Below are 144,179 nucleotides of genomic sequence, written 5' to 3'. Positions count from 1 at the left end.
TTGGCACTCCTGAAGGTTACATCGTAAAAACCTCCTCCGGGGAAATCCTGCAGGCAGTAAATGTCCGCAGCAGCAAACCCACAACAGTCCAACAGGACCCTCTTCACAAAGAAGGTGCGGTCCACAGGTGCACCTTCATCCACCTTCTTCACGGAAACGCGGATGGTGTTCTGGACCCCCTGACCCGGGCACGAGCACTTGCCGCAGCCATCGTTGCAGGTTGGCCGCTCCCCTGAACCAGTGTTAGGCCGAAGCCAGCGGTTGCAAGGGTGCACAGCCAACCCAACGTCTTCCTTCCAGCTCCAGCATAGTCGCGCTCTCCTCTTCTCCATCCACAAAAGAGTGGGTCTTTATTGCATTCCGGATGTAAACTGGTTCACTGAGTGGGAAGGTTCGTTCCCAGATGTTTCATCACCATTCTCGGTAACATCAACAGTGAGCTTCCGATGAAGCGCTGGTGTTATTTCCCGCTTTCTATTTATCTGTTTAGGTTTCCTTGGGTTGGTGATGTCATTTCCTGCATTGGTGATATCATTTCCTGTTCTATTTCTCAGGGGATGGTAGATTGGCTCCAAATCAATGTGTTTGTTGATGGAATTCCGGTTGGAATGCCATGCTTCTAGGAATTCTCGTGTGTCTCTCTGTTTGGCTTGTCCTAGGATGGATGTGTTGTCCCAATCAAAGTGGTGTCCTTCCTCATTTGTATGTAAGGATACGAGTGATAGTGGGTCATGTCGTTTTGTGGCTAGTTGATGTTCTTGTATCCTGGTGGCTAGCTTTCTGCCAGTTTGTCCAATGTAGTGTTTGTCACAGTTCTTGCAAGGTATTTTGTAGATGACGTTTGTTTTGCTTGTTGTCTGTATTAGGTCATTAGCTGACCCATAGTGTCGCTACCTACTGATTATCCAAGGAACTACACCAAAGACTAAAACATCTAGTAGAAGACTCCCGCCACTCCATTCGCTCCACCCAAGAATTCCTGAACACCAAAGACACCAAGAAAGAAGAGGATGAAATAATGGTCTCCTTTGACGTAACAGCCCTGTTCACATCCATCAACATCAACCTGGCCAAAGAAACACTGACTACACTATTAGAAGAACAGAAGACACATACACCAGACACCACCAATCTCATCAGCAAGGAGAACAGCATCAAGCTAGTGGACCTATGCCTCACCACCCACTTCACTTTCAATAACAGACAAACCAACGGTACACCCATGAGATCACAGTTAATGAACTTAAAAGACCCTATACAGACAACAAGCAAAACAAACGTCATCTACAAAATACCTTGCAAGAACTGTGACAAACACTACATTGGACAAACAGGCAGAAAGCTAGCCACCAGAATACATAAACATCAACTAGCCACAAAACGACATGACCCACTATCACTCGTTTCCTTACATACAGATGAGGAAGGACACCACTTTGATTGGGACAACACATCCATCCTAGGACAAGCCAAACAGAGACATGCACGATAATTCCTAGAAGTAAGGCATTCCAACTGGAACTCCATCAACAAACACATTGATTTGGAGCCAATCTAACATCCTCTGAGAAAAAGAACAGAAAATGATATCATCAACCCAAGGAAACCTAAACAGATAAATAGAAAGCAGGACATAACACCAGCGCTTCATTGGAGGCTCACTGATGGTGTTACCTAGAATTGTGACGAAACGTCTGAAAACTAACCTTCCAGCTCAGCGAGCAAGCTCACATCCTAAAATTTAATATTTTTCCCCTTGCAAAAGGTCATCTTCACAAATGCTGACTTATTGAGTACTTCCACTGTATTATGTTTTTATTTCAGATTTTCAGTATCTGAAACAGTTTGTGTTTGTAGAATTTATCATTCCTTCAAATGAAGGAAAAATACTGCAGTTACTGGAGGTTTGGAACAAGTTTAGAGAATGCAGAAGAAATTCAGCAGGTCTGGCAGCAGAAGAAATCATACCAGACTTGAAACATTAACTCTCCTTCTCTTTCCATAGAAGCTGCCAGACCTGTTCAGTTTCTCCAGCATTCTTTGCACTTGTTATTGCTCATTCAATAAATTAGGCTGCAGTCATAGTCTTCCTTTTAATTCAATAACTACTTACAACCATGTCCAATTTTACCATTCACATCTGTCTTTCACTGGCACAGAAATTCTTGCTCATGTCAACTTCCAGCCATTGTTGATTGTGCTGTTTTTAGAATGTGGGTGTTGTTGGCCATACCAGAATTTATTGCTCTAGAGATGGTAATGATAAACTGCCTTTTTGAAATTCTGCAGTGCTTGTGGTGTGGTCCAACCCATACTGCTTTTGTTAGTGTTTTGATCCAAATGTGTGACAGGAAGGCTTTGTGATTCACTGGTATGGTATTTGGGCTATTGTACTTTAGTAAAATGTTTGGAAATATTAAAATTGAGCTCCGTGTCCCGAGGTAAAGAAAATTAGTCTTCAGCGAGGTTTCCTACTTCTGGTCATTATCCAATATCCTTGCTGAAAGTAATTATTAGAAATACTAGTGAGGTTAGCATCAGGTTTGTCAATGTTCTTGCCACTCACTTTGTACATGCTCACACTCACTCTCTAAATTGATACATGAAGAGTGTGTCTCGGTGAACACAGTTGGCATTCATGGAATTGTATTCTGAAATAAATCAACAAGGTCAGAAACGGAACAAGGAGTGGGGGTGGGAAATTAGCACAATGTGCATCATTGTTAAAAGTATAAAGTCATTTTCACTCTTCACTGAGAACTGCAGAGTTTCAGTTCAACCCAGTAGCTCCACATGGTAGGTGCCAAATTGAAAACGTAGAAAGTATTAAGCACAAGAAGATTTTTATGGAATTTGCTTAGTTCACAGTTTCAACTGAAGTATGTGAAAAATATGATAGTTCCTCTTGCCACTGTAGCTGAAAAGGCTAATTCATGTATCAGCATTGTTAGAACCGACCCAGAAACACTGAAACAGAAGCAAGAAAGCATAGGGTCCAAACAACAGAGTGCCATGAACAAAGTCATTGATACGAGAGTGACTTTAAGGCAGTAGTACCAAAGTAAAATACTGCGCTAAAAACATCTCAGACTATCATATGAATTGTAAAGATATTCTGAACACAAAAGAAAAATCAAGATGCCACAAGTTTACATGCATATGCAAGCAATATTGCAATCATGCTGAAAATGGATTGTCAACATTCAATTTTCATCATTTGTCTTTAATCCCCAAAACTTTCATGAAAATGCCTTTAAATATGACAATGCTGATCTGAACTGGTTACTGTGACCACGGCAATTTACATGGGATATACAAAAGTCAGGAGACTCAGAATCACAAGTTTTTCTCAAGAGGCACTGAAACTTAGTGAGCCATTAAGGAACGTTTGCAACTGTTGCATTACTCATACTTGTCAGACTTGGAATATACAAGCAAACCATATTTTAATAGCTTTCTTTGAGCAAAAAAAAGCAAAGAGAGAAAGCAACATGGATGAATAACAGCAAGAATACAAAATGTTCTTTTTACTCCTCTCTCTTTCACAAACACTCTAAAGTTTAGAAAGTAACAAATGAATAACAGAAACAATTATTCACTGAAAACTCCAGGATATCTGCAGCTTCATTATTATGCAGGATGCAAGACATCAGCTAACCAGTTAGAATGCATGTTCCAATCTCACAACTCAATGACTCGAAAAAACTGTAAACTGTTTCTGCCTTTACCTCTCTGCCCGCGTTAGATTCCTTGGGGGTCAGTTAGCTCACTTGCTGAATAGCTGTTTGCAATGCAGAGTTATGCTAATCACATGGAGTTTAGTTCCTGTACTTACTGAGGTTACCATGAAAATCCCACTTTCTCTGTCTTGCCCCTTACCTGCGGAGTGGTGACCATCAGCTTAAACACATCACCCAATTATCTCCGTCGCTCTCTCTATTGAGAAAGTAGGTCTGTGGCAACGTTACCTTACTAGAAACCATGATAACCTCCCTTCTTAGGAGGCATTTACTTGTTTACTGTTGTGATTTGTTTTTGGGGGATTGGTAGTAACATTTCACTCTCTTTCATTTAAAAAAGTCTTGGAATTGGGTCTGCTTCATTTTTAATTTGGTTAACTATGTTCAACTGAAGTGTGATAGCCACATGTTAAAAAGAAAAATAAATAATATTTGCTGCATCTGACCCACACCTCTAACAAATGCAAAATATTGCAGATGCTGGGGATCTGAAACAAAAGCAGAAATTGCTGGAGAAGCTCAACAGGTCTGGCAGCACCAAGGCAAGTTCACATTTGAAGTCAATTAAATTAGAGTCATTGAACTTAAAACATTAACACTGTTTCTCTCGCTACAGCTGCTGCCAGGCCTGCTAAGATTCTGTTTTTATTTCATGGCCCCTTTCTACCTGCACATAACAACCAGGGTCGCAAGCACTTAGATTTAAAAACACTCACACAGTCTGAAATCAAGGGAGTTCTTTCTGTTCAATTTAGTTTTGCTGTGAAAGTCAGCATTCTTCTTTGTGTGGATGCCTGAGAACATTCACTCTGATAGATTTACACATTGACATTACCAATGCAATGTTCAACAGTTGGCTATAGGAAATGAACAGAGAGCAGCATGTAACTAGGAGGTTTTACCAGATTGCAATCACTTGAATGATGCCATGAATTGTTCACACAAAGCACAGATACACAAACAGCTACTGAGCAGTGCCCAGAAATCACTCCTGTGTCAGGATCACTGATTCCAATACATTGCTAACTGCTGTGAGATGGGTCATAAACAAAAAAAAGTCTTTCAATGTCACTGCTCATCTCTCATTCTGCAATTTGCTCTATTTACTTTTTTCTCCTGGTGCTAGAAGATCCATGTGGGCTGAATTTTGCGTAGGTGGTAGAGTACATTTTGTAGGCAGCAATCAGTCAAGTGGCTGCCAGTAATGTTGTGCCTTTTACCGAGGACGGTGGCTGTCTCCAAGAGATACGGTTTTGTCCTACTTTCTTGGTTGAGTTTTCACTCCCATACCTCCAACCTTCTCCCATCCACTGCCTTTCCAGGTGGAGTAAAATCCTGGCCAGGGAAAAAGTGGAAAGAGATACATACATGAGGGAAAGGAAAGGTGGATATGGACAGGTAGAAACAGGGGTCTTGCCAACCTTTCACCAAGCAGCTCAGAGCACCCCATAAAACCTCCAATTCTATTATCATCAATCACTATCTTCTTTGCCTGGGCCTACCTGACTGGCCCCGACAATCTAAGCTCATTTACTTCCATCCTGGGGCTGTTTCCATTCTGTTGGCCCTGCCTACTTGCAATCCCAGTTTTGGGCGCTGCTTTTGGTACTGCTATTGGCACTGAACAGTTGTCAACATCAGGATGCTAATTGGCCAATGCATGTAAAAGCGCACCAGGGCTCCTAGACTAGCCTGAGTTGGCTGCCCCAAGCTTTCCAGCTCAACAGCAGAAACATCTGCCCTATAAAATCCCAGCGTTTGTGTCTGTCACTCTTCATTTCCCACACACCATGTCTCCCCTTATCCCCTCACATATGTGTCTGACTCCCCTTCCATTTTTATATTGCTGTCTCCTCCTTCTTTCCTATTATCTCTCTCTTGCCCTTTTTCATTGCATCACACATCACAGCTTTGGTTGAACATAAAATTGAAGGGATAGCCTTCCATTATACACTTCTCTTGATTTTACTTTGCATTTGGCCCCACAAAATGGCCAGCATCTGTCCTCAAATGGAGGCCAGAGGTCCACATAATTTGACTTTTGAAATCTGTGTGGCTATCACAGATATTTTGGTATTCGAAACATCCAGTGTCTATTTCAGTTTAAAAATATGAGAAAGTGGTAAAGGCTTGGATTATGTTAAGAAACTTCCAGGGGTATTTCAGAAGAACTATGAATAAACCAGTTTGGGAGCTACACTTCAGACATTTATGCCTTGGAATCCCAAAAGCAGGATTGAAGTTTGGGAACCTTGGCCTGCTCCCAGCCTCAAAATTGAGATTGTCCTAAAGTGAAAAAAATCTGAGGCCTAGTTTCCAGTCACAATCCTGAGTGAAGGTAAGTGGTAGAGAGCCAGGGTTCGGGTCCTGTTTGAGCTGGTGTCATATGAAAGAGAGGAAATGTTTACAGCTGCAGCAGAAAATCTCAATGCACGACATGACTGTGAGGGAGAGATAACAAAGTGTGAAGCTGGATGAACACAGCAGGCCAAGCAGCATCTCAGGAGCATAAAAGCTGACGTTTCGAGCCTAGACCCTTCATCAGAGAGGTCTAGGCCCGAAATGTCAGCTTTTGTGCTCCTGAGATGTTGCTTGGCCTGCTGTGTTCATCCAGCTTCACACTTTGTTATCTTGGATTCTCCAACATCTGCAGTTCCCATTATCACTGTGAGGGGGAGATACATCAGCTGTCTTTTTTATTCATTCACAAGATGTGGGTGTCTCTGGCTGGGCCAGCATTCTTTGCCCAGAGAGCAATTAAGTGTTACCCACATTGCTGTGAGATAGAGTCATATGTAGGCCAGACCAGGTAAGGATGGCACTTTCCTTCCCTAAAGGACATTAGTGAACCAGATGGGGTTTTGCCAACAGTCAACAATGGTTTCATGGTCATTATTAGACTCCTAATACCAGATATTTATTGAAGTCAAATTCCACCATCTGCCCATGGCAGGATTTGAAGCCATGTCCCAGAAGTTTGCCAGGGTCTCTTGGCTAATAAATCTAGTGATAGCACCGTTAGGCCATCACCTCCCAATCTCGAAGAACGGAATATTACAGCCTTCTGCTAGTGGCTCTGCAGATTGAGGGAAGTCTGTAAAATTCCCCGGATGGCCTTCCTGCCTACGCTGACTTGTCCACAATTTTTCAGTATGATGCATGGGCCTAAAGGCTTATCTTTCCACTTAAGATTGTTAAATTGGAAATTAATGAAAATTTAACGGATGTTTCCTGCCGCCCCTCCTTTCCGCATCAGGCATCCCCCTCACAAGGTTTGTGTCCCTGCATGTGCTCCCTCATGACAAACCCCATCCTGTCACAGCCTCTCCATCAAAACACCCATCTCCCCAGGCCTCACCTCCAGTTGGTGCTGTGAGACTCCCTGTATCCTAAGCCTTGGGAACTTGAATCTTAGAACTGGTCATACCCACGACTGGTACTGCCACCACTATAGAGATTCTGGTTAATCCAATTAACCAGTATCTTTTAGAGGCAATATGTTTTCCTAAAGGAGGTGTGAAAATTCTATCTTCAACCCTGCTGAGAAATCGCTGTAGGACAAGTGATATCATGGGGTCATCATTTAATGGTGGGATGGTTAAACATTATCACTAGAAAATTCCCAGTAATGTTTTAGAGGAGAAGCTGGTCAAGTTCTGATTTTAACGTTCAAACAAGCAAACAAGCAAAACTGGGCAGAAAGCCTTACGATTTGGAAACTTAGAGTTGCCTGGTGCAGGTAATTCACAGCAGAAACAAATGCCAAGAATGCTGGAGAAACTCAGCCGGTCTGGCAGCATCTGTGGAGAGAGGAGCAAGTGTTCCCGTTTTGAGGTCAGCATGGCTCTTCTTCAGAACTAAAAAGTGTCAGAAAATCATTATTTTTTTTCAGTTTTGATGGGGGCAGGGGAGAACCAATGGAGCAGATGGTGGAGAGGCCCAGTGCACAGGGTAAAGGGATTGTGAACAGGAGGGGATAAAAGGGTTCAAATTAAGGTGGGAAAGGGAAAGAATTAGTCCTTTCTGCTCAGTGCAAACTCAACTAGACACAAACACAACAAGCTGTGAAGGAGTGGGATGGAGGTGGGCGAGAATGCGAGAAAAATGGAGAACAGCCATTATGCAGCCAGTTTCTGAAATGATCAAATTCAATATCAACACCTTGAGGCTATCACTGCAGAGGTCATCAGAGCCTGCTGCTTATCCAGCTTGGTTTAATTTTGAGAGGTGATCTTTGTAAGAGGTTCAGAGTATTCATTACATACAACCTAATAAACATTGTGAGGATACACCTGAGTTGTTGCTAAAAGGAAATTTCAGATAATCAACATTTTGTGGTCATATCTCTGTGCCTACCTTTCCAGTTAAAGTTAGTTCAACTGCCAAGCGTTTTCATCAATGACTCACCCACCTGCAGTACCTGTTCTAGGATAAAGCTGCGCTCAATAAGAATTAAAAACCAAAAGAACTGCGGGTGCTGTAAATCAGAAATAAAAACAGAAGTTGCTGGAAAAGCTCAGCAAGTCCGGCAGCATCTGTGAAGAGAAATCAGAGTTACCATTTTGATTCCAGTGACCCTTCCTCAGAACTTAATAGGAATTCTTGTGATAGTTATAGAAGATCAAGAACTCCTGTCCACAGCAGAGATCTTAATATCGGAGCGGCATTTGAAGCAAATTTGAAGTAGGAGAGCTTGGAGTTTCACAGCTTGCATGAAAGATATCATTATGAATAAAGAGAGGGATAAATAGAAAACAAAGCATTTACATTCTTCTTTATTGTAATGGTTTTTAGGGGGAGGATGAGACGGTGTAACAGATGAGCACAAAGGAGGCAGAGAGTGTGTCCATTGTGGGAGGAGGAGAAAATTGCCAATTTGATCCAAAAGATGTGGGAGGCGAAGGAGGGAATGCCAGTTTGAAGATGAAAAGGAGAGAGAGGAGTGTCAGTGTGAACTGCAGAGATGGAATGAGGGGGATCAAAACAGTTTTCAGTGCGTAATGCCGATCTAAAAAATAATTCAGTTCTGTAGAAACACTGTTAATGGATATAGGGAATACAAACACTGAGCTTGATGGTGACACAAGAAACAGAAGCTGAATCACCTGAACTGAGAACTTCAGACTTCTCCCTTTCTTGAAAGTGGCCGGCAGTGTTATGAGATAGCAGAAACTGCAGATGCTGGAGAATCTGAGATAACAAGGTGTAGAGCTGGATGAACACAGCAGGCCAAGCAGCATCAGAGGAACAGGAAGGCTGACATTTCTGGCCTAGACCCTTATTCTGAAGAAGGGTCTAGGCCTGAAACGTCAGCAGTATTTTTATGTTCCTTACTGAGTTTATGTTTGTTTTCCTCTGCAATGCGAGCCTCAGAAATGATTACAATGACTGCAACTTACTTCAGGCCGTAGAACGGTATGCCTGCAAGAAACAGCAACTTCAGGGGAAACAGAAAATTTGGGAAAAAAGGCACTGGGTTGAATTTTACCAAAAATTAGCTAACTGGCAATATCAGCAAGTTTCACAGAGGGTTTCTCTCTTAGAGCTCCAGCAGGCTTTCTCAAACAATTCTCTGCTACCATCAAAGATAATGGGAACTGCAGATGCTGGTGAATCCAAGATAACAAAGTGTGAAGCTGGACGAACACAGCAGGCCAAGCAGCATCTTAGGAGCACAAAAGCTGACATTTTGGGCCGAGACCCTTTATCAGAGAAGGGGATGGGGAGATGGTTCTGAAATAAATAGGGAGAGAGGGGGAGGCAGACCGAAGATGGATAGAGGAGAGATAATGGGAACTGCAGATGCTGGAGATTCCAAGATAATAAAATGTGAGGCTGGATGAACACAGCAGGCCAAGCAGCATCTCAGGAGCACAAAAGCTGACGTTTCGGGCCCAGACCCTTCATCAGAGAGCGAGGAGAGGATAGGTGGAGAGGAAAGTATAGGCGGCGGGGGGATACGTCAGTCCGGGGAGGACGGACAAGTCAAGGGAGGGAGAGATTTTGAAGCTTGTGAAGTCCACATTGATACCATTGGGCTGCAGGGTTCCCAAGCGGAATAGGAGTTGCTGTTCCTGCAACCTTCGGTGGCATCATTGTGGCACTGCAGGAGGCCCAGGATAGACATATGAAAATCTCCCCTCCCCTCCACTGCATCCCAAAACCAGCCCAGCTGGTCCCCGCCTCCCTAACCTGTTCTTCCTCTCACCCATCCCCTCCTCCCACCTCAAGCCGCACCTCCATTTCCTACCTACTAACCTCATCCCACCCCCTTGACCTGTCCATCCTCCCCGGACTGACCTATCCCCTCCCAACCTCACCACCTATATTCTCCTCTCCACTATCCTCTCATCTATCCATCTTCGGTCCGCCTCCCCCTCTCTCCCTATTTATTTCAGAACCCTCTCCCCATCCCCCTCTCTGATGAAGGGTCTACGCCCGAAACGTCAGCTTTTGTGCTCCGAAGATGCTGCTTGGCCTGCTGTGTTCATCCAGCTCCAACGCTTTGTTATCTCTGCTACCATCAATACGGCTACCCACTTATGTTATCGTGTGCATGCCAGCCTGGGAAGCACTCACCACTGCTGAGATGTTCCAGGACTCCCAACTCCTGCGCTATTTTTAAAACAGAGTTACTTCACAGTCCCTGTATGAGACAAACTGTCCCAGGTATGGCTGAGATACGGACATTGGCACCCATTCCCAGTCTTGCCACCTTTAAAGTGCACCAAAGGCAGGACCGTGCCAGGATGACATGATTCTCTACCAGCCATAAGATCATAATATATAGGAAGGGAATTAGGCCATTCAGCCCATCAAGTCTGATCCACCATTCTATTATGGCCACTATGCTTCTCAATCCTATTCTCCTGTCTTCTCCCCATGATCCTTGATCTCCTTAATAATCAGGAATCTATCTCTGTCTTAAGTGCACTTTGCCTCCTCAGCCTTCTGTGACCATAAGTTCCACAGATCCACCACTCTCTGGCTGAAGAAATTCCTCGTCATTTCAAGGATCATTCTACAGAGGTCCCAGCCTTTCCTCTTCCAGATTGTTAATGTATAGCATGAATCATTATGGTCTCAACACTGACCTATACAGAACTCCACTAGTTACCAGGTGCCATCCTGAAAAAGATCCCTTATCCCCACACTTTGCCTTCTGCTAGCCAGCCAATCCTCTATCCATGTCAGTACCTTACCCCTAACACCATATCTTATTTAGCAGCCTCCTGTGTGGCATCTTGTCAAAAGCCTTCTAGAAATCCAAATAGATCACGCACATTGGCTCTCCTTTGTCTAACTTCTTATTACTTCGGACAGATTCCTAACAAAATTCTAACAGATTTTTCTGGATGACCTCCCCTAGATGACCCACCACTTTTCTTTTTCACCACACACTTCCAAGTTCTCCACAATCTGATCCTTAATAATGAGCACAAAAATGTTACCAATGACCAAGGTCAGGTTAACATGCTTGTAATTTCCTGGCTTCTGCCTCATTCCCTTCTTAAACAGGGTGTTACGTTAGCCATTTTCCAGTCTTCTGGCACCCTCCCTGACTCCAGTGGTTCCTGAAAGATCACCATTAGAGCCTCTACAATCTCCTCAGCTACCTCCTTCAGAACCCTGGGGATGTAGTCCATATGGTCCAGATCATTTATGCATCTTCAGACTTTGCAGCATCCCCCACATCTTCTCCTCAGCGATGGCCACTACACTCACCTCTGTCCCCGAATCTTTTGAAGTTCTGGTATTTTGCTGGTGTCTTGCACTGTGAAAACTGATACAAAGTACCTATTCCATTCCTCCACCATTTCTTTGCCACCAGTTACAACTTCTCTAGCCTCATTTTCCAGTGGTCTAATGCCCACTCTTGTCTCTCTCTTACCTTTTAAATAACTAAGAAAACAACTCTTGCAATTGTCATTCATATTACTAGCTAGCTTACCCTCATATTTCATCTTGGCCCACCTTTTCATTTTTTTAGTTATCCTTTGGTGGTTTTAAAGGCTTCACAATCTTTTGGCTTCCTACTAATCTTCACCACATTGTATGCTTTTTCTTTCGTTATATGCCGTCCCTGACTTCCCTTGTCAACCATGTTTACCTCATCCTCTCCTTAGTATGCTTCTTCTTCACTGAAATCAATTTCCACTGTGCCTGCCAAATTACCCCCAGAAACTGCTGCCATTGGTGCTTCAGTGCCAGGATCCCCTACCAATCAACTCTGGTTAGCTCCTCCCTCACATCTTTGTAGTTATCTTCATTCAATTGTAATACACTGTTGTCCAAAATCAATACTTTAGCTGAATGATTTCCTTGCCTACCGAACTTAAACAGAAGAACAGATTGTTCTTTGACTTTTAGTTTTAATATATTATGTGTTTTCCATTTTACCAACCATCTACTTTTAAAAGTGTGCACTTGGTTCACCTGGAATAGCTGGCCAGATATTTCAAATGAGCTGATAAGACGGAGCGGTCTGTTCACTGCGTCTATTTTTCATGGATCTTTCTCCAGCTACTGTGCAAAATATCTCAATTTATGTTTGAAACATAAAGAACTGTCTCCTTATCTTGCCCCATGTTGCATCTGGAATGGTGCTTTTCCAGCTTTTCACCTTTAAACTTAACAAGAGAATTGTCAATGGCATCTTGTCATCTTTGGCCAATTAGATATTCATTACCTAAGCTCATCCCTATATGTTTGAGCTTATTTTCAGCTTGGAGGTGCTTGCTCGTTTCCTAACAGTTACACTTTTATCTCTTGTGTATCTCTTAAATGTGAATCAAATTTCTATCTGATTCCAGCAGGCTGTAAGATAGCAGGATTTCAAAGAATTTCCCGCTGTCAATTTAGTGCATGCTCCTAACTGAGGCAAGGTTTTAATGCACATGATGTACATCAAGGACATAAACCAAATCTTTGATGTAGGTTGGACGCTTGTCCTACTGCCTGTCTGATTTGCCTCTGCAGTGACCTCAATGGATTTGAGCCTTTGTAAATATGTGCACTATTTTATGACACAGTGCAGTGAAGAATTTTCTCTTAAACAATGCCCAATCCACCTCCCCTTCAGGTTTATTTACACATCTGGTCAATGTGAAATATGTCAGCTTCTGTTGTGTGCACACAAACTGACATTGCCCCTTACCTCAGATGAAAGATTTTCGCTTCAAAAGTGTTCATTTCTGTTATCGTGAAACACACAAGTACACAGTCGCAGGGGTCGCCTGATGGTGACATATTACAGATTTGATGGACTCTGAGGGGACCACATTTGAACCCAGATTTGCTACAATGGCTTCCTCTGGTACTGCATAATCTATCAACAAATAAATCTAAAATTTGGAAGTTAAATAAAATGAATATAATCTTAACTGAAACTGGGGTAAACATCACAGCTTTTGTATTTCTATAAATGAAGTTTCCAGTCATAACCTGGTTCTAAGTTTCAGGAGTTAGGTCATAACGACTGAGCACCCATGCCAGTGGGGAAAGCCCACCCAGTGGAGCAGGCAATAGAAAAACATCTACACTCCTGTAACCTCTAAAAGGAGTTTGCACCACCAGGCTTCCTCTATTAATGGCTTTATAATTGAAATCTGGGTTTTGCAATGGGGTAGTAGATGCATTTTTTTCTGGGATTCTGGTGTCACCTGCCAGGCCAGTATTTATGACCCAGAGGGCAAGTAAAAGTCAAGTTCGTTGCTGTGGACCTGGAGGCATAGGTAAGGATGGTAGATTTCTTCCCAAAAGGACAGACAGGTGAATTAGAAGTTTTACAACTTTTGACAGTGGTTCCAATAATTGTACGTAAATCGGGTTTTTATTGCCAGATTTTTAAAACCTGAATTCAAATTTCACCATCTGCCACAGAGAGATTCAAGTCTTTATCCCCAGAACATTAACCTGGAGTTCTGGATTACGAGCCCAGTGACATTAGCATTACACCATCATTGCATCACTAATGCTGGAGTCCTGCCCCAAATTCCAATCTCTCACACTTCTGATTTCCACCCAGGGAAGATCAGATAGTCCAGGCTCCAGCTTTTGCATAGGCAGGAAAAATATCTCTTTGGATAAAACATATTTGCATTTGGGGAGATGATTGGAGATGCATGCAATATTTTCCTACAAAATATGGAAAATCAATCAGTAGTGACACTCAATTTGAAAGATTTCTTCTTGACAGCATTTTCCTAATATGAAGCATTCACTCAGTATTCAAATCAAAATCATGAGGAAGGGTCACTGGATCCGAAATGTTAACTCTGATTTTTCTTCACAGATGCTGCCTGATCTGCTGAGCTTTTCCAGCAACTTCTGTTTTTGATTCAAATCAAAATCCTATTTTCAGCATCCTTCCATCTACCTATGATGAAGGATAAACAATTTTCTTTTAAATGTTAGAAGATCCAATATTAACCGGAGTCAAGAAACTCCAACAGTATCTTAAAAGAAAATATCAACATTTCAATCTTCAACACATTAAAACTTCTTCCCTGCCTTACATTTTCTCGCATGGTATTTAAAACTATGATCTGCCCCACCTCCTGTACCACCTCCTTATTTACCTTTCAACCTTCAATGATATTGTGCACCAAAGTTAACGTTGTCTTGGAAACAGAAACACAGATCTAGTCCTCAAAATAGAATTGATTACAATGCATACACATTTATTTGCCTCTACACAAATGTATTTATCTATCCTGAATTCTGGTATACAAAGAATGTCCATATGTTTCTGTCTTCCGCATTGCAGTGTTAGCTGCGACACCTCAAGAATCTGTTTAATGGCAGAAAAGGGTTCAGTACTTTCACCTGACCATGGCTACAGTTGTAACAGTATCAGATGCTAAGAGTAGTCTTATCAATGACTGTCAAAGTAGAGATATTATCAGTAAGAGGAGACTTAATCATCTCACACTCCTTGCCAGAAGGCACTTTTCATACTAGCAGTACCCAGGGTTGGGCTGTTCCAGCAATCTTCAACAATGACATCTACCAGCTAATGTGGAAAATTGTCCATATATGTAAGGGCACAAAAAGCAGAACAAAATCGATCTGGCTAACTACTTTGCCATCAGTCAATATACAGTCAGCAAACTGAGAGAAGGAGTCAACCAGAGTGACATCAAGTGGAACTTACAAAGGAATAACCTCCATTCTGATGTTCAGTTTGAGTGCTGCCAGGGTTACATGTGACCTTGGTCCAAATGTGGGCGAAAGAGCTGAACTCCAGAGGTGGGTTGGAAGTGACCACCCTCAGATCAAGGCAGCATTTAACTGAGTGTCACTTCAAGAAGACCTAGCAAAACTACAGTCAATGGGAATCAGGTGGAAAACTCTCCAGCTTCCTTACAAAGTGTGTCTGGGTCAACATCCTGGAACTCCCTTCTTAACAGTACTTTGAGACTCCCTACAACACAAGGACTACAGCAGTTCAAGAAGGCAGCTCACCACCACCTTGTCCACAGCAAGTAGGGATGAATAATAAATGCTGACCTAGCCAGTGATGCCCACATCCTATGAACAATTTTTTAAAAACTCTAGATGCTGTCTGAATTTTACATTTGTTTGTTTATATGAGTAAAGCTGCCACTTATTTCCAAAGCCGAAGGAATATAAACCTATTGAAACTTTAAAAATAAATAATTAGCAATTAATTATTTCAATTCAAGAGCTCCAGAAATAGAATAAAGATAGATGATTTTTACATTTCAAATGCAGGTTTTGCTGGAGATATTTTAGCTACTTCCAATCACCCTACTCAAATGAAATAAATTTCAGCAATACATGTGTAAATAAAACTACTTCCAATTAAGTATAGGTGAAAATGGTGTTTCTTTGGGTCAGTTTGCAGCACTGTCACCTCAATCAGACAGATACCAATATTGTTGGGATTAGAATAATTAGGTGGTTGTTTTAACTGGCAAGGATATGATGGGCCAAAGGGCATTTTTTCTATGCTGCAGTCAGTGCTGTTCTATATCTCTAAGTCTCACTGTGGAATCCAATTCACTTACTGTTCTGACTCCATGCAAAAAGATTGTCTTAGACTATTTGCAAAGGGGGCAATTAGATGTTATACGAGTGCAAGTCCTTGTTTCTTGATATCACTTCAACTTATAAATATTGAAAATGATACCATCATCCATAAGGATGATTTGTTAAATTCACCATTTTTAGTGGCATTCCAAAAATATGATGAAAGCTGAAATTGAACTACTTTACTTTATTAACACTTAGACTGGCATGTGGTTTATTTTTGTGAAGGTGATTAAATATAAATTAGGACAGTCTTCCCAAAAACATGATTTTAAACCAGTGCATTGTCAGACACTGTTGAGTCTTCTCAAGCATTAAGGGAAGTTAGATTATACTGTGGGGAAGTTATGGCGGTAGAGGGAAAACATTAAGCAATTGGCAATAGCAGAATCCAGGATGAGCAAGTGTTTTTCATCATTTAGTTCAGAACTTTTGGTTCAGTTCGAAGGAGACCTGACTGAGATCAGATGCAATTGTAGTATCTCTTTGAAAAGGAGATTGCCCAGAGCAATTAAATAACAAAGTTACCTCAGTGAAAGAGTAAAATGTTTGATAGGAAAGAAAAGCTATCTGGATTTTGATTAATTGTAAAGTGGTGATATTAGTGAGTAAACAGGATTTAGTTTGGTCTCGTGTGGATTTACTTTAACCATGTGTTTTGGAATATTTTAAAGTATGTTCTAGTTAGTTACCTTAGTTTATTTATTTTTCTTTGTTGCATTTTTTGTGTAATATGTTTGGATAATGATTAAAAAAAAACATCTTGTGTGCTTGTATTCCAATGAAAAACCATTGTGTTAAATTAAGAAAGAAAACAAAATATGATTCATCAAGCCAACTTTCATTTCTGGGATCTAACTATTAATAGCAATGTGAACGTAAAAACTAGGAACAGGAGTAGGAAATTCAGCGCATCAAGCCTGCTCCATTATTTCACAAGGTTACGGCTGATCACATTTCAGACCCAACTCTACTTTCCTGCCCACTCTCCATAACCTTCCTGCCATTCCTTCACTGCTGCTGGGTCAAAATTCTGGAACTGTCACTATTTGAAAGTTGTGTACACCCACTGCACACCCCATGCATTTTTTGTCCCCAAACAACTTGTTCAGAGGTGTTACGACACACCTGTAAAGCAGTGGGACTTGAACCCAGGTTGTTTGGGTCAGAGCGACGGTTGCTACCACTATAATCATAGATCAGGTCATTCTGTAACTGTCAACCTTTTGGTGCTGTGTGAATTTTTCATTGCTGCTTTTCAGAATTTACTAGTTTTCAAACAGTGAATGACCACCTAAGTACAATTGGAGGAAGCTAACTGGGATTTCCCCATCAGTGCCCAGTTTCCCACTGCTGGAGTGTCACTACCTGGAGGTTACCTCCCAGCAGCAAACAGGCTGGACATGGAAGAAAGTGTCTCGACAGGAAGAGGCCCTGACTGCCTGTGTTACAGCATCCACTGGCTAATCAGGCACAGTGTGCTTTCCTCACCCCACTCTGCAGTGGGAGTCTGCAGTCTGCATAAGCTTGTTTCTTTAAAAATTACCTTTATTGCAGAAATGCTTTACCTGCCATGGCAGTCTGTTGCTGCTGGAAATCCTCTGGTTGGCCCCCAGCTTCAAGAGGCCCATCCATTACCCTTAGTTGGGTGGTAAATCAACTTTATTGAATGTTAACTGATTGATAAGAATTACAATGAGTGATAGTAGCCTATTCAATGCAGATTTATTACACATATACGAAGGCTTCTGAAGGATACAGTGAAAATCCAGTCTTATAATGACTCCTGTGTGAAGTGGATGTGGAGGCAAATCGGATTAGGCTCAGCTATGACTTCACGGTCGTGGAATTAACCCCTGCTGCAGGTTTAGGGGCTGGTGGCCCATAAAAATTTGAGTGTGACCTGCAAACCACCTAACCACCTGCCCCAGCCTATCTCCCATTTTACAGGATGCACTGTAGCAACTCACCCAGGCTCCTTCGACAACTCTCCTTGGGACTTGTTCTTTCCAAGTCCATCCAAAGAAAACAGCAAAGTTCAGAAACAATCAACTGAGCAAACTTGCTGGATCTCCATAGCTTGGTACTGCCACCGTACTCTGAACATCAGCCGTTACTGTATTACTGTATCTCCAGCTGAGTACTGTACACCTGTCTGACACAGGTAATCACACAGGCATTTTGTTGACATGTAAATGAATGTGTATCACAATTGGAACTCTCACATTCCTCTCCTGGCTCCCTGTCCTCCATGAGGGTATTTCCCAAAAGGGGAAAAGGTTGTGAGCTCCATCACAGCAATGCCTGCTACAGAGCTGCTATTAGCAGGCATACAGGTCTGCTCTCCAATAATTTGAATTTCAATTGTTCTACTGACAGAGTGTCCTAAGCTGGCCTTTTTCACCGTCATGGAGAGTCACCCCCACAAATATCTGGTCTTGGCCTCCTTAAAATTTAGCAGGTGAGCTGATGGGCATCCAACATTTTCCCAATGTACTCCTGGTCTTATTAGCATCCACGCTAATAATTCACGACTTACCTCAGATTCCTGAAGCAGTCCATGTCCAAAAGCAACAAAACTTTGACAATATCTGGGCTTGGACTGAAAAGTGGTAAGAAGCATTTACGTCACATAAGTGCCGGACAATGATGATCTCCAACAAGAGAGAATCCAATCATCTTTGCTTGATATTCAATGGCATTATCATTGAATCTCACACTGACAACATTTTGGAGATTACCAATGACTAGAAGTTGAACTGGACCAGCTATATAAATGCTGTGCTACAAGAGCAGATTTGAAGCTGGGAATTCTGAGGCAAGTAACTCACCTCCTGACTTCTCAAAGGTTGTCGCCCACCTATAAGGCAGAAATTTGAATTGTGATGGATTACTCGCGTGGAGTGCAGTGCCAGCAACACTCAAGTTTGATACCATCCTAGACAAACCAGCTTGCTTGACTAGCAATCTAACATCAATGTTTACCAATGATGTACAGTAGCAGCAGCGCATACCATCTGTAGGATGCATCGCAACAGCTCACCAAAGTTCCAAAACAACATCTTCAAACTTAGGTCATTCTGGGAATGGAAAATTGCAAGATGGGCCTGGAATTGAATGTGTGGGATGCCACAGGGGTGGGACTGGTAATTAATGAGGCGACTATGGTAAGACACAACAAGAAATCCTAGCCCTTGTGCCAAAAAAACTCTCCAAAGAACTCAGCATAACTTGCATTTGGACAAAAAAATTGAAAGATTCAGCCCTGAGGTTTTTTTTTCAGTTTGAAGACTCAGTGAGGTAGGTCAACAGACTTGTGTGCCTGGGGAAGGCAGTGACAGAGAGAATCACATCTGGTGAGTGTGCAGAAAGCCTGAAAGAGAACATTTGCTAACTCATCAGTTGTGTAAGAAATTAGGGAGTAAAGATAGGAGTGAAACTTTACTGTGATGAAGAATCTGAAAATGATTTGTTGAATAAAGGATTGAATAGTGTTTTTTTGTTGCTAAGGTTAAGATTTTTCTAAATAGTCATAGATACACACATAGAGATTGATAGAAAGAGAGAGACAGACAGAGAGAGACAGACAGAGAGAGACAGACAGAGAGAGAGACAGACAGAGAGAGAGACAGACAGAGAGAGAGACAGACAGACAGAGAGAGACAGACAGACAGAGAGAGACAGACAGAGAGACAGACAGACAGAGAGAGAGACAGACAGAGAGAGAGAGAGACAGAGAGAGAGAGAGACAGACAGACAGAGAGAGAGACAGACAGAGAGAGAGACAGACAGAGAGAGAGACAGACAGAGAGAGAGACAGACAGAGAGAGAGACAGACAGAGAGAGAGACAGACAGAGAGAGAGAGACCTTTCTTTAGTGTAATAGGAGTATTTTGATCTTTTGTTAAAAGAACATTGGCAGCCTAATGTGAATATGTCCAGTGCCTGACCACCACAGTAACCAAACTAATAAAATTAAGCTCATGATCTGTAAGACAGGATTCAGTCTGGGATCTGAACTGTCTTGTATTACCATCATCTGGTGTCGTAGCATGTCCATTGACATAAACAGACACTGACAATTACAGTGATAATGGGAATTGCAGATGCTGGAGAATCCAAGATAATAAAATGTGAGGCTGGACGAACACAGCAGGTCCAAGATAATGAAATGTGAGGCTGGATGAACACAGCAGGGTCTAGGCCCGAAACGTCAGCTTTTGTGCTCCTGAGGTGCTGCTGGGCCTGCTGTGTTCATCCAGCCTCACATTTCATTATACTGACAATTACAAGTTGGTTGAATAATCAGCTTCCCTTGGGGTTGCCCGAGGTACCTTTTCCAATGGCAATTCTCTGCAGTCTCGAACTTGGCACGTATAACCTCGTATCTCCCATTTTTGCTACTCCGAAACTGTAACTTACTTTTACTCATCATCTAGAAAAGACCTATAATTTTGTAGGTGTGGCTTTTTTTTGGTGAAGGTTGAACACAGCTTCTGCTTTTGAGGTTTTTTTTGTTTCATAGCACTGACAATGGCTGTTAGTACTTGTTACGTTAACTATCCTTCAAGTTGGCTTGCTTATGGATGTCTTTAGGATTTTTTTTACCTTATAAAGTGGATACATTCTTTTGCTGTTCTTGCGGTAAGATTGTCCACCCCCTCTCAATCGGTGAATCCTCCCGATTCCTGATTTCTGCTTCCAGCACAATCTGAATAGATTTTTCTAAAGTCAAACACGTAAGTAGAACATCATTTCCGACAATGCTGTTTCTTACAAATTCAGATTTCAAAGCTCCATCATCAAATTTTTATTACTAATTTGTGGATATCATCAATAAAATGATCTACAGATTCTCCTAGATGTTGAACTGTACTGCATCTAGGGCCTGCTTGCTTAACCGAGGTAGAGGATTAACCTGTTGCACGTCTTAACGAGAAGAGGAAGGTTTCTTAACAGTAAGTAGTTTTTTGGATGATAGCAATCGATGTGAGTTACATAATCTTATTTGTTATATTTAAATAGCCTGTCAGGAGTCAGGGATGGCTCCAATGATGTCATGAGAATCTCCAATACAGTCTCCAACGGTAAACCCAACAACAATGCTGCAAGTTCGCATAAAGATCCAGTGCATCTGTCGAGCCCACCACACCAAGTGAAAGAAGATGTACCAATCATTTGTAAAGTGCAACTCCCAGGGAGGTTCAGGGCAGGGAAGCAGTCTACACTCCTGAAAACTTACAACAAATTCATTTTTTTGTGTGACTACAGGGCTTAACTACAAAAGGTGCAGATTGGAGTTGATGATATATTTAGATAGCTTCTGACATTTTCCATCGGCAACCCTCCCACCTCCAGATTAGGTGCTAGAAGCCGGATTTTTAATCGTTTAAAGCAGATAAACTGCTGAAAAGCACCAAGGCATAAGTGCTGAGATTATGGTTAAGTTTCCAGTGCTTCAGATTATCCTAAATGTTGTGGACATTGTTTAATATTTCCAATGTTTTCTTTATTATAAAAAAAGTTTGGAGATAAGGATGAAGGCTGTTGAACAATGAGAAATGCTTGGAGGTGGGAAATCATGTGACAGTACATTCCAGGAATATATCTAACCTGATTTAATGATCATAATCTGAATATGGAGTTTTGGTTTCCTTATGAATAACAAAAACAGATTTTCAGTGAAGTCTCACTGAAAGTACGAACCGATTCATACCTCGTTTTGTTGGTTTACACCTAGTGTTAGATCTCAATTAATTGGTCTTCCTGGCTAGCTGGGTAACAATGACCTGCAAACTCCTGGAGCAAGAATATATTCTTATAAATTCTTTACCTCCTGCTGGAAATGCTCCAGTAAAACAAGACATTGGTGACTGACTACTCTACTAATATGGAGGAATTTTAGAAGGCCTCAAAGGGATTCAGACTAAGCCTTCACAAGGAAGTAAAGAGATTTAAGACGATATATAAATGCACTTTTTTCTTCTTAGTAGCAATAAATCATTACTAATAATAAATTGTAAATTTCACTCTAGTAACTACAAATGGTTGAAAGTGTGCTCTCTTTATTAGGTCTAAAGATCCCACATGATAGAAAATCTGGAATGTAAAGCCAGTCTTAGTTATGGTGAATATGTCAACTATCATGATGTAAAAGTCCAACCATCAGTTTCAGCTAACGGATCAAGGATTCTGCTTCCCAAGTTATTACAAATTTGGACAAGCTCTAGCAACAACTTGTTATCAGTAATTTTCAAGCTGGTATTAGGAAATTCTTCTTCATGTAAAGTGATCGGTATTTGAAATGAAATTCCAGATATTGTTAGACAGACAAAAATCCCAGAATCATTTAAGAAATAGTTGGATGCAATACTGAGTGGACATTAAGATCTGTCTGGATGGATAGACAAAGAAAGGTCTTCCTCCTATATAATTTACTTGTTTTCCTGTTCCATACTACTCAGTTGAGGACATTCAATACATTTGTTAGGGAACCTTCCTGATTTTCCCCTAAAGTTGTGCCCAAATTTGCCCCACTGCATAATAAATCTTAATTAGTTTGCTATATATAGCACATGAGAGAATCAAGATTTATATTCCGAATTTCCAATGCATTTTCAAAGCAAGGGAAAAGATCTATCATCACAGTCCCTCCACCTCCTCCCCAGCACATGTACATAAACTCTATGTCCCTGTTCCCTTCGACAACATTATGCCAATTTTTGCATTTACATTGTAAGCTCAGAGTTTGCCATTGTGGCTTAATTAATGGTATGGTTTTGTGGTTGTTGTTGCTGCTGCTAATAAGTCAGATTGTTTTGGTATATTTTATATAGCCAGCATTCTTTACTTCAAGATTTTCCAGTTTCAGCTAACCGATTAAGGATTCTGTTTTCCAAGTTTGTACAAATCTCAGCAAGCTCTAGCAACAAATTGGAAACATGCTGTGCCATTGGCAACAGTTTCATTATAGTGGGGCTTATTTACTTTCACAAACCTACCACAAGTCAGTCACAGACAATGTCACATATATGGAGGAGTACAACAACATGCCAAAACACTAAACTCAAGCACGTTATTGCTTAGATCACAATTTAAGAGACCTGAGTCACTTTTTCCTCTACAGGGCATTTAATGTGTAGTTAACAAGCATTGCCTGACAAAACGAGGCGGCATAACATTTTCAAGGCCTAGTAGGATCTGACCTATGGGTTGGGAATACATTTGAGGAGGACAGGTGCACAAATTTAGGTATGGGGGATCTACTAGAATCCACCGTGCATTATAATCACTGAGTAAGTTTCACTTACTATTATTTCGTGACATTGTGCAACAAACTTGAGAGAAGGAAAAACTGCTGAGAATAAAAGCTCATCGGATTTCAATTTCGCTAATCTTGATCCTGAAGTTTAAAGTTCTTAACAGCACCCACAGAAAATCCTCAGACCCAAAACATGTTGCCCTCCGAGCTCAAGAAAGAAATGTGACATTTGAGGATATCAGTAAGAATCTGAAGTGTGAGCTACAACCGTCCTATACAGGATCAAATTTTAGATGTTGTTAAGAACACTTAAGATGTTCTGTACCTGTGCAGCTGTACATGTGAGCAATATATATATATATAATTGTAAACTTGCCATTATACTGTTACAGATACTGCCACTTTACCGGACACATCTGTTACTGATCACTTCCTGTAAATTGCTGCTCAATATAAATGCTTCAAACGGTGGGATTACCATTTCAAAATTTGTGGATGGTGTCAAATTGTAGGGAACAGTTGATGCAGTAAAGATGTTAATTATCATGCAGAACAGATATGTAATTGGAGCATGAATTTAATGAAATTGATAAGCACCAAGTCATACATTTTAGTAGGGAGAATGAAGATAGCTGGGAAAATACATTGTGAAGAGGATGTAAAAAAAATCAGCAAAGAATCTTACATAGGTTAAGTGAATGGGCAAAAGAATTGTTGAAAATGAGTACATGGAGAAAATGTGAATTTGACCACTTTTGCAGAAAGAATAGAAAAGTAGTACATTATTAAAATGGAGAGAAATTGCATAACTCCGGCAAAAACACATTTGGATGTCCCACTACATGACTCAAAGCTAGTTTGCAGGTACAGCAAGTGCTTAGGAGGTTTAGGAATGTTATTTATTGCAAGGGAAATGAAACATCAAAGCAGGAAAGTGTTGCTATAATTCTATACGGTGTTGGCAAGGCCACAGCTGGAGTCCTGTGCACTCTTTTGGTCTCCTGATTTAAGAAGAGCTGCAAGTGCAATACAGGCAGTTCAGGGAAGGTTTACTTAACTGATACTCGGAATAGACAGGTTACTTTGTGAGGAAAGATTATAGATGCCCCACACCCAGTGGTGTTCAGAAGAATGAGTTGATGGGCTTTACTTCCACTCCTATGTCTTATGGTCTTATATCTAGGACACATGAAGATGTTTGTGGTTTTCTTATTGAATTATTCACCCTATGGAATGCTGAAGGGACATCTAGGGTGATGCTGAAAGGATGTTTCCCTTTCTGGGAGAGATGAGAACTGGGACATACAGTTTAAAAATAAAGGGATTCCCATTTTTTAAAAAAATGCACCCATTCAGACCTGCAAGGCAGGAATTGCCACCTTCTAGCTTCTCTCTGCCATGCTTAAAGTGCTATTAAGCAACATTTGCTCAGCAATAACCTGCTCAGACAAACCTATTTTGGGTTCTACCAGGGCCAATGAACCCCTGGCCTCATTACAGCCTTGAGTCAAACATGGACAAAAGAGCTAAGTTGCAGAGGTATAGTGAAAGTGACTGTTCTTTCCATCAAGGCTACATTTGACTGAGTGTGGTGACAAGCAGCCCTAGCAAAGCTGGAGTCAATAGGAATCGGGGGGGAAACTCTCCATGGGTTGGATTTACGGAAATGAGATGACATTTCTTCAACCAGAGAGTGGTGGGCTTGTGGAATTCATTGCCACGGAGTGCAATGGAGGCCGGGATGTTAGATGCCTTCAAAGCAGAGATCAACAAATTCTTGATCTCACAAGGAATCAAGGGCTACGGGGAGAGTGCAGGGAAGTGGAGTTGAAATGCCCATCAGCCATGATTTAAATGGCAGAGTGGACTCGATGGGCCAAATGGCCTTACTTCCACTCCTATGTCTTGTGGTCTTATATCTGGGACACATGAAGATGTTTGTGGTTTTTGGTCATGAGTCATTTCAGCTCCAGGAAATCTCTGCAGGAGATCTACAGAATACTGTGCTAGGTGCAACCATTTTCAGCTGCATCAATGGGCTTTCCTCCATCATAAGGTCCAAAGTGATGATATTCAATGATGATTGCACAACACTCGGCATCATTCACGGCTCTTCAGATACTGAAGCAATACTTCATTAGTTTTAAAACCTTTTGAGAAATCTCAGTGTGTATTCTTTTTAAAGTTTCAATTTTCCAAATCTAATTCACATGGACTTACTTGTCTGGACAGAAGTGAAATACAGGTTAGCTGCGCAAGGGTGTAAAAGCTTGTCTGATTCAAACTACACCAACAGGAAGTGGGTGATATGTTTAACCATATGTATTTAACTCTGTCCTTATAAGTATTTATGTATCATTAAAGATTCTGGACCTTTTGATAGATGGAATATTAATTCATAATTAATGTCAAATTTCAGTGCAAAATAGATTACACGACTACAATTTCTGATAACTCTGGCAATTATATTGTCAGTTGTTAGTCTGTAACTCTTGGCTGTCAGCAAGAGAATGCATTTTTAATAGTATCTGACTAAGAATTGTAGTCAAATTTGTTTTGTTTTGTTTTCCTGTCTTTCATTTGATGTCCATAGTATTTTTAAACCAAAGTGCTAATGTTCCCTTTGAACAAATTACTCCCTGAAAAATCTTTAAAATTCCCTCTTAGCTGGGAAATCACAAGAACACAAGAAATACAAGTAGATCTAGACCACACAGCCGCCTTCTCCATTCAATGTGATCACAGTTGATCTTGGGCTTTAAGTCCAATTTTCCTTCCAACTCCTTATGTCCCTTGATTCCTGGACTGACTAGAAAATCTGTCTAATTAAACACATTCAAAGTAGAAATGTAGAAATTCCACAAAGCTCTGGTACAGAGATTTCCAAATATTCACAACCCTTTCAGTGATGTTGAGTGAGAAGAAATTGACCCCAAAATTTTCTCTAGGTACCACCACACTAGTTCCAAATTGCTAGAAGTAATCTATCAAATTTACTGGAAAATTCCCATCACTTCCAAGGTTTCCAAATTAGTCTCACAAAAGGATGGAACTCTACCCTTCATTACAATGTTAGTAATGTCACCAAGTGATTGCTGGAGATGGGGATCCTTATGTTGAGCAGTCTGATTGTGTGGAACAAGGCTAAGGGCTGACAGACAAATGAATCATGTCATCCAAGACTCCAGACAAGCACCAATAAACCAATTAAGAAGAGCAGTCTGAATACTCAAAGAAAAAGGTATAAAAATGGGTCATTTCTTTATATAGCAAGCTGCAGAGAATAGAACACACAGTCACAGGGAGATTTAGAAGGTGTCAGGCATCAGGCAGCCTAATGTAAGTTCATTTATTTCCCCCCAAAAGCCCTATACATTCTTTAGGGTCCCCACCAGAAGGCCAAGATTGGGTTGGATACCAGTGTAGTATCAACCATGACCATGGCAACGAACTGTTTCCATTGCCTGATTGAGATGTGGTATCCCAGTGAACCAGCAGCCCTCCAGCCTGTCCAAATGCTTTAATACAATCCTTGTTCTCAGTATGCTTAATAGGCACTATTTTCTTAAGCATAAGTATTGATACATACAGTTTGACGCTGCTCCAGTTTTTCTGGAGTGCCACTGCTCTACATTGTAAGCATCAGTCCTTGAGTAACACTTTCTTACTCCTTTCAATACTGTAGCAGTCTTTATTGACATTTCTTTCTGTACATGTTATTGAAGATAGTTTTCACGTGGCAGGTCTTATTTTTACTCTTTTCTCTCCTTCAGCTCTCAAATTGAACCCAGGTCCCTGGTGCTGTGAGGCAGTGGTGATAACCACTGAGCCACCGTGCTGATAAAGATCTCCTTTGCTCTTCTGATATCTGTATAATGTCATTCATTACATATTATCATCATTTACATACTTGCTCTACAAACTTTACCCTAATTCATCCCATTTTAGACCTAGACACCAAGGGGTGCATTTTTAAACCTCTATCAGAAAGGAAGAAGCGATGACAATAGGTTGTGAAATCAGTCATGGCACTCAAGTTTTCGTCAACACATAGTGAGAAGGCACTGCAGATAATTTCCTCATTAGTTTAGAGGCCTTGAGAATTAAATTGTTTGACAGCCTTACAGTTCCAATTAATTCATTTCTTTTTTTTTAAAACATAGTATCATGTTTTTAACTAAGTATACTTGACCTTTCCAAAAGGATATTTTCTGTCCAAAATAGTACACTTCCTCTCCAAGTAACTCCTGCAAAGTCTAAACCCTGTAAAGTCATGCTCTGGACAGCCACTAAAAAATAATTCTAGACGGCCATATTTTACCATGAGCAGATGTCTCTACAAATAATGGACATGCAATATACACCTGCAATACAATGTGGTGGTGGCTTTAGTGGTGGGATCTGCAGAAGCAGGACCCCAATATCCTTCTGATCAAGCCAGAGATTATTTCCAGTGTTATGGCAATTCAGAAAACTCAGTTCTGATGATCTGACCGCAAAAAAACCCCACATTCTTGAAGGAAATAATATGAAAGAGTTTTCATGTACAAAGTTAATCTGAACAGAATAGCTAGAAATGGCACAGAAGGGAAAAGCACAGCAAGGCAAAGAAATAATATTAATCAATAAATTCTAGGGATCATGGTGCATTAGTACATTAACATCCAAGAAAATGTCCAAAACCAGAGGAAAAATGTGAAAACGATGGGGAGTTTTTTAATAAACTTATTTAACTCTTACAATGCTAATCAAACTGTCACATAATGAGTGTTGTTGTAAAGAAAAAAAACAAAAATTCACAATGTTAAAAATACTTCTTTGATTCAGTGTCAAACTAACAATTTGCATACTCTCCCCCCACTTTGGTCACTGCAGAAAGATCCAAGTACATAACAGTATATGTTTAAACAAGACTTTGAAACGACTGCCAGTAAGTGGAAACTTTTGGACAGGCCCACAAACATTGAAAACAAGAGCTACTTTTGAATTTGCAGTACAGATAGCAAAGAGTTTTCATTTCAGAACAAACATGGTAATGTTAAAAGCAGAGTTCATGGCTGAGGTCCTAAGTTATGACTTGGAATCTGTTCTACCAAAGAAGATGCTGCCAAAGCCAGAGTGAAAGAGAAGGTAATTTATCTTCCAATTCTCTTTAAGTATAAGGGAGGTACCAAAGGACTAGGGAATTTTACACATTACAGATACAGTCAAGAAGAGGGGCTAAAGAAAATCCAGCAAGTAAAAGGTTTTAGCTTGATGCTGGGAGTGTCAGAAATTATAATCCAGAGCAAAATTAACATTCATTTGGACAAATTAGAATAAATTAAAGAAAGCCATACATAATTTTTCAATTACCAATTGTGTTGAACTAAATTGGTTTAATTTTTGAAGAGGTGAGAGAGAAGGAAGGTGAGGATAATGAGGATGCGATGTGATGTACATGGATTTTCAGGTCATGTTCCATAAAGACAAATATAATGTATTTGCCAGAAAAGTTGAAGCTAATGGTGGAAAAGTAATAGCAGAGATATGATGTTGGCTGAGTCAGTGGTGGAAGGTATACAATGATGTTTCCTGACAGCTGATGCTGGTCAGTCTTCTTGACATACATGAATTTCTTAGACCTGGATGTACAGGGCATAATCTGAACATTTACAGATGACATAAGACTTGAAAGCACTGTGAACTATCAGCAAGATATTAGAGATTTCACGATGACATAGGCAATTAAATACCAAGAAGCAAGAAGTGAAAACTTGTGGTAGGAAGAATAATTAAAGAATAATTTTATTTCGGGAATACAGTGAAACCAGGAGATGTGTGAAATTATTGAACATGGCAGGGCAGTTTGAGAAAATGGCACAGTGCAGTAATAAAATGGGCACTGTAGGATACAGATTCACAAAACAATTGTTCCTAGTTCCTGACAAATAATGTAACAATGTAGCACATGCATATTAATGTAATTAAACCTCTGGTAGCATTTTCCACCAGTAAGAATTTTAAGAGAAGCTCTGGACAATGTTTTCCCAAACTTTATACAATGTTCGATACTTCAAAACATCATTTAACTTTATACTCCATAACTTGCAGTGTCAAAATGTATTGAGACAATGAAATGTCTTGATTCAAAGTCTTTCAATGGGGTGTAATTCTTGCTGTAGTGTGGTAAGGTTAAAACAGTACAACACAAGGATATGTTACTGTTACTTCATTGGTCAGGCTCAACTGAATTATTGACAAACTCAATATTTGGAAAATATTAAATTAGAAAGTCACATTTTCAGAAGTAGGTAATGTGTGTTGCAACATTTGTACTTAGCATTGACCAGCCGGTTAATTTCTGTGGTAGGCAAAATCTCTTTTTGATATTCCATATAACGATAGCAAAAGCCAGAATTAGTTTCATGACTTTACCAAAAAATGAGTCATTCATACTTGCAAAGAATCCACAGTATTGACCAAGTCTGCCACACATTACTAAAAGGCCAATGGCTGTTTTCCTGTTTACACATATGATTGCAAGTACTTAAATTACACACCATTTATATTCATGAGGCACAACAAGCCTTTTTTGAAAATTCATTCACAGGATGTGGCCATAGCTGACTAAGCCAGCATTCATTGCTCATTTGCAATTGCTCTGGAGGGCAGTTAAGAGTTAATCATATTGCGGTCGATCTGGAGTCACATGTAGGCAAGACATGGCAAGCCTGGCAGATTTCCTTCTCTGAAGGAATAGTGCACCCCACTACCATTCACAATGACAGTAACATATATTATCTACAAGATGCACTATGACAATTCACCAAAGCTCCTGATCTAATTAGTTGTAGTACAGAACATGAGAAAATACAAATGTAATATTGCATTAGTCAATAATAATATTGGAACAGATATAGAACATTCAGTCTCTTCAGTCTGTTTTAGAAATTTAAATTTAAAGTCTATACTTTATCTCCGTTTATTTGCCATTGATCCCTTGATACACTTGCTTAATAAAAATAATGGCAGTTTTGGTCCTAAATATTTCAACTTATCCATCAACTACAGCCTTTTTTGGGAGAGAATTCCAGATTTCCACTCTTATTTGTGAAAAAGGGCTTCCTGAATTCTCTGATGAATGAGCCAAACAAAGTGGGATTTTTTTTTTTTACACGGAACTAGGAGAACGAATCCAACCCAAAAGTGCAAGGATTCCTGAAAACTACCCCATATTTTAAAGATGTTGGATAAAGTATCATCAGCCAATCACTGCTCACCTGATAGGATGTGATCAATAACCCAATACTACACTCAGTCTTCCAGGGTGGGACATTTGGGGACACAACCACACAACGAGAAAGCCATGAACTGTAAATTCATCAAGGCCACACATTTAAAAGGGACTCCAACAGGTTAAATGACCTTGATTAATTGAGTCAACCTGCCTAGTTTAAATTTTAAAATGAAAAAAAGATCATGGCAATCAATGGTTAGTTATCATCTAACTAGGGCATTATCCATGGCATCACTTCCAATAATCAAAGTCTACTTTCAAACCAATTAAATTATTAATGTTGTTTTCTCTTGACTTGGTAAATTGACCTGATGAGAGTGAGATAAAAAGTTTTGACAAAATGTTTTTTTCATCAATACTCAGAACTATTGATTTGAAGAGAATTTATTTTAAACAAAACTCAGCAGCTACCTTGGTAATAATTGTACCATGTCTCCCAAAGTTGTAACCCCATTATTTAAAAGTATAAGACCAGCTAGCTAATTTCCTTGCAATAGCACACAATCCTGACTCAAAATCAGACAGCAGTTCCTCCATGCTGTGGGGTCAAAATCCTGGAACTTCCTCTCTCATGTTGTGGGATTATGTTTACCATAGACTGCAGGTGTTCAAGAAAATAGAGCACTGCTACTTGAAGGATAATTAGGGGTAATCAATAAATGCTGGCCTTGACAGAAAGCCACTCCTCTTAAGTTAAAATGATCATAACTGCGCCTCTACTACAGTGAAATCTTCAGAGATACAACTGTAAAAAGTGACTACAAATGCATAAAATGAAGTAGAGAACTCCTCCAAAACTAATTCTTTAGATCGTGTATAAAAGGAAGCAAAGAAAGGAGTAGAAAATTGAAAGAGATAATACGAAACATGGAGTCCAAGGAGCTGAAGGTTCAACAATCATAAAAATATATACCAGGCAGTGACCTCGGGACTGGACATGACAACAGCAAACATGGTCCTGCCAACACTACAAAATCCTCCTAACTAATAGTCAGGGGCTAGTCACAAAACTGGGAGAGTTGTCTCACAAACTAGTCAAGTAGACTTAGACATCACTACAATCATAGAATCATGTTTTACAAACATCCCAGAAAACAGTATCACCATCCCTGGGTATGTCCAATCCCATGGACAGCAGAGGTGACGGCTCAGTAGTATTAACCAGGAGAGAGTTATAAAGACAAAGAGTTATAAAGCTATGCGGCATGGAAATAGATCCTTCAATATAACTCATCCACCCCAACCAGGCATCCCAATCTGACCCAATCCTATTTTCCAGTATTTGGTCCATACCCCTCTAAATCACTCCTAATCATATACAGATCCAAATGCCTTTTAAAATGTTGTAATTATACCCACCTCTACCACTTCTACTGGCAGCTTGCTCCATGCACACACTGCCCTCTGGTGAAAAAGTTACCCCTCAGGGTAACTAATCTTTCCCCTTTCATCTTAAGCTTCAGCCCTCTAGTTTTGGACTCACCCAATCCGTGGCCTTCATGATTTTATAAACTTCTATAAAATAACACTTCGGCCTCTAACACCTTAGGGATTAAAAACCACAGCCTATTCAGCCTCTCCCTATAGCTCAAACCCCCCCAGTCCCAGCAACATCCTTCTAAATCTTTTGTGCACCCTCTCAAGTTTAACAGCTTCTCTCCTATAAGGGCAACTAGAACTGTATGCAGTATTCTAAAAGCGGTCTCACCAAATGCCCTGTACAGCCACAGAACAACATCCCAATTACTCAAATATTCTGAACAATGAAAGCAAGCATGCCAAACACTTTCTTCACCAACCTGTCTACCTGTGACTGTCCTGAGATTCCTTGGTGTCAGGTCAAACATAGGCAAGGAAACTTCCTGCTGGTTATCTCATTGACACTCCTTGGTTGATGAACAAGTACTTTGTGTTGAACACCACTTGAAGGAGGTATTGAAGATGACAGGGGTGAAGAATGTACTCAGGTTAAGGAATTTCAATGTTCATCTCAAAAAGTGATACAGCAGCGCAGCACAAATGACTAAGCTGGGCAAGTTCAAAAGGGTCAACAGAAGATGGTGAAGAAAGTACCAAAGGAAAAAACACACCTACGGTCATCTTCACCAGATTGCCTGCCACTGATGCATCTGCTCATGTTAGTATCAGAAGGACAGACCACTGTATAGCCCTCACGCAGACATAACCTTGTTTTCACATTGAGGATAGCCTCCATCATGGGATACATTTCAAATAGATCTCGTCACTCAATGTTAGACATCAATGGAGGGAATGTGGGCCATCGGTAATGAAATTGTGCCCAACTAATCTGCAACCTCCTGGCCCAGCATATCCCCTACTCTACCATTACAATCAATTGGATCATCCATCTCAGCTATCCTCCAGGGCTCCCCAGCATCACAGGGGCCAATCTTCAGCCAATTCCATTCAGTCCACTTGCTAAGAAAAAAAACAACTGAAGGTGTTGGATACCACAAAGTCTACATTCCAGTAATTGCCCAAAAGACTTCAGCTCCAGAACCCATCATATCCCTAACCAAGCAATTTGAGTACAGCTACAACATTGACATGTATCTGTCAAGGTGGAAAATTACCTGGTATGTTCACAAAAAGCAAGACAAATCACCACAGACAATTTCCACCCATTCAGCCTACTCTTGTTTTCAGTAAAGCTATGAAAGGGTTGTCAACTTTGCTTTCAAGCGACACTTGTTTAGAAACATTCAAGTTACTGATGTTCAGCTTGTATTCTGCCAGGGCTCCTCAGCTTCTGACTTCAATACACCCTTAGTTCAAAAATGAATACAAGAGCAACATTCCAACAGGGAGATAAGAGTAACTGTTGCTGGCTTCAAGGTTATGTCCGGTCAAATCTAGCTTTAAGAAGCCTGAACAACATTTCCTTCCACCATAAGGTCAGGAGTGGGGGATGTTCACTTCTGATTATACAATGGTCAACACCACTCGCAACTCCTCAACCCCACTACTGAAGCATTTCATGTCTCAATGCAACAAAACCTGAAAAAGATTTAGGCTTTGACTGAAAAGTGGGAAATAACATTTGTAACACACGATAGCCAGGCAGTCACCATTTCCAACAGACAGAACTAACCAGTACCCCTTGATGTTCAATAGCATTACCTTTACTGACTCCCTCCTCATCAATATCCTGGGAATTACTATAGACCAAAACTTGACCTGGTATGGCATATAAATACTATGGCTACAAGTACAGGTCAGAGGCTAGGAATCCTGCAGCAAGTAACTCACCTCCCGACACCCCAAAGCCTGTCCACCATCTACAAGTTGGAAGTCAGGAACGCGCTGGATGACTCTGTACTTGCTTGAATGAGTGCAGCTGCAATAACACTCCCGACACTTGACATGGTCCCGGTAAAAGCAGCTTGATTGACACCACATCCACAGCATTCAGTCTGTCCACTACGAACATTCCACAGCAGCAGTACATACCAACCTCATAAGATGCACTGCAGAAATTCACTGAGGTTGTTTAGTAAGCATCTTCCAAACCCACTACCACGGCATCTAGAAAGACAAGGGGACACCACCATTTGCAAATTCCCCTCCAAGCCACTCACTACCCTGACTTGGGAATAAATTGCCAGTCTTTCAGTGTTATTGGGTCAAAATTTTGTAACCCAGGTGGCAGTTTGTCACTACCTTCAAGGGCGATGAGAAATTGGCAATAAATGTCGACCTAGTCAGTGAAAAACATATCCCCAAAAGGTTTTTGTTTTAAAATGCCGCAGATAGCAAGAAAGAATTCTAGAGGAATTGTAGTGGTCAAGGTTATAGAGAAGGGCAAGACCATGAAGGCATTTAAACAAAAGAAAGATCATTTTAAATTGGAATATTGTAGAGATTGGATGATATGACAGCAAGCATTAGTGTGGGATAGATAATAAGAAGAATAGATTTTCTTTTAAAATGAGTTAAAATTTATGGCAGTTGGAAGGTGGGAGTCTGGCCAAGAGAACAATAGAATATTTGAGGCTGCAATCAACAAAAACAGTTTTCTTTTAGTAAATATGCATGTAATATCTTAATGCAGATAAACAATACGCTGCGCTGCACTGGACTTGATGAAATGAGAGTTCATTTTTTCTAATAAAGTAATATCAGCAGAACAAAAGTTTTCCCCAAGCTGATTCCCAGCCATGATTTCTTTCAAACCCTTGTGAAAATTAAATTTTCCCAGTTATACTATTCCCCATCTAAAGAAGTACTAATGAAAGCAAGAGCACAAAATATATGTACACTGGAGAATTTCAATATTTATCAAATATAGTTTGGTGGCAGCCACCACTGATTGGGCTAGCCAAATCCCGAAACACATAACATAGGTCCAGTGTGGCAGTTAGGTAGGGTGAGAACTATTTAAGGAATTAAACTTCTTGCCCTCATTCCCATTTGTTGCATACATGGAGTGGAGATCATTGAAGCATTCACATGCCCAAAGAGAAGCCAGGACCTATGCCAAAATTCTTCATAATTTCCTTAAATCTGTAACTTGCACCTTGAAGTCTATACTGTAACCAGATTTTGCTACAAAACAATGGAAATGTTGGTAATTATAGATTGGATTGTCTAATTATAGTTGTAGCTGAGCTCTTAGATATTGCAAATTAAAAATAAAATTATGTGTATACAATGAAATACTTGGATTAATCAATAATGATCTATTTATTAAGTCCATAAAAAAGCTCAAAGAAGTGATTACTGAAATAGATTTTGCAATTGTAATAAATTCAGTTCATATGAATTCGCAAAATCATATAAAGGTGATCTATAAACGCTTGATTAACCTAATCATTTTCATCCAAGTGCTGCATAATATGTTATAGAATATGCAGTAATTACTACGATGCTGCAGCAAAATCAGAAAATATGCATAGCAGTCCATTTAGTATCTCTGGAGTTGTTCTGCTGCAAATTTAGATCTTTAGTGTTAACTTGGCTGGTCCCTTCACCAGACTGGCTTACTGTCCATTCCTAACCTATACTTATATTTCAGTTTTCAATTTCCAGTAGAATTTAAATATAACAATGGCACTGATTGTAACTGTTTCCTGTGCCTATCAAGTACTCCTTCACCTTGACTGCACCAAGTTTGATATTGGCTCTGATGATTGTACGTACGTTATTGGATCTACGCTCAGCAACTATCATGGAGATGTTATAACTTCAGAGAACATCCTTTGACATCCTGGAGGAAAATCCATACATTTCCTGAATAAAATAATGAAGGCACAGTTAATTGTCTTAAAATGTAAGCATTATATGTAAGTACTGCCTGGGAAGCATGGTTTAATTTCCATTTTCCTTTGCCAAAACTCACAAATATGCTGAATGCTATTGAATTAATAGGCCTTCAAATCCATTATTATTATTATTATTATTATTATTACCACCACCCAAGGGAGCAGGGATGAAATGATTGATTATTATTTGTGAACTCAAAACTTGCGAAAATAGAGTGCCCTTTATCATATAAGTAACAACACAGTGAAATCCTTGATGCAAGTATACAGTGCTGACAATCCTATGTTAATAACGTTCCCTGGGATGAGGCCAAAGCATAAAAGCGGAGGATTGTTGTGAGGTTTGATAGGGTCAGGTCTGGATAATTGTTACAGTTTAGCATTCAACAGTCTGCTTGTTTAATTAAAGTATACAGGAGGAAGTCCAGACACATTCAGATGGCAATGTCCTCTCAAATTTTAGGCTGTTCCAGCTTCACTTGTTTAGTATCTCACTGCTTTTGTAAATCACAATATGCATGGTCCATATGTAAATTACAACAGCTGAAAATTATACTATCAAGAATCATCTGTAAAGTGTGGAGGTTAAATAAACTTTAAACAAAAATTGCTTGCTCAAGAATCACTGTGATTGCAAGTTTGCATTTATAATCTAGGTTCCTGTACCCATTCTTTTACAACCCATAATGCTTTTTGTTATAACAAAGTGTGGAGCTGGATGAACACAGCAGGCCAAGCAGCATCTCAGGAGCACAAAAGCTGACGTTTCGGGCCCCGACCCTTCATCAGAAAAGGGGGATGGGGAGAGGATTCTGAAATAAATAGGGAGAGAGGGGGAGGCGGACCGAAGATGGGTAGAGGAGAAGATAGGTGCAAAGTATGGGTGGGGAGGTAGGGAGGGAATAGGTCAGTCCAGGGAGGACGGACAGGTCAAGGGTGTGGGATGAGATTAGTAGGTAGGAAATAGAGCTGCGACTTGAGGTGGGAGGAGGGGATAGGTGAGAGGTGAGAGGAAGAACAGGTTAGGGAGGCGGGACGAGCTGGGCTGGTTTTTGGATGCAGTGGGGGGAGGGGAGATTTTGAAGCTGATGAAATCCACATTGATACCATTGGGCTGCAGGGTTCCCAAGCACAATGAGTTGCTGTTCCTGCAACCTACGGGTGGCATCATTGTGGCACTGCAGGAGGCCCAGGATGGACATGTCGTTTAAGGAATGGGAGGGGGAGTTGAAATGGTTCTCGACGGGGAGGTGTAGTTGTTTATTGAGGACCGAGCATAGGTCTTCTGCAAAGCAGTCCCCAAGCCTCTGCTTGGTTTCCCCAATGTAGCAGAAACCACACTGGGTACAGTGGATGCAGTATACCAGATTGGCAGATGTGCAGGTGAACATCTGCTTGATGTGAAAAGCCATCTTGGGGCCTAGGATGGGGGTGAGGGAGGTGGTGTGGGGGCAAGTGTAACACTTCCTGCGATTGCAGGGGAAAGTGCTGGGTGTGGTGCGGACAAGGGAATCATGGAGAGTGGTCTCTCCAGAAGCTAGACGGGGGGGGGGGGGTGCGGGGGAGCGCGTTGGAAAAATGTTATTAGTGGTGGGGTCATTATGGATAGTTTGAGATCATTTCACATTTCAAATATGAATTACAGGATGTTGCATGTATATAAAAATTAAGCTAATCTGTATTTTCAGCAAAGGCTTCCTACCTTCTCCAGCTTTAATAAAATCCTTGATTCACTAACTGAGTGAAAGTACTGAATTACATTTTTCAGAAACACAACCAGAACTTCAAGAGAGTACTTACAAAATCTCCACCCAACCTTGTAACCTCTCTGCATGTTTCTATCCGTAATAGTAATGTGTGATGTTGGGAAACCAATTCAACAGTGATATATTGGAATCATCAGTCTCCAATGTATTCCTGAACTCAGGAAAAACTGAGGTGTGCAGCTTGACTTTGATCCAACTGTTGCATTTAGCAGTTTCTAGAACACTTCACCTAAGCAGGTATTATGAGGCTGTCAAACCATCAGAATGTTGGATTCCAGCTGAACAGACTGAGGAGAGGAAATATTGGATGGGTTCACCCAGCAGTTTGCTTTTATAATAACAACACACCTCAAGTTGTGCCAGTGTTATCCTGCTTTTATATTTGAGTTTACTGGGTTTGACACAGGATAAAGTATTTTAAAATAATCAAATGATGTAAAAACTGTAAACTTGTATTAACCATTGCACTCAAAAGCTTTATGTTATTTCTAATCAAAATTGACACTGGTCTGAGAAATGTTATTTTTTTTTCACATGAGGATTACGTCCGTTGTCAAGACAGTCCTTGGGTAGGTCTACTCTACTTCATTATTTTCTGCTTTCATTCCTCCATTTCACAATTGGAATAAGATTTAATAGCCCTCCTATCTTCTCTATCACTGCCCTAAATATTTCACCCAAGTATCTTCTGAAATTTCTGATTTTTCCAAGATTCCATAACCAATTACATCTTTCTTTCCTGTCTCTTATTTCACTCCAAGGCAGCTCAATTCCTTTTCCACTAATTTCAACTTCTAGCAGTCCTATTCCAGTGACTTCACATGAATCCAGAAGACACAACACCACTGCTCAGTGCCGCAACATTCCTTTCACAAGAGGCAAAATTGTATCTGTACTTGCTGCCTTGTATTCACTGTTCACGATGGTATCCTCTTCTTTAGGTGGTCCAAACTCATTCAGTGACAATTTTACTCAGCCGCTCTATTCATTCCTCAAGTGCAATGAGTTACACAGACTTGACAACAACCTTCCTTCTCATTTGAATTCGATTTCTTGTCAGGACCTCATAACCTGTTCCAACAAAGCTCAATAGAAACTTCATAAGTCTCCCACTTTAACCTAGACATCCCAAAACCTTTGTCTCAATACCAACTTCAGTGACTGGAGCTACAACTTCACTTTCAAATACATTTAAAATGGATCTCTGACTCAGATTTGACCTCTCCTTGCTTTTCCTTGGATATCTTATGCTCATAATAGTTGAAATACTAATCCAAGATGGAATATATATATCTTTAAAATAATATGTGTCTAAAGGGGCCACATTTGAATATTGATTGTCTTCACAGATTTTGATCAATGTTCTGCATTTCCAACCTTTCCAGTTGTTTGAGTTCCAAAATCAGCTTTCTAATAAACATAAGGAAAATCCACAACTTTCAGGGCAAGTTCTTCTGAGGAAGGATCACTGGCCCTGAAATGTTAAAGCTGACCTCTCCACAGATGCTGCCAGACCTGCTGAACTTTACCAACAATTCCTGCTCTTGGATTTGAGTCAATATTTATTGGTGATATCCACTAAACTTTATTTGAAAATGCTTTAAATTGAAAACCAAAATTTTCAAGTTGTTAAGACAAATGTTGCACTCTGATATTAAGAATACTCTCCATTATGCAATGTGGTGCTACCACTCTCCTAAGTGGGATAGATTTCAAGCAAATCTAGAAAACTGAAGTGGAAGCATCCATGAGGCACTATATGGCATTAGTGCAGACTTTTACTCAACCACAAAGTAACCTCACAGTCCTGCATTCCCCTGACCAGCAGGAGTATCAAGTTGGATTAACGCTGCATCTATGAAGAATGCTAACGAGATGCCAAGGGGAGTACCAAACCAAATGAGATGCCAATCTATTGAAGCTACAGCACAGGACATGCATGCTACAGACAGAGTTATGATCCATTACCAATAGATAAGATCTGGAGTCCAGCTGTATTCAACCATGAATTCTAATGGACAATTAAGCAATTAAATAGAGGAGGAGATTCCACAAATATCCTGTCCTCAATGATGTTGAGCACAGGACATCAGTGTAGAAGACAAGGTTGAAGGATTTTTAACCATTCAGCCAGAATTGCAATGCAAATTATTTATCCCAACCTCATCCTGATGTTCTTAGCATCACAGATGTCAATCTTCAGCCAATTCAATTCATTCCATGTGATAACAATAAACAGTTGAAGTGCATGGAAAACTGCGTGACTATGGGGCTTGACAACATTCCAGCAATAGGACTTTTGTGCTGGAACTAGCCACACTGATCACCAACCTGTTTCAGTATAGGTACAAACACTGGTATCTTCCAAAAAAAAGTGGAAAATTATCCTGTTACATCCTGTCCAGTCCACAGAAAGGCAGGTCAAAACGTGGCCAATTACTCCCCGATTAGTCTGGCCTCAATCGTTTGGAGTGTGATGTATGTTATTATTGACAGTGCAACCAAGCGGTACTTGCTCAGTAATAACCTGCTTATAGGCAGTCAGTTTAGGTTCCACTTAGCTCCTGACCCCATCATAACTATGGCCAAATATGGACAAAAAGAGAGCTGAAAAGGAAATCTGAAGAGGAAAGATGAGAATGACTACCCTTGACTTCAGGACTGCATTTGACCAAGCGGACAGCAAGTAATTTTTGACGTCCAAAGACATAACATGAGTCAGCCTCCCACACAAAGACCTTAAGATGATTGAAGGAGGAACAGGTAATTCTGCCTGTCAAGCATGCTCTGGCATTCCATTAGACCATGGCTGATCAACTACCATACTGTGATAGTCCTGGCCTCTTCCATATTCCTTGAAATCGTTAGTGTTCAAAAGTGTATCTATTTCTGCCTTGAAAATATTCAATGGTTGAACTTCCCCTGAACAGCCCTCTGACATAAAGAATTCCAAAAATTCACCATCATCAGAATCTAGAAATTCGTCCTCTTTTCAGGATTAAATGGGCTACACCTTATCCTGAGATTATATCCCATGGTTCTAAACTCTCAAGCCGAGGGAAACAATCCTAGTTGCATTTGCCCAGTCATGCCAGTAAGAGAGAGATGTTATTTCATCGAAACTCTAGAGAATAAGACCTAATAATGCAATCCCAGTGATTAATTTGATGAATCACTGTTACACCCCATCTCTAGAAGACGTATCCTTTCCTAGAAAAAAGGCCAAAAAAAAAAACTGTACTCAATACTAAATGAGTATTTTGCATCACTGTTTACTGTGAGAAGGATATGGAAGATATAGAACATAGGGAAATAAATAGCAACATCCTCAAAAACGTCCATGTTACAGGGGAGGTGGTGTTGGACAACTTAAAATGCATAAATATGGATAAATTGCTGGGGCCTGATCAGGTATACGCTCAAACTCTATGGGAAACTAAGGAAGTGATTGCTGGTCCCCTTGCTGAAACATTTGTATCATTGGAGGTTGGCTAATGTGGTGCCACTATTTAAGAAAGGTGCTAAGGGAAAGCCCAGGAATTATAGACCGGTAAGTCTGGCATCAGTGGTAGGCAAATTGTTGGAGGGAACGCTGAGGAACAGGAATTTTGGAAAGGCAAGGACTGATTACGCATCGTCAATGCGGCTTTGTGTGTGGGAAATCAATATCTCCAACTTGATTGAGTTTTTTGAAGTAGTTAAAAAGAGGATTGACGAGGGCAGAGTAGTGGACAAAATCTACATGAACTTCTAAAGACATTCGAAAACATTCCTCATGGTAAACTGATTAGCAAGGTTAGATCACATGGAATGCAGGGAGGACTAGCTTTTGGATACAGAACTGGCTCGAGGGTAGAAGACAGGGGGGTGGTGATGGAGGGTTGCTTTTCAGACTGGAGGCCTGTGACCAGTGGTGTGGCAGAAAGATCAGTGCTGGGCCCACTGCTTTTTGTCTTTTATATAAAATGATTTGGACGTGAACATTGGCGGTACGGTCAGAAAGTCTGCAGATGACTCTAAAATTGGAGGTGTAGTGGATGTCGAAGAAGGTTACCTCAGTACAACAGGACCTTGATCAGATGCTCCAATGGGTCAAGGAGTGATAGATGAGTTTAATTTAGATAAAGATGATGTGTTGAATTTGGTAAGGCAAATTAGGGCAGAACGTTATATATACTTAATGGCAGGGGCCTGCTACAATGCAATTCTACTGGTACAATTACAACATTTAAAAGGCATCTGGATGGGTATATATGTATAGGAAGGGTTTAGATGGATATAAGCCAAATGTTGGCAAATGGGACTAGATTAATTTAGGATATCTGGTCAGCATAGACAAGTTGTACCAATAGGTCTATTTCTGTGCTGTACATCTCTATGACCACGACTCCAGGTCTGGACTCACCAGCACTTTATGCAACAGTTGCAAGACATATTCAATCTTCAATCCTGTACTCAAATGCAATGAAAGCCAACACATGACTTGTTTTTCTAATTGCTTAATGCGCCTGTATGTTGACTTTTAGAGATTCAGAAACAATTGCACCCTGGTTGCTTTGGGAAACACTTCACAAAATCTCATCATTGAAGAAATACTCTGCCTTGTTTCCTACCAAAGTGAATTATTTCACATGTGTCCACATTATAGTCCATCTGTCAATTTCTTACCATTCACTTAGTCTGTTTAAGTTCCTCAAAGCTACCTTGCATCCTCCCACCAAGTTTCTGTCATTGACAAATTTGGTCTCAACATCCAAATCATAATTTTGCAGATTGTGAACATCTATCGAGAAAATTCGATGCCAAGACTGCATCAAACTTCCTTCCCACAGGCAATCTCCATTCATAGCCCATCACTTGATATTAAGACTGAAATAATATCAGTATTAGAACATTTCATCAAGATTACCATTTCAGCAGATCATGCCTGTTATAGTTGGCACTGTCCATATAAATTTTGGCAGAATATGCACAGTATGTGATGCCAATACAATTAAAGCAGACGTGGTTGTAAGTAAAACAGATGTCAATGGGAATCAGAAGGTAATTCCACACCGGTTAGAGTCATACACACCTAGCACACATGAAGGTGGTTGTGTTTGTTGCAGGTCAATCCTCAGTCCCATGGCATCACTTAGAAGTTCTTTAGAATTTAAAATAAACAACTCGTTCAGATATGTTACGAAGATGGGACTTGGAACCCAGCCTCCTGGCCAGAGGTAGGGACATTACAACTGCATTACCGGAGGGCAGTTCTTCAGGATAGTGTCTAAGGCCCAACTATATTCAGCTGTTTTGAAAGTGATCTTCCTTCCATGATAAGTTCAGAAGAGGGGAGATTCACTGATAATTGCACAATATTGAGGACGAATAATGTCTCTTCAGACATATAAGCAGTCCATGTTCAGCAAGTCATTGCAAAGATAGGCAAAAATCAATTATAACCACCTTTAGCCAGAAATGCAAAGTTGATCTGCAACTCAGAGATAGTAAGAACTGCTAATACTGGAGTCAGAGATAACAGTGTGGATCTGGAAGAAAACAGCAGGCCTGGCAGCATCAGAGGCGCAGGAAAGCTGATGTTACAGGGCGGGACCCTTCTTCAAAAGTAGGTGAGTACATTCAAAGATTTTGCACAAACATTCAGCACCATCCACAATTGCTCAATGTGGTCTCTGCTCACATGCAGCAAGCTGGAAAACAATCCAGGCTTAGGCTAAAAATTGGCAAACAACATACACACCACACAAGTACCAAAATATGGCCATCTTTTATGAGAAAATTCTAACCACCAAACAGCATTTCAAACAGCATTACCATCACTGAATTCTTCACTTTCAACCATTGGCCAAAATCTAACTGGATTCGCCTGATAAATACTGTGACTACAAGGGCAGGTCAGAGGCTGGGAATTCTGAAGTAATTCACTTCGTGATTTCTCATCTACAGGACAGGTGTAATAGAACACAAGATAGTAGCAACTGCCGATGCTGGAAAATTTGAGATAACACGGTGTGAAGCTGGATGAACACAGGCGGCCAAGCAGCATCAGATCAGCAGGAAAACTGACGTTTCAGGTCAAGACCCTTCTTCAGAAAAGGGGTTAGGGCAAGGGGATTCTGAAATAAATAGGGAGAGAGGGGGAGGTGGATAGAAGATAGGTAAGGGAGAAGATAGGTGGAGAGGAGACAGACAGGTCAAAGAGGTGGGGAAGGAGCCAGTGAAGGAGAATGTAGGTGGGGAGTTAGGGAAGGGATAGGTCGATCCAGGGAGGATGGACAGGTCAAGGAAGCGGGATGAGGTTAGTGGGTAACATTGATACCCTTGGGCTGCAGGGTTCCCAATTTCGCTTGCTGAGGGTGAGGACGAGATCGGATAAGTGGATGAGGGTGTCAGTGGAGGGGGTTACTGGTCAGGCCTGCGGGGCAGGAAGAAGAGGGGGGCCTTTAGGCCATCTGCATGGGGAATGACTTCACAAGCTTCAAAATCTCCTCTCCCCTGACCATATCCCAAAACCAGCCCAGCTAGTCCCCGCCTCCCTAACCATTCCTCCCATCCCCATCTCCTACCCACTAACCTTATCCTGCCTCCTTGACTTGTCCATCCTCCCTTTGGCTGACCTATCCCCTCCCTAACTCCCCACCTACCTTCTCCTTCACTGGCTCAAACCCTGCCTCTTTGACTGGTCTGTCTCCTCTCACTCTATCCATCTTCTATCCGCCTTCCCCCTTTCCCTCTTGATTTCAGAATCCCCTTGCCCTAACCCCTTTTCTGACGAAGGGTCTCGACCTGAAACATCAACCTTCCTACTCCTCTGATGCTGCTTGGCCTGCTGTGACATTCAGCTTCATACCATGTTATCCATGTTGGATGAGCATGGCTTTAAAAAAAAAAGAAAAATGGATTTCTAGAAGCTAAAGAGTCCAGGTGTATGAGAAAAGACTAAAAGTATGGTGTTTAAGAGGTTCAGACAATATCATGCTGAATGCTGTAGTAGGCTGGATGGGCCAAATGATCTACACCTGCTCCTACTTTCTACATTTTTAATATCTAGGAATCTTGATCCTATCCAAGACAAAGTAGCTAATTTATTGGTACACTGTCATCATCTTAAACATTCACTCACCCCACCAGCAGCACACGAGTTCAGAAACCTTCAAAATAAACTGCAGCTACTAGTCACACAGTTTCTTTGATAGCATCTTCCTACCCGGTCATCTAATCTATCTAGGTCAAAGGCAGCAGATGCATGGAAAACTAGTGCCTGCAAGGACCCTCCGAGTCACTTACTATTCTGACTTCTAATTATTCTCCCATTTTATCACCATAGCTCAGTCAAATTCCTCAAACTCTTACAGATATACCACACAGGCAGCAAATGACTTGAGAAAGCGGCTCATCCTCATATTTCAGGATAATTAGGAATGGATAGTAACTGCATACCTTGTGAAAGGCAGATTCAAAAAATATAAAATTATTCTGATCAGTGTAGTCAAAAAAGGGATAAACGAGTTAAACAACAGCAAGAGTGCTGCCTGCAGTTCTAATCATTACACTATAGGAAATATGCCATTGGAAAACAGAGTACAGAGTACAAAGTACAAAGCGGGTGACTGCCTGGACTGGAGAATGTTAGGTATGGCAAAGTACTGAATAACCTAGTATACAGCGGACTAACAGGGTGTATTTTTATATGCAGGTAAATTTGTAGGGTCTTAACACCCTAGATCAGAAGGGAGCAGGTGTGGGCTGTCCAACTCACATTCACCATTCAATATGATCATGGCTGATCATACGACTCAATACCCTGCTCCCGCCTTTACCCGATATACTTTGATCCCTTTAGCCCTAAAATCTACGTATAATTCCTTGTTTAAAACATTCAATATCTTGGTCTCAACTGCTTTCTGTGGCAGAGATTTCTACAGGCTTACAATTCTCTGAAGAAATTTCTTGTTGACTCAGTCTCAAAAGGAAATCTTAGGGAAAGAAAGGTTTAAGAGGGAATTCAACACATTGTGGGGTGCCTGAAAAGATGGCAGAGGCAGAAACCCTTAATACATTTTTGAAAGCTTGGAATTGCTCTTGAGTATGCTTGAAGGGTATGGACAATGATGAAAAGTTGATTAGTCTTTTATGCTTCCATGTTTAAGTTGGCTGACAAGTTGTGCTAAATAAAATGTAAATTTCTGATTCTATGTACTTAGACTTCCCCTGAATTGTACGTATTTTAAAATCCCCTGAATTGTAGGTATTTTAAAAATCAACGTCTAGGATACTGTGACATTCCTGTCAAGCAAGTAGAATTGGTCCTTCTGGTCCAGTGGTAGGGACTTACCATCTGTTCAGTAACACCCACTTTATGTTCCACCAGGGTCACCTGACTCCTGACCTCATTAAAGCCTTGGATCGAAATGGAGAAAAGAGCTGAATTCTAGATATGAGGGGAAGGTGACATCAAGGAGCCCTAACAAAACTGGAATCAATGGGTGTCTCTGCTGTTTGAAGTCATACCTGACACAAAAGATGATGCTCATGGTTGTTGGAGATCAGTCATCTGAACTCCAGGACACCTCTGCACGAGTTTCTCCGGTAGTGTCCTCGGCCTGACTGTCTTCAGCTGCTTCACCAATGACGTTCCCTCCATCATGAAGTTAGTATTGGGGATGCTTGCTGATGATCGCACAATGTTATCGCCATTCGTGACTCCTCAGTTACAGACGCAGTCCACGTTCAAATGCAACAAGATCTGGCCAATATCCAGGCTTGGGCTGACAAGCGGGAGGTATATTCATGCCACATAAATGCCAGGCTACGACCATTACCAATTACAGACAGACAATCTAATCACCACCCCTTAACACTCAATGGAGTTACCATCACTGACTTCTCCATCATCAATTTCCTGGGAGTTATCATTGACCGGACTCGCCACATAAACACAGGCTACAATAGCAACACAGAGGCTAAGAATACTGTGGGAGTAACATACCTCCTGATTCCCCAAAGCCTGTTCACCATCTACATGGCACAAGTCAGGAGTGTGATGGGATACTCCCCTGACTTGTCTGAATGAGTGCAGCACCAAGAACACTCATGAAGCTTGACACCATTTAGGGCAATGGAGCCCACTTGATTGGCACTGCATCCAAAAGCATCTGCTCCCTCCACCATTGACACTCAGCAGCAGCAGCAGCAGCAGCAATGTGTACAGTCTACAAGCTGCACTGCAGGAATTCACCGATAGCACCTTCCAAAACCACAATCACTTCCACCTAGAAAGAGAAGGGCGGCAGATATAATGGGAACATCACCACCATCAAGATCCGCCCCCCCTCCCCCCCAAGCTGGCACAGTGGCTCAGTGGTTAGCACTGCAGCCTCACAGATCCAGGAACCCGGGTTCGATTCCAGCCTCGGGCGACTGTCTGTGTGGAGTTTGCACGTTCTCCCTCTATCTGTGTGGGTTTCCTCCGGGTGCTCCGGTTTCCTCCTACAGTCCAAAGATGTGCAGGCTAGGTGTATTGGCCATGCTAAATTGCCTGTAGTGTTCAGGGGTGTGTTGATTATAGGTGAATGGGTCTGGGTGGGATGCTTCACGGGGCAGTGTGGACTTGTTGGGTCGAATGGCCTGTTTCCACACTGAAGGGAATCTAATCTAAAAGCCCCTCACCATGCTGACTTGAAAATATATTGGCATTCCTTCATTGTCACTGGGTCAAAATCCAGGAACTCCCTCCCTAATGGCATTGTTGATCAACCCACAGGTGGACCGCAGTGGTACAGGAAGACAGCTCACCACCATCTTCTCAAAAAGAACTGGGGACAGGCAATAAATACTGGCTAGCAGTGACATCCACATCTCACGTGAATTTTTTTTAAAATTAATAATTCATTTCTCTCACTAAGTACATTTGTTCAATAAAATGACTACATTAAATATCAACAGCTGAGTCAATTTCAAATCAATTTCTCCTCAAATACCTCAATCTACCATGATGTCAAACTAGTCAGATGAGGGTCCAAGTGAGAAAGCTCTCTGCTGGTAAGTTTTGTTTAAGGCAAAGTTGCATTATTAAAGTGATTTATGCTGTTTCAAAAAAAAAGTATAACGGTGACATGTCTAGCCCCTATATAAATGTTTCTATTACTTCATGTGTGTTTTTACATCGATTATGTGGACCTCCCAATTATCTGGAATATTTGATCAACCAGTGCACTCCTGATCCATTGGATACCACTTAATAAAAAGCTTGCAGTACAACTGCAAATAGTGCTAAGAAAGCATCTAGAATACTTTCAGCACAGTCTCATTATTTAGAGGGAAGGATAAACTTGCATTGGAAGCAGCTCAGAGAAGGTAGACTCCATTCATTCCTAGGATTAAAGGATACACCCCTAGGAAATAATTAGTAAGTTGGGGCCTATACTCGAGTTTAGCAAAATGAGATCTCGTTTTGATACACAGAGTTCAGGGAAAATTTGATAAGGAAGATTTTAGGAGATTTCCTCACATGGGAAAAATCTAGAACTAGGGGCCATTTCAAAAATAAGACGTCTTCTATTTAACACTGAGATGGCAGATGGCTTTTCTGAGTATCGTTAGTCTTTGTAAATCTCTTTGAACCTCAGTCACAGGGAGGTTATTAGAAAGAATTTTGAGCGACCATGTATCTACACTGGGACAGAGAAGGGTTACATCAGGGATAGTCAGTATGGATCAGTTAAACAATGGTCAGTGTTGAGGAAGTTGAACAAATTTTTGTTAAGTAGCCAGTGTTGAAGGTGTAGTATACATTTGATATAGTGTACATGAAGTTCAGCAAGGCCTTTGTACATGACTTGTCAAGAAAATAAGAGCAGATGAGATCCAAGCCAAAGTGGCATGTTAGACCCAGGATTGAGAGAGGCAGGAAGCAGAGCAATATGGTGGAGGGATGCTTCTGTAACTGGAAGTCTGTTTCTAGGAGGGTTTGTGGGATTTGGCACTGGATCTCTTGCTGCTTATGTACTTTTAAGGATTTGGACTCAAAACATAGAGGATATCTTTTAGAGGTTTGTAGATGACAAAAATTAGTACAGTAGTAAAAGGAGGGGATTATCATTGACTTCACAATGGCATCAAAACACACGTCAGATAGACACAGCCATGTTAAATGGATTAAAGCCTGAAAAAGGTACTTGGAGAGGACTATCAAGATAAGGGATACTATTATGAACAGTAGGACCCTACAAAGTACTGAATCAGAGACACCTCGGTGTGCCTATCCACAGATCCTGAAGATAGGAGGGCAAATAGTTAAGGTAGCACATTGAATTCTTCTTCTTAGTAGCCGAAAGGTAAAATTCAAGAGCTGAATAGAAAGATTATGCTGGAACTGTGTAAGATGCTAGTTAAGTCACAACTACAGTTCAGGTCACGTAGAAATTATGGCATTACATTAGACATTCGACATTCTCAGGTAAAATTGGATAGGCTGAACTATTTCCTTTGGAGCAACAATGGCAAACAGGGTGCCTGACAGAGGGTACCTGACTGAGAAACACAGGCATGGTGGATATAACGGCACACTTTCCATTAGTACAGGGTAAATAACTAAGGGGCACAGGTTTAAGCTAAGCGATAGAAGGCTAAAAGCAAAATAGTTTTTCCACAAAGGATGGTGGGAGTCTTGAACTCATTGTTGGAGTGGGTAGTTGAATAAAACGTTTGCAACCCTTAAGCTGTATTTAGATATTCACTTGTGTTGCCATAGCCTCAGGTCAAAAGCTGAAAATAGGATTAGTGTGATCAGGTCTTTGTTGATCAAAACGGACATAATGAGCCAACTGGTTCAGTAAGACTGGGTCGCTGAATATATTTAAAACTGACAAATGATTTTGTGATAACAAAGTGTGGAGCTGGATGAACACAGCAGGCCAAGCAGCATCTCAGGAGCACAAAAGCTGACATTTCGGGCCTAGACCCAATTATTTTGTGACAGGAGAATTAAGGGTTAAGGGAGGAAAGTCTAATTAAGACCACAACCAAACCAGCCATAATTTATCAAATGACAACTGATTGCAATTAACTGGCTCAATGTCAATCATTAGATAGGCCAAACTGGTTTATTACAGAATATTCAGTTTTATCAACAGATTCACTACAGGGCAATTCTATCCAATTACAGAATAGGCAACTGTTTGTTTCCCATCCATTCTCTCTCCACCTCCCAGTCATATTTTTAAATAATTGCAGGTATTGTGATTTACATAAAACAGACTGCTGGAGAAGTGGTACTGATATACCAGTTTGGCTGACACAAGTGTGGAAGTCATCCAGAACTACTCAGGGTATTCATGCTGTGAATCTTAATGTAGGTCGCCAACTGTTCAACTATTGTATTAAAATATATTAACTACTAGACAGCTATGAAATTAGAATGGTCCATTTCAATTTGATCTATTATAAACTCTGGGAGTGGATGATAAAAAAAGTGCACTTGTTTAGAGAGAAGGAAATTTATCACGATATCCTGGTCAGTGTTTATCATGCAAACAAAACAATTAAAAATATATCTACTTATTGTAACACAAGCGAGGATGGTGTTGGGGAGAGGTTTACTGGGATGGGAGTGGAGAAGAGGCATTTAGCTCTTCCATAAGATCAGGTCAATCCGATTGCAACCTCAAATCCACATGACAACTTAAAAGATAATCCTTCAACTCCCTGCCTAACAAGAATCTACCTCAAAAATATTTAACAAATCTGGTACAATCTTCCTGAAAAGTTGGTGGAAGCAAAGGCAACCATCAGGAAAAAAAAATTTCCATCTCAAATCAGCCTTAAATGTGTGACCCTAATTTTAAAACAATGATCCCTAGAGATACATTATTTCACATGAGGAAATACCCTCCCCACATCTACCTTGTCAAATCCATTCAGGAGCAAATTACTAAAGTCGCTGGAAATACTCAGCGAGTCTGGCAGTGTCCATGAAGGAAAAAACAGCTAACATTTCGGGTCTGATGGCCTTTCCTCAGAACAAGTTCCCTCAAGACCTTGGTTTCTCAATAGAAAAATCACCAGGTATTCATCTCGCAAATCTCCTTTGACTATCCCAAATGCATTAACATTTATCTGTGAATAGTGTAATTAATAATGGAGAGAGTTGCTGTACAAATTGGTTGCTGGTTTACCTAAAAAATGATAATAACAGGGAGACTCAAACAAAGTCACTGGTAGTAAAACGTATAGGAAAGCCCTGAAATTGTTAACGTTGCTCCATACATAAATTCTCTTAACTCAGTTCTCAATCATTCCAATTGGGACCGGAGAGGAACAGTACAATTCAATAAAAACTGCAGGTATGTAGGTGAATACCGTGTGACAAAGAATCATTGGTGGGGCTTTACTCCCAGAATATTTTGTTGGACTTTCAATTATGTACACTTCCTCAGTAAAAATCAGCAATTTTGGATCAGGGTCCAAAATAATTCATATCACTGAACAGCCTCCCTATTTATTGCCCACCACTGTGGTATGACACTTGGTTCAATGAGCAGCAGTCCCATATCTTGAGAAACCACTTAACATGGAGGTAAGATACTTATTGAACTTGATAGTGACCATGATAAGTAGTAATAAAGTAGGCACACCCAACCACAGCAGCTGGTGTGAAGCAATTCAAAAAAGCCGCATGTAAAAAGTGGTTTGAGATGCACACTTCTGCACACTCAAGCATTCTAATTCATCTGAAAAACAGTTTTGATAAGTCAGTTAAATTGCAGTAAAAACAGTAGAACTATTACAATAGTTTTCATCACAGCATCCCTTTACCACTTTCGCCTGATAAATTAAAACTGGTTCACAGGTCAGCAATAAGTTTTTATAAAAAAAAAAATCTGTGCCATACCTTAAGGCTCAAGAACCCCAAATGCCCTCACAGCCAGAGATTAGGGAAGTTCAAGTATGACATTTAACCAGCTCAAAAGCCTTTTTGGAAAAAAGTGCTTAATGCAAGAAAACTGTGGTGCAGAAATCAGATTTAGGAATGAAAAAGATCAATAATTTCACCACCAGCCAGAAAGAGAGCTTTACCTGCAAAAAAGAGAGACTTGGGTGACCAGTTTGTAAAGTAATATTAATTTAACATGTTACTACTATCAGAGAAACAGCTGAAAATTCTTCTAAAACAAATGGTGAAATCCAAACATGTTCTCATAAGGAAGCCAATGTTAAAATGTTCTAGATGCAAATTAAACAGTGCCTGCCTTATGGAATGGAAATATTTAATCAATGACTCAGTTGATTGGACAGCAATTTCATACCAGTGAATGCAAGTGCAGCTTTTTTTGTGCATTTTATTTCGAATGCTTCATTTAAGACATTACATGGCCAGTGTACCACAATAATTCTCATCTGTTTCAGTAAAGTGCAGAATTACAGTATTTGCCCGAAACCAACATAGCCCTCAAATGTCACATCCAGATTCAACAGCAATGTGGATATTGTTTCATGTATTACTTTGCTGTAATATCTGGTAGTTATCAATACCTTGTAGGCAGGTTGTTGTTCAAAGGAAACATCTGAGTTTGCTGTACAAAGCTATTAAAAAGATTTGAAATCAATTTAATGATGCATTAACTTGTATAGATCAAAAGTAGTTCAACTCTCTCCTCACTCCATTACACAGTAAAAAGGGAGTCAAAATGCAGCAACTTCAAGGATATAGCCCTATTTATATTCAAAAAAAGCTCTAGGTGCTTCCATCAATAAAGTGGTCAGAATACCAAACACAGTTTGAAAAACAAAGCTTTTTAAATAAATGAGCACTCCACAAAAAGCATGAGAAAGATGCCCAATGTTCTAATCAACTTCCAATATCTGCATAGTGATGTATTCAACATGAGCAGTATTTTCTCCAAGCCATTGCACTGGGAGACTTTAAAAGCACTTAAGGCATTGACATTAAAGCCAGCTTTGACAGTGTGCAGAATCAACAAAACAGAATGCCAGTTTTCTTTTTCAGTGGGAATATTGCATCTACACTAATCTGGACCACGAGAAACTTAGAAGAGTCACTTTGAACCTATCATTTCATTACTTGTAAATATTCAGAACATAAACCAAGTTTAGCAGAGGTGTTGCTAGAACTCCAAATTATAATAAACAATCAAGTTTAAACAAAAAGCAAAGCAGCGTACAGTAGACTTGCATTAAAATACAGATGAACAGATATAAGATACTATATACACACATGCATGCATTACCATTGTGCATGAATTGCAATGCAAGGTGACCTAGAGGGCAAAACAAAAACATGCAATCAAAATTCACTAACAGCTGCTGAATCCATTCAAGACCTCTTCGCGCACAGATGAAAACTAAAGCACGCAACAAAATTCTTCCCCTATTTACAGGCATTCTATAAACCAACCTAAAAAGCATTCATTTCATCTGTGGAGCAAGATGAAAGATTCCAGTTTTTCTGGAATCTGTCCTTTGTAAACTAATTGGTGTTTTACTATGGCACAGGCAGCAAGACACTGCAAACTTGTGTGGTTGATGGGCTGGATCAAGTTTTTTCCCATTTCCTTCTCATCCAGTAAATCGCAGGCAGTCTGTTTATGGGAGTTTGTGGTGTCGAAGTGTGCACCTGCCTTTATTAGAAGATTCATGATTTCAGGATGATTGTTGCGTGCTGCAATGTGCAGTGGGCTGTTGTCCTCAAAGTCTCTTGCATTGAAATCTGCACCACACTCTAGCAACATTGCAGTGACTTGAAAAGATGGAAATTTACAAACTGGATAGCGGCCCACAGAAGTAGTGTCTTTATCAACTGCAAGATGTAGTGGGGAAAACCCAGTTTTCCCTCTGGAGTTAAGTTTTAAAAATCTGTAAATGGTCTGGCGCTTGAGATGTTCTTGCTCGGAACTGCATTTCACTTTCTCCAACAAACAAATTAGGTGCAGAATTATTGAGAGAGCTTTGCTCAATTGTATTAAGTCAGGTGAAGTCTGTACCTGCTTCATGGCTCTGTCTATCTCAAAGACACTTTTGCTCAATATTCCAATCAAATCATTGAAGGACACACAAGTTCCCAAGACACCTTTTGTGCGATCTTGCAACATGAAAGAAAAAAGTTCAGCAAAAGACAGCAAGCTGCTTGCTGTCATTGGACTTAATGGATCCAAATTGTTCTGCTGCATGTCCAATGCATACTTCCATAAGTTGATACACCTTTCAAAATTACCAGAATCAGCATACACAGCACCTCTGTATCTAATATAGTAAGAGGTATCAGGGTGTGAAGGACCTAGTATTCTCTCTCTGATCAAAAGTGCTTGCATCCTCATCTCATCAGGATCAGCAATCAAGGCTTCCAGTTCCTCTGGAGAGGTTACTTCTTTGGCATAATCATAAGCCATTATTAACTCCTGAGGCTCTGGTTTAGTGAGAACATTAGTCTCATCACTGTATCGCATGTCCATAGCTTTCTTCCAGTATTTCATTGCTCCCAATAAGTCTCTCTTCTTGTCCACAAATGTGGCTCCAAGCAGCTCTAGGGCATCAATACGTTCAACTTTGCTTGTTTGAGGATGTTGAGTCAAGAAGTCCACAATATTGGTATGACCAGTCACACTGGCTGAAAGTAGTGGGGTCATCCCATAGCCATCTTTCTCCATTTTGGCCCCATACTTAAGCAACATCTTCATGATATCCAGGCTCCCAGACTCAGCACAGTCATGCAAGGCTGTATTTCCTTTAAAGAGAGAAAAATAAATGTTGGAAATATTTCATGTTTAAACCATGTTGGAGAATACTGAAAGCATAATCTGGTATAGCAATAAATCATTGATTACATTTGAAACAAGAAATAAAGGGAAACAGTTTTTAAAACTAATTTTAATCTCTGCAACAGAAAAGACCCTTAGGCAGAAAATCTGTTAGACACACAGCTTGGTCAATATTTTCTTTCCTAATGGAAAGTTAACCTTAAATACACTCACTCAATAAAAAGCCAGGATTCTATGCACACTGTACTCTAACCATCCAAGATAATAATGCATTATACCGAGAAAGATTCAGAGGGCCATAACATATAATCCATTCATGTAGTAAAATAAAGAATTAGAAAGCAAAATTTGAGTGTGTAGCATCATGACACATTTGGTCAGATGTCAAGAAAGCTTGTTTTAAAGAAATCCTGAGAAAGGAGGACAGTTTGATGCAAAGCCTTTAGAAAGGAAATCCAAACAGTTGAAAGTATGGATATGAACTATATGTCTACTTTATCAATCCCTTCAGCACTTTTTATACTTCAATTAGATCTTCTCTTACTTCTAAACCCAGAGGTTTTAGACTAAACTGCTCAATCTCTCATAAGAAAAACCCTTCATCTCTAGAAGGAACCTCGTGAACCTTCTCAGAACTGCCTCCAACAATTACATTTCTTAAGTAAGTGGACCAAAACTGTATACAACATTCCAGACACACAACACAGATGCTGTGCAGTGGTAGTGTGGAAGAACAAAAAACAGGACTTAGAATCTCAAAAAGAATAAATACATTACTCCAGGTGCAGTCTTACTAGTTCCTCATTTGGTTGTAGCTACAATTTTCCCTACTTTCTTACTATATTCCTTTCATAATAAATATAAAAATTGCATCTGCCTTCCATATTACCTCCATACTAGTTTTTCCAAGATTCATGCATGAGGATGCCCAGATGCCTGTAAAAGCAACCCTAGCACAGATAAAACTTGAACTACGGAAATGACGGAGTCAGGCAATGCTACGTAAGCAAGTGAGTGACCAGAAGCTCATGTTCTGTTATATAGGACATCAAGGTTTTGGGCTGTTCGATTCAACCTCAGGTAGTTGAGAAAGAATAAATGAGTTACTGGTGAGGATTAAAGCCAATGACTTTGATTTTCTCAAAACATAGCGGAAAAAGATTCTGCTCATCTAATACTAGAGAAACATGTTGATAACTTACCAGCGTGCACGCATGTGACATAGTGCTAGGTGTTAAAAGAGTGCAAGGAAACTAACATCGTTTCCAGACGTTGCTGCCAAATTATAGCATGAAAGAAAGAAGAAACGAGAAGTCCCCATGGATCAGGCTGTCAGAGTTACACAACAAGGCAACAGACCCTTTAATCCAGCTCATCCATCCCGACCAGGTATCCTAAATTAATCTAGTACCATGTGCCAACATTTGATCCATTACTATTCATCTACCCATCCAGATGCCCTTTAAATGTTGTAACTGTACCAGCCTCCACAACTTCCTCTGGCAGCCCATTCCACACATCCATCACCCTCTGCATGAAAAAGTTGCCCCTCAAGTCCCTTTTAAAATCTTTCCTCTCTCACTTTAAACTTATGTCTTCTATTTTTGGACTCCCCTATCCTGGGGAGATGATCTGAGCAATTCATCCCACCTATGGCCCTTCATGGAAGTTTATAAAATCATGAAGTTACCCTTCAGCCTCTGATCCTCCAGAGAAAATAGCACCAGCCTATTGAGCCTCTCCCCACAACTCAAACACTCCCAACGCCAGCAACATCCTTGTTATTAAACTTGAAAGGGTGCAGAAGGGATTTACATCTTTCATATAGCTGAGAAACCAGAATTGAACGCAGTATTCCCTAAGTGGCTGAACCAATGTACTGTACAGCTGCAACATGACATTCCAACTCCTATACTCCATGTACTGACCAATACAGGCAAGCATACCAAATACATTTTTTCACTACTTGTGATTCCACCTTCAAGGTGGTGTGAACCTGTATCCCGTATCCCAAGGTCTCTTTGTTCAGTAACTTGCCCCAGGACCTTACCAGTAAGTGTACAAGTCCTGCTCTGATTTACCTACCAAATTCAACGCCTCATATTTGTCAAAATTAAATTCCATCTGCCACTCCTTGGCCATTGGCCCATCTGATCAAAGTCCCGTTGTACTGAAGTAACCTTCTTTGCTGTGCACTACACCTCCAATTTTGGTATCACTTGCAAATTTACTAGTTATTCCTCCTATGCTGACTGCCAAATCATTCATGTAAATGACAAGCAGTGGACCCAGCACCAATCCTTGCAGCACACTGCTGGTCATAGGCCTCCAGTATGAAAAACCATCTTCTAAAATCATGCTCAGTCTCCTACCTTCAAGCCAATTTTGTATCGAAATGGCTAGCATTCCCTGGATTCAAAGTGATCCAACTTTGCTAACCAGTCTATGTGGAATCTTGCTGAACACCTTGAAGTTCAAACAGACAGACAATTTCCACTACACTGCCTTCAATCTTTTGTCACATCTTGAAAAAACTCAATTTTCTGAGATACCATTCTGCATACATAATGCTATGTTATCCATGCCTAAGCAGTCCTTGCCTTTGCAAATACATGTAAATCCTGTCCCTCAGAATCCCCTCCAATAACTTACCCACCACTGACATCAGACACACTGGTCTACACTTCCCTGGCTTTTCTATATCACCTTCCTTAAATAATGGCACCACATTAACCACCCTCTCCAACATCTCACCCACCCCTACGGACGATACAAAAGCTCAGCAAGGGGTCCAGCAATCACTTCCTTAGCTTCCCAAAGTTCGAGGATATACCTGATCAGGTCCCAGAAATTTATCGTTTTAAAATGCCCAGCACCCCCACCTCTGTAATACGAACACTTTAAGATATCGCTATTTATTTGTCCAAGTTCTCTACATATCACATCCTCCTCCTCAGTAAAAAGTGACAGAAAAATACTTGTTTAGTATCTCACCCATGTCCTACAGAAAGCCTTGTTCATCTTCAAAGGGCCCTATTCTCTCCCTAGTTACTCTTTTGCCTTGAAACGTATTTGATAAATTTCTCTGGACTCTCCTTAACCATATTTGCCAAAGCTACCTTGTGTCCCTTTTTGCCCTTTGATTTCCCTCGAGTATACTCAGAGGGATTCACTCAATCCCAGCTGTCTATATCATACACATGCTCTTTTCTTCTTGACCAGAGTGAAGGTCAAGTTTTGCTCCTTCTCTAGTAGGTACACCCACATACTGAATAAGAAAATGTTTTGTACACACTTGACAAATTCATCTCACTTAAAACAATAGCAGTCCCAGTCTATGTTTGGAAATTTAAAATCCCCTACGAGTACAACCCTTCAATTCTTAAAGATATGAGATCTCCTTACAAATTTGCATCTGAATTTCACACTGACTACTGGAAGGCCTTGAGCACAAACACAATAAAGGTTATCATTCCTTTCTTATTTCTCAGTTATACCTGCATCACTTCACTGAACGTAGTCCCTGGAATATCTTCAGAGTACAGCCATAATGTTATCACTCATCAAAAACCACTCTCATGCCTCTCTTGCCCCACCTTTCTATATAGCATCTATACCTCAAACATTAAGCTGCCAGAGCTATCCTTCCATGTGACATTTCTGTAATAGCTATGATATCCCAATCCCATGTTCCAACTAAGCTCCAAGTTCATCTGCCTTAAACATCAGGCCTCTTGCATTGACATAAATGCATCCTGACTTATCAGTCTTAACCTCATTCACTGCTTTGATTATTTGATATGGTCCTCTTAACTGTCCCAGCCTCAGCCTTCTCTTCTCTCACTCTCTTTGGGTCCCAACCCCCTTACAAGATTAAAGCCTCTAAACAGAATTAGCAAATCTCTCCACCAGGATATTGGTTTCCTTTCAATTCAGTTACAATCTGCCCTTCTTATACGGGTCAAATCTACCCCCGAAAATATTTCAATAATCACAAAAAAAAGTAAACCCTTGACTCCTATACCAGCTCCTCAACCATACTTGTGCTCCATCCTCCTCTACTTACTGTCACAGCATGTGGCACCAGGAGTAATCCAGATATGACTATTCTCAAAGACCTATTTTTCAAATCTTTTTACTTAAATTTCCTACATTCTCTGTTCAGAGCCTCATCTCTTTCTCTTTCTATGTCGGTGGCACCAAGACATGCCATGACTTCCTGCTGGTCACTCTCCCCTTTAACAACATTCTGCGCACTCTAAGATATCCTTGACCCTGGCAACGGGGAGGTCAGACTCCACTCTGGTTTCATGAGGTTGGCCGCAGAAAGGTCTGTGCCCATGATTAGAAAGTCCCCTATCACCATCGATCACTTGCAATCTGACATACCTCTCATTGCCTCTGCTGTAATCTCAGTACCAATAACCAGGCTGTCAGTGCTACATTCCCACTTGAATCTATCACTATGTACACTTTACAAAACAGCATACTTGCTTGAGATGGGGTTAGCCACAAGTAGCTCGTGCACTACGTACCTATCACCCCTACCTTTCATACAAGTAACCCATCTACTTGACTGTATCAATGGTTTTCTAACTTCCTGAATCTGCCTATCACACCCTCTGGTTCCTGCAAGCTCATTGCGTCCAAAGGAACATGAGATAAATGATGCAGAGGTGGGAAGAGGAGCCATGGCAGGATGGTTCTGTAGCTACCATTGGATAGTTAAGAATGGAACTAGAGGGCTCTTGTAGCACGGCAGCAGTACCTTTACTTATGGGCCAGTAGGCATGGTTTCAAGTCCCAATTGCTCCAAAGGGGTGAGATAGCATCACTGACCAGGCTGATTAGAAACTATTGAAAAAAAGCTAGATGAGAACAGTCACATCTAGCAGGACAAGAGGCCTCATGAATCTCTTCTCACTATTTCCTTTAACCATCCAAAACTTTTTCTATTGCTTTCTCCGATTCAAAAGATAATTTCACCTTAAAAAAAATGACAACTCTCTGAAGTGGTCCACATATTACCAAGTTCAACACCAAGTAAACAATAGTTCCATAATGAACAAGTCTTTCAGAAGACCTGCACATATGAAGGAAAATTGAGCAGTATACAATTAAACCATAAAGGAAGCATCAATACTTGAGAACAGAATCTTTTGCCAATCCAGGTGTCAGATGTAATCAGTTAGTTGTCTAATAAAAATTGGATCAAATGTCAGCAGATTGACTTCACATCAGCTCCTTACAAGCAGAACAGAATTCCAACTGATAAAACAGGGCTACATTTTCCAAACCCAAGTCCCAAAGGCGAAGAAACTAGTTCAGTGCCATGAATAACTAGTTATTTTCTTATAAAAAGAACTAAAAAGTCAAGAAAAAAATTCCAAAGGAACATAAAGATTCGAGCATTTTCACAATAGTAGAGGGTACCTTTTATCTGTGCTCTGGGACGACATACACTTCCCCTGTTTCACAGTATTATACAAATACAGATGGACACCACATAACAAACACACCATTGGCCAAAATGGCTTTGAATACAAGGAAACACATTTTAGACTAAAAAAGGATCAAAAAGGAACAGTGGACAGGTTAGACTCTCACAAAACAAGTCTACTCCCAACCAAATTAACAACCTTGCAATCTGGCAGTGCTACTCTCTTTGAAATTTGGTTTTCATGTCTTGCACTTCCTAGGGCAAAAAGGTTTTTTTTTTAAAAACAGCATTTTTCTTTACAGAAATACTCAAAACAACATTATTGTAAATAAATTCACATGAATAAGGAAATGAGCCCTTCCGAAGTATTTTTATCCACTTTCACTGCTAACTGAAGACAACTTAAGAGTTGGCACAATCATTTTCACAGAATCTTGTATCAAACAAGATAGCCCGAACAGTTGGTAGAGTGCACTGTAATAAACAACTTTTAAAAATGGGCTCTGCTTACCAACTCGAAGAGTTCTGTTCATCCTGTCATACATCAATGCTCACCTTTTAATTTAAACAAAATGTACTTTTTAAAATTAGAATAAAGTTCCTTTAAATTGCTCTTGAATAGTGTATCAATAATATTTGCTTTGCTGGAACCTCTAAATATCAGTTTATTGAATATGTATCTTTCCCAGAGAGTATAACTCCTGCTAAAATGTTTTAAAACCAGATTCTATTGATGCATTGTCTATACTTGATCAGTTCCTATAATCTACAGGTGATAGCACATACACATCCATCCAATAATCTGGCCCACTGCTCATACAATAGGTCACAATATACATCTTACTTTAAAAGAAATAGCTCAAAGTAATTGTGATGGCTTTGAGAGTTTACTTAATTGCCAAGTCATGCACTGCATTGTACCATATTACTTGGTGTCAACTGGAGTACTGTAGCCGAAGGCTGGTAGTTTGCTTTCGGATAAAAGAGTAATTAGGTAGGATTTCTGCACAACACTATCTGGAAGTGTGTACGTGCAGATTGTAAGTGAGAACAGGATCAAATAACATCACAGTTCATCGTTGGGTTGGATAGTGGTGAATTGATGCTTTTACATGTTACAGATAAGCTGCATGGATACATTATGTTCTAGATGAAAAGCAAAGATCCAAAGCAACTTCTTCTTTTCTACCCCAATCATTGCAAGAAGCTTGATCGTTACTTACAAACTGACATCAGGAATCGGGACAGACAGGCACAGAGAAAGAGACAGACACATACAGGCAGACACCGAGAGCGCAAGGCAGTCACGGACAGACGCAGAGATAGACCCTGAAAGACAGCTCGGTGGGACGGAGGTAGTTGCGAAGCGAAGGCCGCGGGGCTTCCCTTCAACCAATACCTTTCACACTTTTCCTGTTGACATCAGCTCCTTTCTGCAGAAGGTAATCGGCGATCTCCCGATGACCCTTGTAGCAGGAGATCATGAGGCAGGTATGGCCGTGCCTGTTGGCTACCTCCATGTCAGCGCGGTGCTCGATCAGGTACCTGACGATATCCAAGTGACCGTCGAAGCAAGCAGCCCGCAGCGGGGTCGAGTTGGTCAGAGTGGTGTTGTTGACCGAAGCTCCGTGTTCGAGCAGAGACCGCACCACGGTGAGGTGGCCGGCGGCCGAGGCAGCCCACAGAGGCGGCGCCCCCTCGATGGTTTCGCCGTCGAAACTGACCGAGCCGCCGAGCTCCACATCGGCGCCGCACTGCTCCAGCAGGTAAACCACCACGTCCAGGTGGCCGTAACGGGCCGCCATCAGCAGCGCCGTGGCGCCGTTGGTCTTCTCGGCCGCCAGCTGCGACACCTCGTCCGGGCTCTTGGCGGTCAGCAGCTTCTGCAGCAGCCGCAGTTTGCCGTCCCGGGCCGCGTTAAATACCGCCGTCTTGAAATCCATTGTGAATCGGGAGTGGGGAAGCTCGGGACCCGGTCCTGGCCTGGCCTCTGGCCCTCGTGCGCCTGCGCCCCCCTCCCCGGGGCTCGCGCTGCCCTCTCGCGCCGCCGCTCGAGCTCTAACCGCCGCCACTGCCGCCTCCTCCTCACTCCGGCCGGGGGCACTCACACCGACAGACCCCTTCCTCTCCTTTTCTTGTCAGGTCTCTCCAACTCTCTCTATTCCGTTCCTGGTCCCCGCTTTTTTAAAATATATTTAATCCACTCCACTCCCTTCCCCTTTTTCCTGCTTGGTTGTAGTTTATATATATTAAAAAATCACTCGTTTGCTGTCGGGTGGCTTTTCAACCAGTTTGCTAACTTTTGCAGGTTCCTTCGCTCACAGTCCACACCGACCAACTTTTTTTTTGTTTTAAATACCACTACCAGCCTAAAGGTAAATTCACACAGTAGAAGAGCCGACGAAAAGCACCGCCGGGCTAACTTTATTAGCGGAAGTTGAACTTTTTCTTCAATTGAAAAGCATCATGGCTGACGCGCCGAGGAGTCTGAGCTGGAAACCCACGGAGCACGACCCATTATGACGAGACTGGTTTCTATGGCGTCCACGAGCCAATGGCACGATAGGAGAGTTGTAGGGGCGGAGTCTCTGGTAGAGGTCAGCCGCAAAGACGTTCAAAACGCCAGGCGTTTCAAAATGTGCCTGCTGGGCGGGGTGAGTGTCGAAATTGAGCACCATCTAGTTTACGATCTCGAGAAAATTAATTCAATGTACTTGATTGAGTTTTACAAAAACTATTTTTTTAAAGAAATGATTTCCCATGGTTCAATTTTATTTTTTTTTCCGTAGCTTCATGTTCTGAAGTTGATGACTCATGCTGCTCTCATTTATTTATTTCACCCTTTTTTTTCTCATAGTAAGTTCAATACTGATTTGAAATATGACTTTTCTTGGTAAATTGGATTCATGATGAACGTAGAAAATCATCACATTCATCGACTAAGAAATCCACATAGCTATCTGAACTGCTCACCCAGTGTGAAATGTAAACTACCTTTGCCCATTCTCATTGGGGTAATGACGTGTACATCTCCATGGGGTGTAGATAACAAAATTAGATTATTCACTTAGTTCTGAGTTTTCATTGCATGGTATATTGCTTTGGAGCCAAGTTGCCCTCAATAAATCTGCTAATCTTGATTTCCCCCATTCCCAATCCTGACAGCCAAGAACATAGAACAATACAGCACAGAACAGGCGCTTTGGCCCTCGATGTTGTGCCAACCTGTGAACTAATCTTAGCCCCTCCCCCTACACTATCCCATCATTATCCATATGCTTAACCAGGGACTGTTTAAATGCCCCTAAAGATTGTCACCACCTGACTGTCAAACAACTGAAAAATATAGGCTTTGACAAAGTGAGCAGCAAGTAATAGATAACAAAGTGTGGCGCTGGATGAACACAGCAGGCTCAGGAGCACAAAAGCTGATGTTTCGGGCCTAGATCATCCTCCAGAGAGGGGGATGGGGAGAGGGTTCTGGAATAAATAGGGAGAGAGGGGGATGCGGACCGAAGATGGAGAGAAAAGAAGATAGGTGGAGAGGAGAGTATAGGTAGGGAGGGGATAGGTCCGTCCAGGGAAGACGGACAGGTCAAGGAGGTGGGATGACGTTAGTAGGTAGGAAAAGTAATAGACACTGTTCGTGAGTCACACAATGGAACACATCTAAAATGCACCACTTCTTATCAGAACAAAAGCAAATAGTAACCAGTTTCTGGATAGCTGAAATAAAAACAGGGAATAATGGAAATACTAAGCTCAAGAAACATCTCTGAAGAAAGAAATAGAATTAATACTTAAGGCCAAACGTCAAATTCTATTTAATGCTGATTTTCCTTCGGAGTGTAGAGCAGATAAACCAGCTGTGTTTTCCTAACAAATTTGGTCATTTGAATTTATAAGACACCTCCAAAATGTTGTAAAACTTTGAGAGAGTGCGACAAAATAATTTTTGACGCTAAGCCACAGAAGAAAATGTGATGAAAGTGATGAAAGACTTGGTCAACATTGGATTTTAAGGACTGCTAGAGGTAAAGAGGTTTCAGCGAGTAGAGTACATCAGATGACCACCGGTGAGGTGCCAGAAGACTGGAGGTTGGCTAACGTGGTTCCACTTTTGAAGAAAGTTGCTAGGGAAAAGCCAGGGAACTATAGACCAGTGAGCCTGACATCAGTGGTGGGCAAGTTGTTGGAGAGAATCCTAAAGGTCAGGATTTACATATATTTGGAAAGGCAAAGACTGATTAGGGATAGTCAAAGTGGCTACGTGTGTAAGAAGTTGTGTCTTACTAATTTGATTGAATTTTTGAAGAAGGAACAAAAAGTATTGAGGAGGGCAGTGCAATGGAGTTCAGTAAGGCGTTCAACAAGGTTCTGCATGTTAGATTGGTTAGTAAGGTTAGATCACATGGAATACAGGGAGAACTAGCCATTTAAGTACAGAATTGCCTCAAGGGTAGAAGACTGAGGGTGGTGGTGGAGAGTCACTTTTCAGACTGGAGGCCTGTGACCTGTAGTGTGTCACAAGAATCAGTGCTGGGTCCACTACTTTTCATCCCTGGACACCATAGGCAATTTAGCATTGCCAGTCCACCTAACATGCACATCTTTGGACTGTGGAAGGAAACCAGAGCATTCAGAGGGTACCCAAACAGAAATGGGGAGAATATGCAAACTCCACACAGGCAGTCACTCAAGGGTAGAATCAAACCCAGGTCTCTGGCAGTGTAAAGCAAAAGTGCTAACCACTGAGCCACTGTGCCACTTTTAGCCATGCTAAGTTGCCCACAGTGTCCAGGGATGTGTTGGTTAGGTGGATTAGCCATGGAGGTTGCAGGGATGGGGTGGGTCTGGTATGCTGTTTGGAGGGTTGGTATGGACTCATTGGGCTGAATAGCCTGTTTCCATACAGTAGAGATTCTATGAAGTGTAGGCTGTTATTTTATTAAGTAACCTAATCTGTGGTAAGTTATCAAACACCTTCTGAAAATCCAAATAGGTTACATCCATTGCTCCCCCTTTATCTACCTGATTTGTTATTTCCTCAAAAATGAGCATGATTGAGGAATGTGACTAATAAAAGAAAGTGAGTTGAGATAAGAGAGGTATGTTCACAGGTAAAAACTTGAAAATAGTGGATTTCCACAGGGATAAGTGCTGCATTTGTAAATAATCATAATTATTTACAATATATCTTAATGACTTGGATGAAGAAAGTGAATGTACTATAGCCAAATTTGTGGGTGACACAAAAATAAGTGGACAGACAAATTGTGAGATTACTCAAAGTATCTGCAGAGGGATGTAGCCTGGTTGAGTGAGTTTGCAAAAACTTGACAGGTGGAATATAATGTGTAAAAAATTGAGGTAAGCATTTTGGCATGAAGTATAGAGGAGGTGAATATTATTTAAATAGAGAATGATTGCAGAAAGCTGTAGAACAGAGATTTTTGTTTCATTCATGAAGCACAAAAATCTAGCTTCCAATTTCAGTGGATAAATAGGGAAAGCAACTGACATGTTGGCCTTTATTTCAAAGAAAATTGAGTATAAAAATAAGGAGGTTTTGTTAAAACTATGCAAAGCAATTAGCGATACCACGACTGGAATGCCATGAACAGTTTTGACTCCCTTTTCTAAGGCAGTTTATAGGGTACTGAAGGCAGTCCAAGGCTACTTTTGGGTGTGGAATGTCTGTTTTATGAGAAAAAGTTGAGTAGGTTGGGCCTTTCCTCATTGGAATTTAAGAATAAGAGGTGACATGATTGAAACACACCAAATTCTTAGAGGACCTGACAGGGAGATGTTGTGAGGTTGTTTCCCCTTGTGGGAGCCTGTGCGACCAAACTGAATGATCTCAGAATAAGGGGTCACATATTTCAGACAGAGATGAGGAGGAACTTCTTCCCTCAGATAGTGGAATTTTTTTTGCGACAAAGGGCTGTCAAGTCCGGGCTCATTAAGCATGTTTGAATTTAAGATAGATTTTTATTCAGTGAGAGAATCAAGAGTTATAGATTTGTTTATTTGCCACATGTACTAAGTATAGGAATACATAAGTACAGCGATAAGTACCATTCATTGCCGCTGACTTCATTACAAAAGCCAGAATTAGAAGATTTTAACAGAGACAAAAGGTAAGCAAGAAAAAAAGAAAAGCCTGGATCTCAGAGTCCCAAGTTCCACCTCCATAATGGTACAGGTGCTGCTCCAATCACTAGGACGCCCAGGAGGCTTCTACTGCCGCCATGCGGAAGGTCAGTTCTCACCGCTGACACCACTTTACCGGTCTGTTCTTGCTGCCAATTGCTACTGCCTAAAAGGCAGAAAGTGAAGTTGTGGATTATCAGCCATGATTTTATTAAATGGTGAAGAAAACTCAATAGGCTGAATGGCCTACTTATGCTCCTACATTTTCTGGGTCTTAACCATGCTGTGTGCATTTACATGCACACATTCCAAATGTATCTTACTGCCTCACATTTTCTCCATCTGATCTCTCATGTTTCTAAATTATTCTGTACTCTAGCAATATTTATCTCTACTAGTCTTCTATTCACCACATTTTTCTCTGTAATGTTTAATCCTGGTGCCCAACAGTGTCAATTTCATTCATGAGTGACACATCTACAATATACAGATTCCTCCATTCCCTGAACATGTCCCAAAGCCCAAAGAATCTGAAGTTCCTGAAAGGTTAACTGCAGGAATCACAACCCATTTCATTTTCATATTATCAGTTATCAAACGGATGAGGCTTCCTTCTTGAAGAACACAAGGATTAGGAGCAGCAGTTGAACATATAGCCTTTCAAGTCCACTCTGCCATTCAGGATGACCACTGCTGACTATGGCCTTCAACAGCACGTTCCCACTTGCTCTCCATGTCAGCTGATCCTCTCAGTAATCATAACATTATCTAACCCAGCCTTAAATATTTTCAATGATGGACTGTCTGCACCTTCTAGAGAAGAGAATTACAAACACTCAGAACTTTTGATTGAGTAATTTTTCCTCATTTTAGTCCTAAATGATTCCCCTCCTTATCATGCGACTGAACCCTAGTATTTTGGGCTCCTCAATCTACTTTGTCATCTCCTTCATAATTGTGTATTTTTCAATAATATCATCTGTCACATTTCCACACTCCAGAATGGATAAGCCCAATTAAGTAACTCAGCCTGTCATCACAGGACAACCTAACATCCTGTCGAACAGCAAATCTCCTGTCTCTGCTGCGTCTGTGCTACATGTGGTTCCAGACTCGACAACATGATTGACTCTTAACTACCCTTTAGAATGAGTGAGAAATTCATTCGGTTCAGGAGAAATTCAGGATGGACAACAAATGCAAGAATTTAAAACAAATTTGGTCCCAATTACTTTTGCTACACAGCCTCCAATGCAAAGAATCATAGCAAGAAGACGCCCTTCAGGCTGGTGAGTCTACACTGACAATAATACTACATTATACCTGCATTAGTTCCACATTCCATCACTTAACCCAGAGCCTTGAATATTATATTTCAAGTACTCACCTTTTTAAAGGTTGTGATGTTTCCCACCTCAACTATTTTTTCAGCAGTGCATTCCAGAATGCAAGTATATCTTAAATTTGATGGCCAAAACTACACAGTATTCTAAATGTGGTCCCATCAAAACCTTGTGCAATTGTAGGAAGAATTTTTCTTAAAAATTCCGTTACTCCAATCCTATTGCATCCCTTTGTAATGAAGGTCAAAATATTCTTTACCCTTTCAGTGATTTTCTTTAACTTAGTATCGGAGAGGCAATGCATCATGGTTCATGTACCTCTACTAGAGCTGGAGAAATTTTTCTACCCCATGACTGTTCAATCCACTAAAACCACAGCAATCTTATACTGAAATTTCAACATGGTGTGAGAATGTCAGATTACTGGAACATTCTTGAGAATGTCTACTCAATTTGCAAGGTGCATGATTTTTTTTAAAAAGCAAGGCTATTGTTTCTTTTCCATGTCAACTTTTTCCACATTATTTCCAATATACGGCTTTTTATTTTTGTATAGTATCATCAGATCCCTCAGAATTTTGTACTTATTGCAAATACTGACAGATTTTTGCAGGATTCAAAATTAGGTTTTAACAGAAGGTGTCAGAAATGGGAGAAAAGAGCATAAAGCTGCTTAAAATGCCCTAAACATCAAAGGAGTCTTTTACAACATGAGTTTTGTGGGACTTCCCCAACAGATGTAAAGACCATTTATTTTTCTTTTACTCTATTCTTGATTGTGGACTAAATTGGGAAGAGGACTGTTATACAACAAAGGACCAAGGAAAAGATTGCAGTACTCTTAAAAAGCAAGTTAGTGAAACACATTGTAAATCATGTTGACATTGTTGTTCTGCAAGCAGTTTGATAAGGAGTAAGAGGAGACAGCTCAACTGCAGTGTCTGTGTGCATGATCAGATTTGGCCAGCAACAGATTGCTGATTGGTGTGTGCACTTGTGGCCAGTTATGATTGCCAAAGGACAGTGGCCTGAAAAAAAAACTGATTGGTTCCTGTGTGCTGAACAGTTTGTGGGTGTGTACAATACTGGTAGAAGCCTTCAGGCTGCTGAAAGACCAGGTGGTGTGTCAGTTCCGTAAAATACCTAAAGCCTCAAGTAAACCAGAGATAACAAGGTGTAGAGCTGAATAAACACAGCAGACCAAGCAGCTTCAGAGAAGGAGGAACGCTGACGTTTTGGGCCTAGACCCTTTTTTCCGAAGAAGGGTTTAGGCCTGAAATGTCAGCTTTCCTGCTCTTCTGATGCTGCGTGGCCTGCTGTTGTCATCCAGCTCTACACCTTGTTATCTCAGATTCTCCAGCATCTGCAGTTCCTACTATCCCTCAAGTAAACCTGTTTATCTTTGCCAATCAGCTGTTGCTGCATTTAACCAATATGTCAGAGATTTTATAATTTGTGAATCAAAAACTCTGTGCCTTCTCTGGAAGTGAAAGAACCAAAGGTTTTAGGAAAGGAAAGGAACCCATCCCCAAATCTTGAGGACCAATGCTGTTGTTCCCTTTCCCCGGATTTCTTTTAGCTCCACTCATAAAATCATTTTTTTTGTCTGACTGTGTCTGTCTATTTGTGTGTGTAGTATTGTTTTAGAAGGGGGCTAGAATTTATTACAGTTATGTGTTGTCAGTTCACAATTGTTCACCTGTCATTAGAATCTATGTTTTTGTAATCAATAGTAATTCTTATTAAGTACAGAAACTACATCTATATATTCCTGTCAGTCAGACATGCAAATTGGGGATTTTGCATACTTTGATCAAATCTTTAACTTTTATGATAACTCTGAGAATAGAATGGCTTGATTTCCAGCAAGCTAGACAAGGGAGCTATGACACAGAGCTTACGATGTTTAACAATGATCGATTTCCTAGAAGGAAAAACATACTTGCCCAGTGAGAAAACAGCAAGCCTACTAGTATGAGATTTGTTGGCCACCATAGACTCTCTCCTGGTTCTGGGCAATAAGTTCTAGTAGCATCTGGTTCACTGCCTCCAGCTGGACATAGCTGACACTGTTAGCTGTGCAGTAAGCTGGCATTACTGGCTTATACTGTTAACTGGGGTACTAGATTTGGGCTCTCATTGAAGGTTGATTTTAATTTAGTTGTTTCCCCAATATGATTTTAAGTGTTATGTACGTTTTAACATTGATGTAGATTTTAAATGTTACTAGTCAGTCAAATTCAATTATAAAGAGTATCCTGGATACAAATTTGAGCAAGTCAGGAGGAAAGGTAATAAACGTGTAGCTTATTATAAAACTTTCATTGTAAAGAAACCCAAAAAAGAAAACAATAAAAATGTGAAATATCATTAAACTAGATTGGCAGAGTCTTGGGACTCTGACAAACAATTCAGTGGGGAGAAAAAAGCAGAGATAGAATAAGACATTCATAGAATCACTGCAGTATGGGAGCAGGCCATTTGGCCCAACCAGTCCACACTGACTCCCTGAAGAGCATCCCATCCAGACTCACGCTCCCATACCCTATATCCCTGCATTTTCCCTGGTCAACCCATCTAGCCTGCACGTCTTTGGACACTATGGGCAATTTAGCATGGCCAATCCACCTAGCTTGCACATCTTTGGACTGTAGGAGGAAACTCATGCAGACATGGGGACAATGTGCAAACTTCACCCAGACAGTTGCCCAAAGGTGGGATTGAGCCTGGGTCAGTAGCACTGTGAGGCAGCCGGGCTAACCACTGAGCCACCATACTGCCCCATGAATGTGTCTGGATTTAGCAAAGTTAAATGTGATATATTTCAATGCGAGGAGCCAGAGAAATAGATAAACAAGCGGAGGGCACAAATAGGCGTTTGGGATTATCGTAGTTATGACCCAGACTTGGCTAAAAGCCTGGTACAGTAGACAGTTCAATATTCCTGGTTCTAGTGTATTCAGAAGAGAAAGAGTGGAATAGAAGAGGATCAGGAGTTGCAGTATTGGTCTAGAAATCAATTATCGTAGAGGGGAACGGTGGTATCTTGGAAGAATCCTCAAATTAGACCATGTGAGTAGAAATAAAAAACACTAAAAGGGAAAACAAATTGCTGGGTACACACTGTAGGTGCCAAAACAATCAGGAAGAGACAGAGGATCAAATATTTTATCAACGCTGAAGAATAGGATATAAGCAAAACTGTATTAAATGCTATTTAGGCCACAACTGGAGTACTATGTACAGTTCTGGTCACCACATTATGGGAAGGATGTGATGGCACTAGAGAAGATGCAGAGGACATTTACCAGGAGGCTGTCTGGGCTGACAGGTCTGTCTTATGAGGAAAGATTGGATCATCTGGGGCTGCTTACCTTGGAGTAGTGAGAGGGAACCCAGTAGATGTGTATACGATTATGAGGGTCATAAATAGGATGGAAATTTTTCATTTGTAAATGGGTTAGTAACTAGATGATGTAGATTTAGGGTATGAGGTAGAAAGCTAAGAAGAGAGTTGCGGAGTAAATGTTTACTTAGAAGGTAGTGGGAGTCTGGAACTGACTGCCTAAAAGTGTAGTTGAGTCAAAATGCTCATAACGTTTAAGTAGTAGTTAGTTGTACACTTGTGTTGCTGTAGCTTCCAGGACTACGGGTCAAAAGTTGGAAAATGGGATTAGTGTAGTCAAGTATTTTTTGACCAGCATGGATACAATGTGCTGAATGTCCTCCTCTGCCGTAAATATCGATACAGCTATAATTGATGAATAATGCTTGTTGAATAGGCAAATTGTGCAGGTTTTATTTACAGTTTAGGTATTTATGTCACATACAGTTTTTTGCTTAAATTTTAGATATTTCAGGATATAGAGCTTTTCATTTTCTGGAACTCATTTGTGGCTTGTCCCCATTTAGCCCCTGAAATATAGAGGTGGCATATGAAGCAAACGCTGTGTTTATTATACAAAGTATTAACCACAAATGTGGTATGCCTACAGCTACATCACAAAATGGACACAGCATCGAAAGAAACAAAGTTGCCATTGGACAACAACATAGATATCAAAGTGGACTTTGCAGTGCCCAAAAACACTGAAGCTGATACAGAAAGATTTGCTTTAGGAATACTTCATGGGAAGATCATGAGTGATTCATTTGAAAAATCTCTTCGATTGACAGGCATGCCTCTTATTTTATGATTGTAATCAATGTAATCAATGAGGTGATTGAAAGAGGGAAAGATACAATCCTCAGAGATAGTAAGAACTGCCAATGCTGGAGTCTGAGATTACACGATGTGGAGCTGGAGGAACACAGCAGGCCAGGCAGCATCAGAGGAGCAGGAAAGCTGATGTTTCAGGTCAGGACCCTTCTTAATAAAAGATACAATTCTGTTGTCTGATCTATGGAAACATTCTCTTAGCAGCTCTGTAAATCCCACACATTGTGCATTATTGTTCTTTAAATATTTAATTCTGCAAATAGCTGTTTTGTCTTTCTAAAAATAGCAGTTTTGTTTCTCTTTATCCCACATTCGCACTGTCACAGATTGAATCAAGTATTATTTCACCATTGTTTGAAAATATGTTTAAATGTATATTGCACACAAAGATTTGGATTGTAGATACCAACTAAATTTAATTTAAAAGTTGTCAAACAGGTTGCAAACTCTGTTGTGTTACATTATAATAGGAGCTATTAAAATTTATTTCACAGAAGTCCATGACAAGCTTAAAGTATGTGAAATACCTTTCCTCAATTGTTCGACTGAGCGTTACTGCCCTCTTCTGGTTCTATTCTTAGCTATCCAGTCGTAGCTGGATGATTTTGTGCAAACCTTTTCCCCACATCCTAACCTTTATCTTTGAAGATCTCCAAAGATCTACTGACTGCCTTTTGTTTTACATCTACATGCTGGTCCTCATGACATCATCCGAATATATGACTTTCTATTTGTATGATAACACTCAGCTCTAATTCATCTTTGTCAACCGTCTAATGCTCTGTGTTGTCAGCCTAATTGTCCACAATCCAATCTAGCCCAAGTTAGTTTTATCAGATTAAACAGTGGGAAGATCCAATCAATTGGCTTTAAACCTCCAACTATTCCTTCAGCTCGATTAAATCCCCTCCCTGACCACTGCAGACCAAACAAAACAATTCAACATGCTGTTTGATCATACACTGAGCTCTTGCCTCTGTATCCTTTCTACCGAAAATGACCACCACCTTTTATTTCTAGAACATTGTTGTTCTCAACTAATCTGCTGTTAAAATTGTCATGATGTTTTGCCACTTCCAGACAAATGCTTTATTGGTCACACGTACTTTCCACATGCTGCAAAATTCAACTCACCTAAAACTGTGCTGCTCATATTCTAACCTGCAGCACCTTCCTCACCATTACACCTGTTTTCCATGATCTTCATTGGTTCCCAATCACCCAATGCCTCACATTTCAAATTCTAATGTGAAGCATTCACATTTTTCCTTTGGCCTTGTGCTTTCCAACTCTAATACGTTCAAGCTTGACAAACCTCTTGAGAACTCTGCAGTCCCCAACTACGGACTCTTCTTTGACCCCATTCAACTCAACATTGATGATCATGATTGAAGTCGTCTAGAAACTTAGATCTGAAATTTTCTTCCCAGATTCATCAACTCTCTCTCCTTTGACACTCTATTTCAAGCCAGTGTTTGACAAAGTTCTTAATAAGTCATTCCAATATCTCAGAAATAGTAGGAGCTGCCGATTAACTGCCAATTTAAACCAGAGGAGAATCTGAGGTAACAAGGTTTAGAGCTGGATGAACACCGCAATCCAAGCAGCATAAGAGGAGCAGGAAAACTGACGTTTCAGGTCTGGATCCAGACCCGCAATGTCAGCCTTCCTACTCCTCTGATGCTGCTTGGCCTGCTGTGTTCATCCAGCTCTACACCTTGTTACTCTGATATCTCCTCTGGTTTAAAATCAATCCTTGTCTGATTATACCTCTTGAAACAATTTATGACAATTTCCAACCTTAAATTACCTTGTAATTAAAAATTGTTGTACATTCCCAGAATGGTATTCAGTCATAAATTCTGTCCAACTCGGCCTTGAAGATATTCAATGATGCAACCTTCAGTATTTGCTGGAGAAGAGAATTCCAATGTCCGAGAGCAGAAATTCTTACCTGTTTTGATTTTAAATGGGAGATCCTTTATATTTGAACTGTGTCCAGTTCTAATTTTTCCGAGAAAGGAAAAATTCTCTGGGCATCAACCTGTCAAGGCAGCTCAGAATTGTGTTTTGTATGGTTTCTCCTAAACCCCACTGAGTACAGATGCAACCTACCCAACTATTCCTTATATATAGTACCTCTTCCTATAAAATATTGTGATTTGGCAGCCACAAATACCTAAAATAGGTGCTTATAGATAAACAGGAACACTGATGCCAGAAGGCTCCCTGTTATTGGCTCAAGAGAATAGTGTCCTTAGTACAGGAAATGCTGTCTCTGATTTCTATTTCTGCTTTGCCCTGGACCCCAACTGCTTAGAATTATTTGCGTGTTTCCAGAGAGAGTGAAAATTTCTGCTGTGCCAAACAGGAGTTCTGTAAGAGTTTTTTTTGCTGTTATAAATATGTAATTTATTACATGTTTTATGTCTTATATTACACCAATCAGGGTAGTAAAAATTTCTCTGAAATTCTTCTGATGCAAGCGTATCCATCTTTAACTAAGGAGACCAAACTATTCCAAACTATTCTCCGTGTTTTCCATCAATGCCCTGCCCTGTCTTGTATAGTTCTTCCTTTCTGCAAGAAAAGCCAACATTCCATTTGACTTCCTAATTACTTGCTGTATTATCTTGCTAGTAATTAGGAGTTGTCCTTTGATTTGGTAATTGGATTCACCAAAGGCATTAAATAGAGCTTTGAAGTGAAGAGTCAAAATGGCATGTAAACTCATAATTCCCCAAGTATCCTGGGACACGAAACAAAGTAGTGTTATCAAGTCACACCTTTATGACAAAGGAGGAGGGCATTTTGTGCATCAAATTCATTCCAGTACTCAGCAGTACAATCCAGTCAGTATCACTGCCCTGGTTAATATCACATTGCTTTTTCTGGGAGCAAGCTATTGTTGAAATTGACCAGTCATATTCTTTATGTTACAACAGCTTCTATACCTCAAAGGTACTTAATTGCCATAAATCAACTTTGAGATGCCCTTAACTTTTAATTTTTTTTAATGGGATTTGGGTGATATTTACTTGCTTGCATTTATTACTCATCTCTAGATGCCCTTGAGATGACACAAAATACTACATAAGTTTACATCATCCCCACTGCAACCTATCGTAGTTTTGGAACATGGCCTGCAGCAGTTCCAGAAAGCTGCTCACTACCACCTTCTCGAGAGCCACAAGCAAGGGGCAATAAATGCTGGCCTAGCTGGTGATGCCTACATCCCATGAATGAATAAAAGAAAGTGAAAGCCTTTTTTATGAGATTAAAACACAGGGTATAACAAGAAAATAATCATTTTTGAACACGAATCAATAAATTCTTCACAAAAATAAATATTTGAAGTTGTGTTCTGCAGGTAGTGGTAAAGGTCAAAATTGCGCAAATCATTTTAGAAACTAAGATACCTTGCAGTGGAAACTGTATGGTCTTGCTGGATAGATGGGATAGCTGAATGTGGATTGATGACCCCCACCAGCTATCACCTCAGCTAAGTTACACTTATTTGAACATGTTCTGAAATAAAATGTCAAATGATATTTCCTCCATACTGGCACCAATTTCTTTTGAAACTTTCAGTTCTAAAAATCTTACATTTACATGTACATATGTGTTTTTAATTCATATAATATTCCTGAACTTGAGTACTGATTGGCCTGATGGGTCCTATTCTGCTTCAGAAGTTGAATTGGCACCAGAAAAACATGAGTTTGTATTTTGCTGCGAGTGATAGTGTCATAACTATATTAAATATTTTGTAGAAAATCAAGACAAGAATTACAATGTTTACAATGCAATCTTTATGATTCAACAAAAAACAGAAAATGGAGAATGGAAGAAAATGGCCTAAAATTAACTAAATAGCTAAATTCATGTTGCAAAATAGATAATAAATGCATTTTCCTACAATTCAAAATAGTACAATTTTGCCCAGACTATTCAGTTATCTTTTTTCTATATGGTTGAGGAAAAAATATGACTTTATTACTGTGGTATCCACATGATATAATGTACCTTAAATACCTCATCAAATACAGTCACATAGAGATATACAGCACAGAAACCCAACCCATCCATGGCAACCAGATATCTGAAATATGTCTAGTCCCATTTGCCAGCATTTGGCCCATATCTCTCTAAACCCTTCCTATTCGTCTACCCATCCAGATGTCTCTTAAATGTTGTAATCATACCAGCCTCCACCGCTTCCTCTGACAGCTCATTCCATACATACACCATCCTCTGTTTGAAAAAGTTTCCACTTAGATCCCTTTTACAACTTTCCCTCTCACCTCAAATCTATGCCATCTGGTTTTGGACTTGCCCAACCTGCAGAAAAGACCTTGCCTATTTACCCTATCCATGCCCCTCATGATCATATAAACCTCTATAATGTCACCCCTCAGCCTCCAACGCACCAGGGAAAATGGCCTCAAATATTAGCCTGTCTCTAAGCTCAAACCATCCAACCCTATCAACATCCTCATAAATCTGAACCCTTTCAAGTTTCACAACATCCTTCCTCTAGGAGGGAGACCGGAATCACATGCAATATTTCCAAAGTGGCCAAACCAATGTCCTATACAGCTGTAACATGACATCACAACTCCTATACTCAATGCACTAACCCGTAAAGCAAGCATACCAAATGCCAAACCCATGAGTTTACTTTAACCTGGTCAATATGTCTTTTCTTACATAAAATATATAACAATTAACCAGAACTAAATAGAATATAAGTCAATTCCTCACAAGTTTAATCAAATCAAAAATAAAAAAACCTCAATCCTACATCAATTCCCCACTGCCACAGGTTTCTATTGATGCTCTTTTGATCTCCTTTCTTTCACAGGTTCCCTGCCAAATCTTCTAACACCCCTCCCCCAAGTCCTCGCGCTATCACAGGTCTCTTACACCCAGCCCCCAGCCTTGTCCACCTCACCATTCTCGACTGACACAGGTCTCGATCTCTCATTCTTCCCTCCCCACCTTCCATCAACTTTGTACCTGCATATGCTGCACATTTCTCACCTCCACCACATCAACCTCGCTCTCATAGATCTGGAATCACAGTAAATTATCAAGCACCAAAATGGGGTCATGATTGTAGAAGTTTGAACACCACTGTCTTACTTCCTCACGATCTCTCACCTGAGTCCATGTGACATCTTCATATCAGGCTGCGCTTGAAGCAATGTTCAGTATTAATATTTTCACACACTTACACCTTTAATGAATAACATCTTCCTCCAAATTGTTTCACCACATTAACATTATAAATTTCTGTATATAATCACATTTATTTACAACACCATCTTCCCCCAAGTCTCTGACTTTATAGATTCAGGCTGTCTGAAGATTTCACTATTCTGCCAAAAGATGTTCTCTCTGGACATTTAGAGTCATAGAACTGTAGAGCATGGAAACAGACTCTTCAGTCCAACTTGTCCATGCCAACCAGATATCCTAAATAAATCTAGAGTCATTTGCCAACATTTGGCCCATATCCCTCTATACACTTCCTATTTATATACTCATCCAGATGCCTTTCAAATGTTGTAATTGTACTGTCCCCCCCCCCCAGTACTTCTGGCAGCTCATTCTATACAAGCACCACACTCTGCATGAAAAAGTTACATCTTAGGTGCCTTTTAAATTTCTCTTCCTCACCTTAAACCTATGCCCTCAAGCTTTGGATTCCCCAACCCCACGGAAAAGTCTTTCTCTATTCACTCTATTCACCCTATCCATGACCCTCAATTTTATACACCTCTGTAAGGTCACCCCTCAGCCTCCAATGCTCCAGGGAAAATAGCCCCAGATTATTCAGCCTCTCCCTGTAACGCAAACCCTCCAACCCTGGCAACATCCTTGTAAATCATTTCTGATCTCTTTCAAGTTACACAACATCCTTCCTTCAGCACGTTTACCACAATTGCATGTAGTATCCCAAAAGAGGTCTCACTAACGTCCTACACAGCCGCAACATGATTTCCTATACTCAATGCACTGACCAATAAAGGCAAGTATACCAAACACCTCCTTCACTATCCTGTCTACATGCTCTACTTTTAAGGCACTATGAACTTGCACTCGAAGGTCTGCTCTTTCAGCAACACTCCCCTGCACCTTCCCATTTGACTGGCAGGTGTTTGGGGGGCTGCCAGCTGCTAGATCTGGGTCAGGTTATGTGGTGATGTTGGAGCGGCCGTTGGAGCTTGTGTTAGGATGGGAAGTTTGGGTGGATGCTGTTCGGTATGGCAAAGTTGAATTGAGTGGGTGTCAGGTCCTTAAGCGTCACTTTGGAGTTGGGCATATTAGGTCCAGTAGGGTTGAGTTGGTGGGTATCAGGGTCAGTTCAGGATGTGCAGGAAGGGAATAAAGGTCCATTGAGGGGAAGGACCAGCAGGTTTGGGACAGCATGGTTGAGTTTACATGGATGGGATACGGTGCTGTTCAGGTCGAGTTGGGCAGATCTATGTGGTGGGATCAGGTCTGATAGGGTCAGTAGTGGGGTAGACTGGTTGTAACAGGTCCAGAAGGATTGGTCTGAGGGATCAGGATGATGCATTGGGTGGGATGGGGGGTCAATGATATACCAGGGGCTTTGTTGAATAGTTATCCAGGAATTAGAGTATGTTTTCAATCCTCTAAATTTTCCTGGATAATGTCAAGGTTAATTTAGTCAGAACACTGAATTTTCTGATGTTCATGAACTTTTTCAGGGGAATTGCCCATCAGAAAATTCAACTTCCTGGCCAAAATCAGTTGCACACAGGATTCTTTACAGTCCTGGTAGGCAACTACAGTCCACGTTGCTCCATCAACTGTGTGGCCATTGGAACATCTGGGCCAATATTTTGAGCCTAATTTTAGACAGGAAAATGTGTTGAAAGCAGTAGTGTGGTATTTCCTTTTCCAAATTCTATGTGGCTGCTCTGAAAGGAATTGTCAATTTAATATAAAACTTGAAACTTCGGGGCTCTTTACCAATGTTGCTGTGAACATTCCTCACAACAAAATGGTTTTAGAAATGTTGATTTACTTAAAATAGATAAATATGATCAGGAAGGAAAGGTAGACATATTCTAAAGAATATCTAAAAAAACAGATTAAGCTAATTGAAAGAGGCAGGTCATATAACTTTAGCTGTGTTCTCCAACAATATCTGGCTATAAATTTGGGTTTTGCTGAGAAATAATTACAACTAATTAGGTAAAACACACAGAGACACTAAAAAGTTTTTAAAGATAAAGATTCATGAAGGAGTGAACCATATAAAATTCCATTGCAGCTACCAGGTTAAAGGACATACCGAGAAAGGAACATGAAGCTGACAGACATAAATTCACAGAATCACGGAATTGTTACTGTGCAGGAGGCTATTCAGCCCATTTTGCCTGCCCCTGTCCTTTTACCTAATGCCAACCTCCTGCCTTTTTCCCCCATATCCCCACACACCATCTCCTTTCAAATGATCATCCAATGCCCTCTTGAATGTTTCAGTTGACCGTCTCTACCACATGTCCAGGGAGTGTTCTCCATACCCTAACAATGTGCTGTGTTTTTCACATCATCTTGCTTCTTGTTTTCATCTTTTATGGATAGAAACAACATCTCCCTATCTACTCTGTCCAGGTTGCTCATGATTTAGAAATCACATGTCAAATCTCTCCTCAGCCTTCTCCTCCAAGTTGTTCAATCTATTCTCATTACTGAGGTTACTCATTCCTGGAACCATTCTTGTAAATTGCTTCTGTACTTTCTCCAATAAATTCACATCTTTCCCATAATGTGGAGCCCATAACTGTACACACAACACCAGCTAAGTTCTAACAAGAGTGTCTTGTACATGTTCAAGATGGTGTTGGGGTAACATATTGGTTTAGATAGAAGACTGGCTGGCTAACAGGAAGCAGTGAATTGGAACAAGTAGTCTTTTTCAGGCTGCCAGAATGTCACACGTAGCGTGTCACAGCTGTAGGTGCTGTGACCTCAATACTTTACAATTTACATAAATGGTCTGGATGGAGGGATTGAAAGTATGATAGCTAAATTTATTAATGACTGAAATGTAGGTAGGAAAGTGTGTTGTGAAAACATACAGAGTCTATAAAGGGATATAGTTAGGTTTATTGAGTGGACAATGATCTAGCAAATGGAGTACAATGAGGAAAACGTGAAGTTGTTCAGAAAGAATTTTTAAACAGTATCTAAAGGATTAGATAATAAAATGTGAGGCTGGATGAACACAGCAGGCCAAGCAGCATCTCAGGAGCACAAAAGCTGACGTTTCGGGCCTAGACCCTTCATCGGAGAGGGGGATGGGGAGAGGGAACTGGAATAAATAGGGAGAGAGGGGGAGGCGGACCGAAGATGGAGAGAAAAGAAGATAGGTGGAGAGAGTATAGGTGGGGAGGTAGGGAGGGGATAGGTCAGTCCAGGGAAGACGGACAGGTCAAGGAGGTGGGATGAGGTTAGTAGGTAGATGGGGGTGCGGCTTGGGGTGGGAGGAAGGGATGGGTGAGAGGAAGAACTGGTTAGGGAGGCAGAGACAGGTTGGACTGGTTTTGGGATGCAGTGGGTGGGGGGGAAGAGCTGGGCTGGTTGTGTGGTGCAGTGGGGGGAGGGGACGAACAGGGCTGGTTTAGGGATGCAGTGGGGGAAGGGGGAGATTTTGAAACTGGTGAAGTCCACATTGATACCATTAGGCTGCAGGGTTCCCAGGCGGAATATGAGTTGCTGTTCCTGCAACCTTCGGGTGGCATCATTGTGGCAGTGCAGGAGGCCCACGACGGACATGTCATCTAGAGAATGGGAGGGGGAGTGGAAATGGTTTGCGACTGGGAGGTGCAGTTGTTTGTTGCGAACTGAGCGGAGGTGTTCTGCAAAGCGGTCTCCAAGCCTCCGCTTGGTTTCCCCAATGTAGAGGAAGCCACACCGGGTACAGTGGAACCGCCTCAACTTCTCCACCCCTCTCACCCACTCCAACCTCTCCCCCGCAGAACGGGCAGCCCTCCGCTCCCTCCGCTCCAACCCCAACCTCACCATCAAACCCGCAGACAAGGGTGGCGCAGTGGTAGTATGGCGCACTGACCTCTACATCGCCGAGGCCAGACGCCAACTCTCCGACACCACCTCCTACCGCCCCCTCGATCATGACCCCACACCCGAGCACCAAACCATCATCTCCAACACCATTCATGACCTCATCACCTCAGGGGACCTCCCACCCACAGCCTCCAACCTCATTGTTCCCCAACCCCGCACGGCCCGTTTCTATCTCCTTCCCAAAATCCACAAACCTGCCTGCCCTGGTCGACCCATCGTCTCAGCCTGCTCCTGCCCCACCGAACTCATCTCCACCTATCTGGACTCCATTTTCTCCCCTTTGGTCCCGGAACTCCCCACCTACGTCCGTGACACCACCCACGCCCTCCACCTCCTCCAGGACTTCCAATTCCCTGGCCCCCAACACCTTATCTTCACCATGGACGTCCAGTCCCTATACACCTGCATTCCGCATGCAGATGGCCTCAAGGCCCTCCGCTTCTTCCTGTCCCGCAGGCCCGACCAGTCCCCCTCCACCGACACCCTCATCCGCCTAGCTGAACTCGTCCTCACCCTCAACAACTTCTTTTTTGACTCCTCCCACTTCCTACAGACTAAGGGGGTGGCCATGGGCACCCACATGGGCCCCAGCTATGCCTGCCTCTTTGTAGGTTACGTGGAACAGTCCCTCTTCCGCACCTACACAGGCCCCAAACCCCACCTCTTCCTCCGGTACATTGATGACTGTATCGGCGCCGCCTCTTGCTCCCCAGAGGAGCTCGAACAGTTCATCCACTTCACCAACACCTTCCACCCCAACCTTCAGTTCACCTGGGCCATCTCCAGCACATCCCTCACCTTCCTGGACCTCTCAGTCTCCATCTCAGGCAACCAGCTTGTAACTGATGTCCATTTCAAGCCCACCGACTCCCACAGCTACCTAGAATACACCTCCTCCCACCCAACATCCTGCAAAAATTCCATCCCCTATTCCCAATTCCTCCGCCTCCGCCCCCATGATAAGACATTCCACTTCCGCACATCCAGATATCCAAGTTCTTCAAGGACCGAAACTTTCCCCCCACAGTGATCGAGAACACCCTTGACCGCGTCTCCCGTATTTCCCGCAACACATCCCTCACACCCCGCCCCGCCCCCCCCCCCCCCCCCCCCCCCCACAACCGCCCAAAGAGGATCCCCCTCATTCTCACACACCACCCTACCAACCTCCGGATACAACGCATCATCCTCCGACACTTCCGCCATTTACAATCCGACCCCACCACCCAAGACATTTTTCCATCCCCACCCCTGTCTGCTTTCCGGAGAGACCACTCTCTCCGTGACTCCCTTGTTCGCTCCACACTGCCCTCCAACCCCACCACACCCGGCACCTTCCCCTGCAACCGCAGGAAATGCTACACTTGCCCCCACACCTCCTCCCTCACCCCTATCCCAGACCCCAAGATGACATTCCACATTAAGCAGAGGTTCACCTGCACATCTGCCAATGTGGTATACTGCATCCACTGTACCCGGTGTGGCTTCCTCTACATTGGGGAAACCAAGCGGAGGCTTGGAGACCGCTTTGCAGAACACCTCCGCTCAGTTCGCAACAAACAACTGCCCCTGCCAGTCGCAAACCATTTCCACTCCCCCTCCCATTCTCCAGATGACATGTCCGTCATGGGCCTCCTGCACTGCCACAATGATGCCACCCGAAGGTTGCAGGAACAGCAACTCATATTCCGCCTGGGAACCCTGCAGCCTAATGGTATCAATGTGGACTTCACCAGTTTCAAAATCTCCCCTTCCCCCACTGCATCCCTAAACCAGCCCAGTTCATCCCCTCCCCCCACTGCACCACACAACCAGCCCAGCTCTTCCCCCCCACCCACTGCATCCCAAAACCAGTCCAACCTGTCTCTGCCTCCCTAACCGGTTCTTCCTCACCCATCCCTTCCTCCCACTCCAAGCCGCACCCCCATCTACCTACTAACCTCATCCCACCTCCTTGACCTGTCCGTCTTCCCTGGACTGACCTATCCCCTCCCTACCCCCCCACCTATACTCTCTCCACCTATCTTCTTTTCTCTCCATCTTCGGTCCACCTCCCCCTCTCTCCCTATTTATTCCAGTTCCCTCTCCCCATCCCCCTCTCTGATGAAGGGTCTAGGCCCGAAACGTCAGCTTTTGTGCTCCTGAGATGCTGCTTGGCCTGCTGTGTTCATCCAGCATCGCATTTTATTATCTTGGAATTCTCCAGCATCTGTAGTTCCCATTATCTCTAAAGGATTAGAAGTAGCAGAGCTCTGGATGTCCTAATGCATGAATTGCAGAAGTTTATACTGCAGGTACAACAAATAATCAGAAAAGTTAATAGAATAGGAAGGAAATTGAATGTTCGAGTAGAAAGGGTATGCTTCAGTCATACAGGGCATTGGTAAGAGTCCATCCAGAGTACTGTATACAGTCCTGGTCACTATGCTCACAAAAGACTGTTAATTTGTTGGAAGTAGTTCAGAGAAGGCTGCTAGACTAATACCTCAAATAAGTGGATTGCCTTAGGGGGAAAAGGCTAAACAGGCTAGGTTTATATCCTCTTCAGTTTAAAAGAGTCGGAGGTGACTTAATTGAAACATACAAGATGCCTGGGGGATTTGAAGGTTGAATGTTAAAAGAATGTTTCCTCTTTTGGGAGAATCAAGAGCTGGGGTCACAGTTTAAGAAGAAGAGCTTGCCCTTTAAAGATAGAGATGAGGAAACCTTTTTTTCCCCTCACTAGTGTTGACAGTTTTTGGAATCTTCTTCCTCAAAAAACAGTGAATGCCAAATATTAAAATACCTTTAAGGATGAGTTATGTAGATTACCAAGGGATAAAAGTCAGTTGTGGTTAAAATAGATCAGCCATTATGTTATTGAATAATAGAGGAGGCTCACAGGTCCAAGTAGCTTACTCTTGCTCTTATGTTGGTATGAAATTAGACAACATTAGAAATCTCAGATAAAATTTGTCCAATAATATTTAATAATAATAAAATAAAGTAACATCAAAATTGGATTCATTTGATTTGGTTTTGCATCCTCAGATACTTTTTAGCATAACTGTATGATTGTCCATTTAAATTGGACACATAAGATGCTGAGGGGATATCTCACTATTATGTGAACAAAGTTGTAAACTTAGTAAAGCATCTCATCCAAGATTTTCTGTAACAACTAAAACCACCTGTAATAGCTATGCATTTCCTTAAGTGAGGAAATCTATTTTCTGGAGAAAACTCATGGACCTTTGACATTTGGGAAATTTACAATATCACTAAGGGTTATAGAGACACAGAAAATACGAACAGGAGTAGGCCACCTGGCCCTCTGAGCCTGCTCAGCATTCTATATAAATCATGGCTGATCACCCTACTCAGTATTCCATTCCCATTTTCACCCCATACTCTCTCATCCCATGAACCCCAAGAACTACATCTAAGCCCCTTATTTAAATAAAATACACTCCATGTTTTGGCCTCAACTGCTTTCAGTGGCAGAGAACACAGGATTCCCACTGTCTAGGTGAAAAGATTTCTCCTTATCTCAGACCTAAATGGTCTACCCTAGATGCACAGATTGTGAACACTGGTTCTCAACTCCCTTATCAGCAGGGCCATCCTTCTAGCACTTCCCCTATTTAGTGACACCAATGACCTGTGAGTGAATGAAACAAAAACTGAAAATCAGCCAAAGATTGTCCTGTTAGATTTTTAATAGGTTTCTATGGGGCCCCCATTCATTCTTCTAAACTGCAGAGAATAGGCAGGAAAGTGGAGTTGAGGATTGTCAGATCAGCTGTGATCTTAATGAATTGCAGATCAGACTTAAAGGGCTAAATAGCATACTTCTGCTTTTACATTTTATGTCCTTGTGTAATTTGGAAAGAACCTTCTTGGTACTTGTTTGGGGCATTTAGGATGGCAAAGGTAGGAAGAGGCACATATTGTACTATTACAGACCTCATAGTGTTAAAGAGTCATACAACACAGAAACAGACACTTCTGTCCAACTAGTCCATGCCGACCACGATCCCAAATTAAAATAATATCAATGCCTGTGCTTGGTCCATACCCCTCCAAACATTTATTCACGACTTAATCAAAATATCTTTTAAACACTGTAACTGTACCTGCATCTGGCATTTCCTCTGGTAGTTCATTCCACAGTAGAACCATTCTTGGTGTAAAAATAAATGTTTCTTTGAGAGTGTGTCTCATGCTTTTGTTAAATCTTTCCCCTTTCACCTTGAAAGTATGCCCCCTTGTCATGAAATCTCCCACCCTAGGAAAAAAAACCTGACATTCACCTTATCTATACATCTCATGATTTTATAAACCTCTACCAGGTCACCCCTCAACCTCCAACATTCCAGAGGAAAAAAGTCCCAGCCTATCCTGCCTCTGCTTATGACTCAAACCCTCCATTCCGAGCAACATCCTGTAATTTTTTTTTTTACAAATCCTCTTCAGCTTAATATCCATTTTATAACATGTTGATCAGAGCTGGATACAGTACTCCAGGAAAGGCCTTACCAACATCTCGCACAACCTCAACATGATGATCCAACTGCTATACTCAATGGTCTGAGCAATGAAGACAAGCATGCTAAAAGCCTTCTTAACCACTGTCTCCATGCAAACTTCAAAAGAATTATGTACCTCAACCCCTCTCTGTTCTACAACATTGCCCAAAGGCCCTACTTATACAATTATAAGGCCTGTTTTTGTTTGTCTTACCAAATTGCAATACCTCACACTAACGTAAATTAAATTCCATCTGCCACTCCTCAACCCATTGATCCAATTGATCAAGTCCTCTTTGTAATCTTAGATTACTATTTTTCACTGTCCACTATACCACCAATTTTGGTGTCATCCATGAACTTACTAAATCTGCCTTTTATATTCTCATCTAAATTATTTACATAAATGACAAAAGTGGACCTAGCACCGGTCCCTTTGAAATACCAGTCCAAGAAAGAGCCCTACACCACCACCCTCTGTTTCCTGCCGTTAAGCCAATTTTGCATCCAATTGACAAGCTCACCCTGAATCCCAGGTGATCTAATTTTACTAATCAGTCTACCATGCAGAACCCTGTCAAAGGCTTTACGAAAGTCCCAGTAAACAATGTCTACCACTCTGCCCTCAATCTTCTTGGTTACATCCTCAAAAAACCCAAACAAATTTGTGAGACATGATTTCTCTCTCACAAAACCATGCTGCTTATCCCTAATCATTCCTTGCCACTCCAAATGCATATAAATTAGATCTCTCAGAATCACCTCCAACAATTTACCTAGCATCAAAGTCTGTAGTTTCCAGGCTTCTCCTTGTCTCATGTGAACACATATCTATCAACGATGATTTTCAGTGTCTATCTATGGATTCCTCTCTTCCAGATTACCCATACAGACTAAAACTACTACCAGCAGCTAAGCCACCTAACATTTAAAGTATATAAATATGGCCTATTTTTAAAACAAGTTGACATCACAAATTCAGCTTCATAGAACACACAACAGTACAGGCCCTTCAGCCCCCACAATGTTGTGCCGAACTTTTACCCTAATCCTAAAGGTCTATCTAACCTCCACTCCTACCTTATACTATCATCCATATGCCTAACTAATAGTTACTTAAATGCCCCTAAAGAGGCCAACTCCACGACCGTCTCGGGTAATGCATTCCACGCCCCTCCTACTCTCTGAATAAAGAACCTACCTCTGACATCTCCCCTATATCTACCTCCACTCACTTAAACTATGCCCCCTCATAATAGCTACCTCTACCCAAGGAAAAAGTCTTTGGCTGTCCCCTCCTATACCTCCAATCACTTTGTACACCTCTATCAAGTCACACCTCATCCTTCGTCATTTTAAAGAGAGAAGCTCTAGTTCCCTCAACCTTTTCTCTTAAGACCTTATCTCTATTCCAGGCAACATCGTGGTAAATCTCCTCTGCAACTTTTCCAACACTTCCACATCTTTCCTGCAATGAGACGACCAGAACGGGACACAATATTCCAGATGTGGCCAAACCAGGATTTTGTATAGCTGGAGCATAACTTCACTGTTCTTGAACTCAATCCCTCAATTAATGAAAGCTAATCACCCAACTCATCCAATTCAACATCCAATATCTCAGCACAAAGACAGTTTGTAGATATGAACACTGCATATCTTCAAATGCAATATTTACTACATTGCAGCATCTTACTTTTCAATCATCAACTGATGTCAAATCTTGTCTTTGATCTAGCTTCACTAGATGACACTAGAATGAGTAGGAAAGTAAGCTGCCATGAAGAGAAAAGAAAGTTAGAAATGGATAAGAGTAGATTAGGTGGAGGGGCCAAACTTAACGAATGGAGTTTAGCCTGGATATGTATGACATTTTCCATTTTGGGCAGAAGAATAAAAAGACATTCAAAATGGAGAGAAACTGGAAAATGCTTTGGTGCAGAGGAACCTGGATGTCCTTGTGCAAGAGTCACAGAAAGCTAGAATGCATGTAATAAGGAGGACAAATGGTATTTTGAAAGTTATTGCCAAAAGAATGGAATATACAAAGTGGAAAAATGCTGCAAATGTACAAGGCATTGGCGAGACCACATCTGGAGAATGGTATACTGTTTAGGCTCCTTTAATTAAGGAAGAACGTAATTGCACTGGCAGCAGTTCAGAGAAGGTTCACTAGATTAATTCCAGGGTTGGGAGGTTTGTCTTATGCAGAGAGATTGAGCAGTTTAGACCTATACTTGCTGGAGTTTAGAAAAATAAGAGGAGATCCAAATGATGTGTATGACATGCTAAAGGGGATTGAGAAAGTAGATACAGAGCAGATACTTCCCCTTGGAGGATAATCTAAGACAAACATTTATAATTGCAAGTTTCGGGATGGCAGGTTCAAATCAAGTGAGGAGGAGGACGCTTCTTGCAGTCAGTCATGAATCTGTGGAATTCACTCCCCCCCGAGTGCAGTGGATGTCAGGACACTGAACAAATTTAAGGAGGAAGTAAACAAATTTTGAATTAAGTAATGGATTAGTTGGTTATGTGGGCAGGTCAAAAATTGGAGCTGAGGTCAAGATGAGAACAGTTACAATCATATTAAAATGGCAGAACAGGCTTGAGGAGATGAATTGTCTACTCCGGCTCCCAGCTCTTATGTTTACCATACATACAGTCAGAAAACCACACACACTGCACTTCCACATTTAATGTTAAAAAAGGTTCAGTTGCAAAACTGATAATTTGGGAAAATAGCAACTCAGGAACATGACCATTCACTGAACACTCAAAATATCTAGAGATGTTGCTACTGCCATGGATACTCAACAATTAATCAACTGTGGTCTCAGGTTTAAAATCTAATACCTCAAAAACTTTAAAGACTCAAACTACAGAGGCATATTTTGCCTCAAGTGTACCACTTTTTCTGGTGTGTTGGTGTGTTTAGCGACAATTTCATTATTCTTTGCCCTGGCAGGGTAATAAATTCCTTTCACTCTAGAAAACGTTGAGTGATATCTGTGCAAACAATAAAAAAATGGCAGGATGTGACCACAGGAAATGGATTAAAAAGATGCACCCTTTGTCAATATGGCCTGTGGAGAAGATGTCCAAATTGGTGTTATGTGAAATGGAGGTCGACTGCTTGGCTTTTAATTTTGATCTTAACAAATGTAAGAATATGCATATCCTCTGTTCTTACACATCCTTTGAAGTTGCACCCTTTCTTTTATATCTCTTCCCATGTGCTTTCTCCCAAAATCTATAACTTCAGCCATCCAGTGATGGTTTCCTCGATAGGTTTTGAGGGGTTTTGCCTGGTCCATAACATCCACATTGAACTTCATTTGCCACCTATTACCAACTCTACTAACTTGTGTTTTGAAGTTTTACACTCTCATTTTGCAGTAATTCCAAGTTTTGGATTGCCTGCAAACTTTGAAACTGTACCTTGTACACAAAGGTCTAGACCACTGATATGTCAAAAGCAAGGGTTCCATGCTGACCGTGGGAATCTCTACTACATTCTTCCAACCCAAAAAATATTCATTGACTACTATTCTGTTCCTTATCACTCATTTTATTTTGTATCCACATTGCTACTGCCTAATTTATCCTTTGAGCCTTAACTTTGCTCAACAGTCTGGCATATGGCACTGTATCATTAGCCTTTTTGAAGTCCAAGTACACCACACCAGCAGCATAACTCTCACCAACTCTCTCTTTTATAATCAGCTAAAACCTTCAATCCATTAACTAAAGACAATTTTTAAAAATTCATGCTGGTTCTTTTCATTAACTTTTAATTAATTAAACATCTGCCATCCGTATAACTATAAATTTTATACTGATTTATTATTTCTATAAAATTTACCCCAAAGCAAAACTGACATCTACAATTGCTGGGCTTTTCCTTATATCCATTTTCAACAAGATCAAAATGCAATAATGTTGGTCAGTGCCTTCACAAACCAAACTCTCACTTCCTTGAATACCTTTTCTGATTTTAGTGGCTTGTCAAAAGCTTATCTCTTAATTTTGAACCTTTCTTTGTCACCATAGCTTGGATCAACATCTGCTTCCAGGGTAAAAATAGATACACCATAACCCTGCTCCCTGCTTCCCTACATAAATCCCCTATGTCTTGTCTCTAATCAGCTGTACTACTCCTTTCACTACCCTTGTTATTTATCTGCTTATAGACAACTTTTGTAATTCCCTTTTATATTAACTGGCAGTCTCTTCATAACTGCTGTTATTTGTTTGAACCTTTTGGGACATTCTTTCTCCAGTACTACATTGCTCTGTAGCAATACTGTCAGAAGTCCTCAACTGCTTCCTTTCCAACCTTACCAGAATGCCACGAATCCATCCAGAAATATTTAACGTCCAGTCATAGCCACACCATAATTGTTGTTTGCAATTTGCATCAGCAACTCACTTCATTCACAGACATTCAACATAACCCTAATTTGGAATGTGTTACATTCTGTCTTCATGTGTTAACACTTCTCTATTCTAGTGTTACCCATCTCTCCCACTATTTGGTTCACCCTGGTATTCACTTCAGGTTCCCCCATCCCTACTTAGTTAAAAGCTATCCATAAGCAGCAGCAAAACACCCCACTCAGCACTCAGTTCCAGCATGGTTCAGGTGCTTTGTTCTGGCTTATAAGAGTGCCATCTCCCACACAGCCAGTTGTAGTAAAGTTCTCCTTCTTGCACTACCTTTCTATGTATTTCTGTTTTATTCTCCTGGTTCTGTACTCACTTGCACAAGTCACGGGAAGTAATCAGGAAGTTACTACATTTAGAGTTCCACTTCTTTTTACCTAGCTTTCTAAATGCTGACTGCAGGATCACATCCCTCTTCCTATCTACATCACCAGCATCAATGTGGACTGTACCTCTGACTGATCACCTATTCCCAAAAGAAAACCCTGCAGCTGCTGACACCTCAACCCTGCATCAATATATCAATCTAGAATCACACTTATGGGAACAGAAATGTTTGTATATTCCCATAACTAATGAAGATCCAATTCACTATTGCTCTAACATTCTCCCTTCCCTTCTGTAAAGTGAATGGACTTGGCTCTTGCTGCACTCTTGACACATCATTGCCCCCACCAGTATCCAGATCAGAAAATCAATTACAAAAATATAGTTTCAGGGGCTCGGCACCACTAGTCTGGTTCTCTTGGACTGTCTGGCAGTCACCCATTCCCTATTCTTCTGCATCTCCTTATCCTATGATGTGACCACCTCCCTAAGCATCCCATCTGTACTCTTCTGTTTCGTGGACGCATCACAGTAACACCAGCTGCCACTCAAGCTCTAAAGTCCAAAGCTTTTCTGCAGTAATACTTCTTACACATCAAGTGTCTAGAATTCTCCACATGCTACAGGATGGACATTTTGTCTGGTCAAGCTCCTCTGTCATACCTTAAGATTAATTTTAGACCTTTTACTATAAACTGGAGATTAGGAAGTAGAGATTGAATTATTCACACTTACTCACCGAGCAGATTTTTGTCATGTGCTTACAAGTTAGATATTCGAAGAGTAAGAATCAATTCATACAAGGCAAGCTCTTAAAATAAAGCCAGAGCGACACCTCTTTCTAATTCTAACAACTTGAACTCCCAGCACTCCAAAGTCACGTTCCAAAATACTTAAGGTATTACGAATGATTAAATTACAAACATCTTTTACCTTTCACATCAAAATATACAGAATTTAACAGATGATCTTGTAGAAAAAAATCTTTTTCAACGTATGTATATCAACTGATTTAAATTGTCTGGGATAGCACTATACTATACTGATGTAGTTTTGAATGAAATCATTTTGACTAAGCAGACGTCTTGAAACCAAAACCTTACTATACAAGGATGTTTAAAAATTGAAGCAGATTCTTGATCCACTTCAGGAAAGTCAGTAAAACAAGGTAAGACAACAGCAAATGTAACAGAGATCTGACAGTCCTAGCAATGATAGCATCATTAAAAAGGTAAGAATGGAAAATTGACAGAACACCATAAGTTACAAACTGTAAATATGCTTCACTTCATTAGTTTAAAAACGTACTCCAGTACCAACAAACTTGGGTACATGTAGTATTATCTTTATTCAAAACGTTGCTGACACAAAATTGTACATTTTTTTTTTGCTGACTCATCATTGCTCACAACATGGCAGATAGGCTACATTTATTTTCAAAAGACAACTGTTATGGGGAATGGTTCCATATATCATTCCAAGCACATCTTTGTATTTAAAATTTGGTAAAAAAACAGTGCATCTAATTCTTTATTCCACCAGCTCAAGGGAATTGTATTTAAGTTTTCGATGTATCATCCATGCAACCTACTTTGGCGTGAAGAAATCTCCTTATCATGTCCTGTGTTCAACGTTACAGTACTTTGTATTTATGCACAAAAGGGAAGGCCACTTGCTTTTACCTCCATAACACTGCCCGATTCCAGCCCTGCGTTAGCATATTTGTTCTTGAAACCTTCATCCATTCCTGTTACCTTGACTATTCCAATGGCCTCCAGGTTAGCCTTCCAACTCTCCTTAAACTTGAGCTCATCCAATACCCTGCAGCTTAGATGCTTATATGGCACCAAATTCCTTTCATTCTCTAACCTTAACCCCACTGACCTACGCTGGCTTTAGTCAGCAATACTTTGATTTAAAACTTTCATACTAGTTTCTAAACGCCTCTGTGGCCTCACCACTCCTAATCTATGTAAATTCCTCGAGTTTACCAACCCTTGGATATCTCTAATTCTAGCATGGTGAAGGACCCAGTTTGAAATACTCCACCATCAGCAGCCTTAACTTCAGGTGCCAACGCTCAGTTTTAAAAGTTCCTCAACATATCTCTACCTCATAACATATTCCAAGACAAATCTGAAAATCTGCTCTCTTCACATTTTTGGTCACTCACTCAAGTAACGTATATGTGGCCAGTGTAAAATTTTATTTGTTAACACTTATGCAAAGTTTTAAAAGCAAGATACATAAAAGCAAGCTTGTTTCAGAATTTAAAAAGACGTTTTTATATCTATATGTACATTTGCAGTTAATGATCTGATTGTGTGAAGGAAACGAGGAACCTTGTCTACTACAAGCATCAAAAGAACTGTTGACACTACTCGGAAAATCGTGTACACTTACCCTGAGATGAGATTCCTCCATACTACTAGTTTATATTCAGCCTACAAATGATCATCTATGAATACTGTGTTTAAGATCTTTCAGAACAGATATCAGATACAGGGTTTTAGTTTTTTTTGTTGTCTAATTTCACAAAACTTTCTTCTTACAACTACTGATTACCTTCCCAAAGCAGATTTATATTTTGATTCCTGAAAACTGAATGAATCGGAATAATGACTCAGATTGATTAGCTAGTGGTTTATATTACAAGACATGATATAAACATAAAATGCACAATGCTTATCAATACAATGTCTTGTATTTTCAATAATTTATGCATTTGTAACAAATTGTGTTTGCATTGATACAAAATAAAATCAAGCACTCATTGTTTCAGAATTTACAGTGCAACGTGAACATTTTTAATTAAATGAAAGTTTTAAACACAAGAACTTATTCCAAGTACATATTTCAATAGTTATTATTCTATTATTACTCATCAGGCTTGTAATTGTCAGATGGAATATCACAATCGGTTTTATGCCAAGAAGTAAGCTTACATACAAATATCCATCAGTGTACACTCAATGGTGTGGGTACTTAAAACTGTGCATAACCAAACTTCTAATTATTTAAATGGGCAATTAATGTTAAATACAGGGAAATGGCATAAGAAAAATAATCAAATTCTTAGATGGGCAGCATTAAACCTACAATTTTTTAAGCACAAAATATCAGCAAAATCAATTGAAGCTCTCAATTAATAGATTTATCACTGCCCTGCGCCTGCTTGTTGAAGTCTGGAGATTGATTACAATTAAAAAAAAATTCTGCTCTTTCCTTAAAGAAAGCAACATCTATAAAGGTCTGACCCTAAACACAATATATAGATTTTTTTAAAATCAACTCCATTCAGTGAGAAAACATTCTATGGATAATTTGTTATCCCCATTACGTTCCTAAGCATAAAGAAATTTACACCCTGCCACATACAAAAACCCCAAATTCCTCTGTTTTTAATCCTTACTGGTTTGATTTACTCAACACTTGATTTTTTTGTTTGAGATTACCAAGGTACACAAAACAAAGTTTCACAAAACAAAAAACAAAAAACTTTTTTATAAAACAATATCTTGCCTTGAAAAGCACATTTTTCTAACCTTACCAACCTTATAAAATGGTTATTCCACTGTAATCGTAACTGTTAGAAAACCATGACAACTTAAAGGGGCTTTTTAAAACAGGCAAAACATTAACAAGATGTAACCTGACTAGATTTATTTTGAAATACTGTCATTTATGCACAACCTTGTGCAATGGAAAAGGTACAAAAAATGCTTCTCAATGCAAACAGCAGTATGCTTAAGAACTGCTATAGTATTTCAAAAGTTACCTCACTTTAACAAACCAAAGCACAAGTGACAATTCAACACGATTGCTGCTGCTTGTTTAAGAAAGGTCTTGAAACACCTGGATGCCTAACAAACTAACAGTGATAAGTGAAGCTAGTTGGGTTTGAAGTTAGTTTTGATACCTTGAAGTCAAAAGAACTATATTTTCAATTCTATTGCAGCAATGCGAGATGTATCACCTATTACACATTTCAAAAGATGTACAAACTGGGAATCATGTAGCCAAGGAAAAATAATTATCAATGGCCTTGCCCTCCAGTGGACACAGCTCATTGTGTAGTTATCTGTTGTGACATCCAGTTGTTGTAAACTTTTAATATTCTATCTTCAAATATCTGATCTGCTAAATAATCCAAAGTGATGAGAAAATCAGCTCAAGAAGGATTTTAATCTTAACAGTTTTCTTGAACTTAATCTTCGAACACACAAGATACTGAACTGAAAACTGTCAGGTACTGTTTAGACTTTATGCCATGGCTACTTGTTATGAACCTACACGTGTGGAAGTGGTTCTTTTGTCTGAGAAGAAGCTCCTGAGGAGAACCACCTGGCCAAGACTCACAACTAACAAGATAAGAGCTTCACCTATAGACCAAAAAGCAACCCTTGAGTTGAGGTCCTCAGCACGACTTCGGCCTTGTGCTTCCCTTAGACGGAAATGAGTTTGGTAATCGATGACAGATTTCATGGCTTCGTGCATTGTGACACAAGCTGACTCCATCTGTTGTTTTAAAAGTGAAAGCATAGATATGGTAAACAAACTAAAGAATCTGATTTTAAGAAAAATAGCTTTCATTTATATATATCAAAACCCATAAAAGATACACCAAATACTGAATAGCGAATCAACAATATTAAAACAAACATCGCTCACTTCAAGAAATTTTTAGCAGCAAAACTACTGCACCAAGTCTTAATCACATTTGTTATCACCATGTTCTGTTAAGCTTCAAATTCTTACAAAATAAATTATTTTCACATTTACTAAAGTTGATTCATCCACAATACATTGAATTAGTAAGCAAAATATGTTCCAAACTGTGTCAATGAATAATTTAAACACTTGACAGTACCATTAGCAAAAGCTATTTTCCATTTAAGTTTAGATTTATCACACACTGTCCAGTCCTACGTCAAAGCACAAACATATAAAGCATAGCAGTTAGTTTTGAATATTGTGTATTTCTCAACAGAATAGGAAGAGCCACTTTAATGACCTTATTTCAGTCCAATTATGTCTACAATCACTATCACAGTTCAAAGAAATCAATGAAAATAAGTAACCATAAAATCTAAAATTTTAAACTTATCATCCAAGTAAAATCATTCATGTTAGAACCACGTCTTGCTAATGCTGTTTCTAAAGTTCTGCAGGTAATAAATTACAATTCCATCCTCTCTCCTGATGTGTTAAGTTGGGATGAGAAGATGAGTTAGACCAGTTTCAAATAATGTTCTAATACTCATTAAGGTACAATCCCAGTGGATATCTGATAATACCTGTGTATTAAAATGCATAATTATAATCAAAACTTTGGGACATTAAAGTTTTCCTACGAGTGTCTTGCAGTAATTGCCGAGAAAATGTTTTTAGGATTCTTGAACTTTATAAAGCCAAAAATTTAACCACTGATCTTTAAAGACACAAACATAACATGTTCAAAAAGATGACATGCTTAGCGGAAATGTGTATAATTCAACTGAAAATGTCGTCAAATTTTATTTTGAAACTACAAATGCACAAGGGCTCTGTTAACACAAAGTGTTGAGCCATGAGTTTTAACCCCACAGTTTATGGTTTATGGATTGGCTGAAGAAAAGACAAACAGATGGGAATTAGGAATTGATTGTAGGTGTATTGTTGAAGGTGGCAGAAATACACTTACTCCTCTTGACCCAAAAGCAGTGGTGTTTAGGCTGATGGTTCCAGCTCCTTTCACCTTATTCAACCTGCATAATATCCCAAAGCCCAAGAGATTCTGACAATATAAATTCAAATTAAACAACAACAAAAGATGCACAGCCTTCTTAAAGCCTTTGATGACTAATCTGCACCCCAACAGCAGACTGATCTCTGGATCCTTGTTTTCCTCCTGCTAAAACTAGGAGCAGGCGGGCAGGTTCTTGTTCAGACTCAACATTTTGACTTGCCCCATTCCAAGTCCATCCATTTAAAAGAATTTAAATTAACCAGAGATTGTGAGGGTATTTGGAAAACAAAAATCAACATCGTTTTTCACATAATTATAGCTTCAATCTGTTGATTCCAGAGATGAGGGGTTTATCTTATGAAGACAGATTGGGCTCAGCCTGTACTCTCCAGAGTTTAGAAGAACAAGAGGGGATTTAATTGTGGTATATAAAGATGCTAAAGGGGATTGACATAAGCAGAGAGTTTCTGTTTCCCCTGGTAGGGTAATCTAGAAAAAGAAGTCAAGGTTTTAGCACAAGAATTGCAGATTTAATAGACATGGAGAAATTCTCTCTTCCAAAAAAGACGTGAATCTGTTGAATTCACTATTCTAAAGTGCGACGGATGGGGGAGCAGAGTAAAATTGAGGAGATAGACAAGTTTTTAATTAATGAGTTGAAGGATTATGGAGTACGGGCAGGAAAGTGAAGTTGAAACTATGAAGGGATCCCGGCATGATTGCATTAAATGGCAAAGCAGACTCGAAGGGTTCAATTGACTACTCCTGCTCACAGTTCTTATAACAATGCATGTGAAATTACTCTAATTAATATAGCAAAGTGTACTATTTGTCCTCATTACCAAATTATAACATTTGTATCTTACTGGTGCAGGCTGTAAGCCAAGTCAAAATTTATTTCCACAACTATTACTACTAAATTTGGCTGTAAGTGAGACTTTAAAGGAGACTGGGCAAATTGAAAGGAAATTTTTTTGTTAAAAAACTTTAATCAACTTGAATCTATTAAAAGTTTCAAAAAACATAGTGATCTAATACCTGAGTCAGTGCAGAGACTCTGTTTTCATTGGGAAACAAAGGAGGGTCATCCCCAACCTGGAAATCAAAATATACAGTTTTGTGTGTGAAGGTGGAAAACTCATTGCTGAAACAGAACTTATATGTTCCATTTTTAGCAGCAGTGAAGGTGAAACTGTCGTACTGTTTCTTCATCTCTTTGTACAAAACTGCACCATCAGCATCCTCTAGCCGACAGTCAACATCGTAATGACCACCAGTAATGACCTGTTAAATATACAAAAGTTTAAACAATTTAGGTGCATTAAATTCACAAGTCTTGAGCTATTAAACAGAAAATGTCAACACAAGCATAAAATTTTCTCAAAAAAAATTTACAAAAAAAGGGTTTATCCAATTTGTGGACTTTATTTCAGTTAAATCAGGAAATGTTGGAAACATTCAAGAGGATAAGCAGCATCTGTAGAGAGTTAATGTTTCTGCTCAATCTAAAACATTTACTGTTTTTCCTCTGTACAGATGCTGCTTCAGCTACTGGCCTTACTAATTTCAGAGATATTAGGATATGCAGATGCTGGAGAATCTGAGATGACAAGGTGTAGACTGGATGAACACAGCAGGCGAAGCAGCATCAGAGGAGCATGAAAGATGACGTCGGGCCTAGACCCAACATCAGCTTTCCTGCTCCTCTGATGCTGCTTGACCAGCTGTGTCCATTCAGCTCTATACCTCCTTATCTTACTAATTTCAGATTTTCTTTACCCACAGTGTTGCCTTTGTTTCAGCTAAATCAGATTTCTATGATATTCAGAAGACTTCTATTCAATTCTGGCATTCATAATTTCAAGAAGTGAACATATCAGGATTGTAAGTAATGTCTTAAAAGCAAAAACATGATGGCCCTGATATTCTGACGGCCAGATGGTTGCTTCTGTAACATAGACTCGAGTTGTGCATCGGGACCTTGCAGAACCAGAGTACTTGAATTCGAGGAAGTTGCCTAGGGAATTTAAATTTTCAATGGTCAAATTTCCCTGCATCTAGAACCCACCAGAAGGATGCTTGACGATGCAAATTTGGAGGGCTCAGACTTAATTAAGCTAACAGTTACTCAGTAAAAGGTAAAGGATGAAAACCATACTGTAATGCCTGGGTAACTATTAAACTGACCTTCTGACTCACCACTCACACCCTTCTCCCAACTACACCCTTCAATTTCTGACACCCCTCTTCCAATCCAACTGACACCGATATCCTCTCGAGTATTGTTAAATTCGATCAAGGTCAGAAATAGGACTCAAACCCTGAATGTGGGCAATACTACACCCAGCACAGACAGATTGTAAGTGCAAGATCAAACTGCTTTTTAAAAATGTTACTGAATTCTAATTGCTGACATCAAAACGAAACACCAAATGGTCTTAAATTTCACAAAGCATAACAGACTGGGTTCATGTTTTGACATGATAAATCAACGACAAATTGAAAGAAAATGCAAGGAGCAGTGGCTGGTCACCCAAATAAGTACATACAAGTTAACATACAGCTTCTGATTAACAACAAATTCGAAACATCCCACCCGAAACAAATCCTATGAAGGGGTAAGTATATGAATAAGTAAGGGGCACCATTTCAGGTCAATGTGTAAATGCATACAAGTTTGGGAGTGAGGTCAGATTGGAAAGGGGCTCAGGTGTCAGTCGGAAGTGGGGTGTCAGGAAACAAGGGTTGTAGTTGAGAAAGGAGTTTAAATGATCAGGATTCAATTTAACAGTTATTCAGGAGTTATAGTAGGTTTTGCATCCTCTAACCTTTCCTGGTTAACTATTGACTTATTGGAGTCTTAACTCTTGAAAGTTGTGTTTTTGAGGGCCCTTTTAGGGCATTCCAGATGCAGTGAAGTTTGTCAAATAGAGATCGACTCCCCATTTATAAGTTTTTTTCTGTAGATTAAAAAGACCAGCTTGGTCATGGGTCTTCCAGAATTTGGAGCTCTCATGGAGATCAGAAACTCAAAGTGTTTAATTTGAAATAATTTGATGAGTGCAGATAACAAGTTTTGTTATCAGTACACAATTTGTGTCGAATGAGGAGGGGTTGAACAGGATAGGAACCTACGTGAGGTTTGGGAGATTAAGAGATGATTTGATTTAAACAAAAAAATCCCAAGAGGGCTTGACAAGGAACTGGAGGTGAAGATTTATGCTCTTGATAGAATGTAAAACTAGGGGCCACTGTTTTAAAATCAGGAGCTCCCCATTTAAAACAGAGATTAGGCAAAATGTATTTTTCTCTGATGGTCAAGTGTTTTTTGGAACTCTCTTCCGGAAAAGGTGGGGGCAAGCAGTGTGGTGGAACAATGTGCAAATGTAAAGGCAGGCTTCTTAAGTAAGGAGGATGAAAAGCTGTCAGGTGTAGAAAGGAATGCAGGTGAGTTTACAGTCATATCAGCCACAATCTTACTGAATGGCAGAACAAGCTGGAGGGGGTGAATGGCTTTTTCCTGATCGTAATTCAAATGCTTGTAATTTCAAAAATGCATTTTTTATTAGATACACCTCAAAGGTGAACGTTGTCCTTCCTGTACAGTAGCTTCTCCTCCATAATGTAAAAGGAGGACAAAGGCATTCCAGATAACTTAATATAGGAGCAAATGCCAAGAACAACTGATCCTTCTGAAGAAGGGTTTAGGCCCAAAACATCAGCCTTCCTGCTCCTTTGATGCTGCTTGGCCTGTTGTGTTCAGCCAGCTCTATACCTTGTTATCTCTGTATTTATATAACGTTTTCAATGGAGTAAAGTGACCTAAACCATTTACCAGCTGTATTATCACACATAGTTTGATTCAAAATGGGCAGCTGTTAGCATAGATTATCAGAAGCTGATCTTAAAAGAGAGAAAAGAGGTGGAAAGAACTGGGATGGGAAATCCAGAATCTAAGATCCTGAAAAGGTGAAGAAGGCACAAGTAGTAGAGTGCTTAATATAGCTTATGTTCAAAGTGGTCAGGAATGGAGGCAACAGATCCTTGGGGTATGTGGGCCTGGAGATGATTAGGAGATGGGGCACTCAGATTAGAATGCACAGCTTTTGATCAACTAATATGACAAGTCAGAACGCGAGAATTTAGCTAGGATTGTATTGGAAGAGTCATGTTTGGAGAGAACTAAGGCATAACTGTGGGTTTCAGCAGATGAGCCGAAGAACAACTTTCCATAAACAGTGCAGATACGATTAGAAGACGATCGCTGGATAAAGTGTGTTAACCAAGGTAGCAAACACTCAGGCAGCAGAGGCAGGAGGTTGCGTATTTGTATTGACGCCAGGTCTTCGACTACCACAGGCACAATGAATACTGTGTACAAGGAGAAAATTAACACCACACCCTCAATCGGACCTACAGCCCGGAGAACATGACACACACACACACACAATATTTCCAGTGTATACCCAGATAGATCAGTCTTTAGCCATCCATCCCCGCGTTGTTCCTTCTTCCCATCCTATCAGAGCCCCTCAGCTGCAGTATCCTGAACCCTCTGAAAGCACATCTACCCGGCCCCGGCCCCGGCCCCGGCCCCGGCCTGACCTGGAACTCCAGTGTGCACTTGGTGCCCTGCACGATGTCCTCGTAGAAACACTGCTTGGCGTTGTCGGGTAATTCAAAGGTGAGCTCGGAGCCGCGGACCAGCGCCACCAGAAGCTGGGCCCACAGGAGCTGCAGTAAGAGCCTGGCCCACATGCCGGCTCGGGTAGACCTTGCCGGGGTGAACGGGATGGGGAAAAGTTTCGGAGGCGAGAGCGGGGTCCGCGCGGACGGATTTAAACGTGAACCGGCAACTTGCAGCTCCGAATGCTCAAACCCCCGGATGTCAATGCGCAGGAACCAGACGTGGCATCGCGAATTTGCCCGGATGTTTGACCTCTAACCCCGTCGGGGAACGATGCACCTGCGCGGTCATGCTGCTTCCCAGCCATTCAGGGAGGTGGGCGGCTTGTGCTGGCTGTGGTCATGCTCAGCTCAAAACTGACAACATCCTGATAATCTGGCATTAAGGGGGGAAAAAAGACAAACCCTCGGTATGTTGTCAGGGTTTGAATTAAAAGAAAAGATTGCAGGAAGAAGATGCTAGAATGACACGGGCATTTAACAACTGGCTAGATTTCGAACATTGCTGAATAAAAGGTCAATGCCATTGTAGGAATTTTTTTATTTTGTGCTCAAGGGTCAGATGCAAGAATCCCAAATTTCGAAGCAAACAGCAATTTGTACTGCCTGAGGAAAAAAAAGTGGTGATTGTATTTTGATTGTGAGGCATTGCTGTGGAGCCAGAGAATAATAATTCCCAACAAAAAACAGAAATACAGCCATAACACGGTGCATAGCTGGATGAACACAGCAGGCCAAGCAGCATCACAGGAGCAGGAAAGCTGACGGTTCGGGCCTGGACCCTTCTTGGCCCAAAACGTCAGCTTTCCTGCTCCTAAGATGCTGCTTGGCCTGCTGTGTTCATCCAGCTCTACACCTTGTTATCTCAGATTCTCCAGCATCTGCAGTTCCTACTATAACAGAAATACTGTGCTTGACAAAGGGTTATTGGACTCCGCTTTAACTCTGCCAGCAGCTGTAGAAAGAAAAACAGACTTGCTGTCTTTCTCTCACACTTTCCATTTTTGTTTCAGATCTCCCGTATTTCCTGTTCTTTGTTTTTATTTCTTTACTGTTCCATTCTGTTTTCAAATTCCACATTTTCAACTACCTTGGAATAGATTTGATTCCCTTACCTAATAAGAACATATCAACCTCTGCTTTAAAAAAATGACTTCACCAAGTTCTGAGGCAGAGAGTTCCAAAGTTGCAAACCTTCTCTGAGGGAGGAAATAAAGAAGAATTCTCATCAATGCCCTAAAGGAGCAAAACAAACATTTAAGCAATGTCAGTGATAATGGGAACTGCAGATGCTGGAGAATCCAAGATAATAAAGTGTGAAGCTGGATGAACACAGCAGGCCAAGCAGCATCTCAGGAGCACAAAAGCTGACATTTCAGGCCTAGACCCTTCATCAGAGAGGGGGATGGGGAGAGGGTTCTGGAATAAATAGGGAGAGAGGGGGAGGCGGACCGAAGATGGAGAGTAAAGAAGATAGGTGGAGAGGAGAGCATAGGTGGGGAGGTAGGGAGGGGATAGGTCACTCCAGGGAAGACGGACAGGTAAAGGAGGTGGGATAAGGTTAGTAGGTAGGAAATGGAGGTGCGCCTTGGGGTGGGAGGAAGGGATGGGTGAGAGGAAGAACAGGTTAGGGAGGCAGAGACAGGTTGGACTGGTTTTGGGATGCAGTGGGTGGAGGGGAAGAGCTGGGCTGGTTGGGTGGTGCAGTGGGGGGAGGGGACGAACAGGGCTGGTTTTGGGATGCGGTGGGGGAAGGGGAGATTTTGAAGCTGGTGAAGTCCACATTGATACCATTGGGCTGCAGGGTTCCCAAGCGGAATATGAGTTGCTGTTCCTGCAACCTTCGGGTGGCATCATTGTGGCACTGCAGGAGGCCCATGATGGACATGTCATCTAAAGAATGGGAGGGGGAGTTGAAATGGTTCGCGACTGGGATGTGCAGTTGTCTATTGCAAACCGAGCAGAGGTGTTCTGCAAAGCGGTCCCCAAGCCTCCGCTTGGTTTCCCCAATGTAGAGGAAGCCACACCAGGTACAATGTAAACAAAATGACTTCACATGTGGGACATGTTCAGACCACATTTAGTTGATAATGTTGTTGCTGAAGTTGGATTATAAAACATGATTTGCAGTGACGCCTAGTTGTCTAACAAGCCTTGCTCAAGCATCGGATGCGTATCGAAACTAGCCCTTCAAGGATAGGAATAGGAAGTATGTGGGATGAAGTATCAATTGGTAGAAATAAGATGTTCACCAAGGGAGGCAGAATATGGACTTCAGCATAAAATTGGAAGTGTAGTGGAATTCAAAGAGCAGATGACACCAAAATTGGGGGTGTTGTGGACAGCAGAGAAGGTTACCACAGTACCAGGGGATCTTGACCCGATGGATCAATAGGCCGAGGAGTGGCAGAGATAATGGGAACTGCAGATGCTGGAGAATCCGAGATAATAAAATGTGAGGCTGGATGAACACAGCAGGCCCAGCAGCATCTCAGGAGCACAAAAGCTGACGTTTCGGGCCTGGACCCTTCATCAGAGAGGGGGATGTGGTGAGGGTTCTGGAATAAGTAGGGAGAGAGGGGAAGGCGGACCGAAGATGGAGAGAAAAGAAGATAGGTGGAGAGGAGAGTATAGGTGGGGAGGTAGGGAGGGGATAGGTCAGTCCAGGGAAGATGGACAGGTCAAGGATGTGGGATGAGGTTAGTAGGAGATGGAGGTGCGGCTTGAGGTGGGAGGAAGGGATGGGTGAGAGGAAGAACAGGTTAGGGAGGCAGAGACAGGTTGGACTGGTTTTGGGATGCAGTGGGGTGAGGGGAAGAGCTGGGCTGGTTGTGTGGTGCGGTGGGGGGAGGGGACGAACTGGGCTGGTTTTGGGATGCTGTGGGGGAAGGGGAGATTTTGAAGCTGGTGAAGTCCACATTGATACCATTGGGCTGCAGGGTTCCCAAGCGGAATATGAGTTGCTGTTCCTGCAACCTTCGGGTGGCATCATTGTGGCACTGCAGGAGGCCCACGATGGACATGTCATCTAAAGAATGGGAGGGGAAGTGGAAATGGTTTGCGACTGGGAGGTGCAGTTGTTTATTGTGAACCAAGCAGAGGTGTTCTGCAAAGCCGTCCCCAAGCCTCCGCTTGTTTTCCCCAATGTAGAGGAAGCCAGACCGGGTACAATGGATGCAGTATACCACATTGGCAGATGTGCAGGTGAACCTCTGTTTAATATGGAAAGTCATCTTGGGGCCTGGGATAGGCGTGAGGGAGGAGGTGTGGGGGCAAGTGTAGCGTTTCCTGCGGTTGCAGGGGAAGGTGCTGGGTGTGTTGGGGTTGGAGGGCAGTGTGGAGCAAACAAGGGAGTCACGGAGAGAGTGGTCTCTCCGGAAAGCAGACAAGGGTGGGGATGGAAAAATGTCTTGGGTCGTGGGGTCGGATTGTAGATGGCGGAAGTGTCGGAAGATGATGCGTTGTATCCGGAGGTTGGTGGGTTGGTGTGTGAGAACGAGGAGGATCCTCTTTGGGCGGTTGTGGCGGGGGCGGGGTGTGAGGGATGTGTTGCGGGAAATGCGGGAGATGCAGTCAGGGGCGTTTTAACCCCACCACACCCGGCACCTTCCCCTGCAACCGCAGGAAATGCTACACTTGCCCCCACACCTCCTCCCTCACCCCTATCCCAGGCCCCAAGATGACTTTCCATATTATGCAGAAGTTCACCTGAACACCTGCCAATGTGGTATACTGCATCCATTGTACCCGGTGTGGCTGCCTCTACTTTGGGGAAACCAAGCGGAGGCTTGGGGACCGCTTTGCAGAACTCCTCCGCTCAGTTCGCAACAAACAACTGCACCTCCCAGTCGCAAACCATTTCCACTCCCCCTCCCATTCTTTAGATGACACGTCCATCATGGGCCTCCTGCAGTGCCACAATGATGCCACCCGAAGGTTGCAGGAACAGCAACTCATATTCTGCTTGGGAACCCTGCAGCCCAATGGTATCAATGTGGACTTCACCAGCTTCAAAATCTCCCCTTCCCCCACCGCATCCCAAAACCAGCCCAGTTCGTCCCCTCCCCCCACTGCACCACACAACCAGCCCAGCTCTTCCCCTCCACCCACTGCATCCCAAAACCAGTCCAACCTGTCTCTGCCTCCCTAACCTGTTCTTCCTCTCACCCATCCCTTCCTCCCACCCTAAGCCGCACTTCCATCTCCTACCTACTAAGCTCATCCCACCTCCTTGACCTGTCCGTCTACCCTTGACTGACCTATCCCCTCCCTACCTCCCCACCTATACTCTCCTCTCCACCTATCTTCTTTTCTCTCCATCTTCGGTCCGCCTTTCCTTCTCTCTCTATTTATTCCAGAACCCTCACCCCACCCCCTCTCTGATGAACGGTCTAGGCCCGAAACATCAGCTTTTGTGCTCCTGAGATGCTGCTGGGCCTGCTGTGTTCATCCAGCCTCACATTTTATTACCTGAGGAGTGGCAGATGAAGTTTAAGTTAGATAAATCAGGGCAGGACTTGTACACTTAATGGTAAGAATCACAGAATCCTTACAGTGTGAAAACGGGCCATTTGGCCCAACAAGTCCACACCACACCTCCAAAGAGCATCTACCCAGACCCATTCCCCTATCTAGATAACAAGGTGTGGAGCTGGATGAACACAGCAGGCCAAGCAGCATCTTAGGAGCAGGAAAGCTGATGTTTCGAGATTAGACCCTTCATCAGAAATGGAGGGGGGGAAGAGGGTTCTTGTGAAATCCACATTGATACCATTGGGCTGCAGAATAGCAGTTGGAATATGCCCAATGGTTTCAATGTGGATTTCATAAGCTACAAAAATTTCTCCTCCCCCTAATGCATCCCAAAACCAGCCCAGCTCGTCCCTGCCTCCCTAACCTTGGGAACCCTGCAGCCCAATGGTATCAATGTGGATTTCACAAGAACCCTCTTCCCCTCTCCCATTTATGATGAAGTGTCTAGGCCCGAAATGTCAGCTTTCTGCTCCTGAGATGCTGCTTGGCCCGCTATGTTCACCCAGCTTCACACCTTGTTATCTTGGATTCACCAGCATCTGCAGTTCTTATTATCTCTCTCCCATTCCCATACCCCTGTGTTTCCCATGTCTAACCCAAATATCCTTGGGCACTACGGGCAATTTAGCATTCGTCAATCCACTTACCATGCACGTCTTTGGACTGTGGGAGGAAATAGGAGCACCCAGAGGAAACCCACACTGATACAGGGAGAATGTGCAAACTGCACAGACAGTTGCCCGAGGTTGGAATTGAATTTGGGTCCCTGGTGCTGTGAGGCTGCAGTGCTAACCACCGTGCCACCCCCAGGGAGTGTTGCTGAACAAAGAAACCTTAGAGTGCAGGTTCATATTTCCTTGAAAGTGGAGTCGCAGCTAGATAGGAGAGTGAAGAAGGTGTTTTGTATACTCACCTTTATTAGTCAGTGCATTGAGTATAGGAGTTGAGAGGCCATGTTGCAACGATACAGGACATTAGTTAAGCCACAATTGAATACTGTGTGCAGTTCTGGTCTCCCTGATGCTTTCTTTATTGCCTTTAATTTTTCTTATTACTGACTCTATGGCTAAAGCTTTAACCGTTAACTAACACAACCACTTCAGTTAAGGGGGTTTTTATTGCTTGTTAATTCTCTTATTGACACCACAGCTTGCATCATTAATATTCAGCTTCTTATGTTACCAAACATACTAATCAAATTAAATGTTGAGAATTCTCAACATGGAAATCAGGGTACCTGCCAATTTCAGCTTGTTGCTTGCACTGAAGAAGCTCAGTGTTGGACAATAAACACCAAAGTGCTCTGAGTGGACACCGGTCACATGCAACACATGTCCGTGGTTGCACATGTGCCAACTTCTAAGAACTGCCATTGCACATCTCTGCTGAACTTTTGTGTTTCAGTGCTGTAGCTATCATTGAAGCACTGCAGCAAGGACATCAGGGACACACACCCAGCTGATGGACTGGACAACGCTGCGTATCTGGGCTCTTTGCTCATTGTCATTGTGGTCACTCTGAGATGCTTACAACATCCCTGCCTTGCACTGCCTAACCGTTTTGAACTTCCTTCCTCCTCCTGCCACCTCAGCCAGAAATACTAGGCTAATATTGCCTCTTCCTTGCATTGCCATGCATTTAGTGCTGACACAAAGCCAGGAGGCTGATCATGGTTATAACTCAGTCAAGGGTGATTGTCTTCACTCAGGATGGGAGATGCTGGGTCCTGACACAGTAAATCAAGGACCGTTTGTGATACCAGATAACAAAGTGTGGAGCTGAATGAACACAGCAGGCCAAGCAGCATCTTAGTAGCACAAAAGCTGACGTTTCAGGCCTAGACCCTTCATCAGAAAAGGATGGGAAGAGGGTTCTCAAATAAAGAGGGAGAGAGGGGGAGGCAAATCAAAGATGGATAGAGGAGAAGATAGGTGGAAAGGAGACAGACAAGTTAAAGGGGCGGGGATGGAGCCTGTAGAGGTGAGTATAGGTGGGGAGGTAGGGAGGGGATAGGTCAGTCTGGGAAGACAAGTTAAAGGGGCGGGGATCCACGCTTTGTTATCTCGGATTCTCCAGCATCTGCAGTTCCCATTATCTCTGATACAGCTTCTGATACCAGTCCAGATGCTTGCACATGGTCAGTCAATCACACAGGGCTGTCAGAATCAAGATCTCTCCACAAAAGGGATGAAGAGTCAAATGCCAAACGACCAAACTGACATCTGGACTCCTACTGGGCTGCCTTCCTCCTGGAGTGAAAGTGGGTGGCACGGCTGTTACTTTTACTGCATTTGGGAGATTTTGCAAACAAGTGAGTAGGCAGATCAGAGTGTATGCAGGGTTAGTGGTGTCAGGTGTTGGGTTGGAGAGAATGAATAGGAAAATGTTGCAGGTATTAATGAGAGTGGTAGAGCTTGAGCCTTGGCAGGAGGTAAGTACCATCATAGCTGAGACAGAGTGAGTGTGAGGTAGCAGAGGAAAGGTGTGTTAAGTATATTGACAGAGTAGAGAAGTAAATGAATTTCTCCTTCAGCCTAGGTGTTCCCAGATGGCAGAGACTGCATTAACCTTGGTGAAACCTTGGAACAGGTTGGCAAGAGGATGTCTTGCATCTGCACCACCCTATCTGGCAACACCTCCAGGTTCCCGTTCACAAAGCAGGGTGTCTGCCCTTTTCCTGCCACATTCAGGGCAAATGTGTTGGGCAGCTTCAGACACTCACCCTTGTCCAGGTGCATAGTTGGCTTTTAACTGTGGTGCAGGTTTGACGGATGATGGTCATTTGGCAGATATTTGCTAAGTGGCAAGTTGCTCTGGGAATGGCATGTGTAAGATGGGAATAGAATTGAATATGAGGAATGCCATTTGAGCAAGGTAGGTAGTTATCGAGGTGAGTTTGGTAAGAACTTTTTTGAAAAATTCAAATATAGTCAAAATTCAGAAAGATTTAACTCTTGGCTTTAAAGATGAAGAGGGTATGATTTTTTTATAGTGGATTGTAATACAGGTTGCAAGTATGCATAGCTGTTAAGCAGCAGCCTTTTCTGTGAAATAAAAAGCTGAATTTGCATTAATTTGTATTTATGGCTTCTGTTCTAGATGAATCTGATGAATTTAATGCACACTTATTAGTACTGTCCCAATGGAAGTTATTATTTATTTACAAATCAATGTTCAATAACAAAAGTACTTTTTAAGCTCCTTTTGAGCTACTTTTAGGATCAGAGTTGATGGGAACCATCTTTAAACTGGCAAATCTACAATATTGAGGTAATGGGAGAGGCTGGATTTACAGCCTTCCAAACTGTAACTCATTTTACAATCAATCCCCTACTTTCAGGCTCAAATGAGTTCTTAGAAGCTATGTTATACTTTAGATATAATCTAGTTGAATGATATTAGAAGAAGGAAGAACACTAGGGAGAACTTCCCTGCTGTTCTTCAAAGTGCTGCAATGGAAATATTATGGCTTCTTGAAAGGATGAACAAGACCTCAGTTGAGCATCATATCCAAACAGCTCCTTCATTGTAATTTGCTGCACTGTAATTTCAGCAGAATGTTGTACTTAATTCTGAATGATTAGATTCCATAACTTGTTTTTACACAAGAAGAATAAAAAAGAAACATATTATCTAAATGGTGAGATATTGCAGGGCTCTGAAATATGGAGTTTTCGAAGAGTCCTCATACATGACCCACAAAGGGTTAACAGATAGAACAAGAAATTAAGAAAGTTAATAGAATGTTAGCATTTGTTGCAAGGGGGGCTGAATAAAAAAGTATGGAGGTTGTGCTTGAAATATACAAGACACCGGTAAGATTGCAGCTGGAGTACTGAGTAATGTGTTGGTCATGTCAGTCAAGAAGTATGTAAATGCATTCGAGGTAGTTCAGCAAAGGTTTATTGGACTAATTCCTGGAATCAGTGGGTTGTCTTATAGGGAAAGATTGAATTGGCTAGGCTTGTATTTGCTTGTGTTTAGAGGAGTAAGCGTTGACATGATTGAAGCATATAAAATCCTGAGGGGTTTTGACAGAGCAGATGTGGAGAAAATGTTTCCTCTTTGGAGTTAATCTAGAACTCAGCAAAAATCATTGGTCACCCATTTAAAGCACATTAGACCAAATCTTTCCTCCTGGATGGTTGTCAGTCTTTGGAATTCTGGCCCTGAAAAAGTGGTGGATGCAGACTCTTTGAGTATTTCTATGACACAATTGAGTGGATTCTGTCAAGCAACAGTTGAAGGGTTGTCAAGGGTAGGTGGGCAATGCAGATTTGATGTTACAATCAGAACAGCCATGGTCATATTGAATGCTGGAGCAGGCTCAAGGGTATGAATGGCCTACTCCTGTCGCTGAATGGCACATTTGTAATTTTATGAGTTGAGAAATATAGGTTTCTGATGATCATTGAATTCTCTGGAATTGTCCTAAACTATCTGAAACTATTTCCGGGATATACTGCTATGAGCAGCACTTAAGTAATATTAATACAATATTAACATTTTTTTTAAATGATAAAAGTATTGGAGGTAGAGAAAGGAGCAGGGCAGTTGGAGGTAATGAAATGACAAATCTAGGAATATGTTCAGAGTTGTAAACTCCAACTTCTCATTAGTTGGGGTTATTGAGCCAAAGGTGGTCCACACGTTTACCTAACAGTCAGTTAAACCTTGCAGTTCTGAAGAATTCACAATGTTAGTTCTGTTTTTCTCTTAACAGATGCTGCCAGACCCACTGAGCTTCTGCAGCATCTTCTGTGTTGTAACAAACAGTTATTCCAGTTTGCACAAACAAATCTGTTTATATGTAAAGGTCTGATTTATGGAGAAGACTTATCATCCTAAGAGCTCAGCAAGTTAAAACGAGTGTAAATATGGCAAAGTGTTGCTTGGGTTCCTGTGTTTGGACGAGTTGGCTGATATTAACCAGAACAGTGATTGGGTTCACTCCAATGAACTGCGTCATCTAGATTAGGAAAAGAAAAATCAACTAAATTCCCGCTTCCTATTAAACTTACTGAGCCTTGAAAAAAGCATGTTGAGTGCGTGCTTGGAAAGAATGTATTGAATCAACATTGATGGGCCCTCTGCTGAGTAACACTGATTGTCTAGGATCGACACAAAGAGCTGGAATTTGTATTGAATCTTTTGGCACCAATAGAAAGAACTGCATCGTGAGTCACTTTCAGAAATGAGTAAAAGAAAACTAGGAAAAAGGAATATTAATGTTACAACCTTTAACAACTGCAAAATGAAAATAGCATTCTAAAAAATGTTTAATTCAATTGTTGACAAGCAGATCAAAACTTCTGTTTCACACAACTTGCCTCCTACCAATTTGAACCTGCATGCTACTTAGTGAATAAATAGGAAATGTATGAACAAAATATTGTCAGTTATCCAGAATTATGTAGCTTCAATTTGTTTTTGCATGTAATGGCCATCAGGAACATACAGTAAGTTGTTAGGACTATATTCAGTGATGACATGGAGGTGCTGGTGTTGTTCTGGGGTGGATAAGCTCAGATGTTAGATGACACCAGGTTATAATCCAGTAGATTTACTTGAAATCACAAGCTTTTGGAGCACTGCCCCATCAGGCGTCTAGATTCAGTGAAACATAGCTGCAAACATTTAGTTTGCAATCCCAGTGGCACGGTGCATTGCTTTCACTAAACAAAAGTTTAAGTTTCACTTCATACCGAGTAATATATGTTGGAGAAAGGATCAAATTGAAATTTGACTACATTTTTATAACAGTGCTTTGTACACACCTTGAGGGAGATTTTATATTCTTTCTTCAGAATTTTATTAAGTTTGTCAATCTGGAAAATACAAATGTAAAGTATCCAGGATGTATGGGTTGCAGAGGCTCTGTAATTGGGATTTGTGTGGTAATTTGGGGGGCCAATCAGTTCAATAGTTGCCCAGGTTTTAAACTAGATTTTTCATTGTCAGCTTTCCCTGAGGAATTTTTAACAGCAGCAGAATCCTCCCAATTCTCTGATGTAAGTTGATACTTTTAGAGAGTTGCAGATGCAGGAAAATCGCCCATTGGAGTCTTCAGTTTACTCAGAAATTCCCATGGAGTTTATTACATCTGAGATTCCACAGGGCCAGACGTGCAAGCTCTACACTACAGAAATGACTATTTGGGTTGTGGAAAATCCAAGCTAATATCCTGTGTAACTAAATTAGACCCTCCTTACCGAAACAGAGGCTTGATCAGCTTAGAAGCAATCAAAAGAAGCAAAATTAAAGGACTTGAATTTTTGAAGTGCCAGCTGCAAGTTGTGATTATCTAACAGAGGGAAGTCATTATAGTAATCATTATAGTATCTTACATTGTTTGTTGTAATCACTATAACTAGCCATTGTTGCGTGATATAGTACTTTAATTTAATAGTACTCACCTCTCTAGTTCTGGTCACTTCCATCCCCATCTGCGCCCTTTCCTCCAACCCAACCTGAACCCAAGCCACTCTGACCACTTCCTTTCTACTCTTTTCCCATCTTGTGTCCTCCAGTTACCAACTCATTTCCCCCTATTGCCAGCCCTCACTCCCACTCCATTCTCCACTTCTTCTGTCCTCCTCCTGATTGCTTCCCTTCCTCCCTCATATTCCCCACATCCTCTTGCCCCTCTCCCTTCTCCTCCCCTGCATTTAACACCTAGACACCTACAGACAAAAATGTAACAAGCTGTGACAATTTTTAAATACTTGACTGCTCGAAAAGAATATCTGTGATCAGGACTCGTTTCAGCTTACACTATTTCATGATCAATGGCGTCAGTTGCAGTTATAAGCTATTTGGTGAACACAGCAGACCAAACAGCATCGAGAACAAGGGTCTCAACCCAAAACGTCAAACTTTCCTGCTCCTCTGATGTTGCTTGGCCTGCTGTGTTCATCCAGCTTCACACTGTGTTATCTCAGATTCTCCAGCATCAGCAGTTCCTACTGTCTCTAAGCTATTTGGTAGAGCTTTTAGGAAGATAGTGTCTAATTTCAAAAGGCTACCAGACAGGTTGGAGGAATGGCCGGAGAGATGACAGATGGAATTTAATGTCGGAAAGTGTGAAATGGCTCATTTTTCTGGGAAAAATGGGGAGACAGAATATAAACGAAAGAGTACAATTCTGAAAGGGTGCAGAGCAGAGGGACCTGGGTGTATGTGTAGATAAGTTGGTGACAGTGGTAGAATAGGTTGAGAAAGTACCGTTAAATTATTCATCAATGGTTGCGGACATCACTGGCTATGCCATTTCAGAGTACAGTTAAGAATTAGTAAGATTGCTGGGTTCTAGTGTCAACATGTAGGCCAGATCACAACATGATAACAGATTTCCTTAATACTTTGCTACTGTCTTCATTAGAAAAGGATGATGCAGCCAATGTAGTAGTACAGGAGGAGTTGTGGCAATATATAAATCATCAAAAAATAGACAAGATAGTGTTCCTTAAACAGCTGGCTGTACTAAGCATGGAAGTATTAGTTGGCTTGATGGAACTGACAATGGATATTAAGAAAGTTCTAAGCACAATCTTTCAATCCTCCCTAGATAGGGAAATGGTGCCAAGGACTGAAAAATTGCACACCATTTTAAAATGGAGAGAGGGATGAACATGGCAATGCAGGCCAGATAGTCTGATGTTGTTAGTATGATCATCTTTAGCAAACAATCTAGATAATTTATTTAGCATTTGGGATGCTATTAAAGGATGTGAATATAAAAGGACATCAACAGAGTGGATATAAAATTAACTAAGGGAGAGAATGCATAACCTAGTGGTGAAGGTTATTTTTCACACTGTAATATAGTGCTCAGAATTTGTTATTTATTTTAAAATGTGGAATTAAGATAAGGTATAATTTTAAAATTTACGAATGATTGAAAGCTTTGAAGTTTAGAAAGGAAGTGGTTCTCAAATTGGGGACTGTGACCCCAGGAGAGGACTTCACACTAGATCCACAAATAATGGGAATGTCACTTGTTTCTCAGAAGAAAAGCACAGTAAGACCTGTGAATGGCACAATCAACACAACTCACAGATTTTAAAAATGGAGCTTCAGTATGACCAGCTCATTAATTTCCAAACACAATTGTCTCTTTGTACCTTTTCTTGCCTCTGTGTTCAGCATTCATGTTGATTGGGCTTGTACAGTTGAATGCGGTTCTGGTTTCATTCATCTACTGAAATGTCGCAGTAGAGATCTCGGTGAGAAATTCAATCTCAGACGCTGGAACTTGGTACCATTCCAGGGTGAGATACTGATAACCTCTCACTCGGCAGCCACTGGGGGAAAGATAGCTGTGGAAATGGACATGAAACCAGATTAGCTGGACCCTCGGAGTGCCTCAAAAATCTCAAAATGGGAATCAGAAGACCTGGGGAACACTGGGATGAAATTTTAGAGGATGATAGGCGGGACATTCCACATTAGGTTGTCCAGAGGCCTAAGTTTACTGAGTGTAGCCTGAACTGTAATTGGATTAAGACTAATACTGTGGTCTAATAATTATCTGTGTTCCAGGAGCTGTAATCCCGCACACAAAGTCATGTTTTAGTGATATTCCGGTAAAGGTAGCAGAAGCAAAAAAACAAAGCTCTGAAGCAGTAAACAATGCACAGCACATAATTCTGCAGTGCATATTTACACCTGAAAAGGTGTTAGTGACAACAAGAGATTCTGAGTTGCTTTCCAATCCTGTGCACATATTCAACAGGCATATTGTGGAACCTATACTTTCAGTGGAAGGAAGGAGAAAGATTTCAGCAATACATTTTGGTGAGAAGTAAGGATGTTTGCTACAGTTGCACGGCCATTTGTGAGATCATTCCCAGGGTACCATGTACAGTTTTGGTGAATTTATTTAAGAAAGGATTGATAGGTTGGTCCTGTTTCTGCTGCAGTTTAGGAAATGAAAGATGATCCTGTTTGACGTAAGTACACAAACGCAGGTATCCTGTCACCTAGTCACCCTTTTTCTACACATGGACGGTACTTGACTTTAGTACTGCCTCAGTCAGTGCCAGCTATCAGAGTGGGAGAATCTCTGACACTCTCCTTTTTATCTGTCAGCCAGGGCTCTCTGTTTGGGGCTGTTAATCTGGTCCAAACAGGGAATTCCTACTCTGAGGTCTAGTTGGCTGACCTTGTTACAATCACATCACAAACATTTACTACCCCCACCCCTGACAACCCCATTCTGAGGACATAGGCTGGTCATTTTTCTCGGAGAGCCTCCTTGGGATTTGAGCATCAGGTCAGGTTCCTCTGACTCAGCATCTGATATGGCCACTGTGTAACACATAGGAGCTCACCTCTGGCGCCACGAATGCCTTGATGGAATTTCACTCTTCCTCTGCAGCAAAGGTGTCAAGGTGGCTACATCTGTCATGTCCATCTCTGATTCTGAGGATTTGTCACTGCCTGATGAAGAGGGTGAGCCCACAGGTTCTGGCAGCTTTTCTGACCATTCCAAGGGGCAGAGCATGGTTTGCTCCTGCACCACATGTGAATTTGCAGCTTTCATATGGTCCATGTCCTTGTTCAAGACCATTATATTTCACTGGTCCTCAGCTCGTGTCAACCATGTATGTCTCTAATCTATGTGGGGCAATTTCGGTGATTCTTTCATCAAACTTCTTCCGCTGTATCAAACCATTTCTCTCGCTTGTGTCTGGCATTAGCATTCCTGATGCCATTTCATTCACCCCATCCTGCCAGGAACATTCGATTTAATCTGGTGCCAAATCTTCCACCTATTAGCAACTCTGCCAGTGCTGTGCAAATAGTTGCATGTGCAGTGGTCCTATAATTAAATAACAACCATGACAGCTTGGTATATAGCGAGGCTGTGGGCTGTTTCTTCAGGCCAGCCTGCAAAGTTTAGACAGCTCTTTCTGCCAGACCATTGGATGATGGGTGGTTTGGAGCTCTCCTCATATGTCAAACCTCATTTGACTTCAGGAAATACCCAAATTCCTGCTCGAATACGATGGCCCATTATCTGTGACTGATCCTTCCAGGACTCTGTGTATTGAAAAAGCTGCAAGTAGTTTATCTATCATTGTCCCAATGTTTGACAGATGGACCCTATACACATCCAACTATTTTGAGTAGGCATCTACAATGACTAAGAACATTGAGCCTATAGTCAACATACAGCTGGGTCCAAGGCCTACCCAGTCATTCCCACAGATGTGGGAGAGCTGCTGGTGGTAATTTTTGTCCTTGCTGGCACTCTGGGCACTGCTGCACCAATGCAGCTGTGTCTACATGCAGACTTGACAACCAGACATAGCCTTGTGCCAACATCATCATTTTGGACACCCTGGATGTCCCTGGTGGAGTTCAGCCAGTATTTAGAAGTAATCTTTGCTCAGAATCACTCTTACTCCCCATAATAATTTGATGTCTCCTGCTGTGAACTGGCCTCTCTGGGTCCTAAAAGGTTTCAGATCTGGTTGGTTCAGCCTTTTGGTTTTCCCCATCACCACCAGTTGTTTCAGTTTTGAAAGGACTGGATCATTTTGTGTCCAAAGTCTGATATTGTCAGCTGTGACTGGGAACATGTCTAGAAAATTTAATATCATTACAGACTGTTCCAATGGTGGTACAATGGGTGGTGTATCTGCAAGTGGGAGACAGCTCAATGTATTTGCATTTGCTACTTGGCCTCCCAGATGGTGTTCTCACTTGTCACTGTAACCACTTTGTATTCAAGCCTACTGCTGAATGGGTGACATTGCCTTGTACTCTTTAAGCAGACCGAGTAGGGAATCAAAACCCATCTCATCATTGAGATCTTTTCATCCAACCTTTCATAAGCAGCTTGACGAGATTTACATTCAACAATGGTGAGATGCCAATTGACACTCAATATAGCTTTAAACATTTTGTTTATGACACAGTTTGCTTCATTAATGTTCAGACACCCGTCTTCTGGATGTGAGTTTGCTCGCTGAGCTGGAAGGTTCGTTTTCAGACGTTTCGTCACCTTTTTTTAATTTGAAAAAATATACTTTATTCATAGAATGTACAAAAAATAAAACATTTATACACCTACCCAGTCATGCAAGCCACTCCGGGTTACCCGGGGGTACGTACACCAACTAAAGGAAAAAAAACAAAACAGAGAAAAAAAAAACAAAGCAAAGAAACCGCCCCGGCAGTCGTCACCCCGCACAGTCCCAGTTGGCCCCCTGACCAGTTGGGGAAGGCGCCAGCTGGGCCCAGATACCAGATAGGATTCTTTTCCCTTTTCTGGACGAGGGGGCTCATACGGTGGTCTTTCCCCACCGCGCCTTGGCGACGGCTGCCCCAAGCTTTAGCGCGTCCCTCAGCATGTAGCCCTGGACCTTGGAGTGCGCCAGTCTGCAACACTCGGTCGGGGTCATTTCTTTCAGCTGGCAGACCAGCAAGTTGCGGGCAGACCAAAGAGCGTCTTTCACCGCATTGATGGTCCTCCAGGCGCAGTTGATGTTGGTCTCGGTGTGCGTCCCCGGAAACAGCCCGTAGAGCACGGAGTCCCGCGTCACGGAGCTGCTCGGGACGAACCTCGACAAATACCACTGCATCCCCCTCCAGACCTCCTGCGCATAGGCACACTCCAGAAGGAGGTGATCGAGAGTCTCGTCGCCCCCGCAGCCACCTCGAGGGCAGCTTGCAGTGGCGCAGAGATTCCGGGCATGCACAAAGGATCTCACTGGCAGAGCCCCTCTCACCGCCAGCCAAGCAATGTCCTTGTGCTTGTTTGAAAGTTCTGGCGATGAGGCATTCTGCCAAACGACTTTGTTAGTCTGCGTGGGGAACCACACGACGGGATCCACCCTCACCTTTTCCCGAAGGTCCCGAGGATACTACGTGCTGACCACTGCCTGACGGCCTTGTGGTCAAAGGTGTTTCCTTTCAAAAATTTCTCCACGAAGGACAGGTGGTACGGAACGGTCCAACTACTCGGAGTGTTCCGCGGCAACGAGGCCAGGCCCATCCTTCGCAACACCGGGGACAGGTAGAACCTCAGTAAGTAGTGACACTTGGTGTTTGCATACTGAGGATCTACGCACAGCTTGATGCAGCCGCACACAAAGGTAGCCGTCAGGGCGAGGGTGGCGTTCGGTACGCCCTTTCCCCCATTTCCCAGGTCTTTGTACATGGTGTCTCTGCGGACCCGGTCCATCCTCGACCCCCAAATGAAGTGGAAGATGGCCCGGCTGACCGCAGCGGCGCAGGTCCAGGGAATAGGCCAGGCCTGCGCCACATACAACAGTACCGAAAGCCCCTCGCACCTGACAACCAGGTTCTTACCCGTGATGGAGAGGGACCGGAGCGTCCACCTGCCCAGCTTCTGCTTCAATTTGGAGATACGCTCCTCCCAAGTCTTAGTGCATGCCCCAGCTCCACCAAACCAAACACCCAGCACCTTCAGGTAGTCTGTCCTGACGGTGAAGGGGATGAAGGAGCGATCGTCCCAGTTCCCGAAGAACATGACCTCGCTCTTACCCCTATTGACTTTGGCACCCGAGGCCAGTTAAAACTGGCCGCAGATGTCCAATAGTCTACTCACCGACCGACGATCGGTGCAGAAGACGGCGACATCGTCCATGTACAGGGAGGTCTTGGCCTGAAGGCCTCCACTGCCTGGGATAGTCACGCCCTTCAGGCTCACGTCCTTCCTGATGGAGGCGGCGAAGGGCTCCACACAGCACACGAACAAGGCAGGAGAGAGCGGGCAGCCCTGCCTGACTCCAGATCTAACAGGAAAACTGTCTGATTCCCACCCGTTGATCGAGACTGCGCTAACGATGTTGGCGTAGAGCAGCCGGATCCAATTGCGGATGCCCTCCCCGAACCCCAATTTGGAGAGGACGTCCCTCATGTAAGCATGAGAGACCCTGTCGAAGGCCTCCTCCTGGTCCAGGCTGACGAGGCAGGTGTCCACCCGTCTGTCCTGTACGTAGGCGATTGTATCCCTGATGAGCGTGAGGCTCTCAGCGATCTTCCTGCCCGGTACAGCACAGGTTTGGTCAGGGTGAATCACTGACTCCAGGACAGACCTGACCCGGTTGGCAATGACCTTGGCCAGGATTTTGTAGTCCACGTTCAAAAGTGAAATGGGACGCCAATTCTTAATTTCTTCCCTCTCCCCCCTCCTCTTGTAAATGAGGGTGATGATGCCCTTCCTCATGGACTTGCACATTTCCCCTGCCCGAAGCGCACTATCGTACACCTCCAGCAGGTCCTGGCCGACCAGGCCCCACAGAGCAGAATACAGCTCGACCGGTAAGCCGTCGCTTCCGGGAGTCCTATTCCTCTGCAAGGCCTTGAGGGCTCTGGCCAGCTCGTCCAGGGATATCGGCCGGTCCAGCCACTCCCTCGTGCCGTCGTCTAAGACCTCCGTGATAGACGACAGGAACGACTCGGAGGCCGTGCTGTCCGTGGGCTTCGTGTCATACAGTCCGGCATAGAAGGATCTGCTGATCCTCAAAATGTCGGGCCGAGACGACGTCACCGAGCCGTCGTCCTCCTTCAGCCGGCTAAGCACAGAGCTCTCTTTGTGCACCTTCTGAAAGAAGAAACGCGAGCACGTCTCGTCCTGCTCCATGGAGCGGACCCTGGACCGGAAGATTATCCGGGAGGCCTCTGCGGCGAAGAGCGAGGCTTGCTGGCCCCTCACCTCGCGGAGGTCCTCCGTGACATCGACCCCCATCAACTGCAGAAGGCGCAGGTTCTGCACCCTTTTCTGGAGTCGCGACAGCTTTCCCCGCCTCTCTCTTGCCTTCTGAACACCCTTGAGGACAAAGAACCTCCTGATGTTCTCCTTCACCGTCTCCCACCAGTCGCCTGGAGACTCAAAGAGGGGTTTCACGATTCTCCAACCGGCGTACTCCCTCTTAAGCTCCTCGACGTTCTCTGGGCTCAACAGAGTCGTGTTGAGCTTCCACGTCCCCTTGCCGGCTGGCTGGTCGTCCTGTAAGTGACAGTCGGCCAGCAGGAGGCAGTGGTCAGAGAAGAACACCGGCTCGACGCCGGTGGACCTGACCGAGAACGTCCGTGACACAAACAGGAAGTCTATCCTTGAGCGGATAGACCCGTCTGGCTGCGACCAGGTGTATCTCCACTGCGCTCCGTCTGCAGGGGTGCTGAAGACATCGAGCAGCTTGGCGTCCTTCACCGTGCCCATCAGGAATCTGGACTTGACGTCCAGTTGACTCCCCCCACCCGCTGTCCCCACGCCGGATCTTCCATCTGCATCAATGATGCAGTTGAAGTCTCCGCCTAGGATGACCGGCCTGGACGTAGCCAGCAGGGGTGGAAGCCGCTGCAGGACGGCCAACCGCTCACTCCGTAACGCTGGAGCGTACACGTTGATCAGCCTCAGGGGAGCGTTCCTGTAGGTGATGTCAGCCACTAGGAGGCGCACCCCACCACCTCCTGAACTTGAGAGATGGTGAAGTTGCGCCCTCGCAGCAGAATAGCCAGGCCCGAGAAGCGACAGTCGTTACCCCCCGACCAGATCGAAGGCCCTCAGGCCCAGGCGCCGGACCATTTCCCGTACCTGCCGAGGTGCGGTATCCCGCACTCCTGCAGAAACAGGAGGTCCGCCTTGATGGTGGTCAGGTCGGCCAACGTGGACACACATCTCGCGGTTGACTTGACGCTGCGTACATTAATGCTCGCAACTCGTACCCCCATTGTGGGCAGTGACCGCAGTACCCTCCCCAAGTCCAAGGTCCAGCCCCTCCATCTGTCCCTTCATGCCCATTGCCCGGGCTAACTGCTGGACGCTCTCCGGGCTCAGGAAACCGTCCGTGCTGCCTTCCGGGTGGCATCCCCCCGTCAGGGGTGCGGAGGCAGGAGGGTCCGGCTCTGGGTCAGGCTGGGGACGCGCTGTTTCCTCCTTCCCGCCTGGAAGTTCCGGGGGGCCCTCCAGTGCTCCAGCGGCACTTGACTGGGTGTCGGAGGGAGCCTCAGGACGCCTCCCATCACCTGGAAGCGGGGTGCTGCTTTCCTTCCCCCTCGAGACCTTTAACTTCTGCTTCGGGTGGGCCCTCTCCGAATCCTCCTCGTCAGAGGAGCTCTTATAGCCCCCCTGTAGCTGCCTCTTCCCGCCGGATGGTTGCGGTTCCTGGGCCCGTCGACGCACCTTCCTCCTCGCCTTCCGGACTGTTGTCCACTCCCCTGGGTCGCCTGTCGCCGCCTCCATTGGCTCCGGGTTGTCCGTGGGGATCGGAGCCTGCAGGGGTGCTTTGCTGGCCTCGGGCCCATCCTGTGGGGCTGGGCCCTCCTGCATGACCTGGCCCTCCTGCACATTAGTGGGGTCCTTGCTGGGCCCTGGTGCCTTCCTCTCCTCCGGGGGGGCTGGCCCCGCATTTCCCCTGCCAGCGACCTGGGCGTAGGTGGTACCCCGCCGCGGGCATGCCCTATAGAAGTGGCCCGCTTCCCCGCAAAGGTTGCAGCTTCTCTCTCGTGGGCAATCCTTTGCAAGGTGTCCCTCCTCCCTGCAGTTCCTGCAGATGGTGGCTTTGCAGTCGGCCGCCATGTGACCTGACCTACCACAGGCATGGCAGACTTTAGGTTGCCCTGCATAGGTCAGGTAGCCCCTGCTCCCACCGATCGCGAAGCTGGATGGTGGGTGTGCGACATTCCCGTCTGCGCCCATCCTCAGCGTCACCTTGACCTGCCTCTTACTCGTCCAGCTGCCAAAGGGGTCCACGATGTCAGTTAGGTCCCCTTCCACCTTCACATACCTTCCGAGGAAGGTCAGGACATCAACTGCTGGCACATGCGGGTTGTACATGTGTACAGTCACCATACGGCTCCTCTGTGCTGGCATCACAAACAGTGGGACAGCGGTCAATACAGAGAGGGGGCCCTCACCTCCTTTCTCCTTGAAAACCTCCAGGAAGTGCTCACAAAGCTTGGCACTCCGGAAGGTCACATCGTAAAAACCTCCTCCGGGGAAATCCTGCAGGCAGTAAATGTCCGCAGCAGCGATCGCACAACAGTCCAACAGGACCCTCTTCACGAAGAAGGTGCGGTCCACAGGTGCACCTTCATCCACCTTCTTTACAGAAACACGGATGGTGTTCCGGGCCCCCTGACCTGGGGCACGAGCACTTGCCGCAGCCATCGTTGCAGGTTGGCTGCTCCCCTGAACCTGCGTTAGGCCGAAGCCAGCATTAAGATCCACTGGTCGCAAGGGCGCACAGCCAACCCGACGTCCTCCTTTCACCTCCAAGACAGCACTCTCGTCCTCTCGGTCCACAAGAGAGTGGGTCTTTATTGTGTTCGAGATGTAAGCTAGTTCACTGAGCTTGAAGGTTTGTTCCCAGATGTTTCGTCACCATTCTAGGTAAGATCATCAGTGAGCCTCCGACAAAGCGCTGGTGTTATGTCCCACTTTCTATTTATCTATTTAGGTTTCCTTGGATTGGTGATGTCATTTCCTGCATTGGTGATGTCATTTCCTGTTCTTTTTCTCAGGGGATGGTAGATTGGCTCCAAATCAATGTATTTGTTGATGGAGTTCCGGTTGGAATGCCAAGCTTCTAGGAATTCTCGTGCGTGTCTCTGTTTGGCTTGTCCTAGGATGGATGTGTTGTCCCAATCAAAGTGGTGTCCTTCCTCATCTGTATGTAAGGATACGAGTGATAGTGGGTCATGTCATTTTGTGGCTAGCTGATGTTCATGTATCCTGGTGGCTAGCTTCCTGCCAGTTTGTCCGATGTAGTATTTGTCACAGTTCTTGCAAGGTATTTTGTAGATGATGTTCGTTTTGCTTGTTGTCTGTATAGGGTCTTTTAAGTTCATTAGCTGCTGTTTTAGTGTGTTGGTGGGTTTGTGGGCTACCCTGATGCTAAGAGGTCCGAGTAGTCTGGCAGTCATTTCGGAAATGTCTTTGATGTAGGGGAGAGTGGTTATGGTTTCTGGGCCCGTTTTGTCTGTTTGTTTGGGTTTGTTGCTGAGAAATCGGACTGTGTTCATTGGGTACCTGTTCTTTTTGGATACGCTGTATAGGTGATTTTCTTCTCTTCATAGTTCCTCTGTGCTGCAGTATGTGGTCGCTCGTTGGAATAATGTTCTAATGCAGCTTCGTTTGTGGGTGTTGGGATGGTTGCTTCTGTAGTTCAGTATTTGGTCCGTATGTGTTGTTTTCCTGTAGACGCTGGTTTGAAGTTCCCCATTGGCTGTTCGCTCTACTGTGACATCTAGGAATGGCAGTTTGTTGTTGTTTTCCTCCTCTTTTGTGAATTTTATGCCAGTAAGGGTATTATTGATGGTCTTGAAGGTTTCCTCTAATTTCTTTTATTTAGTGATGACAAAGGTGTCATCCATCTAGTGGACCCAAAGTTTGGGTTGGATGATTGGCAGAGCTGTTTGTTTGAGTCTCTGCATTACTGCTTCTGCTAAGAACCCTGATATCGGAGATCCCATGGGTCTGTATGTTTTGTTATTGAAAGTGAAGTGGGTGGTAAGACTTGGTCCAGTAGCTTGATGATGTTGTCCTTGCTGATGATGTTGGTGGTGTCTGGTGTATGTGTCTTCTGTTCTTCTAATAGTGTAGTCAGTGTTTCTTTGGCCAGGTTGATGTTGATGGATGTGAACAGGGCTGTTACGTCAAAGGAGACCATTATTTCATCCTCTTCTATCTTGGTGCCTTTGATGGTGTTCAGGAATTCTTGGGTGGAGCGAATGGAGTGGCGGGAGTCTTCTACTAGATGTTTTAGTCTTTGCTGTAGTTCCTTGGCTAATCTGTACGTTGGTGTTCCAGGTAGCGAGACTATGGGTCTGAGGGGGCTCCTGGTTTGTGAATTTTTGGTAGTCCATAGAAGCGTGGTGTGTTGAATCCACCTGGTTTCATTTTTTGGAAGTCTCTCTTGTCTAATTCTCCAGATTTTTGAAGTTTTTTGAGTAAGGCTGTGATTCGGTTCTCGAGTTGTCTTCCCCCCCACCCACTGCATCCCAAAACCAGTCCAACCTGTCTCTGCCTCCCTAACCAGTTCTTCCTCTCACCCATCCCTTCCTCCCACCCCAAGCCGCACCCCCATCTACCTACTAACCTCATCCCACCTCCTTGACCTGTCCGTCTTCCCTGGACTGACCTATCCCCTCCCTACCTCCCCACCTATACTCTGTCCACCTATCTTCTTTTCTCTCCATCTTCGGTCCGCCTCCCCCTCTCTCCCTATTTATTCCAGTTCCCTCTCCCCATCCCCCTCTCTGATGAAGGGTCTAGGCCCGAAATGTCAGCTTTTGTGCTCCTGAGATGCTGCTTGGCCTGCTGTGTTCATCCAGCCTCACATTTTATTATCTCGGATTCTCCAGCATCTGCAATTCCCATTGTCACTCTAGTTGTGGGGTCGGGTCTATTGCCACCTGTTGGTAAGTGTCCATATCTGCAAGCAGTGCATTCGCTTTCTCAATGTCGTCTGTTCGGTTTAAAATGACTGTCAAGCGTCCTTTGTCTACAGGTAGGATAACGATGTTTTTATCTTTTTTGAGTCCTTTTAGGGCTTTCCTTTCTTGTGTATTGAGTGTGTTTTTTTCCTTTTTCCTGCTTAGTGTTGGTGCGACTGTCTGTCTGATGGCTTGCTGGGTTTCTTCTGTGAGTTTGTTGTCTTTCAGTGTTGTTTCTAACGCTGCTAAGAAATCTTTCTTGTCCGCATCCCAGAAGTTGTAATTTAATCCTCTTACTAAGACGGCTTTTTCAGTGTCTGTTAACGGTCGGTCAGATAAGTTTTTTTATCCATGCTTCTGTGCTGACTGTGTTGTTATTTTGACTTACAAAGAGCAGACGAAAATTACCTATACAGCGTATTCAAAAAGAGCGGGTACCCAATGAACACAGTCCGCCGATTTCTCAGCAACAAACCCAAACAAACAGACAAAACGGGCCCAGAAACCATAACCACTCTCCCCTACATCAAAGACATTCCCAAAATGACTGCCAGACAACTCGGACCTCTTGGCATCAGGGTAGCCCACAAACCCACCAACACACTAAAACAGCAGCTAATGAACTTAAAAGACCCAATACAGACAACAAATAAAACGAACGTCATCTACAAACTATCTTGCAAGAACTGTGACAAATACTACATTGGACAAACTGGCAGAAAGCTAGCCACCAGGATACATGAACATCAACTAGCCACAAAACGACATGACCCACTATCACTAGTATCCTTACATACAGATGAGGAAGGACACCACTTTGATTGGGACAACACATCCATCCTAGGACAAGCCAAACAGAGACACGCATGAGAATTCCTAGAAGCATGGCGTTCCAACCAGAACTCCATCAACAAACACATTGATTTGGAGCCCATCTACCACCCTCTGAGAAAAGGAACAGGAAATGACATCACCAATGCAGGAAATGACATCACCAACCCAAGGAAACCTAAACAGATAAATAGAAAGTGGGACATAACACCAGCGCTTTGTCGGAGACTCACTGATGATGTTACCTAGAATGGTGACGAAATGTCTGAAAACGAACTTTCCAGCTCAGCGAGCAAACTCACATCCAGAACCTCAACCTGAGCGACAAATCTTCTCAAAACTCACTAACACCCATCTTATTAAGTTTGCCAAAGAAGCTGTGCATCAGAAAAACTGAACAAAGAAACCAGTGCGAGCTCCAGCAGATCCAGCTCACCACTTGCTCTAAACAGTCAGTGTGTTGGCGACTGAGCACCAAAACGTCAGGGCATGCTGTGTGGGTACTGGCTACGCACAAACCGCAATCACAGATATTGTCATCAAATGTGGCGAATCTTCGATTTAACCACAGGTCACTTCTGAACGTCAGTGCAACATAATGGGCTGAACAAGCAACTATCATTGTAATGCTGCTGGAGCAAGAATGCTGTATGCTCAGGGCTATGCACCCAGGTCAAGATCTGGACTGGGCTGCATCTCTAAGTACTATTTTAACATTCACTCACATTGATGTTACCTGGATGCGGACAACATTCTTGTCTTGATTTTTGTGCTTTGCTCTGTCAGCCATGGGGCACTTGGCTCATATTGCTGTTGCCTTGGTGTTTCACAAGAACATAAAGCCAGGAAGCTTGTCATAGTTGTTAATTCAGATGTGAGAGATACCGTAGGAATGTGGTGGGAAAATAATGAGGTCAGCTTGCTAAGATAGGGCAAGAAGCAACCTGGATTTGCAGCAAAAAAAACCCTGAAAAAAATTTGATGCGACTTGGAATTTCCCAAAAAGAGAGAACATTTCAGCCCAATGTGTTTTTGAAAAGTTCGGTGTGCTAATAAAGATGAAGAATGTATGCAATCAATCATAAGCTAAAATCTGCAGTGAGATGCAAGAATACTCTCTACCACTAGGAGTCAGCTTTGCAATAATAATTCACAATAATTGCAATAATTCACAATAATTCGTAGCTTTATTTACTAATATCATCACTATCCCTCGGACCCTGTATTGGACTATTGCTACCTGAAGGGACAGGGACAACTTCTAATGGTCCAAAACTAGATAGGAATGTTATTGGAATGCATACATTTTAGACATGCAACAAAACCAATCTGCACTTACCTCTGAGGCTTTGCTTCTCATTAAAGTAGAAATTATCAGATAACTCACTTAAAATCCAAACTGCGTCATACAAGATGAAGTAGCTTGCATACCTATCTGATAGTTGGTTTTGCTTTAATTCTACATAATCGTGCCTGGTCTGAGTTTTCAGTTGCCCATCGACTGAAAGATAATGTCTACTCAGGATCGTAACATTCTGCCATGGGTCTTTATGTGACTGATCCTTGACTCACATGCCTATGAACATGTGGGGCAGAAATGCCCATAAGGTAACGAAGAACAGGATTTGCTTCCTTTTCCTTCCTTCGCTGGCATAGCTGTGCTTCAGCATTATGGCATTGGGACTCAATGCATAACATTGTATGATGGGCAAGTTGTTTTGGTTCTGAGTAATTGATAGCAAGCTCTTCTCACTTACTAAAGCCAATGCTGACATGCAGAATGCTTTATATTGCCCTTGAAATGATTTCTTTGTCCTCCCAGGAATGTTGGCCATTTGATAGTTTTAATGTGAATTCAGGAGATTTATTACCTCCTGGATAATGGTGATCAGTAATCTTTTCTTTTGTTGTGAGATACAACGTGAAACTAAAAGGGTTCACTTTTTATTGTAAGTAATGTATGAATAAGACTTTTGCAGCTTTTTTTTCTAGTGTACCTTGCTTTAATAAAAAAAAGGGTATATTCCATTACCTTGAGTCCTTGACATCCAGAGTAAACCCAACTGAGCAGGGAAAGAGGAAATAAAAGCCAATACATTGCTCATAGTATCCTGCTACTTATTGAGTATTCCCTTGCACATTTGTCTTTAAACAACTTTGTGGTATGAAACAAAGTTGAGTTATCTGAAGTAAAATGGAATACTAATCTAGGCGATTGATCAGTAGAGAAGCAGTGGTGAAAATCTAAGGGGGCACCTCAACATATTCAAAATAAGTATGTTTCTACTATAAAGAGAAGTTCTAAATGTAGGACTGACCATCCCTGACTAAATTTTTAAAAAGTTAAGGAAAGCAACAAACTTGAGATAAAAACATATAATTGTGCAAAGGTAAGTGGCAGATCAGATGATTGCAAAGAATATAAAATCAGCAAAGAATGACTAAGTTAACGAGAAAAAAGTAGAATTATGACAGGAAGCTAGTAGGAATGCAAAAAATTAGCATGAGTTTTTAGAGGTGTTTATAAAAAGAAAAGAGTAAGTAAAGTGAGTGTTGATCCTTAACATGGTATGGAAGTGGGTGTTAATAGTAGAAATAAGGAAATAGCAAACCAAATGAACAAATACTTGCTTCGGTCCAAAAATATTCCAACAATAGTTGTAAATCAGGCAATAGAAGGGAGAGAGGAGCTTACTGAAATTATAATCACCAGGCAAGCTGTACTGCACAAAGTGATGGAACTGTAGTCTGACAAGTTCCTGGAACCTAATTGATTTCATTCCAGTATATTCAGAAAAGGTTACTAATGAGGTCGTACATGTGTTAGTGTTAATTTTCCCAAATTGACTACATTCTGGGAAGTTTCCATTAGTCTGGAAAGTTAGAAATACAACCATTCTGTTCAAGAAGGAAGGAAGGAAGGAAGGCCGAAAACAAGAATTATTGGCCAGCTGGCTCGATTTCTGTCATGGAGAAGGTATTAGAATCAATCATTAAAGGTTTTAGAGCTGGGCTCTTTGAAATACTCAAGTAATCAGGAAGAGACAACATGGCTTTGTGAAAGGGAAACCATGTTAAACCAATTTATTGGACCACTCTGAAAAATTAAAATGCACTGTCGATAGAGAGGAGTGTGTAGATACGTGGACTTCTGGAAGGCATTTAATAAACTCATTGTGCAAATTAGGAGCTCATGGTGTAAGGGGTAACCTATTAGCAGGGATAGAAGGTTGTTTTCTGCCAGTAAGCTAGAGTGTAAGTGTATGTGGATGGTTTTTTGATTGACAGAATGTGATGAGTGGAGTCCTTCGGGTGTCTGTGCACAAGCCTGGTCCGATTCAGCAGGGCTAGCAGTCTCTTTCCACTTCACAATGAAAGTCAAGATTGTACTTAGATGTAGTGGGAAGTGGAGGAAGAAGAAAATACACTAAGCTTACATAGGTGGCAGAGAAGCAATATTACTGTAAATAACTATTCAATTTTGTAAATATATTTTCACTTGTACCATTTAAAGTGTCTACTTTTGTGTAGTTTTCATAATTAAACCTGGTCAAGTCCCACCAAACGAGAGATGATCAGCATCTTCAAACATCTCAAGGATGAACGATGTTATAATAAACAAGCATTGTTCATCTTGCACAAGCAACCAACTCCCCTGATCGCAGATAGCTTCAGGTATCAGGGACCTTGAACTGTGATATTAAGGACTACAGCCAATGCATTGCATTTTAATAGAAACTCAAGAACCAAGACAAGGAGTTGGCCATCTGGCCCTTTGACCTCTTTCAATAAGATTGTGACTGATCTTTTCATGGCCTCACTTTCACTTACCCACCCTCTCGCCATAACCCTTAATTCCTTTATTACAAGAAAGGTTCATTCTTTGTGTCAGGTTTTCAGGGGAGTGTGCCATCAAGACTGGGAGGTGTACAATGAGCAGCTCACATGACTGCTCTACCTGTCATGGTCTAGAAGAAAAGTCTAAAAAAAAACGAGGGTTCACTTCAGCCCAGGAGTATGTTCAAGCATTTCGGAGCAACATAAAGGTCTACTCACATTCTGAAAGATTGAAGAATTATTGTGATGAAGAGTCAAAGGAAATTCCTCTTCATTCTTGTCAGCCTGGTGGTAATCAGCAAACAACTTCGAGACATAGCATGTGGATATCATTTTCTAATTAATGGCTGAAGAGCTACCTAATTGTAGCACCAGGCAACATTAATAATCTCTTGATAGCTTGAGTCCAATCACATTGACAATGAAGCATCTATTCAGCAACAAAAAAGTTCACAGATTTCAAAACAAGCATGATCAATAAAAATTACATTGGCCACATGTCCTTAGCACTGCTCAGGGGCTGCATGGCAGATTAGGAACAAAATCCCTAACAATTAAATAACCTCCAACCTAGCTCAAAGCATGTGTCTTTTAGGTTCTCTCTGGTCTGTCAGACTCTGCAATGCATTACTCTGTATTTGACATTTGGCTAGCCTGCTTGGTCCACGTCCAGAACTTCAGCCTTACCTTCATTCTCAGCAATCTTGCTGCTGATAACCATTTTGCCTGCACCAGGAATTTCTGCCTTTGTCAGCTCCAGTTGAGGAGGACACAGCATGTGTAATGATGTGACACACCTTTCCTGGGTCATATTTCTGGGCCATGACTGGAATGGTCTGTATGTTGAAACCTTATGTTAAGGAGGCCTATGTTCTTTCCCTCTTTGGTCCTCATGGAAACACTTGTAGTTTTATATCTTTGTTCTGTGTCTTGTTTCTTCAAGGTGTTTGACCCATGTTTGGAGGGGTGGATTTTGTCTCCCAGCAGCCATCCCAGTATGGACTAAGAACCGTGGAAGGAGACAAGTTTAAAAATCTAGTAGCTCCCAGGAATTTGGCACAGATCCCTAGAATTTGGTGTTGATAATTACATATAATTTGAACATTCATTGAGTGGAAGTCTTTTCTGTTGACGGACTTGGCAGTTGATGCTGGGGTACTCTCAAAGCAACATAGATGCAGGTTTACGGCACTTCTGCACCTAGGGTAATCTAGTGATGCTGGAAAATTCCAGTACAATAGCAGCTTGATTCTCAAGACCTCTCATCTTCTAGCTCTTCAGCCATGAGACCTGTGCTCTGGAGAAAATGCCGTCAGTAATATCCCAGCTACAATCGTGGATCAAGGATTGGGAGATAGCAGCTGGTGCCGAGTTGCTGCTTGAAACAAGGTGTTTAGCATAAAATATTAGAGTAGCTGTGACCTTGATGTCCACCAGGATGGAACTATCACCCAGTCCTTCTAAGCACAAGTCCTCTTCCAGCAGCTTGCACAGTTCAGCAGTGCTGGGGCATGACATCCTTAATTAGTGCTTTAACTACTTTTCATACAGTTGAAGAGTTGAAGAAAATGAAGTGAGGCCTGTGGATGCAGTTCTGATCTCTATCTCCTTGTTGGATCTTCTTGTGCTGGCTGTCCCTCAGGAAGCTGTGCTGTAGTCGCTGATGTATTGGACTTACTGATGATATTCTAATTACCGTCTCTTTCCAGAGTAGTAGAATGGAAATGGCTGGTTTGTAATGCAGAATGGCACCAACAACATGGGTTCAATTCTCAGAGATAATGGGAACTGCAGATGCTGGAGAATTCCAAGATAATAAAATGTGAGGCTGGATGAACACAGCAGGCCAAGCAGCATCTCAGGAGCACAAAAGTTGACGTTTCGGGCCTAGACCCTTCATCAGAGAGCAATTCTCACATTGGTTGAGGTTACAATGAAGGTCCCTCCTTCTCTACCTCTTCCCTCACCTATGGAGTGACGACCCTCAGATTAAACCAGCCAATTAGTTGTCTCTCTCTAATGTATCAGCAGCCCAAGTGTTCTTTGGGATTATGGGAACTTCACGTTTATATCCCTCTGTAAGGAACATTGAGGTATGTGATCTTATCGAACTGTACATGGCACAAGCAAAGTTTTAATGTTACATTGGAAGCAGAATTCTGTTAGTAAGCTACATTGATAGCTGCTCTACCCCAAAGAATAAAAACTCCCTCCACACCCAGACCATGTCCTTCCATGCATGCACTTTAGTGTGACAATTTAAAAGTTGCAACGCATCACCTTCCAGTACTAACTATGGAAAGTGATTGTGAAATGGATCTTCAAATTTTGTTTATAAGTGCTCTGTTCTTCTGGCACTTGCCAAGCTCAAATGACTTGGAGGTGGTTAGTGTGTACAGTGTAATGTTCTTGGTTGATTGAGGCAATGAGTCTTATTTTGCACTCCTGGATGATGAATTGCAAATTGAAGCCAGATAGGTGGCATCTTCTTAAATATGTGAGGCATGATTACTGAAATTACTCCAACAGTTTCAAGGATTTATTTTGCCCCAGAAGAATCAAATGGCAACTTACACCCACCCTCCACATGTTTGCAGAAATTTTGTGAAGTTAATTCCCTGCTGACTTTCGATCTCCCCACTGCTCCTGGAATGTTTTCTATGTCTTGAGCTAAGAGTTGTTTAATGTTTCTTCTGTTTCCTTCTAATTTTCCATTCTCAAACCTGCTTCAGCAAAAACAAATTATCTCATTATTTTCTCTGCTGCAGTTAGACCTCACTGTGCACAAATTTGTTCAGAGAGCTATTGTATAATGTCATGATTCTGAAAGGGGTAATTTTGGAAATTTCTACCCAATCTGTTGATGTCAAAAGGACTTGGGTAGGGAAAGACAAAACATCTCAAATCTTGTAGGATCAATGCCTATATTCACAGTTTTCCGACTGCTTTGAAACATTGTCTACCTTTTTAATGTAACATACATGATTGCTTTAAGCTGTCTAGTTAAGGCTCACCTGCTGTTTTCTCCTGTCATAGTAAAACAAATAAGTCCTTGAACTCAGTCAAGGAAAAAGAATGAAGGCAGCAAACTATCCCAAACACAGGCTAGTGGTTTTGGCATGGCAGCACATACAACATAATAGTCAGAGATAGTAGGAACTGCAGGTGCTGGAGAATCTGAGATAACAAAGTGTAGAGCTGGATGAACGCAACAGGCCAAGCAGCATCAGAGGAGCAGGAAGGCTGACGTTTCAGGCCTAGATATTGGGTGTGGGTGCTTGCACTCCCTTTTCAGTGACCTCAAAGACCTCCTCTTGTGTTTTTGGTCGCACTTCAGCCCCATGTTCCTTATCTTTGGGCACCCGGTATGGAGTGGGGTGTGGGCAGATCGGTGGATCTCCTTGTGGGTCTGCTCCTGGGCCTGGCCAAGCCGGCCATTAATAGGTCCAGGCAGCGGGCCATGGAGGGGATTGTTATGGCCGACTGCATGCACCTCTTCTGTGGCTATGCCTGCGCCGAGATATCCTTGGAGAAGGAACACGCGGTGTGCACTTGCACTCTTGATGCCTTTCAGGAGAGGCAGACACCGCGTGGTGTGGACTGCTTTGTTTCCTCCACAAACTCTATTTTGATCTAATGCCTGCCTTCCCCATCACTTTTTCTCTCACATAGGCATTGCCCCTGCAGAGGCTCTGCTTGGTATTGATGCTTTGGTCACGAGTGATTTTCCTGATGATGGTAGGTTGATAAAGTTATTGGCAAAGCTGGTATAGTTTACTGTGTCCCATGCTTGCTTGCACAAATAATGCCCATAAAAATAACTTATCAGTAAGTCAGTGTGCTTACAAGAAGAAGTTATGAAGAGCTAAATCAACTGTTGACACAGCCTGGTACACCACCATTGTGCTGGATCACAAGGTTAAGTCATTATATCAGCAGGATTTATGCAGTGACTGGAATTTTTTTAGGTGTTTTGTATATGAACTTGCCAAATGAAACTTAACTATTTATATTGGAAATTTCAAAATAATATTCAAATGGAAACTTACTTTCATTAACCTAGTCATTCAACTAAAATTGATTAAAAGTTGTGAAGCTTTCAAATGAAGTAATTGTTGACTGTCGCTAGCTTTCTCTACCCATTCTGCACGGTTAATTGAAATATTGCCTGTGTCCATTAGGGAATTTTAGCCTTACTCAGAGAGCTGCATGCTTATTCACTTTCTAGGTAAGCCTCTACTCAATACTGCTCCTACAGACTGTCACTTCCCAATGGAATTAGTAACTGCCGAGTTACAACCAGCTTCTAGGTTGTATTTGCCTCTGCATTTCTCTTACCAGGCCTGAAATAAAATGCTTTACCATTAAGTCCAATCTCTGCCTATTCATCTTTACATCAATTTATATGCGGTTGCTTGGTTCAGGCATTTGCTCATTTTCTCTATGAGCAGTTCTTATAGCTGTAAAGTTTTTGAAGTTTCAAATGACAAGTAATGCTTCTGGGTCCACTTAAATCTCACTACTGTTACCTTTTGGGTATTAAGCAATAGTCATGTTGGGCATCATTGCTTAATACCCAAAAGGCAGACAGTACTCCAGTTCTGGTAAAAGACAGGCTGCATCCTGAGGGCGATCTCCAACCGTCATGCACGAAAAGCAGGAGGCGTGTGTTGTTGTTGAGGTTACATACCTGGTGATAAAAATATGTTGCCAGAGTGCACCACCCAGGAGGAAGCTCAATGTAAAGGTATCACTGCAAGGTCTAAAGGCGAAAAGTTGCCAGCTGGTTGCGGGCAGTGATTTTGTAAGTTAATTTTGCAAGGCATTTGTCAGAAAGGGCACTGTACTAGAGCCAGGCCTGAAGCAGTCATACAGAGTTATGCCCTGACCCCCAAAAAACTATCATGGATATGCAGGAATGTACAGTTCAGGTTAAAATCAGATCAGCCATGATCCTACTGAATGATAAGCAAATCATATAGCTGGGTGGCTTAGTCTTGTTTGTTATGCTCATATTCAACTCATCTGGCTTTTCACCCATACACGTTCAGAATAAGGCTTCTTATCATTGTATTCATAATTGCCCCCACTCAACTGTTCATTCAACGGAATACTCCATGACCAATTGATCTGTGGACATGATCCTTATCATGCTTCTGAGCATACTGACCTGATGATGTACTATAACTCTAGTGAAACAAACATCCAGTTTTATTATAGTTCGTCTGTAATATCGATACTACTTTCATGATAAATGTGATTCTCTTCATGTTCATTTCATTGTTATGAAGTTGTGTAGAGTATCAATGAATTGGAAGGCTGGACATTAGAATTTGTTGGTAAAAATGATAGTGGGGAAAAGTAGTGCATGGTCTGTTAAGAAATTGTGCTTTGTCTGTGCCTGAGGAAAGACCTAAGCTGTGGAAGCTGGGGCTCCTTTGATCGACCTCCCAATGGGTGTAACCCGTTTTCGTTGTAACCTCAAATAGGTAACTTGGAGAACCTGGAACACTTCTTTTTTACCCTCTAAGGCATACACCCACCTCAGAGAAACGTTTAACCACCATGTCCAAATTCTCCAACTGCTGTTTATTTCACTAGGTCTTCATTGAGGCAAACATTTTCGAATTGAAATATGTTGAACCAATCGAGGTGAATCTTCCTCAACCAATTCTACCCCAACAGGCTTGGAACTGAGCCTTTTATTACAATCAGTGGTAACTGCACTAACTGCTTCTCATAGGAAACTGGAATCAACGTTGTACCCTTACTCTGTAACAGTTCACCAGTGTATGTTCTCAGTCTGGCTGAGGTCTTGTGCAAACTTAAGGGTTGGAGTCCCGAGCGTATCTTGTTAAAGACAGTTTCTGCAGCCGCAGATACGGCTGTGTCAGTATTGGCTTCTATGGGAACTGGGTGACAAAACATTAATTTTAATCGGTTCTGATTTGATTGTTGCTAGGCAAATGAATTGTTCTAGCCTCCATGTAGGGGGACCTTTCAGGGTGTACACTCTCCTGGGTACCGGCCTATGAGTTTTCTTACTCAAGTCAGGATTTGTAGGACTTCTTTTGCCGTTTGAGTCTGCATGTCAGCACAAACTACAATGGCTTGCCAGGGCAGATCCTGAAGAACTTGTTAGCAAGTTCTCAGGCTCAGCTTTGTTGTGGAGTTCTGCTGTGGACTGTCTTAGGATCTCCCTGCTCAGGATATGCCCTATGTGAGGCTTTACAATTGCCTACACTCAAGTGGTGTTCCTCAAACTCAAACAGGTGAGGGAATCCACTTCTGCTGGGATGCCCTGTAGCTCCCATGCTCCACTCGCTGCATTTTCTAATGCCAAAGCCAGTTGTAGTGCCTGTTTGAAGTCCAGTTGGGCTTCAGCAAATAGGTGCTTCTACATGGTCATGTCATTATTCTGACAAACAATCTTTCTGCATCTCAATCAGGGTTAACCCCAAAAATCACATGCCTCTGCCAGTCGTCTCTACCTCATCAAGAATCCCAATGGGGATTCCCTCAGCTGTCTAACAGCTGGATAAAACCAACGGCATATCAGAATGAGAGGAGGTTCAGGGTCATAATATTCCTTAACCAATTCTGTTTTCTCCCTTGACCACTGAAATAACTGCACAGAGGCTACTATCATCAAGTCACCCTTTATTTACTTGTGCACAGTACACTGGCTATGGGCAGCCAGATTGGAGTCAGTTCCCCGAACTGAGGACATTCTATATCCACTGTTTACATTTTTTTCAGAATCAGTCCCTGAAGTCAGAAGACTCTCTGAATCAGCCTTATTTTAAAATACCCCAACACTACTACCTTACAGCAGTCATGTTTATTTCGTTTTCCCCCCCACAGCATCCATGTCATGTGTGTGTGTAAGTCCAGGAGTCAATAAAAAAAAACACCCTGTGCAAATTAATTTCATTCCGTATTCTCCACCACCAGGAAAGCCCTCATGAGGCCAGGGAATGAGTGCCAGGCTTGATAAGAGCAATGGTTATGTTAAGCAAAAAGTGAAGGGGAGGACAGGGATCAAATCTAAATGGAGTTGGAGGGGGAAATAAAGGATTCCGCTTCCTCGCAGTGCTCATCTGTCCCTGAAGAAATCGAGAGTGTTCATGGATATCACACCCTCCCCCTCCAAGGAAACCTGGGCTCCAACGTAGCTGCAGAAGAGGGGCAGGCAGTCCACCGTAATGACTCGGTCCATGACCCACTGCCAGGACGTGTTAAGGGCTAGCTTGGCCAGACCTAGGAGTAGACCCACAAGGAGGTTCTCCTGACCTGCCTGCTCCCCTCTGCTCTGGATGCCCAAAGGTCAGGATCGTGGGGCTGAAGTGCAACCAACAGCAGAGGAGAAGGTCTTTTAGATATAAAAACGGAGTGCAAACACCCACATTGGGCTGGGAATCCGTGAGCCACCACAATCTGCAGTTGCACAGGATTACTGCATGCAACACCCACCACCTCAGATCCCCAAGGGAAAGAGAGAAGGCTCCCGCATAGACAGCGCTCCACTGGGGATCACCACCGCTTGCCAGTAAATGGGCCCACCAAGGCATGTCTGGTTGGTAGACAAAAAAGGGGTGGATGGTGTGCAGCAGCAGTCTATACAGGGCCCTCAGTTTAACCCCTCTAAAATCCATACTGCTTGCACACTGGAGGTGACTCAGGCTGTGGGATATAGTCTCCTGGGGCCATTGTGAAATTCTGTGCCAGCAAGTGTATGCACAGCTGGGGTTCCACTGCACACCTGAGCATTCTCCAACTGATGCACAACACTGGGCCTGAGCGCCACCGTGTCAAGGCATTGAATGACATTGGCCGCAAACTGGACGTCTGCTGTGGCCCTGTGTGCCAATTCCTGCGGCAGCATCCAGCCCAGGCCCCCACCAACCAGGACGTCCCTGACCCTGGTCACCCCCACAGCCATGGGCCTCCCCTTCTGCCAGCCACTCGAACCTGCGATTGTGGAGGTGTGGATTCCTGAGCAGCGGCTCTCTGACGATGGCTTCCACTCCTGACGTAGGATAGCCTGGTGCAAGTTGAGCATGTCCCAGACAGTGATCAGGTCCTGGTAAATGTCAGGCAGTGTCCTGAGGGTGGCTGCAAACCATCGGGGTCAATAAACAGGAGTTGTGTGTTGTTATTATTGAGGTAACACACCTGGTGGAAAAAAGTAAGTTGCTAGGGCGCATCACCAAGGAGGAGGCTCAACATGAAGGTACCACTGCAAGGTCTGAAGGCAGTAAGTTGCCACCTAGGTGTGGACACACACCAGCACCTGACTGCTGTCCTCAAGAGGGAGATTCAGAACCTGTGCTGCGATCCACTGCATTTTTTTCACCCAGAAGAAGTGAACCAACGTTCTCTGGATGTCAGCGCCAACACCAGGAGCAGAGACCAAAGGGACCGGTCAGTACCACAACATGGAGGCCAACAGCTGGCTTACAACCAGTGCCAGTGCCTGTAAGATAGCACTCAGCACAATCCCATCCAGCTGCCTTGGTGAGCTGAGACTTTGGCTTCCAGCTCCTCCAATTTGCCGACCAGGATTCCTCAGCTGAACTGAAGTAGATCCCAGATGGAGGTGATGGACCATCCCCAGCTGAATCCCATAATTCCTCCAGCAGAGAGTCCACATGCCATGGGCCAACCAGGAGTCTGGAACATTTAGCCCAGTTGATCTTGGCAGATGACACCATCAAGTACACCGCCTGGCACTCACACATCCTCCGCAGGTCAGTGAACATGAGGAACACGTTGTTGGTGAAAGCCGAAAGGACCACACCCCTACTCGGCCCACGCAGAACCAACCTTGACAATCTCCTCTGCAAGGGGCACAGGAAAGGCTCCCCACACAGGAAATACAGCTGGTCGGACAGGGGGCAGCCCTTGATGTACTCCTCTCCCAAAGCAAAAGGGGCACTGTCCGGGACTGTTTATACCACCACAGATTGTCTGGCTACAAAAGTTGGATCCGGGTGACAACCTGCATCCCAAACCCAAATGCTCACAGAGTCCCCAGCAGATTCTCATGATCAGCCCTGTCGAAAGTCTTCTCTTGATTGAGAGACAGGCAGGCGCTCATCAGGCCAGTCCTGGATCAGGTGGACATTGTAATGGATTCTAGCCTCGGACCATGTATGACTTGTCAGGGTAGATCATGTGGACTGGCACAGATACCAGGCGAGAAGCCAACACTCTGGCAAGGGTTTCACAATCTGCGTTGAGGAAGAAAGCCAGACACCAGTTCTTAAGGGAACAAATGTTCCCTTTCTGTGGCAGCAGCACAATGACCGTCCTATGCCAAGAAAGGGACAGTTCTCTGGCTGAGAGACACTCACCCAGGCGCTGTGTGTAGTCGCTCCCTCCCCACCAAGGACGTCCCAGAAAGCGCTGAAGAACTCCACGTTCAGCCGGCCCTGGCCCGGGGACTTGCCCCTCAACAGCCAGGTCAGGATTCCTCAACACTGGTCAGCTCCTCAAAAGTGTTGGGGGCATGGAGCCTTCCGGTGCCCTTCAGGGTGTGCTGCAGCAGGTTCTCCCACAAAACTTTCCTGTCTGTGCAGATCTGGAGAGAACAGAATCCATGTAATAGGCATTGATGGCCTCCGGATCTGAGACAACAGACTCCTCATTGGCCAGCACCACAAGGAGCTGTTGATGGATGCTACACTTTTTCCAGCAAGTAGAAGAAGGTGCAGCCTAATCCGCGAGCTCCTGTAAGTGCCCCAGAACCTGATGAGCTGCAGGTCTCGGTGTGGGGCCACCTTCTCTTCATGCGGACCCTGCAGGGCTGAGTCTGGATCAGGCTGACCAAGACGTGACTCCAGGTCGAGAACCTCCTTCTCCACATCCTCAATCCTGGATTTCCGCCTCTTTGTTAACCCCTTCACTTAGTCCTAACAGAAGACGTGGATGTGAGCCTTGCCCATATCCCACCATAGCCTCGAGGAGGGGAAGCCACCCTGCTTCCTTATTCAGTTGGTCCAGAACCAACATAACAAGTCCCAGAACCGCGATAGGGTCACAGGGGAATGCATCCACGGGGGTGGCCCCTTGGTGTTTGGACTTCTTCTGTGCCTTCTTTCAGACTGGACCCTACCGTCCCCCCTGTACCCCTCTCTCCCCCGACCACTGCCAGAGGCCATGGTGACAGTGACCGCTGGCTCAGGCTCTGATTGCAGGGCTCCTGCCACGGCTTTGTGGGGAGGAGAAGCAGGTGCAGCAGTGCCACTGAGACTGCTGGTGTGGGCTGGGTGGCCTTTAGGATGGGACAGTTCTTCCTCACACGCCCCACGTCTTGGCAGAGGTGGCAACACATGCTGTCAGCTGTCCGGAAGACATGAGAGGCCATGCCCTTGTGGATGACAGTGAAGTTGCCCTCAATCACCTCCTCCAGGGCAATAAAGGATGGGACATTAGACATTACGACTGTCTGAGCCAAGACTTCCATCGGGTGGACAGGCAAGTATTTCCCGCCCACAGTGAGACTTTTCTCCATGGCCAGGTGCACCACCTGCTCGGACCATAGGAAGAAAATGTCCTTCCTGCACATTTTGGCCACAGTAATGATGGCTAGTTGGCCGACCATGCTAGCCCATGGTCTTGCTTCAGGCCTCAATGATCATGTCGGGTGGGGCCTAAAGGGGGATGGGGTTTTTGCTGGGGCTGAAGCAGCTGAGCCTAAGGCCATGGCTAACGTGAAATAAGTGTGGTTGGATTCCTCCGACACTTCGGCCATCTACAATCCGACCCCACCACCCAAGACATTTTTCCATCCCCATCCCTGTCTGCTTTCCGGAGAGACCACTCTCTCCGTGACTCCCTTGTTCGCTCCACACTGCCCTCCAACCCCACCACACCCGGCACCTTCCCCTGAAACCGCAGGAAATGCTACACTTGCCCCCACACCTCCTCCCTCACCCCTATCCCAGGCCCCAAGATGACATTCCACATTAAGCAGAGGTTCACCTGCACATCTGCCAATGTGGTATACTGCATCCACTGTACCCGGTGTGGCTTCCTCTACATTGGGGAAACCAAGCGGAGGCTTGGAGACCGCTTTGCAGAACACCTCCGCTCAGTTCACAACAAACAACTGCACCTCCCAGTCGCAAACCATTTCCACTCCCCCTCCCATTCTCTAGATGACATGTCCGTCATGGGCCTCCTGCAGTGCCACAATGATGCCACCCGAAGGTTGCAGGAACAGCAACTCATATTCCGCCTGGGAACCCTGCAGCCTAATGGTATCAATGTGGACTTCACCAGTTTCAAAATCTCCCCTTCCCCCACTGCATCCCTAAACCAGCCCAGTTTGTCCCCTCCCCCCACTGCACCACACAACCAGCCCAGCTCTTCCTCCCCACCCACTGCATCCCAAAACCAGTCCAACCTGTCTCTGCCTCCCTAACCGGTTCTTCCTCTCACCCATCCCTTCCTCCCACCCCAAGCCGCACCCCCATCTACCTACTAACCTCATCCCACCTCCTTGACCTGTCCGTCTTCCCTGGACTGACCTATCCCCTCCCTACCTCCCCACCTATACTCTCTCCACCTATCTTCTTTTCTCTCCATCTTCGGTCCGCCTCCCCCTCTCTCCCTATTTATTCCAGTTCCCTCCCCCCATCCCCCTCTCTGATGAAGGGTCTAGGCCCGAAACGTCAGCTTTTGTGCTCCTGAGATGCTGCTTGGCCTGCTGTGTTCATCCAGCCTCACATTTTATTATCTTGGATTCTCCAGCATCTGCAGTTCCCATTATCTCTGATACTAAAGACTCCCGAACTGGTTTAAATTCTACTGGAATGCTGTTCAAATAAAACCAAGTCCCACTTGTATAAACCCAATTAGAAAACAATAAATTAAAACTTAATCTCTCCAAATTCACACAGACTGTGTCTTCTGAAATGCACTACCTTCTCTGTTAAGCCACAAATACCTTTCTTCCGCTGATTCTGCTGTCAAGGATTTTTTTCTCTGTAATTGCTTCGGTGAGGACTTTGAGCTAAAATGCTGTGATGCCTTTTTCTGATAGATGGTGCTTTCTTAGAAAGCTTAGCAATTTATTGTGAGAGCTTGGGGCTTATTTCTCAGATGGTGGGCTTGCCTTCTCCTCAAATGACAGTTAGCTCTCACCCCAATTTTCAAAAACCCGCACCCCCAATGACACATCAATTTCTTATAATATGATTGGTTTCAGGTTGTCAAAACCGTCAGTTTTAAATTCAGTTGGTTTTCTGTATCTTGGTGCTTGATTTAAATTAGTTGGCTAATTTTAAACTTGTCTCAATACCAAAACAAAACTGCTGTTTTGCCTGCCAACTATGAGGCCTTTTGATACACTTGTTTTAATTATGGGGCTCTCTGTACCATACTTGTAAACTTCCAAGCACAGAGAAAGCACAATTTCTTAAATAGAGACCATGCACTACTTTTCCCCACTATCATTTTTACCAACAAATTCTAAGTTCCAGCCTTCTAATTCATTGATATTCTGCGCAACTTTATAACAATGACATGAACGTGAACATAATCATATTTATCATGAATGTAGAGTCGATATTACAAATGATCTACAATAAAGCTAAATGTTTGTTTCACTGGAGTTATAGTACATCATCAGGTGAGTATGCTCAGAGGCATGAGAACGATCATGTCCTAAGATCAGCTGGTCATGATGGAGTATTCCGTTGAATGAACAGTTGAGTGTGGGTGTTTATGAATACAATGATAAGAAGTCTTATTCTGAACGTGTATGGGTGAAAAGCCAGATGAGATGGAAATGAACATAACAAACAAGACTAAGCCACCCAGCCCTTTGTGTCTGCTTACCATTCAGTATGATCATGGCAGATCTGATTTTAACCTGAACTCTACATTCCTGCACACCCCGATGGATTTTTTGGGGTCAGAGCATGGCTCTGTATAATTGCATCAGTGTTTGCTCTAATGCACAGCCTTATTTGCTAAATGCCTTGCAAACTTAAGTGCTGGGCATGTCCTTCATGCATGCAGAAGGTTACACCTTCCGTACATCTTGTTGTGTTTGGATGTTCTAATTGTAATGACTACAGATATTTTAATTGGATGTATAAACAGGAGCAATGAAAGTTTGGACTGCTTTGTTGTGGAAAATTAGCCTGTTATTTTTCTTTTGTAACACAAAGGAAATTGGATCGGTGCAATCACTTATTAGTTACGCAAAGTCATATTTTGAAGAAGATAGATATTGTTACTTATGAGCATCACAATGACACCAGCTGTCTTTGTAAAACATCTGTCCAGCATCAGTGTGTGGATTGGTTTAAGTAGAATTTATGACAGATCTGAGGAACTGTTGAGATTCAGAACTGAAAAAGGTCCGCAGCAAGTGAACTCGCTCTCCCTATCTCATTCTCTATGGGTGGAAAAGAAATAACAAAGACGTCACGAGGAAAAATGTTATAAATTAAGCCAAGACATTAGGTCCAACCGACTGGCTCCAAATTGACCATCGCTGCAGTTGACAACAACATGGTCGTGACCAAAGAGAGATTTGTGAGAATATTGTCTTATTTCACATTTTTGGCTTGGATTTAAATTCATAGACTTTGTGCCGTTTGACTATATTTTCCACCCACAACAGATACAAGTTGACATTCCTTGGACCCAAGTGTCAGAGGAGGTGCCGACAGTGTTTAAATACCATGTGTCCTATGTCCTGAATGGAAAGTGCAGAGCGACCAATGGGTGGTTCCACCCTGGGCTGGGTGCTTCCTGATGGCACCTTGTCTCCTTGTGAGGAGAGGGCACCTGGACTGTGGTCAAGGTTCCCTACCACACTGCTGCCATGCCTTTGCTTCTGAGGACTCATGGCTGGGGCAATGCATGGCATGACTGTGCATCTCTCCCAGAGCCCCTTTTGGCATTGACTGTCCATGGAAGCCACCACCAAGTCCATTGGTCAGGTAGATAGTCACATGACTTGCTGCTCTGCTACTGCATTTTGGGCATTGAGAGCCATTGCATTCCAGACACATGTTTGCTCTCCCTGCTCTGACATGCATGTGGATCCGGTCTCTCAATGCTGAGACCTGGGCTGGGCAGGTGCTTGGTTTCTAATAGCCCCCCTAGTATCAGCAGTCTGGGATGTTTCATCTTCACACTTTGCTGGAACTGTCACTGTGTCAGGCTCGTAAGCCTGTGACCCCACAATCTATGCATGTATCAACCCCATTAAGGTGTCATCACCTGAGCTGTTGGGAGGGTCCAAGAGATAGATTTGCCAAAGTTTACCTCTATTACCTTGACCCTGTCATCCAGAGAGGTTGAAGTCATGCCATCTGGGGAAATATGCTGGTCTTTACAGATGAAGTTGGTAGATTGGGTGCACCAACAAGACACAAGACGTAGAAGATGTTGGAATCATGAGTTAGTACAGATGTTCTGTGCATTGAACTGACCTCCTGGTTAATGTGACAGTTACATCAGAATGGCAAGTGGTACTTACTTGGCTTTCAAGGATATAGATGTCTCTCCATCTTCACCGGAGTGTTCCAGTTCTTCTGTAACAACAAGGATTCTGCCCTTGTAGGAGAGTAAGGGTATAGGTATTGGGCACACTCCTCCTGTCCGGCCCTGTTATGGGATGTCTTCTCCTCTTGTTATGACATAAAAGAGAGTGAATGAGTAACGCACAAGTGGGTTGCGCAGTTGTTAGTGCTGCTGCATATGGAAAAGGTGTTAAGGTGTTCTGAGGAGTGAGGAGAAAGTGCACTGGCCTTTCAGAGTTCATGGTCTGGAAGGATGGGGCCTAACAAAAGCAAATGAGGGAAGGCTTTGCATGCAACGGAGGAGGTATCAGAGCCTTGGTGGGAAGTGGGTGCTGTGGCAAGGATAGACTGTGTGTGATAGCAGACAGCAGAGTGTGACACTCACCCTAGCAGAGTGGAGAAAGTCAATTACCTTCTTTCTGCACCACAACCCAGCCCTACGCATCCTGGAGACAGCACTAATAGGGTGGTAATCTCTGACTGGAATGGCATGGTCTGGTGATGCAGCCTCCAATGTCAGCCGGCTGGGAAGTGGGGTCCTCTCCTCTAGACCACTCTGTCCCTCTGTCCACCAGGATCTCCAGGTCTCTGTTGATTTCCTTCTCTTCCATCTTTTAAAACAGTCCCCAAAGCAGAGCAGGGTTGCCTTCAAATGCCGGCGCTCCTCCTGCTGCTCAGCAAGCTTTCAAAGATGGTTTGGACGCAAGGGATGTTAGTCTTTGGGTAGTCATTCGCTGAGTGGCATCTTTTTCCAGGAGTGGTGTGTTAGGATGTGGCAGGAGAATGATGTCAGACACTCCTTAGGGACAGGTACAGCAATGAATGTGGCAAGTTTGGTGGTTTACAGTGAGAAAACTCAGACTTCAGAACAAGAATTACTTCACACAACTCAATTTACACTTCGTAGAGTCAGAGAATTATAGAATCATATAGTGCAGAACCCTTTGGCATATTAAGTCTACATCCCTAAAAATAGACTATTATCTACTATAGTTCCACATTCCCCCAGTAGATCTATAATCTTGAATGTTATGATATATCAAGTGCTTGTCCAAGTCCTTTTTAAATTTTGTGAGGCTATTCACCTCAGCTACCCTCCTCAGCAGTGCATTCTAGACTCCCACCATCCTCTGGGTGAATAAACTTTTCTACAAATCTGCCCCTCGAATTCTCCTGCCTTTCAGTTGAAAAGTGTGCCCCTTTGTTATTGACCCTGCTACTAAGGAGGACAGCCGCTTTCTATCCATCCTGTCAATGTCATAAACAAATACACAGCCAACAAAATAAAAGGGTAGGCCCTACAGATGTCTGTATGGGGTTGGTGTTAGAATCAATCATTAAAGAGTTAGGAGCAGCATGTTGGATCGGTGGTTAGCACTGCTGCGTCACAGCACCATTGACCCGGGTTTGATTTCGCTCTCTGGTGACTGTCTGCATGGGGTTTGCACGTTCTCCCTGTGTCTGAATGTGTTTCCTCTGGGTGTTCTGAATTCTTCCCAGAGTAAAAAGATGTACAGATTAGGTGGATTAGCCAGGCTAAATTGCCCATAGTATCCAGCCATGTGAGGGGTAGGGTGGATTAGCCATGGGAAATGCTGGGTTACAGGGATGAGGTGGAAACAGGTGGGATGTTGTTCAGAGGGTCAGTATGAATGTAATGGGACGAATGGCCAGCTTCCAAAGTGTAGGAGTTCTATGGTTATAGTAGCCTTACCTACTGAGTTTCTTCAGCATTCTCTGTTTGTTATCTATACAATATTACATTGGCTAAAACAAGGAAAAAGTATGCATAAGTTTAGAAGATCCAAGCTCCTTTGAGATTGTTTAGAGACAATAAAAGCAAAGAACTTGTAAGGCCTTTAGGATGTAAAGACCTCATAGGGAT

The 144,179-nt window shown here is 42.5% G+C and overlaps 2 protein-coding genes and 1 long non-coding RNA gene across 4 annotated transcripts; 1 reads left to right on the top strand and 2 right to left on the bottom strand.

Moving 5' to 3' along the window:
• Positions 1-51,690: 51,690 nt before the first annotated feature.
• Positions 51,691-62,137, bottom strand: fem1c (fem-1 homolog c). Its single transcript, XM_048526746.2, has 2 exons — positions 61,000-62,137; positions 51,691-54,126 (listed from the first exon to the last, which is right to left on the bottom strand). Exons 1-2 carry the CDS (start codon positions 61,541-61,543, stop codon positions 52,817-52,819), a joined length of 1,854 nt encoding a protein of 617 aa, XP_048382703.1. The 5' UTR covers positions 61,544-62,137; the 3' UTR covers positions 51,691-52,816.
• On the top strand, positions 60,637-93,977 carry LOC125450694 (uncharacterized). Of its 2 annotated transcripts, none has more exons than XR_007247126.1 (4): positions 60,637-61,366; positions 61,909-62,254; positions 71,273-71,453; positions 92,028-93,977. It is a non-coding gene; the product is annotated as an uncharacterized LOC125450694 (long non-coding RNA). The 2 variants fall into 2 exon arrangements; XR_007247125.1 differs by having other exon boundaries at positions 71,092-71,453.
• On the bottom strand, positions 92,504-100,374 carry tmed7 (transmembrane p24 trafficking protein 7). The gene is made up of 3 exons (XM_048526747.2): positions 100,053-100,374; positions 96,486-96,731; positions 92,504-94,237 (listed from the first exon to the last, which is right to left on the bottom strand). Exons 1-3 carry the CDS (start codon positions 100,203-100,205, stop codon positions 94,001-94,003), a joined length of 636 nt encoding a protein of 211 aa, XP_048382704.1. The 5' UTR covers positions 100,206-100,374; the 3' UTR covers positions 92,504-94,000.
• Between the last annotated feature and the right edge of the window lie 43,805 nt (positions 100,375-144,179).

The sequence above is a fragment of the Stegostoma tigrinum genome, chromosome 3 (genome assembly GCF_030684315.1).
Source record: "Stegostoma tigrinum isolate sSteTig4 chromosome 3, sSteTig4.hap1, whole genome shotgun sequence".
Lineage (NCBI taxonomy): Eukaryota > Metazoa > Chordata > Chondrichthyes > Orectolobiformes > Stegostomatidae > Stegostoma > Stegostoma tigrinum.
Note: the sequence above shows the minus strand (reverse complement) of the source record. Positions and strands in the feature narration are given on the sequence as shown.

What these genes read in the sequence shown, in the direction of transcription:
- fem1c (XM_048526746.2), bottom strand. Translation starts at nt 61,543, where the DNA reads ATGGATTTCAAGACGGCGGTATTTAACGCGGCCCGGGACGGCAAACTG. An exon ending in CAACAGGAAAAGTGTGAAAG is followed by an intron (nt 54,127 to 60,999) that starts GTATTGGTTGAA and finishes CTCTCTTTAAAG; the next exon opens with GAAATACAGCCTTGCATGAC.
- tmed7 (XM_048526747.2), bottom strand. Translation starts at nt 100,205, where the DNA reads ATGTGGGCCAGGCTCTTACTGCAGCTCCTGTGGGCCCAGCTTCTGGTG. An exon ending in AGTGCACACTGGAGTTCCAG is followed by an intron (nt 96,732 to 100,052) that starts GTCAGGCCGGGG and finishes TATATTTAACAG; the next exon opens with GTCATTACTGGTGGTCATTA. An exon ending in GAGTCTCTGCACTGACTCAG is followed by an intron (nt 94,238 to 96,485) that starts GTATTAGATCAC and finishes TTAAAACAACAG; the next exon opens with ATGGAGTCAGCTTGTGTCAC.